Genomic DNA, 124,654 nt, shown 5'->3' with positions numbered 1-124,654 from the left:
TGCTAATTAATTGAATTTAAATAAGTTTTTTTAAAAAGAAAGAAAAGAGTCTCCTTTGATATAACCAGCCTTAGTGACTAAGTCCTAATGAACTGAATGTAGTTTTGAAGTGACACTGAAGGACTTCCATTGTTGGTTTAAAAAGGCATTACAGTTTCCACCCAGATTTCTCTCTCTGGGGATGTTTTGCCCTTGGCACCCAGCTACTATGCTGTGAGGAACCAAATAGCACTGTGAAAAGGCCACGGGTAGGTGTTCTGGCCACAGACTCAGCATCAGTCCCCAGACATGTGAAAGAGCGAAACTTCAGATGATTTTAGCCCCCAACTTTTTGGCTGCCCCAGCTGGCATCAAGTGGAATGTGGAACATAGATAAACTGTCCTCACTGAGTCTTGCACAAGTTATGGATTTGTAAGCAAAGTAAATGTTGTAGTTGTTTTAAACCATTAAGTTTTGGAGGTGGTTATACAACAATAGACAGCAAGGACATGAAGGAAAAGTACTAAATATTGGACACTAGTTCAAGCATATGCTGCAAAAACGGTTATCTCCCAGAAGGCACCATAACTAAGTCTTCAATAAGACATGTGCTTCTTGGTGATAGACAATACAATTAGACCAATGAATTCTATGGGCAATAGCCCATTGCATTATTTCTTTCATTACAGAGTGAGTTTCATGGTCAGAAGCTATATGGTGTCAGACACAGTGATTGTGTATAAAACACTCAATAAATCCCCAGAAGGTGGCACTGACACAAGCACAGCAAGCAGAGAAGCAAATCGAAATCTACAGTAAGCAATTTCAGAGAGAAAAACAACTATTCTCTCGCAGTGACTGGGTAGGGCCAAAGGAACTGACTTGCCTCTGAGTGGCTGGCTGGTCCTCCTGGAGCAGGGGGTATCTCATTAACTCAGAACTGGTCACTGCTGCTGGCAACCTGAACACTCAACAGTGGTTTGGTGATCCTAGGCATAGCTCCAATCCTGCTATCATTTCCATTTCATTCATGAGTCCACTGAGCAAGCAGTGAGCCTGGAAAAGGAGGCTGAGTTTCCTCCACAGAGCAGTTCATTTCATCCTTATGATTCATAAGATTCATTGTGCTAGGTCCATCAGCATAACCCCTCCCAAATATTCCTTGTCACCAGTTCTCCAATCTTGCTCTTTCCGATGTTCTTGACCACTTGGTCAAACAATTAGCTTTGCACCATGAATTATTACCCAAGGCCAACACTCCTTTCAGGCAAAGTGAAATTCTGGACATCCTGCTGGACATTCTGCACATTAAAAGGACTTCATGACTTCAATGCTCTTTGGATCCAAAGTGGAACGCCAACAATCTCACAACGCATTTCTCGCAGGTACCACCATATTGTGCAGAGCAACAAACCTGAACAATGCCTGGCACATCATGGGTACTCAACAGACATTTGTTGAATCATTCTTTAAAAATGCAGATCATAGGGGCGCCTGGGTGGCTCAGTCGTTAAGCATCTGCCTTCGGCTCAGGTCATGATCCCGGGGTCCTGGGATCAAGCCCCACATCGGGCTCCCTGCTCCGTGGGAAGCCTGCTTCTCCCTCTCCCACTCCCCCTACTTGTGTTCCCTCTCTCACTGTGTCTCTCTCTGTCAAATAAATAAATAAAATCTTTTTAAAAAATAAAAAATAAAAAAAATAAAAATGCAGATCATAACTAACTAGAATTTAAATAAACATTTGGAAGAAAAAAAATGCAAATCATTTCCCTCCCTCCCCTGTTTAAACCCCTTCAACAGCTTCCTATTGCTCTAGAAGATCCTGTTGGGTGTAGTCTCTGCCTTTTCCTTCCCCTTGTTCTCTGAACTCTAAACATTCGTCCTCAATTCTTGGAATGTTCCATGCTCCCTCCTGCCACAAGACCTTTGCTCAGACTGTACCCTCTCCTTGACAAATTAACTCCATTCTCAGATCTTGACTCAAGGATTCCTTCCTGTCTTTTTTTTTCTTTCCTGTCTCATAACTATTTTTCTTCACTATACTTAACTCCATATTTATTTATGTGTTTAATTCCTGCCTTACCATGGGACTCTAAGTACTATGATTATGTGCACTCACCACTGGATCCCCAGCACCTAATATATTGCCTGGCATTTAACTAAATAGTATTTTGCTGAATGAACACATGAATAAATGAATGAATGTGTCTATAATAAAATGAGGTATATGTAATTTATCTCCAAGTTGTCACTGCCAGTTTTGCTTAAGAAGCTTTCTGCTATCAGTTCCTACTCCTCGAATTCACATTTCTTTATTAATTTAAAAAGGCATTTGTCTAGATAAGAACTTTCCTAGGCATCGTTCTATACTAGCACTATGCAACAGAAATATGTGAGCTACATATGTAACTTCAAATATACTATCAGTCACATTATAAAAACTAAAAAGAAATAATCTTACTATGTTATTTAACCAGTATTTCTGAGACATCATTTCAATGTGAGATTGATAAAAAATATTGATGAAATATTTTACATTCTTTTCTTTATCCCGTCTTTGAAATTTGAGTATTTCAGTTTCATCATACCTCAGTTTGAACTAGCCATATTTCAAGTGCTCAGGAACCACACGTGCCTAGTGGATGCTGTATGGGACAGTGCAGCATGTGATTTCTATAGAAATCACTTTCACAAGGAGTCTGACCATCCTCAGCACCTAAAATCAGTGCCAGGAAAGCATTCTTAAGTCAAACTTTCATCCAGAAGATCTAACTGTCCCAGTATAAGAGATGATTTAAACCAGATACAAGAGTGAGCCCCAACTCCTTCAGGATTCATTAACTTAGAAAGTTGTCTCTAGGAACAATTTAATGTTCATCTTCCTATAACATACTTTATCTCTTATTTAAATAGAAACTTTGCTCCTCCTTAAGGTATGGGCCACCTTCTTTGCCAGCCATTCTATTTCTCCTCCTTCAAAGCCAATTTATAATTCTTCATGGCAAATCTGTCCGTTCCCTTGGCTGCCTAGGAAAGTTGGCGGGGCGCGGGTGGGGGGGGGGGGGGTCTGTCCAAGCCTCCCATGTCCAGTATACATTCTTTCAGTCTTCGTTATGCCTGCTTAGACCTCTGGAGGAGGCACCCCGGAGACCAGCGCAAGTCATGGTTTAAGGCCCAGAGCTGGAGTCGGACTGCTCCTTCAGTCCAGAAAGCGGCCCTCTCTCTGCCAGCACTATACGCACGCAACGATTTTTAGGTGCTTCAACCTCACCCGAGAGCCACTGCCCACAGCGACAAACAGCATTAGGTGAGCACAAGACAAGCCCGACCTCGACTTCACCACCTGCCCTTGGATAAAGGGGAAGAGGCGGGATATCCGCCCGGTCGGGAACACTTCCGGAAGTGACGTAGCAGTGTCAACATGCAAGATGGCGGCCCATCACCGGCAGAACACGGCAGGGCGGAGGAAAGTGCAGGTATGGGAGTCCCGCTCCTCGACCTCCTGGACGTGGCCTGCGGCCCCGGGCCCACCTGCAGCAAGCAGATGCCTCGGGCCACGGTCGTCCAGGGTAGCGGCTTGGGGAGAGCGGGACAGGGCGCGGCCGGCGGTGAGGGGTGGGGCCGCGGCGCTAACGACTTGAGGAAGGGGCGGGGGGCGGCTGGCTGGGCCGGCCTGGGCCCAGTCCCGGGACCTTAGAGTGCGGGGTTTGGAGCTAGGGCTTGCCGCACTCCAGCTCTTTCGTAGGCTGGGGCTTGCGGGATCTGGATGGGCTCGTTTCCCGCCCACCTGCCTCCCCCTTCCCTTGCTTTTCACCAAAACGCTCTGCCCTATCCGTGTCTGAGCCGAGGCCTGCGGGCACTTCCCCGGCGGCGGCGGAATGGGCCTGTGCGGGGGCGTGGCGGGGCGCAGATGGCTCTGCGGGGTTTCTGCGGAGGATTCGGCACAGGGGAGCCCTCTGCCTTTTATTTATTTTTTTTCTTTTTGCGGAAGCTTTGTCCCTTGTGAGGTGGAAACGACGTGGAAGTGTGCTGGTGTTAGTGGGGAAATTATCATTTTTATTAATTTTCTTCATCTTCATTGTGCATCCTTGATTCTTTCCTGTTTCTAATGATTTATTATCCAAGGGTAAAGAGTTATCTAACCCTTTCGTGTTTCTTTATGCCTTCATGAATCCACTTTTATTTTGGGTACGATTAAGGGTTATCGCTACCTAGTATTTTCAGCTGTGCAAGGAGTAAAAGCCCTATTACAAGTGTTTACCTGCAAGTAAGTTGTATATAGAGTGACGGTTTATGTGCCTGTTCATTAAACGTTTACCGAGCACTTAGTTTAGTCCCAAAGATGTGCAAAGAATTGAGACAGTATGGGAATAAGTAATACCCAGGATCTCTTTATGAAACACATTATATGTAGTTCTACAGATTGAAATCGATTGTTTAATAGGTAAACAGGACAAAGTGATCCTTCAGTAAGGTAACCCCAGCAGTGGCTGTAGGCCATTGTCTTCTGGGCAGTTTACTTATTTGTTTTATTGATCTCATTGATCACTGAGCATTCACTAGATGTCTCTGAATTGAGTGAAATTAATAAGAATCTAAAATAGCTTACCCTGTTAGGTGATTTTTAAATGCATCAGTAACAGGATTTAAGTAACCCCAGCATCCAAGCCAGGTGGGTGAGAATATGTGCTGTGGACTAAAATGTAACTCAAAATTGTCTTAATTGTCTTCTAGACACTAGAGTGGTACACTTCTTAGGGTAGTTAAGGAGAGTTAATCAGGCATCTGTTACTTGCATTTAAATTTAAAGGCCATATAAAAGTACAAGATGAGGAAATGTAAATTCACCACAGTGTGTATGGAAAAATTGAGTGTTTTAATAAGCTGAATGTGAGCCATCACATGTTGAATGAGGGAGATAATTCCATTCTTTGCTGGTCATAGTACAAAACTACAGTTTGGGGTTCAGCACTTAGTACCTTGTTCTTGATAGGTCTAGCAATCAGATTGGTGAAGTAACCTGAAACTGTTTCCTATGAAGAGCATCAAAAGAACCAATATTAGCCTGCTGAAGATAGTTGCTTTCAGAATTTGTCCCCAAGGTATAGAACCAATGTGAGAAGCTACAGAGATTGATTGTATCTCAGTGTGAGGGAGAACTTTTGTTTATGGAAGTGTTTTTCAAACTAGTACATGTTCGTTCCCAAAAAAACCCCACAGACAATACAAAGGTATAAATGGTAATTGTCCTCTACTCTTCGAAGAATGCTACTGTGGACGGTGTGATATATAACCCTAGACCAGTTTTTTGTATTTTGTTTTACTCTGAGCACTGTTGGCATGTTGGGCTGCATGATTTTTTATTCTTTATGGGGGGGTCGGGAGGGGGTTCTATGCATTATAAGTTGTTCTGCATCATCCTGGCTTCTGCCTACTAGATGTTAGCATCTATCCAGTGTTGACAACCAAAAATAACTAGATACTTTCAAATGTTTGTGGGAGGGTAAAATTGCCCCTGGTTGAAAACCAATGTTCTATACCTCTTTGTGCATGTGTACCCAACTTACGTGATTTTTTTAAACTCTAAACAAAGTCATAGTATTTATTGTTCAGTGTCTTGCTGTTTGTCAAAATTTTAAATACACATTCCCATTGACCCAGCAATTCCTCGTCTAAAAAATTGTTTTACAAAAGTGCAGATGAGGGGCACCTGGGTGGCTCAGTTGGTTAAGCGTCTGCCTTAGGCTCAGGTCACGATCCCAGGGTCCCTGGGATTGAGCCCTGCATCAGGGCTCCTTGCTCAGTGGGGAGTCTGCTTCTCTTTCTCCCTCTGCCCCTCCCCCAGCTCATGTCTCTCTTGCTCTCACTTAGATTAGGTTAATTTAAAAAAGTTTAAAAAGTGCATATGCATATATCTCTCTCATTGTACAAGAGTGTTTATTTTAGGAATGCTGTCATTGTAAAAAAAAATCTCAATGTCCAACAGTAGTCACTTAGCAGATAAATACACTTACCTAGTGGATTAATTTGCAGTTGTTAAAAAGATAAGTTTGATCTGTATTATTAAAAAGGAATGGTGTCCAGAAGTCAAAAAAACAAGTCAACATAGCATAGTCCCATTTCCACAAAGGAAATAATGTGTTTTAAACATCTGGAAGGCTATTAACAGTGATAGTCTCTATGTATTAGATTATGTGATTATGGGTAAGGCAGGAAATGGGATATCTTTTATTTTAAAATATATATTAATTTTTATATTTTTGAGCTTTTTACAACATTCTTTGTTTTTATAAATAAAATCTTTCCATTTTGGAGAAAGTGTATATGGCTACCTAAATATATTTTGCCTCTTGGCTGTCTTGTACCAAGAGGCAGTAGCCCTGAGCTTCATTATTAGGCCAAAAAGAACCCTTGAGATTTATAATATTGATAAATAACCAGTGGAGAGGGATCCAAGCATACTGCTTATTAATTATAGACATAATGAAGAATGAGCACATGTCCTACCATCTTCATTCAACTTCTCAGCAGCCTGGAGGTGAGTATGAGGGGGAGGGGTGAATTTGTGATTGGCAGAAACATGATCAGACAATCAAATGTATGAGTTCAGATAGATGATGCAGATTTTTTCCTGGTAATCAAAATATCAAAACAAGTCTCTTCACTTCCTGGTGGTCCCTTACTGTTATTATTTTCCAACAACCACAGTCTATTGGTTGACTCACTCTCTTTCTCTCTCTCTCTCTCTCCTACTTCCTCCCTCTCCTTCTCTTGCTCTCTCCATCTTTCCTTCAACTTGCTTCAGAATTCTTGGAATAAGGTTGTCACTGCTATTCCTGGTTTAGAAGCAACAACCATGCCCTAGTATCCAGTGATGTTTCAAGTATATACATACTTGGCCTTCCATAACAGGATTCTTTTCCTTGGAAATGACCCCAAATCCAGCTTAACCAGGCTTACGTAATAAAAGACATGTATTGGCTCAGGTAAATGAAAAGTCAAGAGGTGGTGCTGGTTTCATGCAAATCTTGAACCAGCAGGCTCACTGTGACTCTCTAACCTAAGAAGTGCTGTAAAGTCAGCTTTACCATTGGGCTGCTGATGAGTTATCTTCTATTCCCAAACTCTCAGCTCTAGGCCTTCCCTCTTGGTCGCTGTCCCATCCCAGTCCTCATGTCTGTTCAACACAGTATTCAAGGCTACAGTCTCTTAAGTAGCTCCTGTACATTTTCTTCTAGGATTTGCTTGCCTTGAGGAGCAGAAATGGGTAATGGAAAGGCAACCAACAAAGGTCTCTTTTATCAGTACTTACCTTTTTTCTCTGCCGAATATTTAGTTATTCCAGACCTATTCAGAACTCAGTATGGGTCCTTATTTCTGATTCTGAGTCCAAGTTCTGGGTTGGTTGTTTAATCTTTGAGACTTTTTTTTTTTTAAAGGAAGTAGAATGATGCCAAATCCTGACTTCTCAAGGAAAGACCCTTACAAATTAGCTGTATGTTCAAGATGAGTTACTTTTTATGTAGGATGGGTAGTAAAACAAATTATACCAATATGTCATCCATTGGAACAGAGGTCAGTAAACTTTTTCTCTAAGGGGTCAGATGGTATGTATTTTAGGCTTTGCAGGCCATTTTACTATGTCATAACTACTCAACTCTGCTATTACAACGTGAAAGCAGCCATAGACAATACCTAAATGAATAGATGTGGCTGTGTTCCAATAAAACTTTGTTTACAGAAACAGGCTTTGGCCTGGATTAGGACTATGGGTGGTTTTTTACTAACCCCTGGAGGAGTTTTACTAATGCGCCCTGACCAGGAGAAGTCAAGCTAGAATTTGTCGTATTTTTATCTGCAAGACTGCTTTTTAGAATAGTTTTTAAAATCAGCACTCTTGAAATTAGGTACAAGTAGAAAGTAATGGTCCACAGGATTGAACAGGGAAAACAGATGTGAGAATTACTGCTATCTGGCCAGTATTTTCTTGGCCAAATTTAGCCTGATTTAGCCTGATAGCTGGAAGTAGCCTTACACTAAAGAGCTGTGTGATTCCACTTATAGAATGTTATAGAACAGACAGAACTAATCTGTGGTGAAAAAAGTCAGATCTAGATTGCCTAGGAATGGGGTGTAGAGGTTGGGAAGCAGAGGAGGGAACTTTCTAGGGTGGTAATAATGTTCTTTATGTCTTGGTAGGGATTTATATTAAACAGATCCATACATCTGTTAGAAGTATCTGTGTACACATAAGATTTCTACATTTCATTGTATGTAAATTTTACCTTAAAAGAGGAGCCATTTAAAAAAAAAAGAAAAGGGAGCCACAAATAAATAATGAACTCTAAATGATGATATACATGTTGAAGTGCTTAGGGGGAAGTGGTATTGATGACATGCAACTTATTTTGAAAGGCATTGAAAATAACAGGTCAAGTGGTTGGATGTGTATGAGATAAAGCAAATCTAAACTTAATTGTAGAATAGTGGGTATGTGGATATTTGCTGTGTAACTCTTTCAACTTTTGTATGTGTTTGAAATTTTTGTAATATAATATTGGGGGAAAATAAGCTTTAAAAGGTTAAAAAATGGTTAGTGATAAGCAGCAGGAGGAGGGGGAAATTTTAGTTGTGGTGGCCAGAGAAGGCCTTGCTGAGAAGCTGACTTTTGAGTAAGGATCTGAAGGAAATGAGATTGCCGTCTGGAAGAGCATTCCAGTGAGAATATCAGATGCAAAAGTCCTGTTGGGGAATGCACCTGGCTTATTTGTGGAATGCTAATGATGCCTTTGTGGCTGGTGTGGAGTGAGCGAGGGAAGAGGAGCAGGAGATGAAATCAGAGAGATAACTGCAGGCCAGATCTTTTAGAGAACTACAGGTCGTAAAAAGGGCTTTGGCTTTTGCTCTTGAGTGAGATGGAAAGCAGTTGGTGAATTTGGAGCGGAGGAATATACACAATATATATGGGTTTTAATGGGACCAGCCTGGCTGCTGTATTTGGAACAAACTGAAGGTGAGCAAGGGCAGAGCAGGGGACCAGTAGCTATTTAAGAAATCCAGGTGATAGTGCTCCATGCAGGGTAGTGAGATTTTGGAAGACTAGATGAAACAAATTGAAGTAATGATGGCATCAAGGTTTTTGGCCTGAGTGACTGGAAGAATGGAGTTGCCATTAACACCCATCAGTGAGGGAGACCACAGGAAAAGCTAGTTTGGAGAGGACTGTTGGGAGCTTGGTTTGGGCAATGCCACAATTAAGATACCTGTTAGACAACCAAGTGGAGGTGAGTCAGTGCACATTGGGGGGGGGGGGGGCTGGGGAAATAGCCCAGAGTGCCTCCTTTGTGAGCCTGAAATGCTTTATTTGTTTTTTTAAGATTTTATTTATTTGATGGAGAGAGAGAGAGAGAGCACACAAGCAGGGGGACCGGTAGGCTCCCTGCTGAGCAGGGGGCCTGATGAGGGCTAGATCCCAGGCTCAGTCCCAGAACTCTGGGATCATGACCTGAGCGGAAGGCAGGTGCTTAACCAGCTGAGCCACCCAGGCACCCCGAGCCTGAAATGCTTTGAAGTATCCCTTCTTTTCTTAAAAAGATGGTGAATTTTGTACTTAATTCTATGATATATCCGTATTTGTTTTCATATAAAAAATTGTTACTGTGATAAGCAGAATTCCCCCCCCCCCCCCCCCCCCCCCGGCAAATGCCTATGCCGTAATCCCTGGAACTTGTGAATATGTTATATTGCATGATAAAAAGGACTTTGCAGATGTAATTAAGGTTACAAACCTTAAAGGGGGGATTATCCTGCATTATCCCAGTAGGCCCAATTTAATCATGTGAGCCCTTAAAAGCAGAGAATGTGGGGCACCTGGGTGGCTCAGTCCTTAAGCGTCTGCTTTCAGCTCAGGTCATGATCCCAGGGTCCTGGGATCAAGCCTGGCATTGGGCTCCCTGCTCAGCAGGGAGCTTGCTTCTCCCTCTCCCACTCCCGCTGCTTGTGTTCCTTCTCTCACTGTGTCTCTCTGTCAAATAAATAAAAGTCTTAAAAAAAACAAAACAAAACACACAGAGAATGTTCTTCCAGTGGACACAGAAGTCAGATTTGAGGCACTAGAGAGAGGGACCCTTTTTTGTAGGAGAGGGCACATAGAAAGTATGAGAAGGACTACAGGCAGCCTGTAGGAGCAAGGATGGAACCTTGGCTGATAGCCGGCAAGGAAACAGGACCTTCAGGCCTACAACTTGAATGAGCTTGGAGGCCAACTCTCCTAGAGCCTCCCGGGAAGGAACACAGAGCCATCAGTCAACTCTTGTCTATATTGGTCTTGTCTATATTGAGAACAGAGGACCCATCCAAGCTCTGTGTGGACTTCTGACCTTCAGAATTGTGAAATAATAAATGGGAGTTGTTTGAAGCCATTAAATTTGTGGTAATTTATTATGTCAGCTATAGAAAACTAATCTGATTATCATGAAATTAAAATAATCAAGGATAGTTTCTCTCCTGATTGCCTCTACTGTGGCCTCTGGCACGTTACCAATAACTCTAGGGGTATTTAAGCTTGAGATGCGAGACAGATCACATGAAGTTTAGTGGATCGTCCCCATTGTCTGATTTCTTTATTTTGGGTCCCAGACAGTTGCTGGGGAAATTAATCAAACAGTGCTTACTAAGCCAGCTACAAATACTTAAGAGTGTAACCTAACTGGGTACTTGCTGCTGGGGCACTGCCATATTCTTCTCCTTGTTTGTCCCTTTACATGTTTCTTCCAAAATGCATAGCTCCTACCAAAGGTCTGGCTTCCCGTCCCTTGCAGAGTTCTCAAAGTACCCTCTGCTCTTCCCCCTGCCCACTTTTTTTAAGCAAATTAAAATGGTCAGATATGAATCTTAGTCTCTGCTTTTGCCTGTATTCTTGACTGTTTAATGAGGTTTTTCCAGGACTTTGCTCACTCATTCATTGCTACTATCTCCAGCACCTTCTGCTCTTCTTTTTCTTTTACTTCCATCTCTTCTGCCTACAAAGCTTACCTAAATCTTGGGGGGCTGGTGGCAGCAAACTTCATTTAACTTACTGTGACTTCTCTTATATTCTTTCTCCACTAGAATGAAAGCTCCTGGGTTGCCTGGGTGGCTCTTTTGGTTAAGGGTCTGCCTTCAGCTGAGATCATGATCTCAGGGTCTTAGGATTGAGCCACGTGTCAGGCTCCCTGCTCAGTTGGGAGTCTGCTTCTCCCTCTACTCTTCCCCCCTGCTCATGTGCTCACGCACTCTCTCTCAAATAAATAAATAAATATCTTTAAAAAATAAATAAAAGAATGAAAGCTCCAGGAGGACTATTGTGCCCACTCACAAAATCCTCAGTGTTTAGAATTGAGCCTGGCCACTGGTGGATGCTTCATCAATATTTGTTGAAAGACCTGCATCCTGTTTTTCTTTTATCTACGGCCATTTTTATTTTATTTTATTTTATTTATTTATTTGAGAGAGAGAGAGAGTGAGTGAGAGAGAGGGCACACGAGCAGGGGCAGAGGAAGAGGGAGAAGCAGACTCCCCTGCCAAGCAGGGAGCCAGACTCGGGGCTTGATCCCAAGACCCTGGGTTTATGACCTGAGTGAAAGGCAGACGCTTAACCGACTGAGCCACCCAGGTGCCCCAATTTTTTTTCTTTAACAATAGGTTTTTAGGGGTGCCTGGGTGGCTCAGTAGGTTAGGTGTCTGGCTCTTGGTTTTAGCTCAGGTCATAATCTCAGGTCATATGAGATCAAGCCCCTCATTGGACTCATGTTGGGCATGGAGCCTACTTGGAATTCTCTCTCTTCCTTTGCCTCTGCTCCTCCCCTCCCCCTTGCTCTGTCTCTCTCAAACAATAAGTTCTTAATGTGATATGTCTTGGAATATATCAGCGTATACAGTTCATTTTCTTTTCTTATATTTTGTAAGATTTTATTTATTTGAAAGAGCACGCACGAGAGAGAGGACAAGCAGGGGGTGCGGCAGAGGGAGAGGGAGAAGCAGGCCCCTGTCCGAGCAGGGAGCCGACACGGTGGTCAATCCCAGGACCCTGGGATCATGACCTGACCCTAAGGCAGACGCTCAGCCAACTGAGCCGCCCAGGTGCCCCTCATCTTCATTCTTTAATGACCACTTAGAATGGATAATTTATCTAGTCATTTCCTTTTTGAAGATACTATTGCTGTTTCGTCCATCATACTAAAATTTACTAAAAAAAATTAATAGCAGTTAAAAAATAGTAAAGGAGGTCTTAGAAAAGTAAACAAAGGAACAAAGATCCATAATATAGAAAGCATAAAAGATGAAGGATCAGTTTGAAAGTTCCAACATCTGACTGATGGGGGTTTAAGAAGGAGCAGGGGAAACATTATTAATGACTTGATAGAAGAAAGTTTTTCAGAGCTGAAGTGCCGCAAGCTTCTAGGTTGAAAGGGCTTTCTCAGTGCATAGCAAAATTAATTGATAAGGACCCAAAACTAAGTAAATAAAGCAGCAAGAAAATAGAGAAGATCCTACACACTTAGGAGTGAGGGGAGTGGGCAGGCGGCGGTACAAGAAAAAATGAAAATGAGATCATTTTAGAATGGAATGAAACAGAATGGCATTGAATTCAGTGGCAACACTGGGTGCTGGATTGGAAGTTGGAGCAGTGCCTTCAGAAGCAGAGGGGTTTTTCTACATGGACTTCTTCACCCAGCCAAATCCAGTGTAGAGGTAAAGACCTTTTTAGGCTTGTGAGGGCTAAAATCACCTCCCGTGCACCTTTTCCTGTGTTAGTTTCTTGAGGTCCTGGGAATGTGCTTCAGCAAAACTGGGGAGTGAACACAGAAAGGAGGAGACGTTGGAATTCAGGAAGCAGTGGCTCAAACCCAGCCCAGAAGAGCAGTAAAGGGAAGCATCAAAGGTGACAGCTGTGCCAGCAGACAGAGAGGGCAGGTGGCCTGGGCCAGAGTGAGAAGATGGGTGTTTCTGAGAGAAGACTTTTGGGCAAAGTGGGGTGGTCCCGGCTCTTGCTAGAATATCTCATGTGGTGCTACAATGAAGGGGAGTTGAAGTTAAAGTAGAGGAAAGCATTGAAGAAGGAAAGAAAGGGAGAATGCCAGGGAAAACAAAAAGCTCTCTAAGAAAGGAAATGTATTCATGATATAGTTCTTGGCTAGTCAGTAGACAGCAATTACAAAGTCAAACAGTGTAGCTAGTACTGGTGATTTACTCACCCCAAAATCGAAAATCGTGGTATATCTGTATCAGAAGAGTAGAGGGAGGAGTTACTGAGAGTAGTCCAGAGCTAGATCCCAGTCTACCATAGCCTGAGTAAATAGATCATGTCTAAAATGGAAGGTTGTAGGATAAGCACAGTATTTTTGAGAAACGGAGTAACTCTTCAGAAACAACTGAGAGTTGAAATTTGTTACCCCTAGGAATTAAGACTGGGTATGGGGAGTCTTACCCAGACAACAGGGAGATGGTTTTTCATTAGGGTCTTTCTTTTTTATTTTTTATTTTTTTTTAAGATTTTATTTATTTGACAGAGAGATACACAGCGAGAGAGGGAACACAAGCAGGGGGAGTGGGAGAGGGAGAAGCAGGCTTCCCGCTAAGCAGGGAGCCTGATGCAGAGCTTGATCCCAGGACCCTGGGATCATGACCTGAGCTGAAGGCAGACGCTTAACAACTGAGCCAACAGACGCCCCTCATTAGAGTCTGTTCAGTATTACGGTATTTGATCTTCTGAATACAGTCAAGAATTAGTTGGACAGAAATTAAATTATAAATTCAAAAAACTAATACATGTCTTATTGTAAAACATTCATACCATATAAAAAAGGCACAAGTGAGTGACAATCACCATAATTCCATCACTCAGGAATAACTACTGATAGTTTTATGTATGTATATCCTTCCAAACTTACGTAGTTGTTTTAAAATACACATTTAAAATTCTGCAACATTTTTATAATATTTATTATTCACTACTGTATTGGACATATTCCACTTCAAAAAAACACATGGCTTTCTTCCCATGTTGGTCAGTCTAGATCTATATCAACATTTTTTTTTAAAGATTTTATTTATTTATTTGACAGAGACACAGCGAGAGAGGGAACACAAGCAGGGGGAGTGGGAGAGGGAGAAGCAGGCTTCCCACTGAGCAGGGAGCCCGATGTGGGGCTCGATCCCAGGACCGTGGGATCATGACCTGAGCCGAAGGCAGGCGCTTAACGACTTGAGCCACCCAGGCGCCCCTACATCAACATTTTTTTTTTTTTTAAGATTTTATTTATTTATTCATGAGAGACAGAGAGAAACAGAGGGAGAAGCAGGCTCCCAAGGAGCGGGAAGCCCGATGCGGGACTCGATCCCAGGACCCTGGGATCATGACCTGAGCCGAAGGCAGACGCCCAACCATCTGAGCCACCCAGGCGCCCTACATCAACATTTTTAATGATTAAGTAGCATTCTCTTTTATAAGGTGTGTGCCAAGATTTACCCAACTAGGATACTTCTAATTCTTTGCCATTTTTAATCACACATCTGTAGTAGATACCCTTGAAGAGGTAGGCCTGGATTTGTTTTGCTAAGAATTATTTTCCACCTGGAATTAGGACCTGACAATCATGTTGTTATTCTCTGACCCTTTCCCACTGGACCAATCACATAATCTGCCAGAAATTTGAACATTAAGATTCCTATTTGCAACATAGTCTCCACTATGAAATGTACTGAGAGAAGCAGATAAGGGGTCTTGGAGCCCCAGAGAAAAAGAGATTGAGAGAGATTGAAATTGGCATCGAAACCATCTTGGTTGCGATGGTTTTCCAGTGTCTGATTCATGCAATAATATTTATTGTGTGTCTTTTATGTGCCAGACACACTAATGAGGCACAGTGATAGAAGGAACAAGGCTGACAAGTTCCTTACCCTCTTGAAGCTTTTATTCTGAAGGAGAAGATACAACAAAAAGAAATACAGAGGGCGGTAAGAACTGTGCAAGAAATTAATAGGGTAAGTGATGGAGGAAGGAGATCAGGGGATGCCCTTCAGAAGAAGTGACTTTTCTGCTAAGACCTGAAGGGCCAGGATGAGCCAGACAAGATAAAAGCCAGGGGGAGGGTATTCCTGTGGAGATCGTTGAGGAGGGGGATGTTTTTGGCACAGGGAACAGTAAATACTGAAGCCCTGGTGTGGGTGGAAAAGAGCTTGGTGTGTTTGAGGAACAGAACAGAGTTTGGGGTGACTCTCATGAAAGAAGCTAGAGGGAGTTTGAGGTGAGTGTGAAGATGCAGGATAGATCCAAAGCATGTGAGGAATTCGGACTTTTAAATGCAGTGAAAAACCTTTGGAAGACTTCAGCAGAGAAGTGCCATGATTTTATTTTAAAAATGTCTCTTATGAATCATGACCATATTTCCTGCCCTTGGACTCTGATAGATATCCTTGTATTTTTTTTTTTTTAAATTCCCTCCCTCTCTCTTTAATTTAAGCTGATTTGAGTAAGTATTACAGTTAGTTGCACCCAAAAGACTAGGCCAAAAACAACAGTCTTGTCTTTGTGCATATAACCCTGGCCCTTTTCATGTCTTTATTTATGTGTTTGTTGGCATTTTCTTTTCTTTTTAAAAAATTTCCTCTTGGTGATCTTTATTTCTCTGTCAGAGAGTTTGACGACTTCTTACTGTTTTGTATGGACTCTTTGTAGGTTCTCAAGAGTTTTATCTTTCATACTTATTTCATTATTTTCCCAGATTTTAGATGTTTGCCTTTTAACCTTGTTCATCTTATTTTTTGACGATCAGAGTTTTGTTTGGTTTTCCCTGAATAACAGCATTATTGAGATAAAATTTGTGTGAACTCAACCTGTTAAAGTATACGATTCAGGGCTTTTTCGTAAATCCATAATGTTGTACATTGATCACCTAATTCAGAGACTTTTGTCACCCCAGAAATAAACCTCATACCCATTAGCATTCACCCCCATTTCCCTCTCCTCCAAGTCCCTGGCAACCACTAATGTACTTTCTCTTTCTGTAGATTTACCTGTTCTGGACATTTCTTGGAAGTATACTCCTAAAATAGGTGGCCTTTTGTGACTGGTCTCTTTAACTTAGCAGAATGTTTTTAAGATTCTGTCAGTGTTGGAGCCTGTCTCAGTACTTCACTGCTTTTTATGGCTGACTGAGATTCCATTGCACAGAGAGACCACATTTTGTCTATCTGTTCATCAGTTGGTGGGCAGTTGAGTTGTTTCCACTTTTTGGCGGCTGTGAATAATGCTGCTGTGAGCAGTTGTGTACATCTGGAAGGTTTTGACTTGTGGTGGTCAGAGCAGCATTGGTCTTTTTCTTTGAAAAGATTACCCTGTTTCTTGTCATACTAGCAGAACCTTCTCTATGTAGAGATTATACATATTTGCCTGTCTTTTAAAAATATTTTTATGATTAAATTGTTAAATTTCAATCTTTAGTTCATATGCAAATTCATTTTGGTTTAAGATTTGGAGAAAGGATATAATTTTTCCCAGTGGAATCACTAGATGCTTAGATAACTTATTAAAGAGGTTATCATGCCCTCATTGATTTGAAACACTACGTTTAGATCAAAATTAAAAATTTGTAGTAGGAAAATATGTGTCCAAATTTTGTTTTATTCTACTGATCCTTTTTTTCTATATTCCTGTTGTGGTACTCCATTGTAATTCTCGTAGCTTTACCTTTTAAAACCTTTAAAGAATATCCTTTCATTTTTAAAAAATGGGTATTCCCCTGGAGACATTGTACTGTATGTATTTTGTCAGCTTCTAGAAAGAATTCTGATAGGACTCTGACCAAAGTTGGGTTAAATTCACAGATTTAGGAAAGAATTATTAATTTTGAATCTTCCTGTGCTACAATATGGCATGTCTCCTTTATTCAGATTGTTCTTTTATGTATCTTGTGCTGTTGGTTATGTATCTTCCTTGCAAAATATGTTTCCAGTACTTACTCTTGTTCCTATTGTAAATCATCTTGCCCCCCCGCCCCAGTTTTTTCTTAACTAGTTATTTTGTTAGATTAGAAACATTCTGCTTTGGGGCACCTGGGTGGCTCAGTCGGTTAAGTGTCTGCCTTTGGCTCAGGTCATGATCCCGGGGTCCTGGGCTCCCTGCTCAGCGGGGGGTCGTCTTCTCCCTCTCCCTCTGCCCCTGCTCGCTCTCTCTTGCTCGCTATCTCTGTCTCTCTCTCTCTCCAATGAATAAATAAAATCTTTAAAAAAAAAAAAAAGAAAAGAAGGAAAGAAACATTCTGCTTTGGGCTGTCTTTTTCTTACTTATAGTTGCTTTTGGTTGATTTTCTTGGGTTTTCACTTGGAGCAGATAGGTTACCAACAGCAAAATAGAGGAAAACGCTCTGAAGGAAATGGTTAGCGTATTATAGAAACACAAAACTTCATTTTGTGTGGCAGGTCAGATGAGGCCTTTTTGAGGAAGCATCGTTTAAACACATCTAAAGACTGCAGCAGAGTTGGGGGGAAGAGCTTCCACACAGGGGGCCAGTGCGTGCGATGGTCCGGAGGTGCAGTGTGCCCAAATGGCGAGCAGCGTGTGCAAAGATGAGTGGCAGGAGAAGTGAGCAGGGCACTGAGGCCAGTCAAAGCGTTCAGATCAAATCATGAGTTTAGGAGAGTAAGCAGCTCAAGAGGTTTTTGAACAGAGGAGAGACACAGTCCAATTTACATTTTTAAAAGATTCCCCAGCTGCTTTGTGGAAAATGGATTCAAGACGGACAAGAGTGGGGAGGAGTCTGGTTAGGAAGCTGTTGTAGTAAGTTAACTTTATACCTGCTGATCCTGGACTAGGCTGAGCCTGACATCATGAATGTCATTCATCTCCACTTCTCAGTGTTTCAGTGTCTACAGAATAAAATGACATGTTTAATGGGTTGAAAAATAAGTTTTATATTGGAAAACATGGGATTTTGAATTTCAGATTGGCTACTAGTAGGCTATATTTTATTATTGCATGTCTTACAACTTCATAAAAAGCAAATCTGGACGTATTTATCAGGTTTCCTATGTTATTCGAGATGAAGTGGAGAAGTACAACCGAAATGGAGTCAATGCCCTGCAGCTGGATCCAGCACTGAACAGACTTTTCACGGCAGGTCGAGACTCAATCATAAGAATATGGAGTGTCAATCAGCACAAGGTAAGGCAGGGATTGAGTTTTATACTCAGTAAATGTTAGTCTGTCTAATATGGCACTTTTCACAGTTTCAGATTTAATCTCTGAGCAATGTGTTATTTGGTGCACTGCAACCAGAATTCTGTAAGCCTCTGAGAAAAACACCCCTAGGGGAGTATTCAAAACTGCTTTAGCTAAGGTAGGGACTCCATAAACTTAGGTGTGTGATAAGAGATCTCTGCTACAAAGAAGCAAAGAGATTGGTCTGGTGGGAGGATTACTTTCAACAATTTATATTTTCCTGTTCTTGGCAACCCTTTTCAGTGCTTTAAAAAAAAAAAAAAGTTGAATACGCTTTTTTTACATTTATAATTAATCTGGAGGAAACATTTGATTTCTTTCTTTAAAAGTGATTAGGGTACCCAAAAAATCCATAAGGCCTTATCAGATACTATAAGGTTGATATAAAAATAGACAACATGGTCGACTTCTTCAGAAGATTTAAAGTCTGTTTTCTTAAACAGGGAAAGGACTTAAATCTATGTAAAAATAAATCCCCAGTCAAATGGAAAGGAACTCTTTTTGTATTTTGTTTGAATGCCTGTATTGTGAATGACATAGGAAGGAAGATTCAGGGAAGGAGAAAGAGCATTTATTGAGCTCCTAGCCATGTACCAGATACACTCTTAGTCCTTTCCTATCCAGTGTGGTTTTAATTCTCACAACAACCCTTCAAGGCAGCTGATAATGATTCATTTCCATAGATGGGAAGACGGGCTCAGAGAAACCCATGGTTAAATAGCTGGTAAGTGACAGAGAATTAGCTCCCAGTCTAACTTCAGAACCTGGTGCTTGACCTTGTAGTTTTAAAAGTCTCTGTCTCTCTAGCAAGTTGTGCAAGTCTGATGTTCAGTCTAAAAAAGAGCCACTATTCTGCACAGTTGCTGGATAATGTTTCTTCAAATGGACTTTGGTCCAGTGGGCTTTAAATTTTTTAACCAATGGAAATAGTGGTGGGCCCAGTATCAAAAAAAATGGAAACTAAGAATACTATGGCTTTGAAATACTTCTTGGAACTCACATTTGAATTGGAATGTCACCTTCTAGGAATTAACAGTATTTCAAATAAATTAAGGAAAACACAGAACTTAAGCCTGAAAGAATCTAGAAAGCTACCTATCCTTCCCTTAGACATCTTTATTCCGGTCTTCATTTCATGACAAGACTAAGTAGCATCATTTCTCAAATAAACTTGTAGAGAGAGCTGTTCTCTTCAGCCTTGAAGAGTCTTGAACTTGCCTGTGTTGGGTGTAGGATATAACTAAATGCTCTTTAAAAGGCCTCTCCTGGTAATTAAGCCAAGAGAGAAGAATGGAAGAATCTCAAGTTACTGAATCAATACAGTGGCAGGGCTAGTACTCCTTTAACTTTGGGCTTCCAGTTCTTCTCTGAAGGACTGTAGATATCATGAGGAAAACATTTAGTTCAGAAGGTAAAAACCTTAGTAGGGGGGTTAAGAGCAAAAATGTTCATCTCCTTCTGCAGTCAGGCTGGGCTCCTCACTACTCTCGTTCAGCCACATCTTCATTTCTGGGTCTGCTGTCTGCTGTGAGCCTTTACCACCCCTGATCCAAATCCCTCAAGCCTGTAGATCTGCTCACATCCTGTCCTTCCTAGGAAACCCCCGCCTGCAGCACTCTGTGTCATATGCAGTGCCTCGCCCAGATCTTGTTGTCTTTGCTAACTTAAGACAAAAATTAAGCATTTGTCCTAGAAACCTAGGCTTTCATCAGTAATAAAACTCCTAAAACAAAACTTCTGTTTACATCTGTTATATGGAAGCACCAACTGTTTGATGAAATTCTACTCTGGGGGTGCCTGGGTGGCTCAGTCGGTTAAGCATCGGACTCTTGATTTGGGCTCAGGTCATTATCTCAGGGTTGTGAGATCAAGCCCCGCATTGGGCTCCGCTATGTGCGTGGAGTTTGCTTAAGACTCTCTCTCTGCCCCTTCCCACTCGCTCAGTATGCATTCATACACATGGGCGCGTGCGCATTCTCTCTCTCTTAAATAAATTCATTCATTCTACTCTGAATTCAGTTGTCAGTTTTAAGACCTGAGAGCAGTGTGTCACATTAATTGAAGAATGAAGACATATCTATAATTTATAATATATTTCATTCTCTAATGTAAACTGATGACCTTACAATTTTTCTTTTAATTTTAGCAAGATCCATATATAGCATCTATGGAACACCATACCGATTGGGTAAACGACATTGTACTTTGTTGTAATGGGAAAACTTGTAAGTACTTCTTTGGATTATTGGGCTTCTGGAAGTTTTTTATTCAATTTGATATGCTTTTCATTTTTTATGTACTTTTTTTTAATTGAAGTTTCGTATACAAACAAAAGCACACACACCTTGAGAACACAGCTTAGTAAGTTTTATAAGGTGAACACCCATGTCTACATACAGATTACAAGAAGCCCCCTTGGACTGTCCTTTCAGTAACTCCCTTATGCCCCAAGATAACTGCTTTCCTGTCTTCTAAACACTGTAGATTAGTTTTGCCTGCATTCGAACTATATATAAATAGACTCATAACAATATGTATTCTTTTAGCTTTATTAATGTCTTTTTTCGTTCTTATTATGGTAAGATCCATTTCTTGGTTTTGCAGTCTGTGTTAGAGAAATTTTTCTCCATCAGATTAGTTGCTCCTTCAACTGGAACATTAAAAAAAGTTTGCTCTGCCTATTTAAAAAAATATTTGAGGGGCGCCTGGGTGGCTCAGTCGGTTAAGTGTCTGCCTTCGGCTCAGGTCATGATCCCAGGGTCCTGGGATCAAGCCCCGAGTCAGGCTCCCGGCCCAGCAGGGAGTCTGCTTCTCCCTCTGCACCTCCCCCTGCTCGTGCTCTCTCTCTCTCAAATAAATAAAAATAAAATCTAAATAAATAAATACATATTTGAGACAAAATACAATAGGTTCTAGGAAAAGCTTTTAGATTGTGTGTAAGTGTGTGTGTGTGTGTGTGAACATTAACAGATACTTGACTTAAGAATACTATAAATATTCAAGAATATATGTGTGTCTATGAACATTAGTTTGAAAGTGTGTTGCATTGTTATAAGTCTTTAAAATGGTGAAGTCTTACTACTCGAGTTTGTTTATTCTTTGCATCTTCTAGTAATATCTGCTTCTTCTGACACGACAGTGAAAGTGTGGAATGCACATAAGGGATTTTGCATGTCAACACTAAGGACACATAAGGTAAAACAACAAACGTAATTTTTGGTGTCTCTAGTATAATATTGAGATCTCGCTACTTTATGTGGCTCATTTTCTTACTGATCTAGTAGATCATTGTATGTGTGTTCTGTTACAGGATTATGTAAAGGCCTTAGCATATGCCAAGGATAAAGAACTGGTAGCTTCGGCTGGGTTGGACAGACAAATATTCCTTTGGGATGTGAATACTTTAACAGCATTGACTGCCTCAAATAACACTGTCACAAGTAAGGTGTTTGAAAAAAACTTCTTTAAAAGTAATTCAAGTTGATATAAATAAAGAATGGTTTATGAAACATCTTTGATAGGTTTGCATCGAGGCAGTGCTTCATATTTTGAGAGTGCTTCTACCTACACTGTTCTAGCCCCCAAGAGTATGATTGAACAACAAGGAGCTAGTTCGTCACTGCAGTCTAAAAATGGTAACTTCTTCAGGTGTAACCTGGTTATTTTTGTCCGTGTGCATGTCTTAGCTCCCTAGCTAAAGTGTAAGTTCCTTCAGGGCAGGGGAGTGTGTCTTATCACCACTTTGTACCTCCCACAGCATTGCCTGGCCCTGACAAAGCAGGCAGTTTCTGACTCTTAAAAGTGTTACTATGTCTTATGAGCCCTTGAGTTGATGGCCAAGATGGAGAATACCCAAAGGAAAGACAGAAAAGTCCTCCAATACTGATTTTGTGGCACCCTTTCAGAGCCGCCCTAAACAATCCAGCCAGTTTCGAAAGAGTTCAGAGAGGTTGGGTGCCCCTGGAGGCAATTCAGAGACATTCACAGTAGGTTAATAGCGCAGGTGCCTCACCAACTAAGATATCTCAGATTACCAGGTTAGACCCAAACAAATCTAGATTTGAGACTCGGCCTCACAGTTGGCTCACCCTACTAGAGTCCTCTAGGCTAGAAAGTCTGTGTTCAGAATCTGAACTATCTAGATCCCTACATATAGGTCCAATTTGTCATAACTGTGGAATACTCACATTGACATAGCCAAAACAGTCGTAATATAATCTAGGATGTGCCAGGAAGGGCACATTAGGAGACTGATGTTTATAATTTCTTGACTATTCTGCCCTTTCCCCAGGAAATATGCAAAGCTCTAAACACTACCCTCCTCTGTTCTCTTTGATTTTTCACCAGTGCATTATTGTAGTGATTCAGCAACTGGTCCCTGCTGAGGGCTGTCATGACACACATTGGGTCTCTCTAGATGTAGGGTCTGCCTCAAAGAGACACTAACAGGAGGGAACAAAGCAAAAGAAGTCAGGATTGTTCCAAGGTCAGAGACCAGGCTTATGGTTACAGATTCTGCAACAGATACATCTTGCTTAGAATTGTTTAAAGAGGTTACCACACAGGTTGATTTATGATTATAGAAACACTAATTGCTAACATTTATTGAGTACTTACTACAATCGTTTTCTAAATATACGAATATATTAACTGCTTCACTCATAACTTCTTAGTATGTTTGTTTATATTTTTTATTGAAAATTAGGATCATACTGTATAGACAGTTTTGTATGCAACTTTTTTCACCTCAGTGAAACTGAGTTCTGAATCAAAGAGCATGAACATGATTCTTGCTACACATTGCCTAATGTCCTTCCAAGAGCTGTGCCAACAAATTGTACTTATCCCACAAGTAATGTATAAGAGTACCGTTGAACTGTCTTTTGAGAATTATTACCTCATTGAAAATCTGAATTGGTGGGTGAAAATAATATTTTTTGCTTTGATTTGTGTTTCCTTGAAAATAGTGAGTTTGGACATATTTTTCATATTTATTGGCACAAGTATATCTTTGAAAATACATTACTTATGTGGATAGTTTTTAAATGGCAGTGCAATTCAATTTAGCAAATATTTATTGAGCACTTGTGTATGCTCAAATCTAGAAAAGATGTAAATTTTGGTAACGGTCTTGTTTAGAATGACCTCCATCATCGCTAGACTTCTTTTCCTTGGAGCACTCACAAAGATAAGATTTTCTAAACCGAATAACTGAACTTACAATTTTTGCTGACTAGCTGCTGAACAGCTGATGATTTTGTTAACGTTTAGCTTCCTTTATCTCTAATAGCTTCTTCTTTAAGTGGGAACAAAGATTCCATTTATAGCCTGGCAATGAATCAACTGGGAACAATCATTGTATCAGGGTCCACTGAGAAGGTAAGGGGGAGCTTAACGGGTATATCTTAACACTGGAAAACAAAGACACCAAAATAATTTGATCTGTGTAATTACTAAATATACAGACCATGGTTTTGCTTGGTGGATGCTGAGGGAAAGGTTTTATTTGAACAAACGAGAATATAACTATATAATTACTGTCGCGTGTGGTGATGGGGGTGGGGTGGATGGGTGTAGGAGGCCTATTTGTGTTTTGACATTAGAAGGGCTTCCTCCTACTTGAAAAGATTGGGGGCCTCAGACAGTGTCCACTGGCAGAACAATATTTCCTTCTCAGAATGTAATGGTTGTCATTTAACTTCTAAATCATTTATTATTGAAATTTGTTCATATATATATATATATATACACTTAGTTTGTGTAATATTTTGTTAAAATACACAGGTTTTAAGGGTATGGGATCCAAGAACATGTGCAAAACTAATGAAGCTGAAAGGACACACAGACAATGTCAAAGCACTGCTGTTGAACAGAGATGGTACACAGGTATGCACTTGCGTGTGCACGTTTACCTAATAACCTTGTCCAAAATTTCATGCACCAGAAACTTCCCCGCTTTGTTGCCTAGGTTGATTTCAACCCAAAGCCACACATATTATAAACCGTGGTCTGCTTTTAAATCCTTAAAATACTCAATTGTATGTAATTTTGAAATTACTCTGTTTGCATCACTTCTAAATAAAGGCCAAACAAAAAGTTCCCTCAGAATAATTCGAATGCCAACAAGTATATGCAGTTATGATGTGTATAGGATAACAATAATTTAAAATGTCACTTTGTGTAAAGCAGAAGGAAGTTTTGTCATTGAATGCTTTGTGCTAGTGAATTAAGGGGAAATTTCCTGACAGTGGGTTTGACTTTGGGCAAATCCTGTCATTTGACTGTATAGATACAGTTTATAAATTTAGTTATCTGACATAATACTTAAGAGTCAGCATTTCAAAGAAAAACATTTTGGTAATGTTTGAACATGTACTGGTTGGGTACATAATTCGATTTGTTCTGTAGCAGTGGGAAAATGATGTTTCATCAATATAGATAATAAAAACAAAAACTGAGCACCATTTTCAGTTAAGACCCACCTCTACCTTGTACCCCTACCTCCCCCAGCCATGTTTTCTCATGGGCCAAGGAGAAGCCCAGAGCTAACTGGAATTGATTGCGAGCGGGTTAGGAAAGGGAGAGTAGGGAGGTGGTGCGATGAGAGGCGCCATCACTTCTGTGGAAATTACGTTATAGAAACTGCCTCACACGTGAATTAGAGAAACCTTTGTCTCCAGGGGTGAGAGGAAGGTTTGGAAAACTAGCCAAAACCAGGAACTCATCTTCAGAACCAGGCAAAGAGAGGCTTGAAGATGCCCATGGAGGTCTTTGGAGATGTGGAAGGATCTCAGTGTTAATGTACTCTGTGGCCTTGAGAGAACTTCACGTTACTAGTCCTTAGTTGACTCATCTGCAAAGCAGGGACCATAATATTTAGTTTGTATAGTTGGTAAGAAGATTAGAAGTAGTAAGTATATTCTTGTCTGTAGGCCATGGCATTCTCCAGTGCCCTTGAGTTCCTTTACAGCTCCATTTTCCTGGGAGTCTGAGAAGCCCAGTTTGGTCAGCTCCTCACTGTTTTGCAGGGTAGCTGCTGGGCTGCACTTGAGATGGCTGCACCGGCCTTGTTCTGTGGGCTTCGTTCAGGATTTGACTGCATCCTCTGGTCTTCATGGGACTGCCCTGAAATAGGGGGCTGTGGACAAGATGGTTTTCAGAAGGAGGCTGTGGGCTTGGCAGACTTTCTAAAGCTCCTCCTGCTACTATACTCCTTGCCTTGTTTCCTCTATATGTAGTCATGAACGCGCTTTTACCTAAGACAATTTAAGTAGCACGTATGGTTACAGATGTACTTCATGTAAAGTCAGCTGCACCTACTCTAAGCAGACCGCTTGAAAGGCTGCCCTTGGGCGGTAGAGCGCATAATTAGGCAGATACCATCCTCCTCGAGTTCCTCCTCCATCCATTTTCCTTCTTGGCAGCTAGAGGCGAAATGTAAACTTAACCCCCAACTGCACTTATATTAGGGAATTGATCAACAAAACAGCAACAGTAACTACTTGTTTGGGCCAAAGGAGGAAAAAAGAAACCTTTAGGTACTGATTCTCAGACTCTTGTAATATACGAGAGAAATAGTTAACAGTTACTGGACCAGAGCATGTACTGCATCCCGCAGAGTTGCCCTGCAAGCTTCTAATGTAGGATCTCTGGTGGCATCATGAGTCAGAGACTTGTGATAAGATATGTGTAACAGGCCAGCGAATCCCATAGACAGCCCCTTCCTTTGTTGTGTTGTTGTTACTTAGCAAATCATACTATTTGAGGTCTGTCGCCACAGCAGTTGTTTTGATTGGTGCCACCACTACTGGGCTGAGCCACCTGACATTTCATCCCTTGTACTTGCTCAGGCAATTGCTTGAGGAACTGGGACAATTTGCCATCTTGGTTTGAGTCAGCGACATCCTCGTGTGTCCCTCACAGGGTTTTCCTATAATTGAAGTCCTGCCGAACCTAGCTAAAAGTCAAGGGGTCTTTAAGCATCAGGCCACTCCTTGCACTGACTTACCTTGCCCACTTGGCTGCTGTCTATTGCAGTTACAATTGCATATGAGTGACCATCCCAGAAACACTTATGTTGGTCAACAGCGGCCTGGCCTCAATACACTGGCCCCCCTCGTTTCTATTTGGCAAAAGCGCAGCCACCTGATCAGGGCTGTAGAGTCTGTGCCTCTAAGTCTAATGTAGTAGAACCATTCAGGTCCTTCTGTCCTAGTCCCAAGAATTACCTCCTAGTGACAGGGTCTTCACGTTTATCCAGTGGAAGGGTGGAGGTAGTGGGAAATGTCTGATGATTACTCTAGCTCCTGCAGGGTAGCAGGCACTAGAATTCCTATTAAATAGGCACATCCTTCAACCATACTACCAAACGCTGCAAAGAAGTTCGCCAGCATTGTACTTTAAAAGTAATTGTTGTCTACTTGGGGGCCTGCCTTTTAGCGGCCATCGAGTACATTTACCATCAGAGATTATTTTATGTTCAATATCAGAGTTGATACAGCTCTGTTCTCTCATCTTTCAGCTGTACGCTTTGGGTTTGGGACTTATCTCTTCCCTTGCTGCAAGTTGCCTAGGCTGTGAGAACTTCAACCTATCACCTTAGCTTTCCTTATCCTGAAGTTGTCAGATCTTACTCCCTGTAGATACATGGCCTAGGATCTGAGGGATCAAAGCTACACTAACAGCTTTGCCACCTCAGAGTAGCAGCTCTTCCTGGACAGGGGAGCCCTTCCTTGCTCTCTCCATCAGATTGTATGGGTCCTCTCACAGGCATGTTGGAGGTCTGCTTGTAACTTCCTCTGGACAGTTTCGTTGTTGGTTAGGCTCTTGGTTGCCTTGTAAACCAGTTAGAATAGGGGATTAAAACACTGATGCTCCTGGCAACTTATGGGGGAGTGTCCTAGTGGGTGTGCATTTAACTAAACACATCCAGAGTTCGAAAGGCCCCTTCCAGTCACAGGCACGCCAATAAATCTTAATATTCCTTAAGGTCTCATCTATTCAGACACTTTCTAAATCTCCAAGCCCACAACTATCTTCTCTTCTTTGAAGCTCTTTGCCTACTTAATTTCTTACGCCAGCACTAGCAGCTGCTGCTTCTTGAGGCCATTTTTTCCCCAAAGAAGTAAGTTTTTATTCTCTTCTGCAAGTCACCACAGTAACTGGTAGTGAACCCCGGGCATGCTGAATGTGAATGTAGTGTGCCCAATTCAGCCTCTTTCTGTCGGAGTCACAGTGTGCTCAGCCCTAGTTTGTGTGCCAGCAACTTCTATGTAGTTGATGCTCCTGAGCCTTTACAAAGCATCAGAATTGCTAATGTTAACTTTGAATGCTGGAAGTCCACATTTTATATTAATAGATGTTGAACTTGAGGCTCAGATGGGAAGTCTGTAAGGTCACAAAGACTGAGTGGTAAGCCCGGGACTAGATTTTGCTTCTGACTCCTGTTGGTAGAATGCCAGAGACCTGGCAGGCCATTAGGAGCGCATTGCAGTGAGGGAGAGGTGAGACAGAGGTGTGACCTAGGGCTCCAAAAGACCTGCTGGCCTAGTGCAAATCTCGTCAACCGTAGTGTACAGAATGACCTGGAGAGCCTATCAAAACACAGACTGATAGACCCTACCAGAGTTTCTGCCTCATTAGGTTTGGAATTGGACCAGGAATCTGCATTTTTAACAAGTTCCCAAGGGATGCCGGCTCTGCATGTGGCCAGGTAGGAGAGGAGAAAGGCAGTTTTGCTCAGAAGTTTCCCCTGCTTGAGCATGTACTGTTGCCTTCGGTCATTTTCAGCCTGTGGTGCATGCTTATCAGAGGTCTTTATTGGAGGCAGAAATACAGGATGTCAGAGGTGGGTGTTTGACAGTGTAGAGGCAGGAGAGGCACCGAGTGCAGAGCACAGCAAAGCAGGAACTTTCCCAGCCAGAACTTTTTCTAACTTTAACTTTCTCTGTTTTCAGTGCCTTTCCGGCAGTTCTGATGGGACAATTCGCCTTTGGTCCCTTGGCCAGCAGAGATGTATAGCAACGTACCGAGTCCATGATGAAGGTGTTTGGGCTCTGCAAGTCAATGACGCCTTCACACATGTGTATTCTGGAGGAAGGGACAGAAAGATTTATTGTACAGACCTGAGAAACCCTGACATTCGGGTACTAATTTGTGAAGAAAAAGCACCAGTTCTCAAGGTGTGTCCTAAATTTAGTTTTGTGGTTAAGATTGTTCCATGTGCTAGCCAAATCCGGCAAAATCTGTATTAAAACAGGAATCAGCTATGGGATTGTAAAAACATATTTTAATTTTCATTAGTCACTTGTAGAAGAAATTGTGACTTTTTGGGTACCTCAGTGACACGTAGCTGTCCCACTGGCGAATCCTAGTGCAATTTCCCCACGTTGCTCCTGAGCTCAGTTGGCTTTCCTAACCTCTCCTTAGTGGAGGAATGTGACGAGTTCAGGTATCTGTAAGCAGACAACACCAAAGCACAAATGTGTCCAATGCCTCAAGAGGGAGGTTGTGGAAGAGTTGCTCCAGAAGAAGAGAGAACAAGCCAGTTCATACTCCAAACCATGACTGCCTCAGAGTAGTCCTGATTGCTAATCAGCATCTGCTGTGTGGGTGAAAGGGTACTTGAGAAGCCATCCATACTGACACCTGCTGAAAGTGAAGCCTGGACTGCTAAATGGCCGTATCATCATATGACAAGATGTTCGGCCTCCCTGATGATCTCAGAATTACACATTGAAACCCTAGTGAAGAGCTTTCCAGATTTAAAATGGAGGCATAAAGACAGCACTACTTCATTTTCACAAAAATCATCCAAAAACAACTAGAAAAGCAAGAAACAGAACTGCAAATACCCACGAATCTAAGTGACATCTGAAACCCAGGCCACAGTATAAGAGGAAGGGCTGAAAAAGGGAATAGAAGTCAAAGGAGACAGTTGAGGGGATTCCTGTGGCCTAGGAGCGCACACATCCTGGCCGAGTATGGCTCTTTAAAATAGGTGGCGCCCCCCAGAGGACAAAACCAATAATCCTAGGGGAGCAAGGGGGTTGAGGCTGGAATTAGAGCCTGTGTTCAGGGGGCAGAAGCACTGTGTGTGAGTCCTGCAGCTGCCAGGATCTCTTGACTGTGGAGGAACAAGCTCAAAGAATTTAGTGACAGCATAACTGTGTGTTGAAAGAAACGTAACTTTGAACTGAAGAGGATTCCTACTTGCTAGGAGTCCAGCCTATCCCATGACTTCCAACCTTCAGTTTCCTGGCACAGGAAGAATAGTGGATAACTGACCATAGAGTGATTTCATGTGCGTGCCATCTATATACATGGCTGTAGGGACATATTTCTATATGTAAACTGTTTTTAAAAATACAGAAGGCACACGGTAAACTGTTTGCCGGTGTACTATTCTTAGATGAGGGAGGTGAATTACGTGGGTACTTTTCACTTTTGCTATGTTAGAATGTTTTTTTACTACAAACATTTTCAGAGAGAAAAAGACACCTAATTTCCTTGTTATTAAAAAAGAAAAACAAAACAAAAGAGTAACAAAAACAAAATTATGCTAAGTCACCCTTTTGACTATACCCATTTGGATCCCTTAACTATTTAATTTAAAATCACGCTGAAACTTTCAGCCGCTGTTTTTGGGGAGAAGTCACTCCTATTACACTCGTAAAAGGCCGTTCTCCTTTAGCAAAGACACTCCCTCATTTTGTGCAACCCTAGCTTTTAACGCATGCCACAGTACAGTCAGCATACAAACATCGAATGAAGGAGTTGATATTTAATAATATGTAGCTAGTCCTGGCAGCTCAGGAGAGTCAGCATTCCACAGAGCAGTGTTTTTGTGCTTTGTTTTCAGATGGAGCTTGATAGATCAGCTGATCCCCCTCCCGCAATCTGGGTTGCCTCGACTAAGTCTACAGTAAATAAATGGGTAAGCGAACCGCCATATCCCTGGCAAAGGTTTGTAAACGTGTGGTTTGTTATCACAGACCTGCCAGATACCAGTAGCAAATGCTCGGGATGAACCTGACAGCATGCTTTTGAACAGTGGCAAAAATCTGAAAGCCTCTGTGAGTGATCCTAAAGATTGTACTAAAATTACAATAATAGTCAAGATGAAGCATCTGACTTCTTTGTCAGGAGCCAAGATAGACATTTGATGTGCTTAGAATAGGCACTGTTCCCTGATAAACCAATAAATGTTAGTACAGCGTCTGAACTCACAAAACTGCATTTGAAAACAGGCAGCCCTGGTCCAAGTTTCCCCAGATATCCAAAAGTTTGCTTTGCGCCATTATTTATTACCCATTTTCTCTAACCAAAAGAAATCAGAAGGGAATTTTTGCTTTTATAAAATGGTGATTGTTTTTTTGTCTTTACACCATCTCAGCTTATAAAAGGCTTCATATGAACGCTTTACTTTTGGATAGCAGGGAATACCTGTACCAACTTGCAGGGACACTTGTTAGGTTTCTGTTTTTCCAAGTGTAAGAGAAAATAGAAAAATTGTGCTTTCAAATTCATTTCTTTTTTCCTCATAGCATGAAGAACAGGGATAGAAATAGAGGATAAGAAGAGAAAAGTCATTAAAAGTGCTTTAATTCTTAAATGTTAATTAAAGAAGATTTACGTTTTCTTGCTTACCAGACTATATGTGGATAACAAAAGAGAGAGTGTTTCCATTTATTTCTGTTTATACCTCAGTCAAGTGGGCTTTCTCGGTACTTGTAAAAAATGTTAGCTATCTTGTCTAAATTTCATCGTGCCAATGTGAGATCAGCATAGCTTTACCTGGAAGAGTGCCTACTTTTCCCTCCAAAAAGACAGTATTAATATTCCCTTCTTAATCCTTGTTTTGTTTCTTGAAATCATGGTAGATTATTGAAGTTTATGATTAAATTTTCTTTGGTTGATGTTATTGTTTTGGTTTTTCTCATTTGTTCTTTGTTTTTCTTGCCACTTTAAACAGATTGGCAAAACTTAGAAAGCATAAAATGATTAAAAAATGAATTTTGTTCCTTTAGACCTTGAAGGGAATTCATAATTTTAGAGCCTCCGGAGATTATGACAATGACTGTACAAACCCTATAACACCCCTTTGTACGCAGCCTGACCAGGTTATTAAAGGTGAGTAAGGAAGGTGGAAGGTATTATACCTTTTACCGAGGTTAATTATCGTTACTAAGAGACTGACAAAAATAAAGGAAGTGACCTTCCTTTAAATGTAATTCTGATGGCAACAGAAGACACAGTGTGTTGGTTTATTTTTAATAGAAGAAAAATATTTTTAAAATGCTATTTAGTGACTTTTGAAAGGGGAGTTTCTTGAGGTAATCTTTTTGCCCAGCATCAGAATAGTCATAGTCTGGGTCGAGCCAAGAACCACTTTGTAAAATATGTAGGGTTGAATGTTGTCTTTTGGCACAAGGCAGAACAAGTCCGATCTGGTCCCTGACTTCTCTGTGCTCCAGCGGGAAGTGGCAGCTCTGACTTGAAGGCTCAGGTGAGGAGTAGAATGCTGAGCGGTGCATTCAGCTGCAGTTCCGTGTCCATGCTGGTGTCTTTAGAACCGCATGTCCATGCAGGAGGCAGAAGTTAGAGATGGGACTGATCCAGAGATTTCCTGTCATCATTTGAACTTTTCCCAGTGGGTAAAACGGTTTGCCCTTAACAGTTTTCCACTGGTAGCCCCTCGGAGGAGGGGGTTTTTTCATCTATAATCTGTTTTTAAAATTGGACAGTTTGTCTTAGGTTGGCCTTAAACTGCCTTAGATATATTTATACGTGTATATATTACTATATGTGTATCTTTTGATTCACCTTCTCCTTTCTGGTGGATAGTATGATTTCTGTTGTTACATGCCAATGAGTAATTACTGCTATATGGTGAATTTAAATAGGGAATTGTTTTGCTAATTGTTTGGGTTCTTTTCCTTTAGGGGGTGCGAGTATTATTCAGTGCCACATTCTTAATGATAAGAGACATATATTAACCAAAGATACCAATAATAATGTGGCATATTGGGATGTATTGAAGGTAAGTAACTTTTTGTATTAAATATAAGTTATTGAATCATGTATCCCCTTTATTTTTTATTATAAAATATATATATATGAAATAACCAAGGTAATAAGTATGTACATTAAGATTAGATTGCAATAATACTTTTTTTGGGTGGCGTGGATACTTTTTTTTTTTTTAAGATTTTATTTATTTATTTGACAGAGAGACACAGCGAGAGAGGGAACACAAGTGGGGGAGAGGGAGAAGAAGGCTTCCCGCGGAGCAGGGAGCCCGACGCGGGGCTCGATCCCAGGACCCTGGGATCATGACCTGAGCCTAAGGCAGACACCCAACGACTCAGCCACCCAGGCACCCCAGGGTGGATACTTTTTTATACAAGTATTTAGATAAGGCCATAGTTTATCTTTTTAAGCACCTAAAATTTGAGTGGAACCATTCCGCTGTGTTATATGCTGCCTTACCTTAAAATAAATATATCACAGTTCCTCATCCTTGACATTATTGACATTTGGGGCTGAATAAGTCTTTGTTGAGGGAAGTGGAGTAGAGTGGGATCTGTCCTGTGTATGATAGGATGTTTAGCAGCATCCCCAGCCCCTACCCACCAGGTACCAGTAACCACCTTCCCTTCTACCCCCAACTTCAGTTGTGATAGCCAGAACTCTCTCCGGACATTGCTAAATGTTTAGGGGGAGGAAGAAGCAGCAGCATACAAAATCACCCCAGGTTGAGAATCCCTGCAGTGCACAAAATAAGTTTATCCGTTTCTTAGGATTTATAGACATCACTATGAGCATCAGTTACAACTCTGTCATGTTAAGATGACCCTGTGGGATAGTTAGATGTTTTAAACCATTCAACCACATTCTAAATAGCACTAAACAATTTATAGGCAGGGTGCCTGGGTGGCTCAGTTGGTTAAACATCTGCTTTGGGCTCAGGTCATGATCCCAGGGTTCTCATCGGGCTCCCTGCTCAGCAGGGATCCTGCTTCTCCCTCTCCTCCCTGTTCATTCTCTCTTTCTCTCAAATAAATAAATAAAATCTTTTTTTTTTTTTTAAGATTTTATTTATTTATTTGAGACAGAAAGAATGAGAGACAGAGAGCATGAGAGGGAGGAGGGTCAGAGGGAGAAGCAGACTCCCTGCCGAGCAGGGAGCCCGATGCGGGACTCGATCCCGGGACTCCAGGATCATGACCTGAGCCGAAGGCAGCCGCTTAACCGACTGAGCCACCCAGGCGCCCTAAATAAAATCTTTTAAAAAAAAATTTATAGGCAGATTGAAAAGTTTGCTTTTCTTGGTGTTGTTGGTATATTTGTTCAACATCTATTTCCTGGATTGAATGAATATTGTGTGCAGAGAACTGTGTTGAGAGTCATAGATGACAGTCTGTACCATGATCACTTCTGGTAGGGACAAGGGTAGGGAAATGGGAAGGCCTTACAGACAAAAAACAGACAAATTACAGGGTAGTTTATGGACAAGGGCAATTACTTACAACTAGAGAAATCAGGTGAGCTTTGAGCTTCCTCATGGTGGAGAAATCATTTGAAGAGGGTCTTAAAGAATTCCAGCAGATGACTAATGGTAGGGCGTTTTAGGAAGAGGGAGTGAATGACAAAGACACAGGAGGGAAGGTAGTGCTCATTCAGTGACTCTGAGTTTTGTGTAATTGGAGACTAGAGGGAATGTTGGGGGGGATAGGGGTGTAAGGGTAGAAGGTGCCATTCAAGTCATTTCCCAGAGAGTCTTGAATACAGGCCCCACAGTTGGCCTTCTTTGCTATTCCCTAAAGAATCTTAATCTTAGATTGTATTGGAGCAGGAAGAATCCCATGCCTGGAGCGACAGTGGTCTGTGCAATGGGGAAGAAGCTGGAAGGCCGTGTCTTCAGCATAATGACTTGGGGATCTCAAGGAAGAGACAGATGTTGGATACATTATAAGGAAGAATTGAAAAGCTCTAGGGTTTTGGTTAGGCTCCTGGTTAGAAGAAATGTCTAGATCTAAAGAATAAGATAAACAGCTTTCTTTCTGAGAAGAAAGGACTGTCTTAATAGAAACCTTGGCCTGACTGACACTTTCACATAATGAAGCAGTAGCCTGGTGAGCATGGTTACAGAGCAAGAGGCTTTAGTAGTTGAGTGGAAAATGAAATTGCAGCAAACTCCAAAAGTCCAATTGGGTTTTCTTACGTTAGAGATACACTTCTCAGGGGACTAAAGACTCATGTTTGTTTCAGAGAGGGGTGCTGTGGAGACTGGGAGCATCCAGAGCAGCCCTGAGGACCTGGTCAGCAGGAACTTGGCTACTCTGCCACTGACGTGGCCCTAGTTCTGCCCATGGCTGGGCTTCTCCTCATGTTGACCAGCACCTGACGCTCTCCAGAACATAACAATCTAGTTGGGCCAAGCTACTCTTTCAGGGTGGGCTGACTGATTTTCTGCCAGTGGATCTGATGTTCTCTCTTGGGCAGATTAGCCAAAGCCTTGGTAGAGTCCTGCTGCCTGAATGGGAGGTAGCTCTACTTAGATGGGGCAGTAACCTGGCATGTTCCATAATTGGCATTTTTGTGTCTCTAGCAGCTTTCAGTACCTAGACACTAGACCCTGAAGTGTCAAGATCAAGTGATTGGGAGTAATGGACATGACATTAAACAGAAGTAGGGAGTCCAGAGTATTTAGGAACATGGGCTCAGAGTGAGATAGAGTTGCATGCTATCTTGGTTCTGCTAGCTACTAGCCAATGATCTCTGGAACATGCTGAACCTCTCTAAACCTGTCTTTATTCCTAAAGTGTGAGTGGCACCTCTTTCTTGGTGAGGTTAAGGAGATGTTGGAGAAGTATTTATCGTAGTGGCTGGCACATAATGGTTAAGAAGCTGTTACACTAATGTAGGTGAGAGATCAGATATTTATCTGGACTAGGATGGAAAAAAAAAAACCCAGAATGATAATGAAGTATTGAGGCCTATTGATAAGAGAGCTGGAATAAAAGTAAAAACAAAAGAAAGTAGCAGAGTGAGTCCCAGGTTCCTGGGTCAGATAGTTTGGTAAGTGGAAGTGATGGCGGGGGGGTGATGTAAGGGAAAATGGATTGATGGGGGAAGGGAACATGCTGAGCAAGACAATGAGTTTGAGTTTATGTGAATGTCTAGGTAGATGGGACCTCACGTGCCAGTAAATGAGCTGGGCCGGAGAGACCGGCTTAGCAGTCAGTGGCTGGTGGATTATAACTGAAGCAATGGGAACATCAGAGTTTCCAAGGGTTACATCTGTACTGAAGAGAGAAGAAACCAGTCATCACCCTTCCAGGAACTGTTAGAAAAGAGGAAATCACAGAAGTGTATAATAAAAAGGGGTCGGAAAACCAAGAGCCAATGGCGGCTCAAGAACTAAATAAGCATTTCCCGAAAAGGCTTGTGGTTAGCAGCACTGGCCTATGGAGAGTTTGCGTCCAATTTGGAATGTGATGTGCCTGGGACTTAACCAATAGGGAGGATGGTGTGGAGGGGAACAGTCTTGAGAGAGTCCTAAGAGTGAAAGCCAGATAGAGTGGGTTGAGTAGTGATTGGGAGGTAGTGGAGCAATCTTTGGTGAAATTTGACTTTGGGGAGGTGGGCAGGAAGAGGCAGTAGTGAGAGAGGATATAGGGATGGGAAGGTGAAGCAAAGATTTTGTTTTGGTGTTCAGGTATTTTTGAGATGAGAGTAATTGGAGTGTGTTCACTGCTCATGGGGAGAAGCCAGGAGAGCATGAGAGGGTAGATGACGGTACCAGGTCCCCAAGAAGTGAGGGGGTCCGGAGCACAGCACAAAGGGCACTTTTTTCCTCGCACTGGGAAGAACAGTAGCACAGAGCTAAGGGCATTTTGTCAAGGCTTCTCAAATTTTGAGGAGTGGAGGTCAGTCCTGTGCTGAGGGGCAGTGAGGGAGGTGGCAAGGCCCAACGTGAGGGTAAGTATTTGACTGGGGTGTGGTGGAGAACTGACTTTGGAAACAGAAGAAACCCCAGGTAGCAGCAATGGTGAGGTTGGAGACCGCCGTACACTTACGGCGGGAATATTGGCAAGGATTTGAGAGGCCGGCATGGCCCTTGTGGGTGTCGATGTCGTCCAGGATGTTTTTAGACTCTATTTTATTTAGACAGGTGTGAAAATGTGTAACATTTTGAACACCTAAGTCAGAATCGGTTTACCACTTAATATTGATAATTACCATGCTTTCTTTTTTGCTGTATAGGCATGTAAAGTTGAAGACCTGGGCAAAGTGGATTTTGAAGATGAAATTAAGAAAAGATTTAAGATGGTATATGTGCCAAATTGGTTCTCAGTAGACTTAAAAACAGGGGTAAGTTAGCAACTGGTATTTGTACCGTTTGGGATAGTTGAAAGTTTCTGATACAGCTCAAAATTAAGTATTATTAGTTACAGAGTCCTATGTTTTTAAGTGTGAAGACAGTAAATTTTTCATGTTAATACTTGCAAAATGCAGTTTAGAATGCCTTTTGGTATCCCAGTAAATTAAATTGTAGTTGCAGTGAATCACATGAAACACATTTTGGTTCTGAATCTGTGGCTTAGCTCTTCAGTCAAATAGTACAGATAAATAGGGCCTTAGAGACTCATTTGGAGAATATATTGAAATGGAATGCCACTAACAGTTTTTTCTTTTGACAGATGTTGACTATTACTTTGGATGAGAGTGATTGTTTTGCTGCTTGGGTTTCTGCAAAAGATGCTGGCTTCAGCAGCCCTGATGGGTCAGATCCAAAACGTGAGTTTAAGTGTCCTTCCTTCCCTTCCTCCTTTCAAAAGCGAAGGTGGATCTGTGCTGAGTTGGGGTTTTTTTTGTTGTTGTTTTGATTTGTTTTTTGCTATCTGCTCTTTTATTTTTTTAACAGTATTTGAGGTTTTTATTTATTAGAGGTTTTTAAAATCATTTCTCAAGAAATCCATATATTCTCTCATGGAAATGGAAAATACTATTCCATTTTAAATATTTTGGGGGTCTTGATTTTTTTCACAGTCTGTGGTTTAGCTTTAACACTTGAACACTCAACACACTCTCTACCCTTAAACCTTTCTGAAAATCTGTTAGGGTAGGAAAAGTGAAGCTGGGAAACAGTTCTGTTGTTTTCCTTTTTTTTTTTTTAATTGAGATATAATTGACATAACTTTATATTAGTTTCATCTTCACATGTACAACCTGATTCAGTATTTGTATATACTGCAAAATGATCACAAGTTCAGTTAATATTCATCATCACAGTACATAATTACACATTTTTCCCCTTGTGATGAGATCTTTTAAGATCTACTCTTTTAGCAACTTTCAAATATGCAGTACAGTATTATTAACTATAGTCATGCTGTACACTACATCCCCATGACTTAATTTATGTTATAACTGGAAGTTTGTACTTTTTGACTCCCATCATTTCCCTACCCCCTGCTTCTGGCAACCACCAATCTGTTCTCTGTATCTGTGAATTTTGATTTTTGGTTTTTATCTTGTTTTGTTTTTTGAGATTCTACGTATAAGTGAGATCATATGGTATTTGTCTTTCTCTGCCTAACTTACTCCATGTAGCCTTCACAGTCCACCTAAGTTATCGCAAATGGCAGGATTTTGTTCTTTTTTATGGTTGAATAACATTCCATTGTACAAACATACCATGTTTTTTCTTTATCCATTCATCCATTGATGAACATTGGTTGTTTCCATTATCTTGGCTGTTGTAAATATGGCTGCAGTGAACATGGGGGTCCATATATCTTTTCAAGTTAGTATTTCATTTTCTTTGGCTAAATACCCAGAAGTGGAATTGCTAGATAATATGGCAGTTCTATTTTTAATTTTTTGAGGAACCTCCATACTGTTTTCCACAGTGGTTGCACCAATTTACATTCCCACCAACAGTGCATGAGGGTTCCCTTTTCTCCACATTTTCATGAACACTTGTTATTTTTTATCTTCTTGGTAATAGCCATTCTAACATGTGTGAGATGATAGTTTGTGTATTTGATTCGCATTTCCCTGATAATTAGTGACGGTAAGCATTTTTTCATGTACTTTTTGGCCATCTATATGTCTTCTTTGGAAAAATGTCAATTCAGATCTTCTACCGATGTTTTTTTTTTATGATTTTATTTTATTTTTTTTTTTTTTAAGATTTTATTTATTTATTTGACAGAGAGAAACATAGCGAGAGAGGGAACACAAGCAGGGGGAGTGGGAGAGGGAGAAACAGGCTTCCCGCTGAGCAGGGAGCCTGATGCGGGGCTCAATCCCAGGACCCTGGGATCATGACCTGAGCCGAAGGCAGACGCTTAACGACTGAGCCACCCAGGTGCCCCTAAGATTTTATTTTTAAATAATGTCTACACTAAACATGGGGCTCAAACTCAAAATTCCAAAATCAGGAGTCACACGCTCCACTGGCTGAGCCAGCCAGGCTCCCCTTTCTGCCCATTTTTTTAATTGGATTGCTTGTTCTTTTGCTGTTGAGTTGTATGAAGTCCTTCTATATTGGGGATATTAACGCCTTATCAGATACATGATTTGCATATATTTTCTCCCACTCCCTAGGCTGCCTTTTCATTTTGTTGATGTTACCTTGTGCAGAAGCTTTTTAGTTTGATGTAGTCCTACTAACTTTTCTGTTACTTTTGTTATTTTTGCTTTTGGTGTCAGATCCAAATAATCATCACCAAGCTCAAGGAGCTTACTGCCTATGTTTTCTTCTAGGAGTTTTATGGTTTCAGGTCTGACATTCAAGTCTTTGATCTATTTTGAGTTAATTTTTGTGTATTGTGAGAAGAGACTCAAAGAAGTCTATTGTATTTTGTTGATTATATCTTTGGTTGGTATTCTCCTAAGAATGTAGCATGTAGGCATACCTGATGTATATAAATATAGTTTTAGTGGCTCTATATGGAAATAGTTCCTTAAAGAATGTAATTCCTGTTTTTGTTTGTTCATTTTTAAAGAATGGCTATCTATATCTGAACAACCAGATAGAATATCTGTTTGCTCCATATTATTATTTCTTTAAACATTCGAAGATAAATTTTAATAGATGTGGCAAAATCTTTCAAGTCTTGCTTTTGAACATCATTGGCATTGGGTTAAGAATTTAATATCAGGGGGCGTGTGGGTGGCTCAGATGGTTAAGCATCTGCCTTCGGTTCAGGTCATGATCTCAGGGTCCTGGGATCGAGTCCCGCATGGGGCTCCCTGCTCAGCAGGGAGCCTGCTTCTCCCTCTCCTTCTACTACTCCCCCTGCTTGTGTTCTCGCGCCCTGTCAAATAAATAAAATCTTAAAAAAAAAAAAAAAAAAGAATTGGGCACCTGGGTGGCTCAGTCAGTTAAGCGACTGACTTCAGCTCAGGTCATGATCCTGGAGTCCCGGGATCGAGTCCTGCATCGGGCTCCCTGCTCAGCAGGGGGTCTGCTTCTCCCTCTGCCCTCTTCCCTCTCGTGCTCTCTGTCTCTCATTCTCTCTCTCTCAAATAAATAAATAAAATCTTAAAAAAAAAAAAAAGAGTATCAGAATATGTGGAAACAATTTTTATTCCTTTCCCTCTGTTTTTAGGCTAAAGCTAATAAATCTTTTCCATTTCTTTTCATTTTATTTAACTCTTTTGCAGTGAACTTAGGAGGACTTTTACTCCAGGCACTCCTAGAATATTGGCCTAGAACCCATGTGAATCCAATGGATGAAGAAGAAAACGAAGTAAACCATGGTTCGTGTTTTTATATCAGGATAATTGATTTAAAATTACTTAGAAGTTTAAGATACTTGGAGTGTTTGTTATTCCAGGAATGTTTAAGAAACATTTAAGAAGCATTTGCTAAGTCATGACATAATAAACAACTTGTGATGTGCCCAGTTTATCACCCTCCCTTCCACAGATCAAAGAATATCCAGTCTTAACTAAGATTCCAGGAGCACTTTCAATCAGTGAAGCTGCTCAAGAGGGATTAAAAAAACCTCTACATATTTAAATGACCTTTGTCCTTAAAAGCAAGCAACTTAGCAGCCTTCTTCCAAAGATACTTCTCAAGAGTAGCTGTGGCCCTGCTGGACTTACCTCCAGAGCCAGCTAATGAGCTACATCGAAAGCCATTTCTGTCCTTATGTCATCATAGTTCATGTCAGCCTGAAACACAGACATTACCAAGTCTGGTGATTCTACCTGATCTTGGCTCTAAACATTTCAGAAAATCAAATTCCAACTCAGAAGTGTCAGGATAAATGAACAAGTATGTGTAAGAATTAATGTCACTGAGGACATTGTAAAGCTGTGCGTGCCACAGGCAGTGGCCGTAACTTTCTCTGAGCAGCAGAGAACATGTTTTGAATTTATAAGTCTGGTTCAGTTTGATTGAAGAAAGGGGAAAAAAAGAAATTTCACAGCTCATATGTTACCCGCAGCTGGTTGAAGAGTCCTTGGGTCCCACCTACCACGGCCTTACTCTGCTGAATATTCTCTGAATTCTCTGAAGATTCTGCTGAAGATGGTCCACTTGTGGTGGTCAACAATGATGAGGATCTCCTGCCAGAGACTTCGGTCTGGCTGACTCATTGGAAATGATTTTTGGAGTTTAAATCTCTTGTGCAAGGATGGCATGCTTCTCTGCAAGCCATTCTTCTGATGTCCCTGTCAGAGAGGACACTGACCCCATCCGTGGTGGCTTTTCTTTTATGTCACCTGGCCCACTCCCCTCCCCATCAGAATTGTGCAGTGGCTTCTGAGCCAGAGAAATTCAATGGAAAGGTCTTTCCACAGAGGCTTGAAAAAGCTAAGTTTTAGTGTGGGCTCTGCCGTTTATCAGCTGTGTCACTGTGGGCATGTCGTTTCCAGTTCTTGGCTCATCCCTCTCCATCTGCAACATGACAGGTAGGCAGGATGCCCTTAGAGGCCCAAGTGGACGATAAAGGTCAAAAACTAGTAGTACGGTCAGCACAGCTGGCATCCGGGCTTTGGCTGTGGGAGTAAGGAAACCCCAGATCATCCTTAAAATCAAACTGCCATAGTAAAGGCAGAGCAGGACCCACCCATCTCCCCTTCCAGCCCGATGGCTGCTTGTTCCACCTGTGCGCTCACCTGCTGTACCAGCACCATGACCAGGGGACTCTTGAGAGTCGTGTACATTCTACTCAGCAGCTCAGGTGTTCGGAGGCCTGTAGTGAGTTGTAGGCGGGGTCGATAGAGATAAATGGGCATGGACTACATACTGTAGGGACTGACGTTCTGGTAGGGCAGAGAACTCCTCAGAGCAGAGAGAACATGATGAGGTCAGAGGGAAGCATTGGTTGTTGCTACAAGAGAGGGTCCAAAAGTACTGTAGGGTCAGAGGGTGAGGTTGCTTCCAGATTCACTAGGGATGCCTTTATGAACAAGGTGGTACTAGAGTGGGGCTCAACCGTACTTGGTCAGAAGATTACAGAGAAAGCAGAGTGAAATGAAATCTAGAGAGAATAATAAAAAAGAGATTTTGACTTCACTGAGGATTTTATTTTTCACCAATACCGCTGCCATTAGTTGTGGCTGCCATTAAGCATCAATTTTTGTTTCTGGCCCAAGGAATTTTTCTGAGCTTGGTGTTCTACACACATGCACACGCATGCGTGTTGCGATTTTTAAACAGACTGTCCTAGACTTTCCTGTGGCTGAAGAGGAGTTCTCTTTTTGTTTCAAATCTCAAATGTTAATCTCTTCTATTAAAATTCTCTGAAATTATACAGTCATTTCCCATAAGGTACATCACAAGTTGCTTTACTTCTTATTCTTCATAGAAACTTAACTTTGATTTGTTTTTTACCTTTATCTGACCGGCTGATTTATCAGACTAGCTTTAAAAACTTTGCAATGTTTGAAGCCTGTAGAAACAGAATGTTTAGAATCTGTGTTTTTAGCACTAGTTCTGGATACTGACACCATGTCCATCTTTTCCTAGTAAATGGGGAGCAGGAGAACCGAGTACAGAAGGGAAATGGATATTTTCAAGTGCCCCCCCACACCCCCGTGATCTTTGGTGAAGCTGGAGGACGCACGCTGTTCAGGTAGGGGCATGGAGGGCTGTAGACTCTGCCTAGGAAATCATCCCATTCGCTAAGAAATACTCAAATGTGGTAACTTGTTCTAGGGATGTGAGGGATTTGGAAGCTGTTCCATTTCCATGAGATGGTTAAGTGTCTGATGCTGTTAGACCACATTCTAATTGAGAGCTGAGCCTCTTGTGTTGAAATGAGGTCAATACTTTGCTTTAAGGCAGCTTCTCTGGTGGTTTCTACAGGAAGCTGTCACTTTCTCTACTTACCTGACGAGACTGCCGGGGTCAGGGAATTACCAGAAGTCCCTGCTCCTAGAACAGCATCAGAGTAGGTAACTTCCCTCAGGCTGGCCACACAAGATGGGCTGGGCTGCTCCTGAGAATCGTGCTCAGCGGTGCCCAACCTGAGGTGCGAGGCCGTCCTTCATGAGGCCCTGCCAGGAAGCTGGACTAGCTTCACCTCAGGTTGCCAGCCAGGCCCTGGTGGAATCACAGGGGAGAGCCCAGTAGAGTCTTCTGTGGGGCCAGAAGTAAGGAAAATGCTTGTCTTGCCCTTAAGCTCAGAATTCTCTTCCTTTATGGTAAACTCCTGAGAGTGTGTTGACCAAAACTGTCCTGATCCCTGTGATGTGTGGAGGCCTGTGCCGTGCACTGCAGCCCGGGCAGGGGACGTGTCTTGAGTGCTTTGCCTGCACCCAGCATTCCTGTCGTCACCCGAGGACTCCGAGAAGCAGCTCTAGTGTATGCGGGGGCCTGAGTGTTAGCACCTGCTGCCCCTCTTAGCCAAGTGAGCCGTTCTGCCTGGCTGCACTTTATTTCCGCAGCTGTCAAGTGGGGGTCGTCCCAAATGAGCTCTAGGGTCCCTCCCTCTAATGTTTGTCATTTGTGCTGCTTGTGTCACTGACGACCTGACGGGTTATGTTTAGGCTGCTCTGCCGAGACTCCGGGGGTGAGACCGAGTCGATGCTTCTTAATGAGACGGTGCCACAATGGGTGATTGACATCACTGTGGATGTAAGTGTCCTGCACTCCTGCTTTGCCCTTTTGTTCTGTCCAAATCACGAAGGAAATTAAGAGCAGCTTTAGACTGTACAGTCTTACGTTAGTAAAAACCAGGCTGCCAAAGGGAACCCTCCTCTGCTTCCCTGCAGTCCCAAAGTTGTGGAAGAAGTACTGGTAAATAGTTAAGTGTCTGTTTATATCTTTGTTGGATTTAGTTATAAACGTAATGTGTGCTTATTAAAGAAAATAATAAATGAATCAAGTGAAACTCCCATCTCTTTCCCAGTCATTCCTCTCTTCCACTCACTCCTGTCCTTCTCGCTGGAGGGGATAACTAGTCCTAGATCAGGCCACAACCTTCAGGACTTGTTTCTGTGCATACACAAGCAGATATTGCTGAGCTGTGTGTGCATGCATCTATTGTACACACACACATGCACAGTTCATTATTTTGCACAAAATCTGTTATACATACTGTTCTGCAACTTGGTTTGGTTTGGTTTTTCACTTAAAAATATATCTTGGACATCCTTCCTTGTCTATGTATGGGTCATTCCTCTTTAATGACTATATAGTATGTCTTTGTATAAATGTACCGTAAATTATTTAACTGGTTCCCTATTGATGGACATTAAGGTTGTTTCCAATGTTTTCTATTACAAGCAATGCTTCAGTGAGCATCCTTGTACATGTGTCTTTGTGTACTTTTTAGGATAAATTCCTAGAAGTGGAATTGCTGGATCAAAGGGTATGCACATTTTCAATTTTGATAGATTCTGCCAAATTGCCCCCCACAAAAGCTATAGCAGCTCTCGCCGACACTGTATGTGTGCCCGTTTTTCCACACTCACCGACACTGGGTACTTTCAGCCTTTGCTAAAAGATGGCAAATATCTCATTGTCTTAATGCGGGCTGTTGTTTTTCACATGTAGTGAGGTTAAGCATATTTTCATATTGGCCATTTGTATTTCTTCTGTGAGTTGCCTTTTACTCATTTTTCTATTGGGTAATTTGTGTTTCTTACTGATTTGTAGGATTTCGTCATATTGAATATTAACTCTTTGACTATTATCTGTGTCTCTCAATCGAAGTTTTACTTTGTTCATGGCTGGTGTCTTTTGCCAAGCAAAAAGTTTGAATTTTTATGTAATCAGATTGGTCTTTTATGGCTCTGAGTTTCATGTCTTGCTTCAGTATTTCCTGCTCCAAAGTAGCAAAAATGTATTCTCCTCTCGTAGGTCTGTGGTCATTGTATATGTCTAGATCTGTAATCTATTAGAGTTTATTCTGTTTGGTGTGAAGTAGGATGCTGACTTTCTCCAGATGGTTAGCCATGTGCCAAAACAATTTTTTGGATTAATCTATCCTTTTCCTACTAATTTGAAATGGTATCTTTATCACATACTAAATTTGTGTATACACATGGGTCTGTTTCTAGACTCTCTTATGTGCTGTTGACCTGTTTTATATATTCCTAAAGCCATATGAAAAGAGATTTAACCTCTAAAACTTTCAGAAAATGTGTTTTTTGTCCCAGATATACCTCCAAGAACTTAAAGCCAGTGTGACACCTGATGGATATTCTATGCTCTTCTCTAAATCTGAGCTCCCCATAAACCACTACTTCCTTTGAGTGTGAAAGTCACCTGGGATGCATTGCTGACTTTAGGCCTGTGGCTTATTCCTGAGAGGAGACATCCAGACAGGATATGACATGGAGGCTTGGAGGGGATTAAAACCCAGAGAAAAGATGACCAGTTAATTTTATCCTTCATCTAAGTATGTGTTTACTTCCTGGTAGACATCTTGGTGGTTGGCTGAAGTTTCCACTCTTGCTTAAAACCTCAGACCTGAGCTCAGAGGGAAAGAAAGTGGGAGGACCTGAGTGGCCTTTTCAGTTGGATGATAGGCCTTACCAGCCTAGAGTGTACGGTTTTGCTAAAAAGTGAATGTTGTGGGTTTCTCTCAAGACACCGAACTTTGTATTTGGGCCCTTAGGTATCAGCCCCAATGTTTTAATGTGGAATTGAGATTTTTATTTCTAGGGCTTTAAGAGTTAAAATTTGTTTCCCTTTAATACCTTGAATTGTTATTTGAGAAGAGGCATCCTGCAGCTTCATATTGCCACTGACGTATCATTTGTCTCACATATCTCTTACTTCAAAACTAAACATGATACTTTTCTGATAAATTTTCACTAAGGCCGACCTCGATGATTTGATAGCTTACTATACATTTCATAGAAAGTCAGTTTTAATTGTAAAATAACTTAACTTGCAAATCATGTTTTTCTGTTGACGTCATTTTCATTCATCAGCTAATCAAAATGATCATACCTTTCTACTTTTAATATTTCAGAAAAATATGCCCAAATTCAACAAAATTCCTTTCTACCTCCAACCTCATGCATCTTCGGGAGCAAAAACCTTAAAAAAGTAAGTAAGGGCAGTGTCACGTGATATCTAGATCTAATTAATTGCCAGAGCTTTCTTCTTCTTTATGATTGCTTTTATAGTAAAGGAGATCTATTGAAAGCTTATACAATTTACCATTTACCAAGTACCTCCTGTGGTAGGCCACAGATGTTCAAAAAAGTAAGACTTGGTTTTTGTCTCTTGCCACAGCATAGTTTAGGACACAATCTGTGTATAAAAACTGCTCTTATGGATGCTTAGGGAATGATGAGAGTAGGTGAAAGAAATGAATTGTGGGCTGGAGCTTTCCAGAAAGGCTTCTTGAAAGACATGGAATTTGAGCTGGACATGTAAGGAATGGATAGAATTTCAAAAGAGAGGTATTCCAGGTCCAGGAAATGGTTTGATTGAGGATGTGGAAGTGGGAGCATGCACAAGATCCTGAAAATTAACAAGGGCCAGTGTAGCTACAGCAGAGGATGGAGGGGTGGCCAGAAGTGGGAAAGGAAAGCTGAGGTCTCATGGATATATATCCGAGCAAGTAAAATCAACAAGACTTGAAAGCTTTTTGTTATGGAAATTTCCAAACATATACAAAAAAGAGATCAGGAGCATGAACTCCCCATTATCCTATCAGATAGCTCCAGGGTTATCGACACATGGCTGAACATTTTGCTTCATCTCTATCTCTACCTCGCCTCCCTCCCACCCACCTACACACACACCCCAGATTATTTTAAGCAAGTCCTAGATTCAGCTAAATTTAATGACTGAAGTTCAAGATGGCTTTCAGAGTTTGAGCCTGAGCTACTTGGGTAGGCCATTTTTAACTGACGTTAGTGATACAAGGTAAGTAGGTTTGGGGGTGAGGAAGTTGATGAATCTGGTTTGGGACAGGTAGAGTTTGAGGTGCCTGTGGGATGTCCATCTGGAGATACCCAGCCAGCTGTTGGGCTTGTAGCCTGGAGTTCAGGCAGGAGGTCTTGGCTGTAGGGCCGAGAGCCGTAGGAGAGATGAGCACCGGAGGAATTGGAGCCTGGTAAACACTGGGGGCTGCCTTCCCTGCCAGGAGCATTTAGTTTGCCCATGCTCTAGGATCGTCTTTAAGGGAATAAAACCCAGAAGGCTGTTCTTGATGTATGTGTAGGTTTTAAGAACATGTATTTAATCTCACTTTACACTTAATCTGTGTCTTAGGGGAACACGATGGGAATGTGTTGGCAATTCTAAAACTAGATTAAGGCAGTAACTAAAAACACTTCTTGGTTTATGTTTCTGTGCTGTTTTATCTTTATCCATTGTGAACACCAAAGAATATTTAAGAGACAGTATCCAGTGATTTCATGATGGCACAATCTGCCCTTGCTTTTTACAGGGATAGACTCTCTGCTAGTGACATGCTCCAAGTCCGGAAAGTAATGGAACATGTTTATGAGAAAATCATCAACTTGGATAATGAGTCGCAAACCACTAGCTCTTCTAATAATGAAAAACCAGGAGAACAGGAAAAAGAAGAGGATATTGCTGTGTTGGCAGAGGAGAAAATTGAACTTTTGTGCCAGGACCAGGTAAGTGCACTTGAGGACCACGGCCCCGTTTTTTCCGGTGCCGATGCTCAGAAACTTACATGTGGTGTGATTATGGTTCCCATGTCTCTTACCTTTGGAAGTGCTGGCTCTCTCCCACCTGTTGGTGAGGCCCTTTCTGGAGGGTCCTGCAGCCCATCCTAAAGTTTCTATTTATCCCAGTGAGGTTCTCGGGAAAAGGATATGAGATTGAAATGCACACACAAATGGTGAATGTGCTGGTGGCTTGCTTTTTTTTTTCTCCTGACAAGAAAAAGACACATGATCGCCTTGATCGGCAGAGCAGTATCTGCCGTGTTGGTGTAGGATGTGAAGTGGAAGTGGGTGGAGCATTGGGGGAACTGTTTTAGATAAAGATGCACTTGAGGCATTTCCTCAGAGAAACGGCTGAAGCTGGGATCTCTGGCCTAGCCGCACCAGCCGCGTTCATGTCTGCATGCGTGGGGGCTTTGTCAGCAGGAGCAGGCCACCAGGTATGGGCGAGAGGACGAGCTAGATCCCCTGATGAGCGTCCCTAAGCTCGCAGTAAAGGTCTCGGATATTACAAAGTAGAGGCTTTGACATTTTTTATTATTTATTTTTTGCTGTTCAGGTTTTAGATCCAAACATGGACCTCCGAACAGTGAAGCACTTCATATGGAAGAGTGGTGGTGACCTCACCCTCCATTACCGTCAGAAGTCCACGTGAGGGGTGGGTGAGCACTCCTGGGTATTCATTTACTGACCTTCCTCTATGGCCCCGAGAGTAGTCCTAGGAAGCCCACCGAGCCCCAACGGGAGCAAGACTTCTAATGGCTGATTTGGTATGGACCGAGATTCTCTTTCAGTTGAAATGACTAATAGCGATGTAAAATAGAAACCAGTCTCCATGTGTAGATTAAGCTGTCCCCAGGGAGGCAGAGAATGCGAGAACAGCCCGCAAGCACACTGTGTCTTGTGAGATGTAGAGAACGGACGGCAGGCCAGCAGACTTGGCTTCCTCCTTTCGTTTCAAAGGACCTTATCTTTGTCTGTTAGCACTTGTTAGAGACACATAGGTAGAGCCATGTCTGTCACTGTGTTTCAACCTCAAACCCACATGCTCTGGAGCTTTTCTAAGAGAGTACATTCCATTCACGCAGCACATATGAAGGCTTTTTCCAAGTCGGTCATTAAAAACAAGCAAGTTGTTCTCACATTTAAGAGTTATTTTTAATAGGAATTTGCTGTTGTACAATTCCAGAGCCAGCCCATTTCATAATAAATTATCCTTGTTGGGCTTGTTTTAATATTGCATCTCAGATGCATTCTTTTAGGAAGACCTGTAGAAATTCTGGGTGCTGGAACGTAGCACTTGGACCGCCAGACTGGAGTACGCCCAGCAGCGCCCAGGGCTGCCGCACCCTCACGGTGCCCCCAGCCGTGCGGCAGCCACGGGCAGGTGCAGCGCCTTCCCTGCCCCGCCGTGTCCAGCTTTGTCGAGGGGCCAAGCCACGTGATGCCACAGGTTTGCGCTCTGAGCATTGCGACACCATCGCAACTGAAGACCACGAGGAGATACTCGCTTCATTTAAATGCTACCTAAAATGTACGGTGTCAGAGAAAAAAGGATATCCTAGTGAGTTAACTTGATATTCACATCCTGGAAGTATACATATTTGTTTTCTCCAGAGTTTTATATGCAGGGTTTTGTTGTGGTACCTGTATCCAGAGCTCTTTTCGTTGTTCTTTCTAACAATCTGAAGCTTTCATAGAATCATTTGATTCTTGTACAGAATATAACTTATTGGGGATAAACACTTCAACTTTTGGCAGGAAAAAAAATACTTTGGATTCTCCCCAAGGTCATTTGTATTCAGAATAGAACAATGGTCCACCGCTGTAAAACTACGTTAAGACAAGCCTCCTGTAGGAAGCCAAAAGCACAAGTGCCTTCAGAGGGCAGTTTTTTCCAGTCCAGTTGCCTCCCCAGCTCGCGTGCGGTCCGTCCCCACAACAGCAGGGACTGGGAAGGAGCGGGGAAGGTTTTTTCTTTTCTACATCTTCACAGGTTCAGCTGGAGGCAGCTGATGGGCCTGGGTCCAGACCTTTCTATTTGAGATATTCTTACCTGCACAACTGTAGAGACAGGGTTCCCTCACTGCTGGTCAGCCTCCTTTGGAAAGTGGACAGGTCACTGCCTCCAGCACTTGGAAGAAGTGAGCAAAGATGTACCACATTTCCAGTGAGTCTTTCCCCCTTACACAGAGAGCAACCGGCTTCTTTTTTTAAAAAATCCTTTCTATCTGTTGGATACAACGGTGCGCTTTTGGTGCACATTTTTTAGCAATAGTTGTGAATTAATGGCAAAAACAAACAAACAAAATCCTACAACTCACTTACCAGCCCTCTGCTGTGTTTGCCGGAGGGGCCCTTGGGCTAAAGGAATGGGTTTCGCTGGGCCATTTTGCCCTGTGTGCCGAGCCTTGAGGGGCGGCTGCACTCCCTTCCTGTCATAGATCTGACCCTCAGCATGCTTTTTTTTTTCCCTTTCAGTCAGACCAGTACGTTTCCAGAAAATTTGACAGTCTGCAATGCCAAAAGGGTAAAAATCTGTATTTCACAGTTGTATAGAATAAAGGCTTTAGTTAAAATATTTCAAAGTGTAGTACACCTTTATTTCTTTCACTTGTCATTTTCCTTCATAGCAGATTACAGAGAAACTTCTGGTTCCATGTTTACCCTGGCAATTGTTAGCATCAGTACCCATTTTATCCCCCTGGTTAGGGCGGGGAGTGTGTCAAAGGGAGGGAAGAGCCAGAATCCTGGGGTGAGGGTGACTTTGGGCCATATTACCAGGCTGCAGTTCAGGGAAGGTGGCCTCAGAACAGTCCTGTGGTGATTCTCTTCTACTTCCTGGATCCCTACAGGCGGACACTGGGCTCCCAGACAATCCCAGAACCCAGCTCCAGCCCTGGCTTCGGACACAATGCCTCCCTGTTCAGCAGGCTTATCAGCTGCTATGGTAGGCTTGAGGAGGCCTTGCTTCAGATTGCAGTCACAGTGCTAGAAATTTGAAGTGTTTGCTCATTGGGGGCCCTCCCTGCATATACTTGGTCTGCGCCCTCCAGAGCAGACAGTCCTTGTCCTATGGGCCTAACAGAACTCTGAATGCTGTTAAGTGCACACGTTACAGATCAAGCGGCAAAGGTCGGACTTTAAACTGGGTAGCAGCTAGAAGACAAGGCCAGAGAGGCTGCTTTCATGGCAACCAGCAAGAAGTGGGCAGGTGAGGGACTTCAGGGGATGGGGAGCTGGTTACTGTGTGGAGCCCTCCTCTTCCTGCAGGAACCAGGTAGAGCAGAAGACCTGGCCTAGTCCTAGCCTCTCCAGGTACCTGGGGTGGAGGAAACAGCCTCCTTCCATACTCTGGAAAAGAACGGAATGGCCCTTGCCCACTCTTGTCCAGGCCCCTCGTTCCCCCTTAGGGTGGGAGCTTTGTGTAAAGAGATCCAGTCAGGAATGGCTTTGAGAGTCTGCTCAGGATGGTGAGCTTAAATTTGCCATTTGTATTCACCACTGGGGCTGCCTGGATGCCTTGTATCTATTTAGAAGAGATGGTTGTAGAAGTTGGGAAGCTGACAGGAGTCACTACTAGGGATATTGGGTCTGTGGAGTGTAGACCCTGGGGAAGAAGGAACATCGTGGTCCAAGGACAAGTGAGTCTCTGCTGACGGGCCCGGAATTTCCAACCCTCCTCTCCCAGGAGAGAGGGGCGAGGTCACTGCTTCTCTCCTCTGGCTGGGACTGGCAGACGTCAGCCTGCCGGAGCCAACTGTGCAGGGCAGCATAGAGACTGAGGGCACAGGACAGAGGAGACAGTAATTGGGGTCCCCAAGGGCTAGCTGAGCTGCGCAAGAATCAAGGCACGCCCTGCCAAGTGTTAGGCGAACACTCCAGACCTGTCCCTTCCTCCTTCACTCCATCTGCACACACGACCCTGTGTGGACCCTGCTGCCTCCTGGGCAGCCACAGTGACCAAAGCAGGAGCGAGCACTGGACTCAAGGGTACGTGGCCAACAGATGCCCTTGGCCCACGGCCTCCTCTTCCTACCCACTGAGGCTCTTTGCCCCACCCAAGCAGCACAGTCCTTTCCTCTCCTACCCCAGCTCCTGCAAAACTTAATCTGGGTGCTGCTCCCAGCCTCCCACCACCCCAAAAGGATTTGTCTGAGTGCACAATTCCCCAAAGCCAGGACCATCAGGCACAATTAATGCTGGGAGGTCATCTCTTGGACACCAGTAGGGTCTATGTGGACACACAAGCGCCCCCCCCCCCCCTCCGCCCCCCACAGCCACAGAAGTCCCTGCACATCCTGGGAGCCATCGCCTAGGAAGCTGCACGCTGGGCCGGGATCAGGCAAGGGGCTGGGCTACGGAGTGTGGCCTAAGCTGCTTCCCCACATCTAGGCCTCACGAAATGCCATCAGGGGCCTCGACACAGCCAAGGGCGTTATTCAGGGGTGGAGAGCTGGGCCTGGCTGGCTGCCTCCTCAGCCTCTGCCTCGAAATCTGGGTTCTCTGTGCTTGCCGGCTCCTCAGCCTGCGCTTCGAGCAGCTCAGCAGACAGCCCGTCTTCCGGTGAGGCTGCAGAGGTGAGGCTGTCAGGAAGGGTTAGCTGAGGCAGGTGGTCTGGCTGGGCCTGGGTGCCTGGGCTGTCCGGGAAGGAGACCTCAAACTCTGATCCGGACCATGTGGCCTCACCTGAAACATACAGGGAGGGGCTGAGGAGGCCTGCAGAACCCCGGGCCGGCGTGGCCTGGAGCAGCCACCACTGACACCACCCCCCCAACTCCAGGCATTGATGGGGAAAGGAGCTTTTGGCTGTGTTTCACCCAAAGCCAGCCTCCCACCCAGCCGAGCAACTCAGGGCCGCCTTGCCAACAACGCAGGGTCCCTCCCGGAAAGCTTCCGCAGGTGTGGGCCACTCACCGCCACGCTCGTGAGAACCGCAGCTGGAGACGTCCTCGGGCCCGGAGGCTGAGAGAGCTGTGCAGGTCAGCTCTGTGGCCGAGGGCAGGCTGGGCCAGACACCGGCGCTGCTGCTCTCCAAGGAGGAGAGACCCGACACGGCCAGGAAGCCTAGGGGAAGGGTGCGAGTCTTCGCCAGCACAAAACCCGGACTCCCGGAAGGCCCCTACCCTGGGCTCACTCAGCCCCGTTCCTGGGGCGCCTGGCCCGGCCTGAAACTGTAATCTCAGCCCATGGGGGTGCCCCCACCCAACCCCAAAGTGGTCCCCACTGCCTGCTGCTGAGGAACGAGAACAGCACAGTGGCAGAGGGCCCGCACCCTGCTCTGTCCCCACTCTGCTGCGTGACCTTGGGCAGGCTGCTTCCCTTCTGTGGACTGCAGTGCCCCCCCCCCCCCCCCCGCCTCCATCAGCATGTCGGACCGGCTCATCTGCGACCATCTGGGCATATGTGAGCTAGGAGGCATCAGCAGGTCTGAGGAAGCTTTGGCGCTGCCACGGAAGCCTCGCCCTCAACCTGGGGCCCACGTCAGCACCTTAGCCTCCTCTCCAGAGCCCGCTCACTACCTGGGTCCATGACGCGCTGCACCGGAGGGGGAGGCTGAAGAGGAGTCTCCATAGGACGTGGGAATCCCCCAAGGTCTGGAGCACCATGGCTGGGACTCCCAGGCTCAGAAAGCTGTCCCTCCATGAAGGAGCCAGGTGCCTGCAGCAGAGCCTACGGGGGCCAGGGAAGAAGGAGGGAACAGGGCAGGGGCAGTCGGGACAGAGTAGTCCAACCCCGGCCCACACTGGCCATGGAAGTACCACTCTGCGTGACGGAGCAAACAGCCATGGGGACCTGCCCTTCCCCTAGAGGGGATCTAAAGTCGGGCACAAGAGGCCTCTGGATGCCCAGCCTCTGGCCCAGCATTACCACAGACTCACTGAGGCACAGCACGAGGCTTTGCGCACCTGAGCCTCCGTTTCCCGCTCATGAAAGGAAAATGACAACTAGTGCTTTGCCGTTACCCTCACCTCCAGACCCAAGTGGCGGGAGAACCAAAGTGAGTTTCACTGTCCCAGGATGGGACCACCTGCTTCCGCTGGGTCCCAGAAGCAAGAAAAGCCTCCCAACGGCTCCACAAATAGGCCCCTGGTGACAGCAGCCTTGAGTCCTCTTTTCCCAGGTGCCAGGCCCCTTTGCCCGTATGAAGCTCCCCCTTCCCCTCACTGGCAGATGCTCCCCTCGTACCTCCATGTAGTCATCCTGCCTAGAGCCTATTTCTGGGCTGGGAGGGGCAGGAGAGTCCTGGGGGGTGGGTCCAGGTGGCGGGACATCAGGAGGCAGGACATCAGGAGGCAGGGCATCAGGTGGTGGGGCACCAGGTGCCGGGGCATCAGGTGGCTTCTTGTGGTGGCTGGGAGGCTGGGTTGGGATCCGGTGCAGATACCCGTAGCCAATACCACAGCCCAGACTGCCAAAGTCCAGAAACATTCGATCCAGGGGATTGTCCCATAGCCCTTCCTAGACCTGCCAACCCCACCGACTCCTGGCCGTGAGGGGCAGAAAGGGTGCCTCCTGGACCAGTGGTCATCCTCAGGATCCCTGGACCCAGAGCCCTGCCTCCGCCCCCCCACCGTGGGATTCTGGGCATCCATGTCCAGTGGCCAGGTCCAGCCAGGGCTCTACTGGGCCCCCACCCCGCCGCCCTCCGACTGAGGAAGTACCTGCCCTCTCCACCCCAGGCTGCGTTGGGAGTTACAGTCACCTCCCGGCAGGAGTCGGACTCGGAGTTGTAAACCATCAGCTTCAAGGGCTTCCCTTCGTGGGACTCGATGAGTGTAAAGAAGTCCTCGGACTACGACAAAGCCAGCGCCTGAGCCCCGCTCCCAGCACTGGGATTGGAGGCCTCGACAAAACGAGGCCCTTCTCATGGACAGCACCCATCTCCACACCCTATCCGGGGAGCCTGGGAAGGGCAAACCAAAGGTTGCTCACCTCCTGGAGGATCTGGTCTGAGCCAACCACATAGTCTGTGTAGGGGCACAGGCCAGCAAGGGAGGCAGGTGAAGAAGGTTCCACGTCCTGGGGAAAGAATCACCAACTACCCGTCTTGCTCCTTGAGTTGGGTATTGCAGGGGCGGTGCTTGGAGGGGGCTGCCTCTCTAGGTCCTGAGCGGGACACTTGTCCTTGGGCTCCAGGTCAGGACCTCAAGCCCAGACTCTCCTACTCCACTCCCTCATTTCCCGACCTCCCGCAGGTGCACAGCCTGCCCGGCAGAGGGCAGCACCACGGCACCGCTCACAGCCCTGAGCTCCGGAATCTGATCTGGGTTCAATCCTGACTCCACCAACCTCTAGCCTGTAACTGTGGACAAATACTTAACCCCCTAGCGTCAGTTTCCCCACAATTAAGAGGAGGATATGCAGTACTTCCTCACAGGGTTGCTGAGAAGATTAAAAATAGAATATAGGTAAAGAATGAAAACCACAGGTTGGCCCCACAATAAGTGCCCAATTGCTGTGCTGTTACTGGTGCAGGCAAATGGCTGAAGACCCCTGTGTTAGGGGCTGGAGGCAGGGGCAGGGACCAGAACTGGGTACAAGGATCATTTCCTCCCTTGGGAAACTCTACCACTCCCAATCTCCCAGTCACCCCAAGAAATGCAAAGGCATTTGCCTCATCACCCCCCCCCCCCATTGCACTCATGGACAAACCGAGGAAGGCTGAAAGGTTGAGAAGTCTCCCACGAGAAGTCAGTGAGCAACAGAGGAGGCTAGAAATCACATCAGTCCATTTCCACCCTCCTTCCACTAAGCCCTGGGACCAAGCATTCAACATTGGGGGCACCATCAAAGAATGTACATGTCGTGTGTGTGTGTGTGTGTGTGTGTGTGTGAGAGAGAGAGAGAGAGAGAGAGAACAGACACTAACAGCAACATCTGTGACAACTCAATCACTGAGATTCAGGAAGACCCAGCCCCCAAGCACCCGCCCAGGCCCAAAGGGGCTCTCAGGGGACCTGCCAGAAACGCCTGGATCCTGGTATACCTTAGAGCCTACCAGAAAAGACACGATCTATAAAGACCAGCAGCAGCAGCCTTCTGGCAGCACAAGAACTCCTCTCTCCAGTAGATGGTAGCCCACCCCTCAAAATAACAAACCAAGGCTTAGAGGGTGAGAAGGTGCCCCAAGTCGCCTGGCTAACAAGCAAGGTGCACAGCTCGGGGGATGATAAGCGGCCCTCTGGGACCCCTCTCCCAGGAGCACTGGTTGTTGGCCTCGCCCACCTGCCCCCACAGCCCACCCTTACCCCCCGGGCCGCCAGCCACCCCCACACGCCCAGCCTGCGCCCACTCACCAGCACGTGCCACACGTGCTCGCTGGCCCTGCGGAAGCTGCAGAAGCGCACGCTGGCCCCCAGCAGGCCCTGGCCGCCCCACATGTTGCTGGGCACCACCTCCACCTCGCGCACCTTCATGGTCTTCATGTTGAACACCTCCAGCTTCATGGGCTTCTCCACGTTGGCCTTCAGCAGGGCCTTTAGCGTGTCATTCTCCTTGTTCTGTGGGGGCAGCGGGGCTGATGCCAAGGGCCCCACCCCCAACCTGGGTTGGGGCCCCTCAGACAAGTTTGGGTCTGACACGGGGAAGGGCCCAGGTGACCAGTTGCCCCAGCAGGGTCTTGTGTGGGCGTGGGCCAGGGCAGGGTCTGGGCCTGCGACCACCGCAACCCCCACCACCCCTAAGCACCACAAAACCCGCCTCCCTCAGCCCCCCGGAAAATACAATCCAGAGCACCGCAGGGCTGCCCCTCTCTGACTCTCTGAGCAGCCCCTTGGCCACCTTGACACCTCTCATGCCCCGAGAGGCAGGCCCCTTAGACCTCGTGTCCAGCTCCAAGAGCCCCCTCACCGCCCATCCACCCCAGAAAGCTCAGGAGCTGGGCACTGGGCAGGGCCCCCATCAAGCTGAGTACAGGCCTAGAATAAGGAGAGATGGGCTGGGCCTCCCTCCGCAAGAAAAGGGAGGCAGGAGCAGGGTGGGGCCTGCTGTGGGACAGGACACACACACACACACACACACACACACAGGAGACACACACAGGACACACACAGACACACACACATGGCAGGTAGCACCGGGACACACAGACACACACACAGACACACACACGGCAAGTAGCACTGGGAGCCAGGACACACACACACACAGGACACACAAACTCACAGACACACACACACACAGGAGACATACACAGACACACACACACATGGCAGGTAGCACCGGGACACACACACAGGACACACACACACACACGGCAAGTAGCACTGGGAGCCAGGACACACACATACACAGGACACACACACACACAGGAGAGACACACACACACACACACACACACACGGCAGGTAGCACCGGGAGCCTCACCAGCCTCGAGTGCCCGATGGTGATGATGAAGTCAAAGTAGGGCTCCAGGCCCGCCTGCTGGGCTGGGGAGTTCTCCTGCACCTGTCCCACAGCAGAGGCCGCAGTCACGGCACCAGCCTCGTGACTCCCCGAGAAACCCCCCCGCCCCCAATGTCAGAGACCGTCCATCACCACTTCCGCTGTCCCAGCAAGGACCCGGGCACTGCACGACTGTTCCAGGCAGGCCCCACGTGGGCACTGTCAGGGTAACTCCATCCTTTCTTGCTACCTTCCTGGGCAAGACCGTCCTCTTTAGGAAACGGCTCTTGTCTGATCGTGACCCACACATCCTGCTTCCAGGGATGCCTCACAGGAGAGCCCAGGGCAGCTCCGGGGGCTTCTAGTAGACCCCACAGACACAGGGTGGCAGAGGCCTGTGGGGAAGCTGGGGCCACCGGGAAGCCAGCAGGTTTACCAGAAAGGTTTCGATGTGGACAGGAAGGGAGGGCCCCAGGATAGGTGGGACCAGGGCTGTGCTCAGAAAGACAGAGAGGGTGGGCAGCCTGTGGCCAGATGCCAGAGGGCCCCAGATACCCTGTGGTGACAGATCAAGCTCAGTTGGGCAGGCGTGGGAGCTGCTGAGGAGTGTGGCTGAGGGAAGCAGACGCAAGGGACAGGGATGAGCCTGAGCTGGGAGCCCTGTGAGAGGGAGCCCCACGAGCAGGGCCGAATCCCCGCCTCACAGCCTAGTCTCCACTACTGTGTGGGGACGGCTCCTAGCCCAAGGGGCCTCCAACCCTGTACTCCGGAACTCACTGCTGTCTCCAAACACACAGCAACCAGGCCTCCCAGCTGGGGTAGAAATCCATCTCAAAGGCCCCATTTACAGAGCCTTGCTCAAACAATGCAGCCTTTATCCCCAGGGCCGGACCCTGCGGTGGGCCCCACACCCTCAGGCCTTTGGCTGTGAGCACTTGATGTCCTGCTGGTCAGCCATCAACCCAGAGGACACAGGGCTCACGTGTCTTCAGGTTCTGGATGCCCCCACCATGGGAAGGCCCTGTGGCTTCCGCCACCCACCAGCCCCTATAGTCTTGGATTCCCCAAGCTGAAGGAGAGCTCGCCCTGAGCCTTGGGATCCAGGCTAATTCGCCCCCGGAACTAGGACGCCCTTCTAGCTAGGTCACCACCCACCGAGCCCCTGCTTGCCACCCCCAGAAGCTGCCATGGCTTCCAACGACAGTGAGCCCAGAAGCCGACTCCAGTCCCAGTTGGCCTGCGACAGGGGAGCTCTGAGCCCTGACCCTCTCTCTTCATGGGCAAGCTGGGACAAGGTGTCTTTTGAAAGCCACTGGACAGTTACTCATGCCATTCTGCCTCCCTCTGCTCCCGAGGCCAGAGCCACCCAGCTGCCGGCCCGCTGCCCTCCTCAGTTATTCCTTGGCAGCTGCCCTCCATCATTACTGAGGTCCAGAGGCTCAGGCCTCCAATCCCACGGCCCTCTCCCCACCCACCGCCGTGACCTTGTCCCCTGGCTGTACTCCACTGCCCTGGCCCCGGGCCTTGCCATCGCCCACTAGGGCTCTAGCGCAGAAATAATCTAGGCGGCTGCCACCGCACCCCCGCTCCCGCCACGAGCGCTGCCCCCTGTCCGGCTCTCCTTTGGGGGCTCCCATCACCCCCACCCCACAGCCCCTCGATGCTTGCTGCTTTCACAACACTTTCCACCTGATTTCCCCATCAGGGCATCTAATGTAATTAAAGGGATAGCAGCTGACACTTGCTGAGGATTGGCTCGGTCCCAGGGGACTGCGCCACCTGCCCTACCTTGCATTTAACCCTTTTACTAGCACCGACTTCCGCAGGAGGAAAAGTACTCCATTATTCAGAAATCGGAGCCCAGGAAGTCCAACCCAGAGCCTGCACAGACAGGTAACAACCATTTCCTGGGGGGACCCTCCACGCCTCTAATCTCACTGAGGGCAGGGACTTTCCCAACATGCCTGGCGCACAGCGAGAATGCCAGCATTTCCAGAAGGCGGCACGCGTGTTCTTCAGTTTTTAAAAAATGTAACTGGGTAATGTCACACTTCCGCAGAAAACGTCCCGATGGCTCCACGGGGCAGAAGAAAATCCTAGATCTTTGGGGCACGACAGGCCCCCGCAGAACCTGGCCTCATCCTGTACCGCTTGTCCTCCTCACACGGGCCACCCCACCTATGCACGCCAGCCTCATCTCCTGCTCTTCCTCAATCCAACCGGAGCAACCCACTTCAGGGCCTCCCTCAGCCTAGAACGCTCTTCCCCTAAGTATCTGTACTGTCCACTCCTTCCTTCCCAGGTGTCTTGATGTGAGGCCTTTCCTGACCCCTCTATCCAAAACAGCACCCACTCATCCTCTGTACACACATGCTCTACTTTCTTCTCCTCCCCAGCACTGATCACCGCCTACCATGTATTTGTATTTCTATCTCGTCTGTCTCCCTTCTCTCCGCGCCAGCAACCAAGGGTAGGCCCCATAAGAAGAGGGACGATGTCCGTTCTGTCCGCTGCTTTATCTCTGGCACCCAGAACTCGGCCTGCCAGAGCACGTGCTCGAAAATACCTGTTTTTGTGGATGGAAGACCTCCAATCCCTTCACCTCTCCACTCAGCCCTTCTCCCACATTCCCCCCCCCCACTGCCCCACCTCTCCCTCTTGCCAAGTCCTCAGTTTCTTTGCTTTCCATCAACCTGCTGGAAGATTCCCCTGATGGGATGCATTCCACTGTCCACCTTTTCTGTCAGGTGCCTGCCTCACCGTGATGCCAACCAGAGAAAGCCCATCGCCGAACACGGGTTCTGTCAACTCTGGGCCCTGAAGCCAACCTGGCTCTCCTTTTAGGAACCCCCGCCTCTAGCCTTCCCCTCAGCAGCCAGGCACCAAGCTGACCAGCTTGCCGCCCTACACCCAGGTCTGCAATCCATCCACGGTGCCCATGTTAGAACACGAGGTCCTTCCTCGCTGCCCTGTGGGTTCGGAGACCCTCCTGCCCCTCTCCCTCCTTCTCCACAGTACACAAAGCCACCCAACTCTCCATCTGGCTGCGGGCCCTCTCCTCACCTTCAGACTCTAGGAACTCCGCTCTGTCTCCCCTTTGCCCAGAACCGGTTGTCCAGACCTCCTGGTCCCTCCCCTGCTGCCAACGCTCGCCCCCCGTGCCTTCTGCGGCATTCTCCTGGCTCTCCTGCTGAGGCTCTCCCTGGCTGGCTGGCACTGCTCCTCGAGCCCCGGACCCGAGTCCTGTCCGACGCCAAGACGGCGGGAGCGCGCCGGCAGGCTCCTTGGCAGTCGGCGTCCACTTGGCCACCCCGACTCCATGGACCCGAGGGCGGGGAGCTAGGGTCTCGGCCTTGCTGGCTCTCTCCCCAGGCCCAGCAAGGAGGCGATCACAAATACGACCTAAGCGCACACGTGCGTCCCGACTGGACCTGGAGTAATCTTCACCCGGGAGAAGTGCCATTCCGGGCGGCCCGACCGGACCAGGAAACGCTCCCGCTTCCTGCATGGCTGGCACTCGGGGCTGGCGCCGGGCCGCCCGGGGGCCAGAGAGCCGCGGCGCCGCCTCCCGCGGGCGGCTCCCACCCGGAAGGAGGCACACCCCCCACCGGGAAGGAGGCACACCCCGGCCTCTCGGGGGGCCGAGACCCCGCCGCTAACACCCTCGAGCCGGCGGTCAGACGTCCCCTCGCGTCCGGGCGGGCGCCCCGCCAAGGTCACCGGCGCCGCGGGGGCGACTCACCCCGTGCAGGTGGAAGCCCTCGGCGCCGCCCGCGGGCTGCTCAGCGCTGGCGCCCAGACCCATGGCGGCGGCCCGGCGGCGGCGCCCGTGTCCCGTACGGCCGTGCCCACCCGGCCGCCCAACCGGGCGCCACCAGCGCGCACTCGCCCTCTCGGCGCTCGATTGCCGGCGCCTTGTCACGTGGGCGCCTGCCTCTCCCACCCCTGACTCTGACGCTCTTAGCAACCGGCCCTCACCTCCGTTTCCAAGGACGCGCGCCTCCAACTTCCGGCCGCGAGAGGCGTGCCCAGGACCCTGGCTCGGGAATCCAGCTCCGCGCGGCCCCGCCAGACCCGGACTCGGAGCCGCGGGCGCCTGGAGATGAGCAGCGATGACTCCTCCCTTATGGTGTGTGGTCGGAGTGCGGCCAAGCCGCTCCCTCCGGGACTCTCCGCCCCTGGCCCCGAGACCCCCGCGTCCCGCTGCTCTCCTGTGACCTCTCCGACCGCTCCTGCTGTCCCCTTTACCCGCCTTTCGCTGTCCCCGGCCGGCCGCTCATGAAGAGCCTGGCCCCCTCTGGCCTCACTGTTCCCGGCGAGCGCATCTTTCTCCTCTGGTGTTCTCCATGGGCCCTGAGCTCCAAATCAGCATCCCCACCCAGTCTTGTCCTCGAGCTGCCCCCAACCGGCGTATCCAAAACCTATCTCTACCATCTTGCCAACATCTCCCCCTCCCCTGCCTCTGCCTCTTCTGCGTCCCCCACCTCAGTAAGACGGCACCACTGTTTGATCCTACAGCCTTCACTCTTCCCCATTCTCACCTCGGGTCCTGTCTATCAGCAGGAAATGTTCGCTCCTACAAGTGACCTGACAGAACCCACTGCTTTGTATCTCCTAGCCCACGATCACCACCATCTCTCCCCAGGCACCTGAAACACTACCCCGCACACACAGACCCCCCAAAGAGTTCTCTGCTTCAGCTCTCTCTTCACCAGCAGTCCCCACACCACCACCACCGCTCACACACACACATCGGAACACATCCCTCCTCCTGCTTGAAACCATTCCATCTGTTTCCTATTACCCTGAGGGTGATGTCTGGGCTCTTTCATATGGCCCACAAGACTGCTTACAACCCAACCACATCTCCTTCCCAACCCCAGCACCCACGAACCTTAAGGGAAGTGAGACTTCACTTTGAAATCTCAGCCCTTGTTACTGCATGACTTTTGTCAAGGCATCGTCTCTATAGGCTTCAGCTTTTTTAACTGTGAAGGATATGGAGAGAATAATGCATAAGATAATGGGTATAAATCCCTTGATACGGTTCCCAACAAGTGTTTAACCCACAGTAACTTACAACTCTAACTGGTGGTGTACCCATTCTTATTATTGGCCCTCTCTCTTTCCCCTTAGTCCCGTACTAAGACAAAGCCTAAGCTGAATCCTCCATCACATCTGACCCAGAATCTGTGGACAATTCCCAAACAAGTCCAAGCTCCTCCTTCCTGGGGAACTGCAATGGAGCTACTCCTGGGGCTGGTGAAGAACAAAATGAGGCCCAAATGTTCTCTTTCCCGCCTTCTTTTTGCAGAATGGAGGAGGCACAGGGAATAGGGGAGAAAGTGGGAGGGAACAGAGAGAAGGGACTGGGACTCTTGCCACTGTGTCTTTCTCTCCACAGGCTGGGATCATTTACTATAGCCAAGAACAGTACTTCCGCCATGTGCAGCAGGCCGCGGCCTTGGGCCTGGAAAAATTCAGCAATGACCCTGTCCTACAGTTCTTTAAAACCTACGGGATCCTCAGGGAAGGTAAGGACTTGCCAGTGTTGGCCTCCTGACCTCAGACACTAGCCCAGCCCTCACACTCTGGCTCTACCTGGAATGCCTCCTTGTACCCCAGCCATGTGCCCAAGGGAAGAGTCTCACACTCAGTAGCTAGGTTCCCAGGTTAATCCGCATGGCTCTGTAAGACATATCTAGTTGACTTTTGAGACATCAGAGAGCTCAGCACCCTTGCTCTGCTCCTCAGTGTCCCTATCTGGAAAATGAGTGGGTGGGGGACATGACTGCATGCTTACTGGATGCATCCTAGGCTTGGAAACTGGGAGCTTGTAGTGCAGGAAAGGGAGGAAGGGGGAGGTATGGGTAAAGGCAGGTATGGTGCCGGAGCAGGGGAGGAGCGAGCCTCCCTCAGGTACTGACTCACTGACAGTCAGAAGGTAGTCGTGGGCCGGGGGCTGGCTGAGCCGCCCGTGGCCAACCTCAGTGGACATGGAGGGATAAGTGTAATCTGTGGCTCTTGAGCAGCTAAGCTGAGAATGCCCTGAGGTCCTTCTTCAGAACTGACCCCCCAAATCCCCAAATCCCGGCCTCACAGGTGTCCCTGAGAGTACTCACAGGTACATCTGAGCTCCAAGCCCTCCAGCCCCTGGCAGCCTGGACCATGGTGTCAGCAGCCCCTTCAGGGAACTTGGGCCACTGGGGATGTTTGGACCTATTAGCCTAATGATTCTGGGTGAAGCCAGGTGGTGCCAAGCCTTGAGTCAGCTCTGACAAGGGCTCCCATGCGTCTGCCACAGAGCCTTCTGTCCTCTGGGGACATAACCACGTGGGCTCTTCTTTGCAGAGCACATCCAGGATGCCATCAGCAACCTGGAGAGCATCCGGAATCATCCAGATGTGTCCTTGTGCTCCACCATGGCCCTCATTTATGCTCACAAGTGCTCTGAAACCATCGGTGAGTGCAGCAATGCCCAGCAAGGCCTGGCCCCACTGGTGGAAGACAGCCCCACTCCAGAGCGGCGCCCCCCCCAGGGGCTGCCATGGGAGGCGATACACCAGTGACAGCACATGCCGTTGGCCCGTGAGGAGTGGCTTCCCTTCTCTCCCCTTGGGGGCCTCAAAGAAGATCCCGTGCCCAGGTCCTGCTGAGTGGGAGCCACGGACAAAGAGCATGAGAGTGGGAGGGGGCCTCCCTCCAGATCCCAGGAGTTGGGAAGACACCCCGCTTTCCTTTGCCCAGACCCTGCTGAGACAAATCAAGTTGATGTAATTACTCCACCCCTAACGTCCATCTCTCTAGAGTCAGGGAAAGATTCCAAGACACTACAAACAACTCTTTCCCCTCTCGGGATGGACTGTGGGCCTGAGGTAGGGGATTCCGTTTGGTCTGCCTACTCGGCAAACTGCTGGGCCCAGGGGAGAAAAGATAAACCTGGGACAGCAAACCCAAATCCCGGCGTGGGCGGCTCCTGTGGCCTGCAGGCCCCGGGCTGGCGTGTGGTCTGCTGCGCGCTGAAGGACCTCAGAGTGGCCTCTGAGAGGCAGCTCCCGGGGCCCTCAGTGCCTCCCGCAGGACCAGGCAGCCCTCCTCCCTCTGACTCGCCCTCTTCCTCCTCTCGGATTCACAGACCGAGAAGCCATTCAGGAGCTTGAGAGCAGCCTGAAGGAAATCCGCAAGACAGCCAGCGCAACGGCGCTCTACTATGGCGGCCTCTTCCTCTGGCTCATGGGCCGCCATGACAAGGCCAAGGAGTACATCGACCGCACCCTGAAGATCTCCAGCAGCTCCAGAGAGGTACCTGCCTCGGGCATCGAGGGGACAGAGCTGCAGAAAGCAGCACCTGAACACATCCGAGTGGGGTGGCCTTTACTCCTGCGGAGCACCCTGGGACTGGGAGAGGGCCGCACCCGGGCACCCACAAGACCTCAGGTCTCATGGGAGCCCCCACCCACGTTGTCTCAGGGTTTAGCCGAGTACACGCTGGGATGTGTCCAGAGTCTAATCTGCAGACAGATTAGCCATTTTGTGGCCTGGACTGTATATTTTTTTTAATGTTTTTTAAACCTTTTTTTTTTTAAGATTTTATTTATTTATTTGACAGAGAGAGAGAGGCACACAGCGAGAGAGGGAACACAAGCAGGGGGAGTGGGAGAGGGAGAAGCAGGCTTCCTGCCGAGCACGGGGCTCGATTCCAGGGCCCCGGGATCATGACCTGAGCCGAAGGCAGACATCTAACGACTGAGCCATCCAGGCGCCCCTGTACTGCATATTTTTTAAATCTTGAATTAGTTGCCGACATTTAGAAATCAAAAGATTTTTACCTAAAAGCCCAGATTTCCTGGTTCTTTTGGAAAACTAGATGAGTTGGCTATGCTGGGCCTACCTTCCCTCCTTGTAGTGGTCTGCTGGATATCAGTGGTGGCCCATACAGTAGATTCTCACATGTGGTGGATCGGGACTAATGGTAGAGTTTGAAGCCTCAATCTAGGCTCAGTCTAGTCTCCACCTTAGCAGGGGATGATCTCACCCCTCAAGGGGGTGAAAATTGGTTCCCCGAGGAGGGGGTGAGAAAAATCTTACTGTTTATGTACAAAACATAGATTTACACACTGCATAAACAGATAGTGTATCTGTGATATTAAAATGTCTTGGAAGGAGAGGAAATGATTAGGGAAAATGTCTGAAAAGGCTCCTTAGGAGGGGAGCGATGGGAAAGAGTTGAGAAACACTGGTCTAGGGCATGCGGGATGCTTCAGGGCAATGGTCATCCAAGTGCCCTGTGATCTCACCTCCCAGGCCTGGCCACCCATCTGCCAGCAGAGGCTGGGTGAAGACTGGAGCAGAGCCTGCAAGCCCTGGAGCTAGAATGGCTCCTGCTCACCCCCCAAGAAGGCATTCCCGCCTCCCACGCAGTCCAGGCCCTGTGCTGGGCTAAGGCGTGGAGAGAGCAGGAGAGGCTATGCCCAGTGGCCCATGGTGGCCTCCTGATCCCAGTGTAAACAGGAAGTAACAAGACAGGTGGGAGTATGTCAGTAGGGGCAGCAGAGCCGTGGGGGTCCCGGGGAGGACCCACCTTCAGCCTGGAAGGTCTTGGAAGGCCTCCGACAGGAGGGTCCCCCTAGGCTGAGTTTGAGAGACTTGAGGGAGTTAATTGGGGGAAGGGGTTTGGTTGGGAGTGCTGTGTGGGCACAGAAGCAAGCAGAGCCAAGTCCTGGCAGTGGGAGGGAGCAGGGCTGCCCTGGGGTCTGCAAGTAGGTGCGCCTGGTGGGGCCTCGGGGTGCAGAGTGTCAGGGGTGGGACACAAGGTGGGCGGGCAGCCTGGGCCAAGGCTCTGCAAGACCAAGGACTTCATCTTCTGTCTTGTTCTGATCCCAGAGCTATGTGCTCCGAGGCTGGGTGGACCTCACCTCAGACAAGCCCTATACCGTGAAGAAATCCATCAAGTACCTGGAACAAGGAATGCAGGACAGCAAAGATGTGCTGGGGCTGATGGGAAAGGTGGGCAGTGGGGGGAGGGGAAGGATCCCTGCCTGGGCCATTGGAGCCAGGGACCCTCTGTCTCTGGGCCCTCACCTGGCCGATGAGGGGCGGGGACCTGGAGAGGGTCAGGGTCACACAGCAGCCCAGGCTCGGCTCTCACGATCCTGCCTGCTCAGTGTGAGTCCCTGTCTCGTTCTGCATGGGGTCTTCTCAGGGTCTGTCCTTTTTTCTCCACATCTTTCTGTCACGCTTTCTCTTCTCACCTGTTAAGTTCAGTTGGCCATAAGAGAAAGGAGATACGTGGTTTGTGTTGTCTGATCTCAATTTAAATTAAGTTCCTTTTTTCTTATGTGACCCCCACTGGATCAATGTATGAAGGAAAAGCTAGCCCTCTTATTCTCTTCTCTTAGTATATATCTTATTAGAAAATGAGTATGTACTCATTAAAAAAACAGAAGGCTATAAAAGTCAAAAGACGAATTAAAATGATGTCCTTCATGCTCCCCCTCCAAACAACTCATGTGGACGTTTTAGGGCCTTAGTGTTTTCCAGTCTTTTTTCTATGCATGCAGTTCAGGGTGTGCCTTAGAAGGCACTGAGCACCCTCCACAGGGAGGGAAACAGGGTTGTTGTTATTTAATTTAATTGTAATCATAAGACATCTTATCATTCGGTTTCCTTTTCTTCCTGTAAGATTTTGTCATAAGCCAATGTCATTTTGAACAGCTCCATCAAACCAATCCCCTGTTGTATGGACCTCATATAATTTGCCAACCCAATCCCCTATTGTTTGGACATGGAGATTGTTTCCAGTTTACACTTAGAAATGAGTGCTGCAGTGAGCACGTGTATGCATAAATCTTTATCTAGAACAATCCTCCTCTTGTTTTTAGTAAGTCTCTTGAGGGCGGGTTATCGAAGGTCTAACATAAGCTATCCTTTTCAGAGTCCAGTTTCAAGTCCTTGGGGAGCATTGCTCTCTGCCCCTCAAACACCTGGGTCATAGCTCATTCAGGAGAACCTGGTGGCGCCCATTGGCCTGCAGAGGCCAGAACCCCAGCCCGGTGGGCCTTGACAGAGAAAAAGTGCCACAGCCCCCCCATCAAGGGTGTTGCCTGCAAGCCCGAACTGACCCTGGGCCCCAGTGAGCAGTTTTCAGTGATAAGCTTCAAGGAAGTGAATGGCAAATGAGTGGGCCATTTGTGGAACTGGAAAGTGCCCAGCACCTTCAGGTCTCCCCCTAGGGTGGCCCGTATGTGGCCTTGCCGTATCCCACACCTGCTAGGGCTCCCCTATCTCCCCAGAACCCTTGCCTTGCCTGTCCAGGAAGCCAAGCCTGCTGTGGACTTTGATCTGTGACTCTGAGGGATGACTCCTGCCCCCGGGGCTTGGAGGGATTCCCTGGCACAGCTGAGGGGCCCTGCAGCGCCCCTGTGTCAGCCTCTGCTCCTGTTCTGGTAGAGACCCTGACACCACCCCCCCCCGCCCCCCGCCTGACCTCCCTTCCTGGGCACTGATGGAGGCTCTTCTCTTGGGCTTCCAACAGGCAACCTACTTCATGTTGCAGCAGAACTACACGGGGGCGCTGGAGGTGGTGAACCACATCACCATCACCTCAGGGAGCTTCCTGCCTGCCCTGGTCCTAAAGATGCAGCTATTCTTGGCTCAGCAGGACTGGGAGCAGACGGTCGAAATAGGCCACAGGTGAGGGGCGGGGGTCAGCCGACACCACCGCACCAGCATGCTGCTGCTGTCCTTTTTTTTTTTTTTGGCAAAGCCAAGGGTCCTCATGTGTTCGCATCTTACAAGCTGGGGCATGGGAGACATCATGTATTTGATGGAACAAGACATAAAAGTAAATATTGTCAACAGAGGAGGTATGAATAGTGATGCGATCATATGGCGGGGGGACAGGGAGGCCTCTGATGGACAAAGAAATGGGCGTATCTAGAGGTATAAGCACATTATTTAGGAGACAGGTGGAGGGAGTGACCCAAAGAGCCCAAAGCAACCAAGGTTACAGGGCGACAAGCAGTTTCCTCTAAAGAAGTGGGGGGTGGGTAGGGAAGCATAAAGGGACTGTTGCATTATTTAATTGTTTTAAACTATGGGTATGATACACTGTAATAAAAACTTCAGGGGGCAAGGTTGTTGGTGACCGGGAGAAGACTTTTAGCTGAGGCTGGGCACATCAGCTAGACAGTAAGAGCTGGGGAGCTCCTGGGGTTTGTGGAAGCCAGACACCAAGTTGAGGTGACTTTGGAGTATTGTCATTGTCAATAGAAATAAAGACCACTTGGAGGGGGAGGGATGTTTGATGCCAGGTTTTCTGAGGATGGACTTTTCTAGATAACTGAAGCTTATCTCTTTAAACTCTGACGCTGGAACTGTTTTTATTAAGTAATTCTAAAATGCATGCTACTCATTTTCTTCCTAAAAAGAGTTAACTATTTTTTTTCTGAGTGACCACAAGTCATCACTATGAATCATTACTAAATTGTGCTAGTCTATAGCACAGCTCAAAACCAAAACAAAACACAAGCAGACCTCTTTCTTCCCTGTGGAGGGATGGTCATTCCTCTGACCATCATCCCTGGAATCTGTGTCCCAGAGAGAGGCTCCCGGTAGCAAATGAACGCAATTCGGGCCTGCTCAACCCACAGGGGCCCCCTCGTGCAGCGCCTGTGTGGGCCTCGGCTTCTCTGTCCCACAGTTGACACCTGGCCAGTGTCCTCATCAGGAGCTGGGTCAAGACCTTGCTTTGGAGGCTTGGCCTTCAGCCAGCGGGATCCTGGGAGCACCTGGCTGAAGGCCACAACCATGGTATGCGCAGTCTCCCTCGCCCAAGGCCCTGCTACCCTACCCGAGGGGAATAGTGTTTAGGGCCAGTGGGCTGAGTCCCACACCCAACGCCTGCCCTTGTGGGGGTGTTCCCCAGCTAGTGGTGTTCCCAGAACTCCCCCATTGTTTTGTATTTTTAAAAAAATTTTTAAATGTTTTTTTAAAGTTTGTTTATTTTATTTATTTACTTATTTAAGCAATCTCTATGCCCAGCGTGGGGCTTGAACTCACAACCCAGAGATCAGGAGTCACGTGCTCTATGGACTGAGCCAGCCAGGCACCCCGCCCCCATTGTTTTTAATATCTCTGCCCCCTCTAGGTGTGTTTCTCTTTCCATCCCTAATATTATTTATTTTTCCATTCCCTCTTATTTTTCTTTGTCAACATTAATTTGTTTCTTTTATTAGTCTTTATTAAAGACCCAGCTTTGAGTTTTGGTGTCTATCACATCTCTGTTTTCTGTTTCATTAATGTCTGCTCTTTATGGTTTCCTGCCAACTCCTTCCTATGGGGCTGTTCTGCTCTGGTTTTCTAACTCTTGAGTCGGATGCCTGGCTCATCCATTCTCAACTTTCTTTTAGAGTATAAGCATTTAAGTCTGTGCATGTTCCTCAAGGTACCATTTTAGCAGTATCTACAATTTGGATGTGATATTTTCAGTATCATTTGGTTCTAAGAATTTTCTAATATCCATTCTGATTCTTCTTTAGTCCATAAGTTATTTTAAAGTTTGTTTTTTTTTTTTAATTTCCAAATGTATTTGGTGCCCAATACTTTCAGAATCACCATAAAGTGTTAGAACCGTTTGAATGTTGACTGCCTTGTCGATGCTGGTGGAATTTTGGGTGTTAATTAGAGTAACCCTCTATGAAGCACAAGGCCATCCCTGACGAGGCTGAAAAATAGGAAGTTTCCTTTAAAGAAACAGAATATTGAAAACCCCATAGTATGTATGACCAGAAACTGTGTCTTCACAATGACACATGATGGAAAACAAGCTTCCCTTTCTATCATACAGCCGCAGATGACCCCCCAAGCATCTCTCCACCACCCTGGGACCGTGGGACCATGGACAGTACCATGATCATGTCTATGATAGTTGGAATATGAATAGGCTTCTGTCACAAATCACCCCAGACACATGACTTAAATGACATTCCTCTCTCAGGTAAAAGTCTGGGTGGTTGTCCAGGACTGGAACAGCAGCTTAACTCTGTAGGGTCCAAGGCTCCTTCTGTCTTGCTGCTCTACCATTCCTAGGATGTGGCTCACATGGTCCATGTTTCAAGCCAGCAGGAAGGAGGAAAGAGAAGAAAGAGAAGGTGGGCTGTAAGAATACAGCTAGATGTCACCTGGGGCACTTGCACTCATCCTGTTGGCCAGAACTTAGTCACAGGGCCACACCTAAGCTGCAGGGGAAGGCTGGGAGATGTAGTCTTTGTTCTGGGTAGCCATGAGTCCAGCCAAATAAAGGAGTTCCATAATTAAAAGGAGAAAGGGAGACTGGATATTTCCAGACAATCAGGAGTGGCTGCCGCACCATTCTAGCCTGGCCTATGAATACTCTCAATTCATGTGACTCCTCTTCCTATTTCAGAATCCTAGAAAAAGATGAATATAATATCGATGCCTGCCAAATCCTAGCTGTGCATGAGCTTGCAAGAGAAGGCAACATGACCACAGTAAGTTCTTTCAAGACTCAGGAGTTGGGCCTTGAAACAAGCACAGCCTGGGCAGAAGCACTCTTAGCACCCCCATCCCCAGGGCCTCGGAGGGTGCTCCCTGGATCTCAGCTCCCTCCCTTCTCCCTCACCTTGTACTCCCTATAAGGAGGTCAGGAGGTCTGCTCTGGTTTGCTCTTTGGGCGGGCAGTGAGGTTGATTCTGGTTCTGCCCCGTGTTACCTGTGTGAGGCTGGGCAGGTTCACCTGGAGAAGCCTCAAGCCCCTCATTCGTAAACTGGAGATACCTCCAATCACTTTGTGAGGTTGGTAGAAGGACTACGTGGGATGACATGTGGGAGAACTTGGAACAGTGTCTGATTTCGGGAAATGCCATTTTTTAAGGAGTAGCTGAAACCGCTCAGGTATTGGCCAGGTAGAACCTAGCCCCAGACTTGCTCCTAAGCCCTGTAGTTTTCCAGAGAAACCCAAAACAGTCTTCAAACACAGCCAGACACATCTGGAATTCTTCATGAAAACCTTAGTGCCCGGACAGGTTTTAATTTTCAAGAAGAGTGTGTTTCCAGCCACAACATTGCCTTTTGAATAAAAGCATTGCCTCTGTAAAGAGTGACAAATCAGGAGTCTGTTAGCGTTTCATGATGGGAAGAGGAAGTTTCTGGTTCCTTCTGCACAGCTCTGAGACTATGGGTTTTGTGGGGTGGGGTGAGATGGAGGGTACAGTCCATATTTGGGAGGAACCCTCAACAAGGGCCCCAGCGCCCTCTCTGGATAGGAACAGGAGGAGAATGTGCCTGTCCTCAGCTCCGGGCATCCCCAGAGCCCTGGGCAGTCCTTCCCAGGGCCTGGCCTGAGGGTTAATCCCAGCGGCAGAGTTAGCATTAATGCCCCTCCTTCACCAACCCCCACCTCAACCCCTGGGATTTGCCCCTGTCCCCAGGCCTGGCTGCTCAGTGCTACCATTGCTCACATCTACTGAGCAGAGTAGTCCTGCCCCATCCAGGGTTTCCCGTGGCTCTTGAGTCAGCCCACGGCCTGGTGGGCTGCTGTGTAGGCACTGTGACAACTGTCTCTGGCAGGGGCGGGGGTGGAGGGGGCCTGAAAGGGCAACTTCTCTTCACAAATCCATGAACAAAGGGGCAGTACCAGCTCTTGGCTGAGCAATGCTCCCGAAAGCTCCACCTACAGGCCCACCCCAGTCCAGCTGAATCCGAATCTCTGGGGCTGGCTCCTGGGCGTGGGTATTTTAAGATCTCCCAGGGAATGCTGGGGTTGAAACCTCTGCCCAACTCCCATTTTATATATTACCTTTGACCTTGTCTGTTTTGTCCCCCACAGGCTGCCAGTCATGTTAGAAATCTGATTAAGGCACTGGAGACAAGAGAGCCTCAAAATCCAAGCCTCCATCTTAAAAAAATTCTTGTGATTAGCAGGCTGGTAAGAAGGTCCTTTCCAGGTTTCTGAATCATGCTTCTTGCTGTGTTCCTAAGGGGAGCACTATGGCCCCCTGGAAGCTGCCTGGATACCCTGTCCTCCCCTCTCTGGCTCAAACTTGGCCTCTCGGGCTGGTGGCCCATACCCAGCGGCCCCTACCTGCCTCTGGCTGATAACTGTATCATGTAGGCTCTGTATCTGGGCCCAAACGCTGCTCAGACACACTGTAAAGATCAGCACGATTGAGGCTGGAAGTGCTTTTAGAGTAGGAGGTCCCTCATTTGGGGGAAGAGGGCAGTATTATGGCTGTTACACAGCAGAGCCGTGCCCGGCCGTGGCTTGGGGTGCAGGGGCGCCCGACTGCCATATTCTCTCTGTGGAAGTGACCTGGAAAGGCGGGCCTGCCTGTACCTCTCTGAGCAGACCAGGTGCAAACGGACCAGGTTGCCAAACAATCTGTCTCTATCAGACCCTTCAGCCCCAAAGCAATATTTACCAGAAGGAATTGCTGCAAAAACCGGGGTAGCTCCAGGGCCTTGGGAACCAGCCCATGGGGTCAAATGCCATGGGGACACCATCTCTCCCGCAGAGACACAGATCTGTGTCTGATGCTCTCTGCTCATTCTGCACATCTGGCAGGGAACATGGCTGCTCACAGTCTTCGGAGCCACTTCCCGTCAACGGGACACAAAAGAGCCTCTCTGACCCAGCCTCAGTTTTTGAAAAACTTGGTGACTTGGACCAATTATTGTGGCCAGACAGGAGATGGGCCCTTTGGAGGGCCCTGTGCCTGGAGGCAGGTTCCACAGATGTGGCCAGGGTGAGGTTCTTTGGAAGCTGGGCAACTGCACAGACCCATCTGTGGGTCGCAGGCAGCCCTTAGGCTCTCCTGAGCAGCCCCAGCAGGCCTGCCGAAGCGTCCCCCGATTCTGACGTGGCCTTGTTCTGACAGGCTGGACTGACTGGTTTCCCTGTTCCCATGTGTCCGTTCCTTGCAGTGTGGGAGGCACCAGGCGATTCTACGGCTAGTGTGCAGCTTCATCGAGCGCACATTCATGGCCACACCCTCCTATGCCCATGTGGCCACAGAGCTGGGCTATCTCTTCATCCTGCAGGACCAAGTGAGGGAGGCATCTCTGTGGTACTCGGAGGCCATGAAATTGGACGAGAGCAGTGTGGCTGCCTTGACAGGTCTATGCAGGTTGGGCAGGGTGGGGGGGCGGGGTGAGGGGCGTGGGAAGGCAGGTAGCAGGGTAGCCTCCGTGGATCCAGAAGACAGGTGCTGAGAAGCATTCTCCCTAGAGGGTGTGTGAGTTTGGGCATACATTGTATGATCGGGCGCCTTTCCACGACATAGAAACGGAAACCCATACTCCAACAGAGGCAGAGATGGGGCAGCTAAAGACATGAGTAGACCGATTTTTCCCCCAGAGAGCTCCAGGAAAAACAGAAATTAAAAAAACAAAAACAAAAAAGCAAGCTCAGGGTCACTGGAGGCTGGGAGCAAAACAGGCCGTGGGGCAGTGGGCGAGAATGCAATCAAGGAGGCAATTAAGGGGGGTGGGGCAGGAGAGAGCGGAACAGAGCCCCTGATGCTTCCCACCACCACCAGAGACGTGAAGGACAAAAAGACTTGCTGCTCCCCACACAGGCCACATCCCCTGACATTCCCCCACCTGGCTCAGTCCTCCCCCACTTCTTCATTCAGGGGAGACCCCCAGCCAGTCAGCCAGAAAGGCAGTCCACCGGCCTGAATGGCCATCCCACATGCCAGCACAGGCGAGCCCTGTCAGGTGTGTGCTGGAGTCACCCTCTCATCTGACCTGTCTCGGAAAAATCAGCGACCTTAACAGTTTGGGAATTGTGCCTCAGCTGCTAATACTCATCAGTCTAGTCCATTTGTAAATCTGCTAACAGTCTGAAAGAGGCTGAGCCCTCTGAGGAGTGAAGTTAAAGCCGGATACAGACAAGACTTCCCCTCCCCTACTAATACACCTCCGGTGTTTGCAGAGGCTATAACATCAGTCAATAAGTAAAGAACAGGCTACTGTGAGAAAGGTTATAGGGAACAAAAAAGTTACTGAAAATTAAAAATACGATTGCAAAGTACAAAATTCCATTGATGGGCCAAATGGTGGGATGGATAGGAGTGAAAGCCAAGGTGGTGATTAGGAAGACAATCAGGAATAAATACACCAAAATGACCAGGAAATATCTATAAAGGAGGAATAGTAAGAATAGACGGATTTGTCTGCCCAAATCCAAAACACATTAGGAGACAACAATAGTTAAGTCAGCTTGAGGCCAACGCTGGAATAATGAGGCAGATAAATGGCACAGAAACAGATCTTACGAATAAGGTGACATTTCAAACCAATATGGTGGTAGGTTTCAATAACTCATGGCTGGACGTCTGGCTATCCAATATGAAAAAAGTAAAGGGAAGTTCCCATATCACACCATACTCAAAAATAAACTCCAGTTTATCGGCTCAGTTGGTAGAGCACGTGACTCTGGATCTTGAGGTTGTGAGTTTGAGCCCCACATTGGGGGAAGGAGGGTAAAGATTAGTTAAAAAATAAACTGCAGATGAATTAAATATTTAAACATAAAAATTCAATCGGACTTGGCTTCCCTGGGGGAAACTCAGAGGATGGAAGGGAAAATATCTTACCGATTTGACTATGTAAGAATTTAAAACTAATGGATGGCAAAAGACACTGAAAAATACTTAAGAGGTAAATGGCAAACTAATGGAAAATGTTTGCTACAAAGGATTAATCATCTTAATATATAAAAAGAAAACAACCCTAAAAGAAAAACAGGCGAAAGCTATGTATGGGAGATTCATAGTAGAAAAGAAAAAGGCCATTCAATATACGGAAAAAAAAAAAAATGTTCCTTTTCCCTGGCAATAAAAAAAAAAAGTAAATTCAAATGAGTTACTATTCACTTTTTAGACTGGCAAAGAGTAAAGCATGTCTGCGAGGTTGTGGGGAAAGGCCACTTTCAAGTTCTTGGCTGTAATATTAATTGAAATGTCTTTGGAGGACAAGTCAGCCTTATCTGTCAACATTTTAGATATACATGCCCTTTGACCCATCAGCTCAACTTCAGGAATTAGAACACGGAAATACGTTTACTGTGGCCATGCAACATTAATCATCAAAAGCAAACTAAATGTTAGATGAGGTGTCCTTCAATGGGGCCACAAATACAATGTCGCATCCACAGTGGCATATTATGTTGTCATTAAAGAGAACGAGGTGGGTGTGTATAAACTAAAGCATCTCATGAAGATGCATACACATTGCTAGAAAGATGGTTGACTATACCGCAAATTGTTAAGGGCGGTTACCTCTGGAGAGAGACCTGCTTCAAGCTGGAGCGTGAGCTAGGGACGTTTTTCCATATTGCCTCATGCTTTGAATTCCTTACCCCGAGCATGGATCACCCTTCCTTCCGCTGTCTCATCTGTGCTCCTTGGCCTGCTGGCCTGCTGGCTCCGTGTCAGAGCCGGCTGCTCATGCTCGCTCTATCCCGGGCCCAGGGATCATCTGGTGCCAGATCCTGGACGGCCACCTGGAGGAGGCTGAGCACCAGCTAGAATTCCTGAACGAGGTGCAGCAGTCCCTCGGAAAGTCTGAGGTCAGAGCTCTCTGGGGATATGGGTTGCTCCAGGATTCCGTGCCTCCCCCCCAACCCAGTTTCCAGTATCCAGCAGCCCATGCGGCCTGGACTCCTGCTTCACCCCCACCTACCCACTGCCCGGCTGGCATTGGTGCCAAAGACCTGGACCTGCCTCCCACAGGTGCTGGTTTTTCTCCAGGCCCTTCTGGCATCCCGGAAGCACACGGGGGAGCAGGAAGCCACTGCACTCCTGAAGGAGGCTGCAGAGCTACACTTCTCCAGCATGCAGGGCCTCCCCCTGGGCTCTGAGTACTTCGAAAAACTGGACCCCCTCTTCCTGGTCTGCATCGCCAAGGAGTACTTGTTCTTCTGCCCCAAGCAGGTTAGCAGAAGTCCTATCCTCATGGCGGGGGTCTGGAGCAGAGGTCTGGACAGAGGCAGGGACCTCACCTGGCTGGCCACCAGGCAGCTCTGTGCCCCTGCAGTTAGGGAACCCCTTCTCCTTCAAACTTGCATGTGTAGCATGTGAATCACCTGAAAGTTGTTCCAGGGCAGATTCTGATTTGGGGGGGGGGGCGGAGCTGGGGGGAGAGAGCCAGCCTCTGGAACAAGCTCCCAGATGATGCTCCCTCGAGCTGCTGGTCCACAGACCACACGTGGAGGAGCAGGGCACTAGCCGTGCCCCTGCCTTTATCCTAGAATAACCAGGTTCCTTTTTTCCAGAAGTCTTCTAAGAAGTCTGTTAGCCTTTACTTGTTTGCCTGTTTCCCTGGCCAGCCAAGATTCCGTGTGGGCAAGGATCCTGTCCCCCAGTGCCATGTAATGAGTCGTCCCACAAATATTTATCAAGTGCACTAACCATGTGCCAGACACCAGGTTAGGTACTGGGGACACAATAGCGAAAACCAAGTCCCCGCTCTCCGGAGCTTATGCTCTAGTCCTCGATGGCAAAGAGTGGATAATAAACATGTGGAATGAAGTAAAATTCCTGCACTGAAACAGGGTTTTCTGAGAGCTTTGGGAGTCTGTCTGGCATGGGGCAAACCGTACAGCCAGGCCCCGTGTTCCTCCAGCCCCGGTCACCAGGCCAGATGGTGTCTCCACTCCTTAAACAAGTCGCCATGATCCTGAATCCTGTAGTCAAAGCAGCGCCAGCTCTGATTGACCCTCTGTATGTGATGGCTCAGGTCAAGTACCTCTCAGGTGAGCCCAAGGGTCCCCCCACATCTGCTCATCTGTTCAGACATTGCCCCAGGTGAGCGCCCACAGGCCCCCGGCCTGGGGTGTTACACACACCCTCACCCAGGCTTGCCCGAATCTCTGGCCTCCACTCCCCTGAAACCCGCCTGACTTCCGTGGCCAGCAGGGGTCTCTCCCACCCGGCCTGCTGCTTGTTGCTTCCGTGCTCTGCGCCAGGTAATAGTCCCTGAACTTCCATTATTACACCAGGGCCGCGCCAACACTGGGCTCCGTGAGTCCTCAAAATAGACAGAAATTCCCTCAGGAGGTTTGCATTCTAGTAAGGGGAAATAGACAATAAACATAACAACTAAGCGCACCTGGTTGTTAGGACACAGTAATGCCATGGAGAAAAGTAAAGCAGGGGAGGGGAGGGGGTGGCAGGGTTGCAGTTTTTTCAAGGTAGTCCGGAAGGCCTCATGGGGAGGTGAGACCCTGTAGTATTAGGCTTTCAGAGCCTCAGAGTGGCCAGAGCGATACCCTTCCAGCTCTTTCCATCTCAAGGCCCAGGCCCTGGAGAGAGGGGGTGGGGGAGGGGAGAAGCCTCCACGGGAGCCTTATTGTCCTCTCTGAGTACTCTCCTGCACCCTGCTGTCTTGCACCCTGCGTCTGCCTGGAAGATAGGCTCATCTCTGGTGTGCTGGGGGCTTCCGAAGGATCCCAAATGCCAAGGCATGTGTCTGGCCTCTGGCACTGCCTTGTGGGTCACACTGTGCAGAGGGCTCCGCCCTCTTCATCCTCCAGCCCCCCAGTGTATGTGGGTTCCAGGCTTACCCACAGTTTCAGGGGCTCCTGGGTACGAGGCAAAGGCAGGAGCATGCCCCCAGGGGTGCTGCAGCTGCCAACAAGCAGGTTTCAGGCCAAAGCCAGGTCTCCAGCTGCTTAGGTTGCCATAGTGACATCTTCACAGTTCTGCAGCACACAAGGAAGGAGCAGGGAGTTGGGACCCACAAGCAGGTGCTCCCCACCCGCTAGGTTATGGACCCTGAGCAGGAACTGTTGAGAGACCTGGATGCAGAGGGAGGAGGACCTTCCTACCAGCTCAGTGCACCCCACCCTTGGGCGGCCACCGCTGCCCGCTGAGGGCCAGCTTGGCTGCAGGGAAACCCTGTAGCCCCCTAGTGCCTGGGCATTCAGAGCTCAGCCTTAAGAGCCAGTGGCCCTGGATTTCAATGCTGACTTGGTCCCTTGCAAGCTGAGTGACTTATCGTCACGGGGTTCCAGTCCTACAGCTAAAAGACACAGATAATACTGCCAATCTCGCAGGGCCGGGCAAATATTAAACCACCCTTTCTAAAGGTGCTTTGCATGTGTTGGGCATAGAGCAGGTGCTTCATAAGTTGGGGCTATTATAGTTGCCATTATTGTTAGGATTCATTCTGCTCTGAGGTGTGGGAATCAAGACTTAAGTGTTCCCCGGAGCTTCCAGACAGAGCAGTGACGTGACTTAGCCGTCTCCCTGAGGGTTACAGAGAGAAAGGAGGGGTCACACCCTGGTTCGAGTTTCCTGGCTTTTGTCTGGGTCAAGGCACAAACTGTAGTTCTGGTTTTAAGAAGAGAACTCTGAGTGAAACAGAACAGAACCAGGTCAAATGGCAACTTGGGTATTTCCGGGCAACGGGACATAGAAATTTCATTCTGCCTTTACGTACTGGGCCCTGGGAGTCCCCGGGGACCCCTGGATGTAGAGGCCTGTTTCTCATTCCTAGGAGAGTTAGAGAATGCCCAGAGCACTCTGCAGCGCTGCCTGGAGCTGGACCCCACCTCCGTGGATGCCCACCTCCTCATGTCCCACATCTACCTGGCACAGGGCAATTTTGCCATGTGTTCTCACTGCTTAGAGCTGGGCGTCAGCCACAACTTCCAGGTGGGGGTCCTCTATGCCCAGCCGCACACTCAGCACCCAACGGCCCACCCAGCTGCAGCCCCTATTTGCCCCGGGGGGGAGGGTAGCCCCAGGAGCTCCCTGCAGCCTTCAGACCCTTCTGCTGGCCAAAGGCAGGGGCAGGCTCAGTGGGCTTCTGGCACTTTCTCCAGGCTGGGTGCTGTGAGTAGCCGCAGCAGCATGCCAGAGCCCCATGCCCCACTGTGCTCCTCTAGGTCCGAGACCACCCCCTCTACCACTACATCAAGGCCAGGGCCCTCAACAAGTCTGGGGACTATCCAGAAGCCATAAGGACACTGAAAATGATCATAAAATTACCAACTCGGAAGATGGAAGAAGGCAAGAAGTTCCGTGGGCCCTCTGTACAGCCCAGCGAGCGGGTGTCCATCCTACTGGAACTGGCAGATGCCCTCCGGATGAATGGGGAGCTGGTAAGAGATGGCATGCTCTCTTCCCTTGGGACTGGGGCATTTGGAGGTCCAGGGTAATCAACCCAGGCTCTTTGATTCTGGCTGATGTTTATTTGTGCTACTATTTGAGCCTTTATTCATTTGGAAGCACATCTTCCCCCTGCCTAAAGGCTTCAGAGGCTCCCACTGCCCTCAAGATAAAGTCCAAACCCTACTGGGTCCTGCATGATCTATCCCCTGCCTACCTCACTGTCCCCACGAGGATCCCACGCAGGCAGAGCACAGAGGCCCATGAGGGCAGCCGCAGGTGGTCAGGCAGACTGGGCGATGTAGAGCTCCAGTGGATGTCATCATCCCACCACAATCTTTATGAACTGTGTCCCCTTGGAGTTTCGTGGTATACAATTTGCTCAACTGTATGAGGCAGCGCTGGGGCCTTGGAGGGGCTGGGTAGGCAAAGGCAGCGAGCACCTGAGCATCCCATGCTGGTGTAAAGGAGCAGCGGAGAGCACAGAGGCGGGGAGGGGGAGAGCTGGCTCCCCATGCTCCCTTGGCCCCGCTGTCCTCACTCACCCACCCACTCACCCGGAAGCAGTTTGTCAGCAGAGCTTCAAGACCATTTCTGTGATCCACCGGTACGGGGGCATCTGGCCTCCTGGGAAAGTCCTGCCATCAAGAAGGAACAGCCCGTGAGGGCCTTTCTCCTTAAAAGTTAAAAATTGCCTTCTGGGCAAAGATGGCGATGCAGAAGCCTGTTGGTTGTACTTTCCTCCTTTAAATCTGCCAAAAGGAACACAAGACTTAAAAGTGGGGAAGGAATCTCCATCTATAACAAAATCAGGGATGGGCCGCATCCCAGAAGAGTTGATTAAACCGGTCATTTATTCGGCTAGTGATTGAGGGCCACCTATATGCCAGGCGCCATGTGAGGGCTGGGGATAGAGGAGAGCAGCCCGCAAGGTCCCTGTCCTTTCAGAACTTACCGTCCGTGGGGGAGAGAGAAAGCAGGGTGCCATCAGTGGGACCTGAGGTTCCAGCATTTGCTTGAAACTTTCTGGAGATGTGGTCAAACCAGGAAAAGCAGGGGCATTCCGCTTTTGGAAAGGGAGGACCACTGGACAAGAACTCTTTGCTAAAATGCGTCCTTGCTTCTCTCTGTCCGGACTCCTTTCTAGGAGACGTGGGCCAGAGGAAAGGAAGGAGGGAAATGACCGGAAAATCAGTTCCGCAGCTGGCTTTGCTAGGATGACAGATCTGCAAACTGAGGCCTTCCCTGTGAGCCAAGGGTTCCATCCTGACCCCCCAGCTTCTCACAAAGTCTACCCCAAAAGGGAGGACCCACAGAAAGCTCAGAGGAGGGCGCCTGGGTGGCTCAGTTGGTTAAGCGACTGCCTTCGGCTCAGGTCATGATCCTGGAGTTCCGGGATCGAGTCCCACATCAGGCTCCCTGCTCGGCAGGGAGTCTGCTTCTCCCTCTGACCCTCCTCCCTCTCATGCTCTCTGTCTCTCATTCTCTCTGTCTCGAATAAATAAATAAAATCTTAAAAAAAAAAAAAAAAAAAAAAAAAAAAAAAGAAAGCTCAGAGGAAATGTGCTTTCTAGGGTGGCTGTGCTAGGCCCTCTCCCTCCCCAGCCCCGTTCCTGAGAAAAGGGAATGAAAATCTCATTTGAGAATGAGCAGTGATCAGATGGGATCCAAAATGGTGGTTATAGGGAAGGAAGGAGGCGAGGGAGAGAGGAAAGAAGGAAGGGAGGAGGGAAGAAGGGAGGAAAGGTAGGAAGGAGGGAAGGAAGGATGGGAGGGAATGAAGGAAGGCAGGAAAGAGAGAAAAGGACAGAGGGAGGAAAGAGGAGAGAGGAAACAAAATCACAAGCCAAAGACAAGTGAGGGTTACACTTTGGGAGAAAGAGTATTATACAAAATAAAAGAAATATTTATTTATTTATTTAGTTGTCTTTTTTTTTTTAAGATTTTATTTATTTATTTGACAGAGAGAGATAGCGAGAGCAGGAACACAAGCAGGGGGAGTGGGAGAGGGAGAAGCAGGCTTCCCGCGGAGCAGGGAGCCCGATGTGGGGCTCGGTCCCAGGACCCTGGGATCATGACCTGAGCCAAAGGCAGACGCTAAACGGCTGAGCCACCCAGGCGCCCCTAGAAGAAATATTTTAAAAAAACAAAAACTTTTCTGCACTCAGTGAAAATAAAAAGAACATGAACTCTTGTAAAAACCAGCTCAAAGCAGAGCACCAGAGGTCCACAGAGGGGTTCAGCTAGCAGAATTAGACAGTAAGCACAGGAAGCAGTGATCCGTTAGTCCCACTAGAAAAAACAGAAAGTGGCTGAACCCTTGCTGAGGCTCTCTGATGGAGGAAAGGGTTGAGAAAAATCACTGAAGTGATTTGAGAGGATGATGGATAAGAGAGAGACAGCAGATAGCCAGCAAACGCAAAATCAACGTTCCTGCAGAAGCGAGAAGAAACGGAACCCGGGACACGTCAGAGATGGACCAGAATGATTCCTTTAGAGGAGACACAATACAGTGACCCGGAAAGGCACTCTGTGCTGGAGAAATAGCAGTACAATATTAAGACCAAGAAATATCCTAATAGTAATGTCCTAATGAATTTACAAGAATCAAGGATTCACAATGTCATTGAAGGTTCTGACAAGCATCTGGGTAGGGAGCATATTACCCGCTGTGAGAAAAAAAAAAAAATCAACTTGGCCTCAGACTTTTACTCAACAATACTAAATTCAGGAAGACAACAGAACAATATTTATAAAATGTTGAGGGGGGAGGGTGTCCCCCCAGGATAGCTTTCATGTATGAAAGCAATAAAGGATACTCTAAAAATTCAAATAACTCCAGAATTATGGTGTTAATTAAACCTTTCTGAAAAATCTACTTGTCTATGTAATCCAGACAACTAAAAACACAAAAGAAAATGAAGGGTTTTTTTTTTAAATACTTAATTTTTTTAAGATTTTATTTATTTATTTGACAGAGAGAGAGACAGCGAAAGAGGGAACACAAGCGGGGGAGTGGAAGAGGGAGAAGCAGGCTCCCCACCGAGCAGGGAGCCCAATACGGGGCTAGATCCCAGGACCCTGAGATCATGACCTCAGCCAAAGGCAGACGCTTAACAACTGAGCCACCCAGGCGCCCTGAAAATGAAGTTTTTTATAAGTGGGAAAAAAATTTGAGCTGTAAAAGGACACATAGAACTAATCTAAATAAATCTAAATATAATTACATTGAAATACGGTCATTTCAACTCAAAGCCAGCGTAATTGCTAAGTTCTTGAAATAAAAGTTATTGAAGTCAAAATAACAATAGTATCCCATAAAAAATTCAGAGAGGAGGATGGGAAGGGGAGGTGGGGTTACTGTAAGCATGCTAGTTTTTTCCATCTTTATAGAGTGTGAAACAAAAAGTTTACAGAAAATGTGTCTTGATAGAAAGATGACTTTTTTTTTTAAAAGATTTTATTTATCTATTTGACAGAGATAGACACAGTGAGAGAGGGAACACAAGCAGGGGGAGTGGGAGAGGGAGAAGCAGGCTTCCCACTGAGCAGGGAGCCCGATGTGGGGCTCGATCCCAGGACCCTGGGATCATGACCTGAGCTGAAGGCAGATGCTTAACGACTGAGCCACCCCAGGCGCCCCAGAAAGATGACTCTTGGTAGAATTTAAAAGAGACGATTTCCACCACTTTTATCAAGAGTTAGGAAGAAAAGAAAGCAGACCACACGTAAAGGCAGGAATGAAGTCAAACACAGCAGCATATAAAAATGAAAACAAAGCAAGTTGACAGAAAACCTGAGAATGTATCTATGATAATAAAATTGTAAATGAAATAAATGTAGCTATTAAATAAAAGAGGCATTAGAGTGGTTTAAACAAACAGAGGGAACCCTTACTGTCTGTACTTCAAAAACCAAAGGACCCACCCAAAATGGTAGTAAAAACATGGTACAAACATACAAAGCAAACAAAAAGAAAGCAGAGGTTGAGGAAGAAATGTCTGGTAAGGCTGAATCCAAGTCAAAAAGGACCAAAATGGGGAAAGAGAGTCACTTTGTTAAAATAATCAAGGGGACAAATATAATGAAGAAATAATTCAAATAGACTTTTTGTACCAAATACCATAACATTAAAATACTTTTGGGGCACCTTGGTGGCTCAATGAGTTAAGCATCTGCCTTCAGCTCAGGTCATGATCTCAGGTCCTGGGATCGAGCCCCAGGGGTGAGGGGGGTCTCCCTGCTCAGCGAGGAGTCTGCTTCTCCCTCTGTCCCTCTCCCTGTTCCTGCATGAGCATGTGCGTGTGTGCGCGCACTCTCTCTCTCAATAAATAAGTAAAATCTTTAAATAAACAAATTAATAAGAATAAAAATAAAACATACCTTTGACCAAAAGCAGGGAAGTACAAGGAGATGTGTCCATAGGTCTCTAACAGGAAGGAATCGCCAGCAGACATCGAGGTGCTAAGGAACAGGCTGGTTCTTACAGTTGAAGGTTTCTGTGCCCCCAGCTAGCCGGGCACCTTCCCCCTGCCATCCCCCAGGAACAGTGGTTGTGGACATTGAAGGGCTGTCTCTCCCTTCTGCCACTGGAGCCTCTCTGCAGGTGGATGGGAGCCATCCTATCCTTGGCTTCCGTGTAGCAGAACTGCTCCCAGCTGTCTCTCTGTTTCCTTTCTCTTCCGGGGTTAGAAGTGGGAAGAGGGATCACTTTAAGTCTCCTCCAAGAGGTTTCAAGTGTTGTCAGGCCACCTGTGGTGGGCAACAGCTCAAGGAGGGTCTGTTGGCTTCCCATGTCCCAGCATGAGGCCACCAAGGTCATGCAGGATGCCATCAACGAGTTCAGTGGCACACCAGAGGAGATCCGCATCACCATCGCCAATGCGGACTTGGCCCTGAGCAAGGGGAACGTGGACATGGCGCTGAGCCTGCTGAGGAACATCACGCCCAAGCAGCCCTGCTACACGGAAGCCAAGGAAAAGATGGGCAACATCTACCTGCAGACCCGCAAAGACACCCGCCTCTACATCGGCTGCTACAGGTAAGCCCCAGGCGGCGGCACCCTTCCGGCCTCGGCTCCAGCGGTGTTTTAGGGAGTGTTTCCTCCAGATTATGTTTTTTCCACCTGGGTCTCCAGTCCGCGTCCTCCAAGTGTGTTAGATGCAAGTACAGAATTTCCTGTGGGGCAGAATTTGAGTGTGCTCAGTCAGGACGGCTCATTGCTGAGTCCTGAAGATCCGGAACTGAATCTGTCCTGCTTGGCTGCCCTGTGTGGCCCCACATTCTGGTGGGAACCATGGGAATGTGCTTCTGCCCTGGCCCCTGACTCTGCCTGTCCCTGAAGAAATGTCCAGTGACTTGATGTGGCCGATGAGAGGGGCAAGAACGGGGAGAGCTGGGGTTAGAAGCCCTGTCTATATACTTTGACACGGGGGCCTCCAAAGTACCTTCCCAGCCCCTCCCTCAAACAAAACTCTGCCTCCTCAATCCAGGTGGGAGGCGGTGCTGGGGGTGGGGTGGGGTGGGGGAGGTGAAGCCAAGAGCAGTGGGAAACCAATAAACAGTGGAGTGGTCACATGGAGTTTTAGAAAGTGCAGGATGCCTGCTTATGCAGAGGGATCTGGGGGGTGGGGGGGTGTTTAAGAGTGGAGGCCAGAGGGGTGGATGGAAGCTCTGGCATGATCCAGAAAACAGACAAGGAGAGCCTAGACTAAGGTGGCTAACCCAGGCCCTCATGCACAGTGGGCTTTCAAGGAGTACTGAGTGATGAATGGATAAATGGATGAATGAATTAGTGGGAAAGAAGAGGAGGAGGTGGATTCAGAAACATGAAAGATGTACAGGTCTGAGCTAAGTTTTTGGTTGCTTTTGCAGGGAGCTCTGCGAACACCTGCCTGGTCCCCACACCAGCCTGCTACTGGGTGATGCTTTCATGAACATTCAGGAGGTGAGTGAAAGCCTCATGGCCTTGCCAAGTGGTCCCCCGATCTCACTCTTCTCTCCAGTGGGAGAGAAGAGAGACAGAGAGAGAGAGACCTCTGGACACTTTCCCACCAGCCCGAAAAGGCCCTGGAGGTTTATGAGGAGGCCTATAGAAAGAACCCACACGATGCATCCCTGGTCAGGAGGATCGGGCAAGCCTATGTGAAGACCCACCAGTACACCAAGGTCAGGCTAGGTTGGGGTGGGGAGGTGGGGGCAGCCCAGCAGAGAAGAGGGAGGAGGATGCATGAGTAGGAGGGTCTGGATGGGAGGGGAGTGGCTGCATTTCCACCCTAGCTCCCTGCTGAATGGGGTACCAAGGGGAGAATTCAGAAGCCAGCCACCCACCCCCACCCAGCACACACTCCTGCTCAGCTTGAGCCCTCTGCAGCTGGGAGGGCCTTTCCATCTCAGGCTTCTGTGTTCTGGAGGGACACACAGGTGTGGTGGCCACTGAGGGAACGCAGTGTGAGGCATTCAAGGTAGAACCAAACCCAATGCCAGTATTTCCTGTTTGCCCTAAGGCAATTAATTATTATGAGGCCGCACAGAAGATCAGTGGACAGGACTTTCTGTGCTGTGATCTGGCTGAGCTGCTCCTGAAGTTAAAGAAATTCAACAAGGCAGAGAAAGTTCTGAAACAAGCACTGGAACATGACTTCGGTGAGGCCATGTCCTAAAGTCTCTCCCCCAGCATACTGCGGCCCCCTCTGCCCCCTCTCCCGACTCTTCTCCTGCAGAGTGATGCAGGGGTCCTGAGCCCAGTCCCCTCCCTCCCCCATCCCTGGCTTCCCAGGGGCCAGAGAACACTGATTTGGGTTTCCATTTTGCAGTCAAAGACATCTCGACCATGATGAACGATGTCAAGTGCTTGCTTTTGCTGGCAAAGGTTTATAAGAGTCATAAAAAGGAAGATGTGGTGGGAACTTTGAATGAGGTAATTGACAACAGACAACAGACTCAAGCTCTTTATCTGCCGTTTCCTGATGGGAGCTATAAAAGGAAGGATAGGACTGCAGGTCTGGAAGGCTCCAGGCCTGGCCCTCAAAAGAGGACCTAGGTTACACCTCAGACCTCTGCCTTCCATTTATTCCCACACCTGTGCTCTTCGTTGATGGTGCCCCAAAGTGCCCAAAGGCTGGCTGGGCCGGGCTGGGGAAGGCAGGGAGGAAGAAGGTGCCCTTGTCCTCAAGGATGCTGGTGGTGATAATACTGGACAATGCTGGTTGCACAGCAGTAGGCTTTTTGCTTTCTTATTAATTCTCACAGCGGCCCGTTGAGATAAGCACTGTGACATTCCTGTTCCACAGATGAGGCTCCAAGAGATTAAGAAATGTACCCAACGTCACACTGCTAGTCAATGCTGGAGCTGAGATTGGAACCAGGTCTGACCTGATCCAACCGAAGCTCTTTCCCCACCGGGCTGCCCCAAGGGGACACTTCCCAGCCATTCCCGCCATACCTTCCTCGCTCTTTCTAGCAAGGGCGTCGCCAGCCACTTGTTCCTGGGGGGCGTTCTGCGGGGGTAGAAGCAGAGCCCACTCTCTCACTGCTGGAGGTGATTTAGTCCCTTGCTTCCCATTGGATTCCCACTCCTGTTTGGCCCTTAGAAAGCCCAAAGCTTAACCCTGGCGTCTTCGTTCCTCTCGTTCCGATGCTCCCCGGTTACTCGCTTGACCCTTTTATGTCGTGGATATTTGCAGACGCTGCCTCAAATTCCCGGCAGGGCAATACTCAGTGCATATGGGTCTATCAAACCCCAGCCTGCTCTGAGCACCTACTGTGTGCTTGTTCTCGTGCCAGTTAGACACGGGAAGTAGCAGGGTGTCATGGAAACAGGTAAACAAGTACAGTCCAGTAGAGTGTTTTGTTTGGGTGCCTTTGCTTCTCCTCCTGCCCCAGAGGCAGAGTCAGCTGAGTAGTCAGCCAGTGGCCTTGCCTGTCCAGAGTGACCCAGATTTGCTCAAGGGCACTTGAGATGCCCTTTCTGAGAATCTGCTGACACGGAAACAAGAGCGTGGGGACTTGTTGTGAATTGGCCTGAGATCTAGCACATCAGGCTCTAAGTCTCTGATCCTGAGTTTACTGGTCTCCCCAGGCCATGGACCTCCAGTCTCGGATACTGAAGCGCGTTCCACTGGAGCAACCAGAAATGACCGCCCCCCAGAAGCAACTGGCAGCCTCCATCTGTGTCCAGTTTGGGGAGCACTACTTGGCAGAGAAGGAGTTTGCCAAGGCCGTGCGGTCTTATAAGGATGCCCTCTTCTACTCACCTGTCGACAATAAGGTGGGGTCCTCAAAGCCAGAACCAGCCCCTTCTCTTGGGCCATGATGTCTTGCTGACACCCTTGCTGAGGGGTAGAGGCCAGGTCCTTTCCTGGGCCGCCCTGAGGAGCTGCAGGTGTAAGGGCCCGGGGCCGCTGGTGTGGGGAGCCTGCTTTAGCTGACCCCGGGGCCCTCAGCCATCACAGCCGTTGGACCGAGGCTGGGAAGCCTCCCTTTGGACAGCCATTGTGGGAGGTAGAGCGGGAAAGGTGCTGCCGGAAGTCATGTTAGTCTGGCATTTCCAGGTCCCCCTTGGAGGTGGGGACACAGTGAGAGCTGTAGCTGCCAGGGGCCTTCAGGCACAAAGCCAGACTAAGCTTCCAAGGAGGTTTAGGGTCATGCGGGAGGTATGGCCCACATGAGGCGATGGTGGCTGGAGTCCACACTAGGAGAACGGAGGAAGAGCTTAGTGCCACTCTGCCGGGCCATTCATTCATTCATTCATTCATTCATTCATTCATTCATTCATTTAACACGCGCTCATTTGGGGCACCTGGGTGGCTCAGTCGGTTAAGCGTCTGCCTTCGGCTCAGGTCGTGATCCCAGAATCCTGGGATCGAGCCCCACAGGCTCTCTGCTCAGTGGGAAGCCTGCCTCTCCCTCGCCCTCTGCCTGCCTCTCTGCCTCCTTGTGCTCTCTGTCTCCTTCTGTCAAATAAATAAATAATTAAAATCTTTAAAAACAAACAAAAAAACAAAGCATGCACTCATTTAAGAGAGATCTCATATGCACCAGGCTCAGTGCTAGGCCCGGGAGACAATGCGCCAAGACCTGTCCCTGCCCATAGACTGCCTCGGGAAGGGGGACAGATGAGCACACTTGCAGTTCCAATGCCACACAAAACGTGCCTGCATGTGGGTCCGCACACTGTGGGAACTCAGAAGACGGGCACCTGGCCCGGAGTCTGGGGCACAGAAGGCGGCCCAGAGGTGGTTTGGTCAGAGCCGGAGCTGAGGGATAAGTACGAGTTACCCAGGCCCCAAGTGTCAGAGGTTAGTTAGTAAAACACATGGTATGATTGGAGTACTGGTGAGGGAAAAGGGGAGGGCCAGAGACCTATTGTGAAGGCAGAACTAAGAGAAATGGGTGATGAGAGCTGGAGACATCAGTCTCCGCGTTTTCCCATGATGCTCACTGGTCGATTCTGTCTGGTCTTGTCGCAGGTGGTGCTGGAGCTGGCGCGGCTCTACCTCCTGCAGGGGCAGTTGGACTTGTGCGAGCAGCACTGTGCCATCCTCCTGCAGTCGGAGCAGAACCATGAGACCGCCTCAGTGGTATGCGGCCGCCGGACCTTCTGCCTGCCCTCCCCAGGCTCCCTGTGACCGCCCGAGGGCTGCTGCCTAGCCCCAGAACTCAGACACCTGGCCACCCTGGCCCCAGGGGCGGCCAGGCAGAGGGGACGGAGCACAGGGGCCGGCTGCCCTTCACGCGGTAGGGGGTGGGCTGGCAGCCGGGGGCAACGTCATGGGGGAGGCAGGGAGGCTGATTCCCCCCCGTGGCTGGGGGTGGGGGGTGGTGAACCACACCCATAGTTGGTGAAAGCAAGGGTGGGACAGGTTCCTGGGTTTACAGAAGTGTGTGGGAAAAGGCCTCTCCTGTCTTGACTTCTCTCCTCCCTAACACCCAGCCAGCCACCAGGGCTACCCCACAGAAGAGGGGAGCCCTCATTCCACCTCCACTGCCTATGGCCGGCAGTTCTCAGACACGAGCCGAGGGGCTGGTTCTGCTGCCTGTCAAAGGGTCCCACTGGTGTCCACCCCTGGGCTTATCTTCCCACTTCCGTCCTCGCCCCAGCTCTCCCCCCGCCCCAGGCAGGCCCTTCCTTCTGGGCTCCTCCTGTGGCCGCTTCTCCCTGTGCCCCGAGAGGCTCCCCTGGAAGTCCTTTCCCACCTGCCCTGCTTATCCCCACCCCAGGCCAGCCTCCCCACCCCCGCCCCCAGGCCCCTGCGAACTGCTGCCAGGAATTCTGGAGCACCATGTGTTTTCTGATAGATGATGGCTGACCTGATGTTTAGAAAACAGAAATACGAAGCCGCTGTCGATCTCTACCGCCAAGTCCTGGAGAAAGCGCCAGGTAACTGCCTGCATCAGTTCCCACCCCGCAAGGGCTGCTCTCCCGGAGAAGGGTGGGCCCCCTCCCCTCCTTCCTGACTGGGCAGAGGAAGCCCCTTCCTCTCTGATTGTTCCCAGAGAGGCAGGAAACTGATAAAGCCCCGATGGAACATGCTGGCCCTTCCTGAGTCCAAGGGGCCAGTTCCTGGTCTCAGGCAGGGCAGTGCTTGGCACAGGACCCAGGAGAGCCTGTCTGTCCCCGCATCACAGCCATTGGACTGGATGTGGCCCCCTTCTGAGGTCACAGCACCTGGAGGTGGCTAGAAATTCTCCCTGATTAGGTAGCTACATTTCCCCTCACTGCAATATCAAAGCACCCCTCTTGCCGGGGCAGGGACCATACTTGAAGCTCAGACTTGAGCCCCCACAGGCCCACAACCAGCTCTGCCTAGAGGCCCAGCAGAGTGCTGCTGTTAGGAGTGCGAATCCTGGAGCCAGATGGCCTATGTTTAACTCAAGCTCTTCCACTCACCAGCTGTGTAACCGTTGGCAGAGAACTTCTTTGTGTCTCAGTTTCCATCATCTGTGAAATGGGAAAAATAGGTACCTCGTTGTGTGGTTAATATATAGGTAAAGCACTTCCTGCCACATACTGTACAAGTGTTAGCTATTATTACTGCTTTTCAGTATGATTATTATTATTCTCTCAACTTTGGAGACCAGTGGAGACATTGAAGCTGCTGGGATGTCCCTGCTCAGCCCAAATGGGCAGTGTCTGCTGGTCCCCTCACTTCTCCATGCCTGCCCACCGCACCCAACAGGACTTAGCTAGTGGTTATCACAGCCTGAATATTTCTGCTCTCTTATTTTAGACAATTTTGTGGTATTGAATAAACTAATTGATCTGCTATGGAGAAGTGGCAGACTTGAAGATGCCCCTGCCTTCTTTGAATTGACCAAGAGGATGTCCAGCCGCGTTCCTTTGGAGCCAGGGTTCAACTACTGCAGAGGCATCTACAGCTGGTGAGTTGGGGCGGGGGGGGGGGGGTGGGGGGGGGTGGGGGTGGGGGCGGTAGGGAAGGGGGCTGTCAGGGCAGTTGTAGGCAGGGGCTTCTTCCTAGCAGACACGCTGGGCTTCTGCAGAAATCCAGCCTGCAGATCAGGGAGAGCAGCGATCCAGCCCCGCTGTGTGCAGACTCAGGGAGTGGCTCCTGCGTGTCCCTGCCCTCCCTGGCCCTCAGTTTCCCTCTCTGGTTCTTGGATTTCTCTTCTCCGCTACAGGCACATAGGGCAACCCAACGAAGCACTGAAGTTCCTAAACAAAGCGCGCAAGGACAGCACTTGGGGCCAGAGTGCCACCTACTACATGGTGCAGATCTGTCTGAACCCAGACAACGAGATCGTGGGCGGAGAGGTTTTTGAGAACCTGGTGGCTGAGAGCAAGTAGGGGCCCGGCTGACCTGGGGGCGGGGGCGCAGGGGCAGGACCCTGGGAAAGGCGGGGAGAGCCACGCGCGGCGAGGTCCAGGCCGAGTGAGGGCCCCGCGGTTCCCGGGTTCCGGTGTCCAACGGCCGCAGCTCCACCGACAGGAAGGACTCAGAGCAGCACGGCGTGCGCACCGCGGAGAAGCTGCTGCGTGAGTTCTACCCGCGCTCGGCCTGGGGCCAGACCCAGCTGCGGCTCCTGCAGAACCTCTGCCTGCTGGCCACCCGGGAGAAGGCCAACGTGGAGGCGGCGCTGGGCACCTTCATCGAGATGGCGCAGGTTGAGGTGGGCCGGCGCGCGGGGCGGGCGGCGGGGGGCGAGGCTGGGGGCCCGGCGCGCCGACGCCCGCTCCCACCCCCCCACCCCCGCCCCGTGTGCAGAAGGACAGCGTACCCGCCCTGCTGGCCACGGCACAGGCCTACGCGCTGCTGAAGCAGGTCCCCAAGGCGCGCACGCAGCTGAAGCGTCTGGCCAAGGCCCCGTGGGCGCTGGGCGAGGCGCAGGATCTGGAGAAGAGCTGGCTCCTCCTGGCTGACCTTTACTGCCAGGGCGGCAAGTTCGACCTGGCCACCGAGCTGCTGCGGCGCTGCATGCAATACAACAAGGCAGGGGGCGCGCTGCCGTCGGGGAGGGGGGACGCCAGGTGGAGGCGGGGCGCAAGGGGCGCGTGGACGTCGGGGGCAGAGGAGGTGCGGGTTGGAACCCGCTGAGAAGAGGCCGGACAAAAGGGGGGCATATGCACGCTAGAGCAAGATGGGAACGGGGGCCCGGGGGCAGGTGGGGGTAGGGGGACGGGGCAAGGCAAGAGGAGGCTCACCGGGTCGGGCAGCCAAGAGAGATGGGAAGGGTTCAGGGGGTCGAGGGGCGTGGGGGTCAGAGCAGGAGGGCTGTGGGGAAAGGGGTCATGCACGCGTCGGGGTAGCCTAGAGGGGGAGAAAAGTTGACCCCTTGCAAAGGTGGGAGATGCTGCTGGAGTCCCTGAGAGGTTCAAGTTAATGCGGCTCACCACCCTCCTTTGACCCCCCCCTCCCCCGCGGGTTGTACCCTGTGCTGGGACCGGGTGTGGCTTTCCCTACAGTCCTGCTGCAAGGCCTATGAGTACATGGGCTTCATCATGGAGAAGGAGCAGTCCTACAAAGACGCAGCCACCAACTACGAGCTGGCCTGGAAGTACAGTCATCGTGCCAGCCCTGCCATTGGTAAGGCCAGCAGCCGCGGTGCATGTGGGCGAGGAGGGACATGGGCAGGCGGCCCACTACCCTGGCTCTTGGGTAGTTAGGGTGCCACTGTCTGTGTTCCCTGTGCCCCTGGACAGGCTTCAAACTCGCTTTCAACTATTTGAAGGACAAGAGATTTGTGGAGGCCATTGAAGTCTGCCACCATGTAAGCCCCTGGGAGACATTGAGGGTGGGGGTAGGGGGCTGGGTGAAGTGACTTGGTCCTGGGGCAGGGACAGACACCCCTGGCCTGACGCTGCACCCCCTTTCTCCCTCTGCCCCAGGTCCTCAGAGAGCATCCTAACTACCCCCAAATCAGAGAAGAAATTTTGGAAAAGGCCCAAGGGTCTCTGAGGCCCTAGGTGTGGTCAGTGGGAGCCAAGGCGGGTGGAAGCCATCAAGCTACAGATGTTTCACAGAGGGGTTGGGAAGTGGGGCAGGGGAGAAGAGATTCAGAAAATGACATATTCTTACCCATTGCTATATTGTGTGTGGTTTATTTGAATCATGCCTCATCGGGTCTAAGGGGCATCCCAAAGCTTTGTGTTTTTAAGGCACAAGAGGCAATTTTGCTCTGAGGAAGAGAGGGATCCTCCAGCCTAGCTTATGCTGGGCTCCTTGGGCACCTTCTTCCATTTTTATTCCAGACTCTGTGAGGGAGCAGAGGGCAACAAAGAGGTGGTTTAAAAAACAAGTTCCCTACCGCTATTGTCATATTATTCTGTCAATTTATAAATGCCTCCCCTCTCCTCTCTGGTCTCCAGACCCCCAGAGCTCAAGAAGCAACTGCTCCTCCCTGCCCTGCCGGCCACACCATCCTGCCCGGCTGGGGCACAGACAGGAGGACCAGCTCAGAGGGTCCCAGAGCTGAGGCTCTGTGTGAGGGAGGCCATCATCCTGCAGCTTGTGAGGGCCCTTGGCTCACTCTGTCCATAAATTCTGTCTCCCCAAGTCCTCTGCTGGTCTCTGCTGCTCCTCACTGGTTTGGGACAAACCTGATTACCCATGCCTGGTACAGGGAAATACAGCCCAAGAAAAAATAGTTCCCACTTCACATTTTCTAAAAGACACTGACAAACAAATTTATCCTCCAGAAACCCTTTTCACCCCTCGGGGGACACAAGCAGTGACCCCTATTTAGATGAATTATGTTACTTGTAACGGGCAAGAGGGTGACAGAGGTCACTTTTGCTCCAGCTCCCAACACCTCTCGTTTTTCATGATGGCAGTAATGGGCCAGTCTGGCTTAGAGGAACAAACTCTGAACTGGGAGTCAGGAGTGTGACCTTCCCAAGACCATCCGCTCTTTGGACCTCAGTGTCCCCCTCTGTGGCAGGACATTAGACTAGATGTGCGTGTTCCCAAACCATGACACAAATCCCTGCCAGTGATATACAGCAAACATTTTACAATTTAATAACTATGTGTTTAAATATCATTGTTACATAACAGAGAAAAATAACTAGTATGATGAACTCATGAATTCCTGAGTGCTGTTAACTCAGAATGGTTCTACCTTCTAAGCGTATCAATGTAATTGATGTAAAGCAAAATACTTAGTATGAGTAGAATGCAGCTATGGCAAAATTTTCAAGAGAAGTCGTCCAGTGATGAAAGTTTGGGAACTGAACAGGGAGGGGTTGCTTTTAGAACACACAGAATTGTCCTTGGTGGTGGCTGAGCCTTGTTTTTATAACATCCTGCTGATCACATGCGTGGCCTCTTGATCTGAGTCAATGACCTGGAATGCTTTCCCCAGGTTACTACCATCCTTCCTATGGGAAACCAGTCCCCTTTCCTAGCATCTGCTTTACAATCTGGTTTCTTGGGGTGGGTCGTTGAGAGACAGGTTTGTCTGTATGGAGAATGATGCTGTAAAGGATTGTACATTAATCACACTTTTATTGCTGTAAAACCTAAATTGTCTTCATTTATCTTAAAAAAAAAAAAAAAAAAAAAAAAGCCCAGGAAGCGTTCCTGTTGCCCTAGACAGGGAGTGGGCAGGTTCAGTCCAGCCATGGGCTCTGTCCATGGTTTAGGAGCCTGTGGGGGCTTCCAGCCAGGGAGCTGGAGCGGCCAGGAGCTGCCATCCAGACCCCCAGGCTAATCAGAGCAGGGCCTCAGAGCCCTTGGAGAGACCCAGATTTTGAATCACGCATGCTGAAGCAATCTCTACAAGAGGGTTCCCGGGGACCCTCGGGGGGAGGACAAACAACGGAATGTACCAGGATACTCCACCCTGACAAGCCTAAGGCCTGGCTGTCCCTGGCTAAGTTGGTTACAGGGACAGGCTGCCCACCATAGGCCAGGCTCCAAGCTATGGATCCTCTCCCAGCCATTGACCATATGGCCACGTGGCCATGTCCAGAGATAAGAGACAGATACCCAAAGAGTGACAGAACTTGCAAACAAGAGAGGATAGAACATAGAAATAGAGGCAGAAATATAAAAACAAAATGGAAGTCACAAACAAGGCTTGCATGTCCCCGGCACTCTCCTAAGTGCTGTATATATGCGAACTGAGCAAGCTTATGAGGTGAGCGGTGTTATTGTTTGCACAGTATTGAGGACACCAAGACCCAGTGGTGGTAGAGGGGACAGGACCTGCATAAGTCACCTTCTTAGGTAGTAGAAGAGCTGGGATTTGAATCTGGCACTCTGGGTCTGTGCTCGCACCCAATAAGCCACAGAGATGAAATAAGGAGAGCCCAGCACAGACCAAAAGGCAGAGAATTAGAGCCAGGTCTGGTCTCCTTGCTTGGTCCTCCCTTCCAGCCCTTTGTATAAATCATTATTCCTAAGGGGGAGGTTGACCTTGCTCCGCAGGCCCTAGTCTGAGAGTCCCCAGGGCAGGGTGTGGCCTGCTCCTCTGGCCTGCAGCCGGGCTGCTGGGGACAGGTCAGACGGGTCTGGCTGGTGCGGATGGTTGAGGTCCTGCAGCTTCCCCGTGCTCAAGTCCCCAGGGGCCTCAGCAGGGGCCTCAGCAGCTCAGCCCCACACGAGGCCTCTACCGGCCACATCTCACTGCCTGCCCCTAACTGGGGGGAGCGGGGGAGGCAGGCAGTGCGACAAGTGGGAAACAGCCCGGGCGGATAGCCAGGTCTCAGAAGACTGCCCTGCGGCTGCGCACCACCACCCCAGGAGCCCACTGGAGAGAGATGGGTTCCTGGAAAGGGAAAACTGCTCTACCTGCCAGGCAACCTCCCAGCTGGCTTCCTGGCTCCAAGGTGACAGGCCTGCATGGAAGGAGGCCCACTGCGTTGTGGCCCCCACTCCTACCCCAACATAGCCTCAGTGTCCACACTGCCCTGCGGGACCCATCTCCCCCTCCCTCCTACCTCCTGAGGGTATACCCCCCCATCTCCCAGTCCCACAAACGCAGACCACACTGTTAAAAATAGAGCCTCTTTATTGGTACCTGTAAGCTCAGGTACAAGGTGTTCCCACAAGCACGCAGGCTGGCAAGGCCTCCTGGGCAAGAAGGCAGGCCCAGAGCCTGGGCTTCTTGGCACAGACATAGAGAAAAATGAATAAATTATAGTTCTAACACTCAAGGACGATACAGAAATTAGGATGCACAACTCAGCATCAGCAAACGTAGGGCAGAAAAACCACAGGGGCCACCCCTCACTGCAGCCAACTGGCCTCAGGGCATGGGCAGGTGGCCCAGGCTGGGGCATGCAGTGCCCAGAAAGCCCCGAGACAGTAGTCAGGGGAGTGCTGGGGGCCCCGAGGCTAGCCCCTTGCCCTCTCTGGGCCCTCTCTCCTGCTTCCCTTCTACATTAGTGGGCCCAGAATAAAGGCTGTGGCCTTTGGGGAGGAAGATGATGAGGCAGAGGACAGGAAGCAGAAGGGGCTGTGTGGGGCAGAAGCAGGTTTTGGTCACAGTTGGTCAGCCCAGCCCCCCTACCTAGACGCTGTCCTCGGCCACCTGCCCGGAGCCAGGCAGCTGCCACAGTAGGACCGTAGGGCCCCAATCCACACCTGGTTTGTACCAAAGCCCAGGTAGGGCAGGACTGAAGGACTACAAGGCAGAAGGGACTCACAGGGGTCTGTGCCCCACCCCAACCCCAGCACTGCCCACCAGCCAGAGGGGAGAAGCCTACGCCTCCTAGTCTCCGAATAAATTATGGAAATAAATTATAGTCTTCACAGTCCAGAAAACACAGCCACCCATGGGTCGGGGCTCAGGGCGGCAGGAGAAACCATTAGAAGTGGCTGATTTCAGCCCCGTCTGGTTTGGGCTGAGGAACATCATACGAGACCGAAAAGGGGTCTGCAAAGCTCCAGGGGAGCCCTGTTTCCTCCCGTTCCGGGCACACACCATGGAACTGGAAGGAGAGACTGTGTGAGCTTTGGGGGATGGAGTGGGGGTCCGGGTGGCCAAAAGAGAAAGCCCCCTCCCCGCCCTCTCTTCAGCACAGAAAGTTACAAAAATAAATAAATCAATCCAGAGTGTTGCACAAAAATCAGGAGTGCCCGCATGGATGAGCCAGCCAACGGGAAACCCTTAACATACAGACCTCAGGGAGCCCCCAAATTACAACAAAGCAGCAACAGGGCTCTTGGGGCCGCGAAAAGGTACCCTGGTTGTCACACCGGCCCTGGCTCCACCAGGGGCACCGGGGCAGTGTCCTCAAACAACTGGCTGTCTATGAAGGGGGCCAGGGCCTCAGCAGCGGGGTCCGGCAGGCCCACGACGGGCTCCAGGAAGCAAGCGCCAGCGTCCCCGGGGGGAGAAAAGGCAGGCCAGGGGAAGGAGGGGGCCTCGAGGTTGTCCAGGCCGTCAGACACCGTCCGGGAGGTGTAGTGAGGCCCGAGGCTGTAGTCTGGCAGGGCCTGGAGCAGCTCGAAGGAGTCGCAGGAAGACAAGCTGAGGTCCACGGAGTTGCTCTGGCCAGCGTCCGAGCTGGGCGGCACCGAGGTGCCAGGGAGGCTGCCTTCTCCCAGCCCTTCAAGGCCACTGTTGAGGAAGAAGCTGGCATCCAGGTTGGCGTTTTCGTCCAGGATGCCTGACGTGAGGCTAGAGCTGGAATGGCCGTGGGTCCAGCTGGCCAGGCCACCAGGGTCACCAGTTCCAAAGATGTCAGCTGGGTGGAAGCAGCTGAGGTTGTCGAGGTTCCCCACCCCCCGGTCCTCCTCCTCCTCCTCCTCCTCACCGCCCAGGTCCGAGTCACTGAGACTCAGGACCCGGGCCAGGCTGTCATCATCCATGTCGGGCTGGAAGCCAGGGCCAGGCAGGGCTGGGTGGGCGGTGCTGCCCGGGGCCTCGCTCGTGCCCGATGCTGTGGAGGAGTCGGTCATGTCGCTGCTACAGCTGTTGTCTCCCAGCTCACTGCTCCCGGGGGGCTTGGCCAGCGGGAAAGCGGGGGCCAGGACCTGCTCACCAGGGCTGGCTGGGCCGCCCTGGCCTGGGGCCTCCAGCTCCCCCAGGCTCTCAGCCCCCTGCTCCAGCTGCAGGCGGGTGAGCGTGTGGAGGAAATGGGTCTGCACGCGGGCCTGATTAAATTCCACGCGGCCCTTGGGGTTCTCGCAGCCCTCCCTGCAGCAGCCGCAGGGGAACGCGGTGTGGTCCATCTGCAGAGAGAGCAGAGCATGAGCGAGGATCTCGTGGGGCCCAGAGAAGCGCCCGAGCTCAGGCTCCCCTTCCCAGCCCATACCTGGCACTTGATGCCAGCCAGACTGCAGCTGCAGGTCTCGGGGTCACAGACCCGATCACAGTGACAGCCACAGTCCTCCCGGGACTGGCGCAGAGCCTGCAGATCCCGCTTCTCCTCACGATCGATCCTCCGCACGCCGGCAGCCCGCAGCAGAGCCCGCCGTCGCCGGGCCGGGTAGGGCTGTAGGAAGGTCATCTCCTCCAAATGGCCACCAGCCACGGCCACAGCCAAGTCCTCTTCCACGGAGGCGTCATCAATGGTGTCCACTGTGAGTGGTACCCCGGTCTCTGCAAGCTGTACCCACGGGAGGGAGGAGGGATGGGAGAGACAGTCAGGGGTCTTGGCCCCCGCAGCCATCAGTCCCTGGACAAATGTTCCCCACAGGCTTCCTCTGGGCTGGGCACCATGGATACCACACTGAACCGGAAGGCCAAGAACACTGCCCTCAGGGCATTTGCAAAGAGATTTCCTGTTCCTGTCATTCCCCAGTTCGTGGACAAGCCCCCCGCCTCCCTCTGCAGCCAGCCTGACACCCCGACCCCCAATGTCACATCAACTCCCCATCCCCCGCCCCCCCCGCCCCCGTGGCGAGGTCAGATAGCTTCAGGCACCATGCCCCCAGCCCCTACAGCAAACACAGGCCCTTCCACACCCCACTCTGTCTGCAGATAATCCGGGCAACAGGCCCTGATGGAGCAATACTGGCCCCAGGGGCCTCTTTCCCCAAATACAGAATGAGCAAACTCGCCCCCACCCTGGAGGCCCCTCCCCTCAAGGCCTGGACTTCCGAAGCCCGCCAAGGGCCCGGCTGATGGAGAGAGGTCTCCCTACCTTCCACCGTAGCGCCTCCAGCTTCTCCTCCTTCAAGCGTAGGCGCAGCTTCTCACGCCGTGCCCGGGCTTGCTCCTGCGTGAACTCAGCCAGGGAGAAGCGGCGGCAGGCGCTGTGGCGAGGGGCCATACCCAGAGTGCAGCCACCACGGCTGGGCACGCTGGTGAAGCCCTGGCACCGCGGAAAGTAGAAGACGGTGATGCCATCGAAGGCGACGTGGCCCGACCGCTTCCGGGGAGCCCGCTTCAGGATGGACAGGGCTGGAAGGCACGGAGGGAAGGGGCAGGGCATTAGTTCTCTGTGAGGGACAGGATGGCAGACCTCCAGGAAGACGATGCTGAATGGCTTCTCCTCTCCTCTCGTCCCGCTCTGACCTCCCACCCAAGAGAAAAAGAAACAGATCTGAGTTTGGGAGCCAGCCTGGCTGGGATTAGAGATGGTAAAACTGAATGCCACTCCTAGGTCAACATGGGCACTTACCAGTCCAAATGAGAGCATTTGTGAGCTTAAACATCTTTCCCCTCTTTATTAGCCATTTATAGGGTCCTTATGCAATTTTCTATAGTTTTTATTGATTTGTAGGAGCTCTTTATATATGATATTAAAGACACTGATCATCTAACATATCTGTGCAAATATTTTAGTCTTATTTTTGTTCAAGGCATTTTACAAAATAACTTCTAAGGCCATGTAATTAAAAATATGTTGTTTATAGCTTTTCTTGCATTTTGCAACAGGCTTAGAAAGGCTGTTATTTGCCTTCCTAAGTTATAGACTGTATATTCATTAGTAACCTATGTATTTGGTATATTCTATACAAATATTGGTATACTATTGCTTTTAACTGAACCATAAGTAGTTACCTTAAAACAGTTGAATATTGGCAACTGCATGTATTTCAACTTAATATATTATTTTGCCTGTCCCAATCCAATACACAGAATTCTTGTTCTCTCTGCAACCTGAACTGGGTAGCACTTATTGAACAATGTTAACTAGTGGTGACAGACAGCATCCTCATCTTGTTCCTTAGTGGGACGGCTTCCAATATTTCCTCATTAATTGGAATGCCAGCTTTTGGGTCGAGACACATATTTTTAATCACTTAAGGCAGAATTCACTTATTGCTATTTTACCAAGGGTCTTATCTAGAAGGAACATGACATTTTATCAAATGTTTTTCAGCATCCACAGTGGCTCTCATATTTTCCCTCCTTTGATATCGCCATTGGGTAAACTCTAAGACTGCATTTTATAAATATCAAACCATTCTTCTATTGCCAGAATAAACCCACAGTTTAGTCAACATACTGTTCGGTTCTGTATGCTAAAAATCATTCTCTTTTTCTATGTATAATACACAGATATACATATTGGTACATAAACAGAGACACCATATCCGGGTTATTAAGATGTCACAGCAGGGATAATTAGGAAAAATATGTCTAAAAAGGCTCCTTGGGGTTGGGGGCAGCAATAATGGAAAACACAGCCGAGGAATACTGCTTTAGGGCTATCTTTGTCATTTTGAAATCAGAATGACGCCAGCTTGAAAAATAACTGGGGACGAAACCTTTCCACTATGTTCAGACAAAGCCAAATGGCATTTTGACAGGAGAGGGACCGGCCTGACAGGCCCCGCGGTGCAGAGTGTGGGGCGTGGGACTCCAGTGGTTCAGTTGGTAGGACAGGGTGTGCAAGCTGGAGAAATGAAACTGGAACATAAGGGAGGAGTTGGAGCCAGAGGGCCCCAGGGCCACTCTGAGGAGCTCCGTCTTGACCTGCAGGACTTCTAAGCAGGAAGTCCTGAGGTCGAAGGTGAATCTAGCTGGGCCCAAGTGCCTCGGGACAGTGGACATTCCCGAGTGACCACTGTATTACAGGAAGTGGCCAAGGTGGGGAGCCAAAGCTGTGGGGACATGACCTCCAGAGGCTAGAATAGCTTTGTCAGGGGCCTCCCAATTTCATCTTCAGGAAGGAAGAAGGGGTGTGGTGGTTCCCAGGGGAGGGGGACTCACGGGTGAAACTCCGGGGGCCACAGAAGTCCCGATCAGGCAAGGGCAACTGATCCCAGGGGCCCTCCTCATCGGAGTCCCAGGCCAGGGAGACTGAAGAGCTTGGAGAGCAGGAGCGAGAAGGACGGCCCGAGGAGGACAAAGAGGAGGAGGATGAGCAGAGCGAGGAGGAGTCCTCATCCAGCTGGTCAAACTTCCTCTTCAGTGGCCCAGTCATGGTGGGGCAGGCGGTACTCTGGGGTCTGCGCACAGACAGCCTGGAATGGAAAGGAGAAAGCTCTCAGTGGCAGGCCTGAGGGCAGGTGCGGCTGCTCAGCCACGACCAACTCTCCCCTTACCCTCCAAGATGTCCCAGGCCCCCCACCTTGGCTCTGCATGCGGGGGGGAGGGGGTAGGCGGGGGGGAAGCACGGCTCCAGGAGGCTTCTTTCCACAAGCAGAGCACTGAGGTCCAAACCCTGATCCTGGCACTTGCAGACTCCCACCACCTCTGCCCAAAAGCCTTCCCAGGACGCCACCAGGAACCTTCCTCACTACCTCCTACAACCCACCTACACACATGCATACACCAGACCAACAGATGGACCAGCAGACCTCAGCCGGGCCTTGCTCATTCCCCCGACAGGAATCCCGGGGGCTGACTCACTGGCTGGGTGATTCACCCGGCTCGCATCTGTGTGCCTTTGTGTGTGTGAGGCCGTCTGCCACAGGCTGCACAGCCCTGTACGGTGACTCTGCTTCCTGGTCCTCCTCCTCCTCCACCACCAACCCCAGCACACCCACAGACACACCACCCTGCGCGCGCATACACACACACTCTCTCTCTCTCCCCTTCTCTCCCTCTGTCTCTGGGGCCAGGTTGACCAGGGCACTCTGGGAAACAGGCTGGCTTCTACACTGGCCCCAATTCCCAGACACAGGACTTTCCGGAGCCCCTCCCTCCTCTCCTGTGACAGAGCCACTCAGACTTTCCCGCAGAAACCCCCGCCCCACAGAAGTCCCCTGCCTCCAGGCCCAGCTGTGCTTCATGTGTCTCTAACAACTCCTGTTTGATCTTAAAAATGCATCTACATCTTGCCTCTACTCCAATATCTAACCCTGTTTGTCTGAATTAACTTCCTATGGAAATTATTTTTTTCCTCTTAAACACACACACACACACACACAAACACAACTCTTGGTGAAACTGACCGGTCGAGAAGATGTCCCACTCTCTCCTGTTAGTAGCTTGGTGACTTGGGGGCGCCTCAGGACACACAGCTTACCGTGTTCTCCCCTTTGAGGGTCTCAGCCCTCGGACGGGGTGCAACTGGAGCCTTCCGCAGCCTGGCTGGCCTCGGCTAAGGGGAGTGGAGTTGGGGGCTCCCACCCCTAAATGCCTCCGCTATCCCTGGGAATCCCCAAAGGACTCAGTCCTAAGGGCTGAGCTACCTTGTCTCTCTGTGTCCTACAGGGCTCAGGCCTGGGCCCCAGAAGGTCACCAGGAAGAAGGGGAAACGGTGCAGAGGCCCTAGTGCTGGGGAGCCCCTCCCCCACTGTCATCACAGGAAATGAGAACAGGAAAAACCAACCAGAAGGCTGGCGATCTCCTCTACTCAGGTATCCTTTCTAAACACTCCTGACCCCCTTTGCCAAGCCTAGCCCAAAGTCTCTGGATCCTAGAGGGTGCGGCGGTCAGTGGACTTACTGGATAAAATTCGGCCTAAGCACAACCTCTCCCCACAGGCAAGAGAGAAGCAAGAGAAACTCCCCTCCTTGCTAGCCCTTCACACTGGGCCAGGGGAAGAGAACGCACAGGTGCTTCCGGGGACTTCTCAGTGGGTAGTTTCTCAGGCTTGGCACCCGCAGCCCCCCTTCCCCCCGCAAACCACAAACAAAAACAACCCAGCTCCCAGCTGACCTGCACGCTCTCCTAGGAGATGGGGGGACTCATGACCCAGAGCCAGGCGCACACACGTATGCGCACGTGCAGACCACAGAGACTCACACAAACACACTCCGGCAAAGCACACCCCCATACCCTGCCCCTACCAGCCCCCCCAGGAGACCCCATCCTATCCCAAACTGCAGATGCTGTCCACAGGGTGCTCAATGCAATCACACACCCAAGCCCAAGGCCCACCCCCACCAAAACCAAATGCCCACTTTGTCTCTCTGCCTGGCCGTCCCTTAGAAACATAAAATTCCACAGGCCCCAAATCGAACCCCCTGTCTCTGTTCCCCACCCCCCGTGCCATCTGTTCCTCTTCCTGTGTCCCCTATCTTAGTAACGGCACTGCCACCCACCCAGTTACTCAAGCCAGAAACCTGCAGCCATCCTCAACTCCTTCCTCCCTCTCCCTCCAGCCACATCCAGGCACCCAGTCCTGCAAGTACACGCTAGCCCACTTAATGCACACAAGGCCGGGCAGAGGTACAGTGGGGCTGGGGAGGCCATCAGCACAGTGGTAAGAACCTTGGCCCCCAAACCAGACTGCCCGCATTGGAACCCTGGCTTGGCTATTACGCGGCTGCGTGACCCTGGCCAAGGTCCTCAAGCCCTCGGTGTCTCCAATTCTTTGTCTTAAAACCTTACAGGGTTGGGACGTTTATAGGCATCAATACATGTCAAGTTCTTAGGACAGTGATACGTGCTGAGTGAACATGTCATTCTACACTGTGAGAAAAAGGAGCTCCTGGATACAACATGTGAATCTCAGGGATGTCATGTGGAATGAAAGAAGCCAGACACAAGAATACATGTGAATGAAGTTCAAGGAAAAGCAACCCCAATCAGTGATGATACAAGTCAGAATGGGAGGGAAGGGTGTTTGATATGCACTGGGGACAATCATGGGGGAAGCTTCTGGGCAGGTGGGTTCCTTAAAATGTCCTGTGTTGATCTGGCTGGTGGTGGTTCCATGAATGTCTAAAACTAAAAATTCTCCTAGCTGTACACACACAATTCATATGTTTTATGCATTTCAGGTATGGCTCCTTCAACTTTTATTACTTTATGTCTCTGTTCCCCCTGCTACTGTCCATGTTCCCTGCCTCTGCTCCTGCCCTCCCCCTGCAGCCACAGTGATCTTCCTGAAGATCTCTGCCTGCCACCCCCATGCTTAGGAAAGCTGGCCCTTAGGATCAAGCCTAGAATTCCACGAGAGGCTGAAGCCGGCCTGGCTGCTGCCTCCCCCCACCCCCTCCTTCACTATGTTCCAGCTGAACTTGCAGTTCCCCGAATTGCCATGACCTGCCCGCCTCCTGGCCTTTGCACAAGCTGGAACCCAGCCTACTCTCCTTTAGTAGTCATTTCCAAGAGGGCCTCCCTGAAACCCCCACTCCTCACTCCTGACTACATGCCTCTCTGGGCTCCCAAGGGCCCTGGGATTCCCCTATCCCCGCCCTTCTCTCGAAGTCTTGCCTCGGCCTCACTGCCGCTCCCCCCAACACCAGGCTGAGGGCCTCTCCGCCTGGCCATCCCTGTACCCATGCCTAGAACAGTCTGGCACACAGAAGGCACCTAAAGACCAGCAGAGGTGGGCCTCTGGGGGGTGACTGCTCAGGGCGACCTCCTGATCCTGTCACAGTTAGTGGGGGGGGGGGGCATTTCCACCCCCAGCCTGCCTGCCTTCGAGCCACAGGAGGGGGTGGCTCTGAGGGTAGGAAGCTCAGGCCGCAGTCAGGTGCCAACATAGGCATCTCAGGAGGCTCCCTGTTCCCCAGAAGTAAACAAATAGATATCAAGCAAGCAGATTTAAGCCAGACACCCTGGCTCTGCCTCGGGCATGTCTACAGAATGGGAATTTAAAGTGTAGGCATTATAAGCTTCAAGGCTGCAGACAGGAAAACGGGGACACACAGAAGCTGCAGGTTCTAGTGATGAACCCCCAGCAGGATCTGCGGACCTAGAGTGTGGTGAGAACCGATCTCTTCCCTGACACTCCTCTGGGGTGGAGGGGGAAGGAGCAGTCCTTGGATCTTGTGCTTTCCTGTCCCACCTGGGAATCCAGAGGCTGAGAGAGGCAGAGGCAGGAGATGAGAAAAAGACTCAGCCAGAGACAAGGACAGGCCAAGTCAGAAAAAGGAACGAAAGATAGTGAAAGAGTCCAAGAAAAGTGTCAGACAGTGAGTCAGAGGAGGGGGGAGGGGCCCTCAGCAGCTACCCAGGAATCAAGATCCCAACCATGGCTCTGTTCCCAGGGTGAACACAGCCCCCTCCTAGGGTCCTGGAGGAAGGAAAAGCAATTCCCAGGAGCTGGCTCAGACAGAAATGCCACACCCCCGAGGAGCCCCAGACACAGGCCCTGAATCAAAGACAGCCAGGCTTCTTCTGGGATCTGCCTGGGCCCTGAGAATCAGGCCACCCCCCTGTCACCACACACAGGAGTTGGACAGCTCAGGATGAAGGGGTGAGACTCCCCACTCTACTACTCACAACTGTCTACACACTCAGGCCACAGTGTGAATCCCAGGAAGGCCACCTCACCCCCGGCACCAGGCAAACAAAGGCTCTTTGGGGGCCAGGGAGATATCTCAGGGCCTCTGGGAAGTCACATCAATTCCTCTGTTCAGCTCAGCAATCCCAATGCCCCAGCTCCCCAGCAGAGCTGATACTGGGGAGAGGGCACCTTCAGCTGTCTCCATCCTCCTCCTCCGGGAATCTGAAGAATGTGTCCTTTAACCTCAGATCCCCAGGCCTTGGTCAGGCCAGCTCCCCCCAACACATGACCCCAGACTCTCAGGAACTACTTCCTGGTACAAGGAAAAGACACCTCTGAGTACCTCTGGCCCCCACTGGGATTGGCTAGAAAAACAACCTGGGCAGCACAGAGAGGGGAGACAGGAAGCCTTAGCACACCCATCCCCCCATCCCTCTGAAAGTGCTCCCCCAGGAGGGCACAGTTCCTCAGCCTTGGCCTCCAGGGTGACCAAATGTTGGCTGGCTACAGGTCAACTGCTCCTGCCGAAGGGAAACTGCACCTGACAGCAACTGCTTCCTCCACCTAAGCAAGGCCTCCTTCATTCTCATTCATTCATTCATTCATTCACTCATTCATTCAACAAATACTGAGCTCCTATGGCATGCCAAGTACTGTGTTAGGCACTTGGGCAGACAGGGAGCAAGACCCACACTAGGGCTGCACTCTTGCAGCTTTTGAATTTAGGGGCAAGGAGTATGTAGTTACAAAACCATCGTGAGTGCTGGGATGGCAGGCCGGAGGGGTGGGACAGGAGGGGGAAAGCTGAGGGTAAAAACAATCTCTAGGAGGAAGGGAGGTAGAAAGTTCCAGAGGGGGCACAGCATGAGAGAGAGCCAGAATGATGAGGGGGAGGGGTGTCCTGGGACAGGTTTCGAGAGCCAGGGCTGACAGGCAGGCTTTAGCCTGAGGGCACTGGAAGCCACAGTAGGGTTTAAGTAGGGAGTGACAATACCAGATTTGCATTTTAAAAAGATGGCTCAGTCCCTGACCCGAGGGGGGGTGTGACTAGTTGGCCCCGTGCCAGGGATAGATGAGCGATGACAGGACAGGGAGGGCAAAGGAGAAAGGGGAATAGACTCGGGGACCTCTGGATGTGGAGCTGGAAGAGGGCAGTGATGTCAAGGATTTGGAGGCTGGCGGTGGAGGCCTGCTCCAGAGGACTGGGAGACATCTGAGTGGAGGTGTGGGGTGGGCAGTGGAGCCGGGAGGCCTCCTCCAGTGTCAGGAGTGTAGGCTATGCGTGTGACTGTGCCGGAGAGCCGGAGTGACTAAGTGTGTGACGGCTGCTGTGGGGACATCCAAAGGTGCGTGCCTGTGGAAGGGCCCCCGGGGAGGGGAAACGGAGGACCGGGAGGAAGTACATGCTGGAGAGGGGAGAAGTGCGTGGGAGAGAGGCTACGTGTGCCCGCGGGTGTCCGGTGGGGCTGCGCTCGTGACTCACAGCGGTGGCCTCTGCGTGTGACGGTGACTGACAAACAGGTGAGCGTACGACACAATCCCTCCTCCCCCCCCCCCCTCCTGCCGGGGTCCGTGACTCACGGAGCCTCACTCCTCCTCGCTCTTCTCTCCACTCCCTCCCTGACCCCCGCCGGCCGGGGGCGCCAGGCACGCGCCGCAGTCCCGGCGCCCGCCCCCGGGGGAGGGGGAGAGCCCGAGGAGGAAGGCGACAAATGTCACCTGCTCCGGCCACGCGAGGAACTTCTGAAAAGTTCTCAGGCAACTGGGTCAAAAGGAAACTCTCCCGTGGACGCGCGCACCCCGTCACCCCGCCACTCGCGCCAACCTCCGCTCGGCCGCCACCCGCAGCGGGCTCGGGGCGCCGCGACTTCTCGGGGTACAAGCGGCGGCGCGGGGGAGGGGAGCGGAAAACCTGCCACTCTCGCCTCTCCGCCTCCCCTCCCCGGAGGCCGGCCGGGCGCGCAGTCTGGGGCCGAGCCGGGCGGTCCGCGCCCCGGCTCCCGCTCAGGGGGGCTGGGGGCAAGTGGCAGGGACCGGAGGGGCGCAGCCCCCCGCGCGGGACGCCCCTCCCCAAGGTCCCGGCCCGCAGCCCCTCGGCGCTCACCTGCGATCCGGGAGCTCGCCCAGGACACCGACGCGACTCGCGTCCCGGCCGGGGACGCCCCCCGCGCCGCGACCCCGTGTGCGCTCAGCCGGGCAGCCGTCGGCCCAGCCGCCCCTCTAGCTCTGCGCGTCCGGCAGCGGCGGCGGCGGCGGGAGACTGGCTGCGCCCGGCCCCGCCCGCCGCTCCGCCCTCCTCGTCAGTGGAAAACTCCGGGGCTCGCAGCGCTGACGCACGCCCGGCCTCCCGCCAGGCCGCCCGGCAGCCCCGCCCCGGAGGCGCCGCCTCCCCCCGCCCCGGGCCCGGCGTAGCGGCCGCGGGGCCTCCCTGCGGACTCTGACCCCGCGCGGGCGCCGCGACCGCCCTGCGCCCCGGGTCGCCCTCGCCCGTCCCTCTCCCGCAGTTTCTTGAAGTCGCCGACGCTCCAGCCGGCAGAGCAGGGTCCCAAAGAACCCCACCTCGCCACACGGCCCCCGTTCGCGGATGGGTAGACTGAGGCCCGGAGCAGCGCGAAGTGTCCGGAAGGCCACCCGGCGACGGTGGCAGAGCCGAGGCCTCCTCCAGGCTTTCACCCCCACCCTGCCCGAGGCAGTTGCCATCATCCAATCTAAACGTCCTTCCTCTGCGCCCTCCTTACCACCCACCCCCAGATCGGCCTGAAAAGTAAACTGTGACTGGAGAGGAACCTGGGCAGGGAGGACGGCGGGGGGGGGGGGGGGGGGGGCAGAGAAGCGAGGGTGGGGGAGGAGGGAGGTCATCTGTAGGTATGACCTTCACCTCTGCCCACGGGCCAGAGAACCTGCAGAAGTCCTGAGCTGGGGGTTCCTGGAAACAGCTTCCCCCCACACCCCCCCTCCCCATCCCTCCTTAAAAAAAAAAAAAAAGATTTCTTCCGAGCCAGACCCTGGCCACTTAAAATGGCTCACTGCCTTCTCTGCTTCCGCCAAGGCCTTTCCTGACTAGGGGCCAACTCTCCCTGTATTACTGCATAGGGGAAAGTGTGTGCATGCCACGGCAGGGAGCCCTGGCCAGGAGACCATCCTCTGCCCTTCTTCCCAACCTCAGATCACACCTTACCCAGCACGCATGTCCCTTGAGCGTTTCTACCTTCACACCTTTGCTACACAGCGTTCCTCTCGCCTGGAATGCCTGTCTGCCTTCTCGCTGCTTACCAGAATCTCATCGCCTTTAAGGTCTCAGCTTGCACTGCCTCCTCCAGGGAGCCTTCGTGGGAGCTTGACCCTCCCCCTCCCAGTCCTGCTCCCGCTGCATTCTGGGTTTTTCTCTGACTGTCCTAGATGAATGCTGTCACTGACTAGCCCAACCCTCAGGATTCCTTTCTACCTTCCTCCAGGTGGGGGTTGGGGGTGACCTCTCCAGCATAGATGGCTCTGGGGTAGAGATGATGGTGAGGGCCCTCTTGAGCCACAGGTGCTTATGTAGAGCAGGCCAGAAGGGGTCTGCCTGCCCTTTACCTTTCCAGGGAAGAAAAAATAGGAGGAAAGCAGGTTGGAGGAACCTAGAGCTCTTGTCCTTCCTGTATGTATTGAGTGTGTGTGCCTAGGGGACCTGGAGGGGCAGGTGTCTGGACAGCTGGAGCCAAGCTTCCAGTGACTTCCCAGGGTGCTCAAGATGAAGTCTCAACTCTGTGGGGCCTACAAAGCCCAAATAATCTGGCCCTTGCCCACCGTTGCAGCCTTACCTCTCTCTCTCCATGCTCCCATCCCCCACTCCCCTGCTCCTCCATTTCAGTGTCTGGAATAGGCACACATGCCTTTTTATTTATATACTATACATGTAATATTGGTACAGCCGCATGTAGTTTTAATTTACATGTGAGGTATTCTGTTCTACAACTCACGAAGTTTCTTCCCGCCTTCTCTCTGCACTCCCACCCACACCTCTTGATAACGACTCTGGTCCTGTTTGCCAATGATTGGTTTTTGGTCTGTGTCCTCATCCTGATTCAGACTTCCCAAGATGTTCATCTCCAGCCTGCACCTACCTTGCACTCAGTTGTGTGGTTTACTTGTGCATTTCCTTGTGTTGTCTGGGAGTAGTGGGAGGGCAGGGGCTGTGTCTGACTCTCCTCTATGCTCAATAAGAACCTGTTGGATACGTTAAGTATACTAGTAAATGTGCACAGGCTCTAGAAGTGTGCGGGGCTGGAAGTGGAGACGGAGGGGTCATCAGCATACAGTGGTACATGGAAGCCATGGGTGTGGCTAAGACAGCTCAAGAGGGAGTTTAAAGTCTCCGGAGCTGGGTGTCAGTTGTTAGAGGTGACTCAAGTTGTTAGAGGTGACTCAGCCCTTAGGGCTATGATGGCAGGTGGCCACCCACCCACCACCTCCTCGGACATTCAGCCCTGTCCTCCCTGTAGCTGCTGGTTGCAGACCTTTTTGGTTCTAAGGAATCCTTTCTTCCACTGCTGCCTCCTTCCTGCCTCAGATCCTCTGGTCAGGTCCACAGGAGAAGGGAGTTTCTGTGATGTCCAGTGGAATGGAGTTCTAGTTGTCTCTTCTCTCTCTCTCTCTCTCGACTTCAGTCTTCCAACTTGTAAAATGGAGGCATTGGACTGGAGAACCCCACCAGCTTCAACATTCCTTGAGTTACTTTCTAGAAGATGCTGCCTGGGCAGAGTTGAGCGTTGGAGTTAATGGTGTCTCAGGCTGCCTAGGTTTGCATTCTGCTGGGGAGTGTACTGGAGAATCTAGATGGGACAGAAACCAGGGCAGGGAGTTGGCAAGGGCTGGAGTGGGGGCTTAGAGCAGGGAGCCCAATGGGTGATGGGGTTTGGGGGCAGGAAGGGAAGGAGACCATAAGAGAAAATATAGGAGAATAAAAATAATCAAATAAGTGATGTGTTTTCTCTAGCAAAGTGTCTCCCTGTCCTGGGATGGGCTCACCAGATGTTCCCCAGATGTTGTTGGTGATGGGAAACCTCTCCCTCTGGGATCCCAACTAAGCTCTTCCTGTTCATGGGGAAATGAAGGGTCTGTTCCAAGGCAAGGAGGGTGGGGTCTGGAGCAGCATCCATCTGTGACTATGGCACATACATAGGCAGAAACACACCCACACATCCTCAGGGAATTTCTGAATACTTACAAGGGTCCAGAAAATTTCTCAAACATTCAGCATCCCTGGACCACCCATTTTAGGTAAATAAAACAATTATTACTAGTTTTAAATAAATATTTTTCAAACTTAAAAAGGAATGATCCCATCTGAAAAACTAAAATTAAAAAGAGTAATGCCAAATGTGGGAAGATTGAGAATTAACCAGATCTATCATGCAGTTTTGGTGGGTGAATTCATGCAATCACTTTGGAAAATAATGTGGCAGTACCTAGTAAGCTGAACATAGGTAAGCTCTGTGATCATCTAATTCTATTTCTCAGTGAATTCCCAAGAGGGAAACAAAGTGCTTATGCCCACCAAAAGACACTCAGAAAAATTGTATAGCAGCTTTATTCATGACAACCTAGAATTGGAAACAACCCAGATGTCCAATGGAAACAAACTGTGATTTATCTTGCAATAGAATGTTACACAGCAATGAAAAAGAACAAATGCTCAACCCATGCCAGGACAGGGTGAATCTTTATTATTATTTTTTTAATTAAAGGATTTTTATTTATTTGACAGAGAGCACAAGCAGGGTGAGCAGGAGAGGGAGAAGCAGGCTTCCTGCTGAGCAGGGAGCCCAATGTGGGGCTCGATCCCAGGATTCTGGGATCATGACCTGAGCCAAAGGCAGATGCTTAACCAACTGAGCCACCCAGGCGCCCCCAGGGTGAATCTTTAAACCATTATATTAACTAGGGGCCCTGGGTGGCTCAGTTGGTTAAGCGTCTGCCTTCCACTCAGGTCCCGATCTCAGGGTCCTGGGGTCGAAAGCCCCAGGGATGGAGCCCCGCATTGGGCTCCCTGCTTGGCGGAGAGTCTGCCTCTCCTTCTGCCCCTCTCTCTGACCCTCCCCCCACTCGTGGGCACAGGCGCACGCACTCTCTCGCCCAGTCTCTCCCTCTCAAATAAATAAATAAATAAATAAATAAATAAATAAATAAAGTCTTTAAAAAAACATTAAATTGACTAAAAGAAGGCAAGCACAAAAGAGCAATAACTGTAATTCCACTTATTTATATGAAGTTTAAACAGTGGAACTAGATAGATAACATTACTTTGGGGGGCATTAATGGGGAAGAGCAATAACAGAGCCTTCTGGGATGCTGTAGATGTTATGTGTCTTGATCTGGGCAGTGGTTGGACAGGTACATACTTAGGTAAAAATTCAAGTTCTCCGCTTCAGATTTGTTCACCTTCCTGTTTGTAAGTTTCACCTCGCTAAAAGGAGCAGGGAGGGAGGGCGTGGCAATCAGAGTGCTGTGATTGGGGCAGGGATGAGGTGTCTCAGCCTTCCACCAGGAAGTCAATCTACCTCCTACCTGGGTCTCACAGGTCAGGTTCAATTGTTTAGATTTCTGAGATGGTAAGAATTTTATTCCACCGTGATTCTTAGGTGCAAGGGGCTTCATGTTATTTTGCACCTACGAGTTTGACAGTTTTCGCTCTTGTGCTCAGGTCTTCCATCTGTTTAGAGATTGTTTTTATATATGGTGTAAGGTCAGAGTCTAACTTCACCCTTTTGCATGGGAATATCCAGTTTTCCCAGCACCATATTTTGAAAAGGTGTTATTTTTCAACATCAAATCAAAGCAGCTGAGTCCACTGGAGAACTTCTACCTCCCCCAGCTGGGATACTCTCCAGAATGCCACCCCAAACCCACCACCTCCGAGGCTTATCTGAGGAACGGGGAGCGCCTTTCCCTATCCCAGGTAGCCTGGCTCTCTGATTTTCAGTCCATGTTGTCTGCTCACGGCTAATATGCTCCTTACCCAAGCCTATGGATTCACGGAGAATAGCTGCTGTCTCAGGAACAGCAGAGTTGAGGTGGGGGAGGAGTCTTTAGTAAGGCTGGGAACGGGGACTAAAGTCCTGTCTCCTTAGGCGGATCAAAGGTCTCTCTCTGGGCAGCCCCCTCCATCACCTCCTCCTCTCCCCAGTCCTGTGTTGAGGAGTCCTTCTCATCTCCATCTTGCCTCATCCTCCTCCCCTCAAAGGAACTCACCCCTCCAGGCCCCCCTCCCTCCTACCCACCCTAGTCCCCACAATAAACTAAAGGGGTGGCTCCCAGACCAGCAGCCTCAGCATCACTGGAGAACTTGTTAGAAATGCAGATTCTTGGGTTCTCCCCAGACCCACTAAGTCAAGAACTCCGGCCGTGGGGCCCCGGCAACGTGTCTTCCACCAGCCCTCCAGTGGATTCGGATTTGCGAAGGGGCTTGGGCCCCACTGAGCTAAGGCCTTGGGAAGCAAAACCCAAGAAAGGGGATTGTCTTCAAGTACAGGTCTTGAACACTCTCGTTTGTCTAACCTGGAAGACTTTTGAATGGAGATCTGTGGATTAAAAATCTGAGCAGTGAGTTCTGGGTCAAAGGATTTTGACAGATACTGCCAAATCGCCCTCCCTAAAAGTTGCCCCAATTTCACTCTCCAGGGTATCTAAGCAAGCCTGTTTCCCAACTCTCTCCCTGGCACTGGGTGTGATCACACGTACTGATCTCTGCAGGTCTGACAGGAGAAACAAAGAAGATGCCTTAGTGTTTTCGTTGGCATTTCTCTAGTTATGAGTGAAGTTGAGACTTTTTTAAGCCACTTGATTTCTCTCCAAACTGCTGGTTTATGTTCTTTACATATTTCATATAGGGCTAAATCTTTGAAGATTAAGGAGATGAGCCCTTCTGTCTGTCACGCATGATGCACTCATTCCCGCTTTGTTTTCTACCTTGGTTTATAGTATATTTTACACAGTTTTAAATTTTTAAGTATTTAGGGATCAAAATTTCTTAAGTATTTAGGGATCCTGAGTTTAGTGTGTTCCATTATTATCTTATTATTATAAATTCACCTATTCTTTTCTCTAGAGATTTATGGTCTATTTTTAATATGTAAATCCTTTATCCATTTGGAATTTATTTTGACTTAAGGAATGGAATAGTGTGCCCACTTTATTTTTTCCCCAAATAATTAGCTAATTTTTCAGCCACCTTTTTCTCCTAATTTAAATGTTACCTTAAACAGATAAAATATCTGGTTTTCTATTCTGGTCCACTGGGTTGTCTGTTTCATCTCTGGGTACCAAATTGCTTTACAAATTATAAAATTTCATAATGTGTTTTGTCATCTGATAGGTCTAGCCCCACCGTATTACTTTTCTTTTCCAGGACATTCCTGGCTCATTTGCCTTTTTGAGCTTCATGTCATTTTTTGGACAAGTTCCCCACCTGACAAACAAACAGACAAAAATACAGTGAATCACATTGACCAAAAAAAAAAAACAACAAACAAACCAAAAAACACATTGAATTCATAGATTAATGGAGCACTGACATTTTTATAATATTGAGTTCTTTCTATTCAAAAGCACAGGATAGAAATTTCCCTCTCTAATTTTAATATTATCTTTATAAAGGCCCTTAGATGTCTTTAAAATATTTTTCTAAATATTTTATCTCTTTTATTGTAACTGCAATTTCTTCTTATTATATTTTCTGACAAGTTGTATTTTTTTAATGTAAAGGATGTTTTGCATATTAACCTTGGAAAGTGCCATTATCCAAATTCCCTCCTTTTTTTTTTTTTAAGATTTTATTTATTTTTTTTTGTCAGAGAGAGAGAGAGCACAAGCAGGGGGAGCAGCAGGCAGAGGGAGAAGCAGGCTCCCTGCTGAGCAAGGAGCCCGATGTGAGGTTTGACCCCAGGATCCTGGGATCATGACCTGAGCTGAAGGCTGATGTTTAACCGACTGAGCTACCCAGGTGTCTCTATACTAAATTTTCTTATTGTCTCTAACAGTTGTGCATTTATACATTTATACATAATTTTGCTAGTCTGTTAAGGTTTGGTTGTTTTAAGCAAGGATGGTTGTGGGATATTTGTCAAATGTCTTTTTGGCATCTATTAAGATATTATATAGTTCTCCTTTGATCTGTTAATATGTTCTATTTTATTAGAGATTCCCTAATATTATTGAACCATTTGCATTACTAGGACGAACTTACTTGGATATGATGGATGATTCTTTTGAGATATTGTTGATTTGTATTTGCTAATATTTTGAGGTTCTGGGGGTTTTTTGCCTCTCAAGTTCAATCATATTTAATTACCGTTCAGATTCTCCACGTTCCCTCTTACCATTTGTTTTCTTGATAGGTCATGAGCTGATGGGGTCGATTTAAATGTCCTCTTGTGCTTGATCCAATTTCTACCTGCATTATCTGTATATTGTTATTCTGAACTGTCATATCTTATTCTTGACTTTGAAGCTATAGAGATTTATTATAGAGGTGCATAGAGATTTCTAAAAACTAGATTCTTAATGTGGGTACTGCTCTCTCTACCGTTCAGCTTCCTTGCGCCTCATTTAACAGTTTCATTTTTAATTTAACCCTGGCTGATGGTAACTGAAGCCTAAGCCCAGTATTTTCTTGTATAACTTGGTTTATATTAAATTTTTAATTTTCCTAAGTTATTTTGGTAAAGATACATCTCTTCTATGCAACATACAATAGGAGATCATTTTACAATTCAACGTGAGAGTCTTTTTTCTATTATAAGGATGGGTTTATCTACTTACATTTGTTGATATAACTGATATATTAGTTTTAATTCTGTCATCTTATCTCTGTTATGTTTTCCATTTTAATACTTCCTCTGTTTTCTGTTTTACCATGTGTATTTTTTTGTCTTCTTTGATATGCATGTGTGTGCGCACATGTGTTTGTATTTTTGTCTGATGATTTGAAAGTTTACAGTCTGTTTCTGATTTTTCTAGTGGTTGCCTGTATATTGATTTATTTCTCTGCCAAGAGAAGAAAATCTTCAAATGTAAGGCAAAGAGTCATTTTCTCAAAGGCTGAGCCTTGACACCACAGTTCTGTCTTCAAATTTTTGGTATCTTAGCCTCGACATGAAAAATGGTTGTAGTCTCACCCTGAAGCCAAAGGTTCAGGGTAATCAAGGCATTGAGCATGCGGCTGAGCTGCTGCTTGAGCTAGTCACGGACAGCCGAGCGCTGCTGGTGCCACAGAGACAGGCTGTACGTCGTGTCTTATTTCAGAGCCTCACGTGAAGATCTTTCCCCACCAGCCAGTGTACTTTGTTCAACAGTGTCTTGTACTTGCTGTCCATTTCTCTGCACAGTATCTGAAGAGACGTAGTCAGAGAGGCCATGAATTGAGTGCATTGACTCTTCTTGCTACTTGTTTTCACACATACCGAGATCAGGAGCCAGATTGTTGCCTGACAGCTGGTCTTTGTGAATACAGTGGTGTGTGTTGGTGTTCTGATGCAAGGGGGGTGTGTGTGTGTGTATGTGTGTGTTTTCTTTTAAATCTGTGAACTGATGCTGGTAGATCAGTCAGCATACCAACAGATAAAAGTGCACTCAGAAGAGGATGATTTTAGGAAAGCTTGTTTACAAGGACTATTTACAAACATGTAGGTGTAGGAGCACCTCCCTCGGGGGATGTTGCAATAGCTGGACGGCACAGCAGAGCTGTTACCATCAACAGGCCTGAAGGGAAAGGGGATGGTCACCAGAAAGGAGAGAACTGAGCAGAGGAGGCTGGCTAACTTGGGAGGCCCAGTGCCCCCCACCCTCCCTGCTGAAGAACCGTATCCAACACAGGAAGACTCACAGGCAGGGAACCAAGGGGCTAAATGCCCATTTTCACTCTCTTCCCTCTCCTTTTCCTGCTGGGTCCCCATAGCTGACCCCAGCTGGAAGCCAGAAGCTCATTCATTTCATCTTACAAGAAATTTAGTGATAAATAGAACAAAGAGTCATCGCTTAGGCTTCCCTCATGTTTTTCTGAAAATATGTGGAGAGCTGATACATCAGGGGTACACCCATTAGGAATGCTTTCGATTACCAGTACCAAAGAATCCAAGTTACAGTGGCTTTAAACATAGAGGGGTTTACTTCTGTACTGTAACAGGAAGGCTGGATGTAGGCAGCCACTGACATTCAGTAATGTCATTGCTGATGTCTCTAGAATTTTCTCAGCCTTTACCTTGTGCTGGTTGCTTCATATCTGCAAGACGACGGCCCAGCACCAGGCATCATGACCACAGTTAAGTTAGGAAAACGGGGAAAAGGGGTACCAGCATGTATGCCCATTTGATTCAAAACAAAAACAAAAACTTTCATAGATATACCCTCAGCAGACTTCAAAGCATATTTCATTGGCCAGAACTGATTTTATGGTCTCTTATAGCAGCCAGGGAGATTGGGAAAGTGGGAAATGGGCTGGTCGTGATGGATTTAGACTACTTGTAATTAACTGCCTGAGATTGGAGATGTTGGTGCATGGATCAAAATCAGGAATCTGTTATCAGGAAAAGAAGGGATGGAATAAATTCTGGATCAACAATGAACAAGGCTTACCACAAGTGGTTTTATTCAACAATAAAGCCAATTGTCTGCCAGCACTTACTCAGGACAGAAATTGCTCTTTCACACTATGTGCTATTGATTTTATGTGACATCTGAAAGTGTTGTTTGATTAAGTAATTTTGCCCAAAGCTTGCTCTGCTTTTCTCCAGTAGCCTATGATTTAATTTATAAGCCACGGTTTGAATCGTGTGTTGGTTTTCGCTTTAAGTTAGATAACTTTAATGGTGCTTCTCTGGTTTTGATCTTTTCTCTGTCTTTAGTGGCAAAATGCATCATTATCACACAGACATGATTATTTCACCCATATTCTGGAAGGATTTGATTGGTTTTCTACCTAGCTTGCAGGGCCTGATGTGAAGATGATGCAAATGTCTCAGTGGGCCTCGTGCCACTATTTGACAAAGTTTCATAATAGACAATGCCTCAGGGAAGAGGAAATGCATTACCAGCTAACAAAATCCTACTTTCAGATATCCATTCCCACATCTGTCTTTCTGATTCACACTTTTTTTTCCACTTATGTAAAATCATCTTCTTCTACACACTCATCTACCCTGGTATATATGATCGCATTTGATGTTGCACAGTTTTGTTACTATTTCCAATACTCCTTTTTTGCTTTAACAAACCTCTTTTGAACTACTGTTTCACCTTTATGATTTGGGGTCCCACTACCATAGCGTAGTTAACAACAAAATGGAAATATGACGAATGTAAACAATAACATGAATGTGGTTGAAAATATCTTAGCAGGGGCTCCTGGGTGGCTCAGATGGTTAAGCGTCTGCCTTCGGCTCAGGTCATGATCCCAGGGTCCTGGAATCAAGCCCCGCATCGGGCTCCCTGCTCGGCGGGAAGCCTGCTTCTCCCTCTCCCACTCCCCCTGCTTGTGTTCCTTCTCTCGCTGTCTCTCTCTCTGTCAAATAAATAAAATCTTAAAAAAAAAAAAATCTTAGCAAGTTGAACTACAGTTAATGTCACTCTCTTTACTAAATATGAGCTGAATCGAACTGGCCAAATAAGTTCTGGTGGCACAGGGGCACCGACCAAACAGTGATGATCGTTGCAAGGTAATGGATTTGTACGGAAATCATCACTTACCTCACATTTTTTAAAAAGATTTATTTAGGGGCCGGGGGGGAAAAAAAAGATTTATTTATTTATTTGAATGAAGGGTGGAGGGGCAGAAGGAGAGGGAGAGAATCTCGAGCAGACTCCCTGCTGAGTGTGGAGCATGATGCAAGGCTCAATCTCAGGAAGCTGAGATCATGACCTGAACCGAAATCAAGAGGCAACCGCTTAACCGACTGAGCTACCCAGGCGCCCCACTTATCTCACACTGATGAAATGTACATAAACAAAATTGCTTGTCAGTGTGGCAGACTCTGCCACACCCTCCTCGTGTCCGGTGGCACTCCCAATTCCCACACGTGCTCACGGCGTCTCACTGCAAACACATGCTGAACCTGGGGTATTTCTCTGGTCACAGGATGGTGCTCAACTGGCATGCAGGGCAGGCTGGGAGTGCCAGGGAGCTAACGCCCCAGATGCAGCCCTTTACCCGAGCGGACTAGGGTGGGGCTCTCCGAGGCATGTTGCACACAGCATCCCAGAGGCCCCAGTGGGGCTGAGCCTCAGTTGCCCACAGCAGCAAACACGCATCAACACACCGTGTGGTGGTTTCCTTCCCTTCCCTACCTCCTGGTCTCTCCATTGTCCTTCATGGGATCACTTCCCAAGTGAAACACTTCTACTCACATCTTTGTCTCAGGGTCCGCTTCTCGGGGAAATGAGCCCAAGGTCGTTTTTTTTCTCTCAAATTCCCTGCTGGCCATGAGACTCATGAGCCCCACTTTAGGAAGGGCTTCTCTAGACGACTCTGCTGATTTTACAAATGCCTGAGGCCCAGAGCCGAGGGTCATTCTGTAGTCACAGGCAGGCCCAGTCCCCTGTGATGGAACCAGTGCAGGAGAAGGCCTGGAGGCCTTTAGGGGCTGCATTAGAGGGTCTGACCCGAACTCCTGATGTGACACACAGGGACCTTGAGGAATAAGGGATGGGGCGGCTGAGGGGCTGGGCCTGACCGCTCTGCACCTCCACATTCCCGAGCCCCTCCCAGCTTGTGGTCCAGTTCCTGCTTCCTGGCCCCCACCACTGAAATGGAGGTTTTTCTGGGTCTTTCTTTCCTGGGTCTTTCCTGAAGAAGTCCTCCCCAAATATCCCATACATACACATACATGCGTCTCTCTGGGATCCCAGCTCTGTGGATCTCAAAGATACTGTGGGATGGATTCATGTCCACAGCAGAAGGGGAAACATTTTTCTCTGTTTTTTCCCCCCCTGTTGCGACCCTGTCAACCATTTCCAGAAGAAGAAACTGGCTTCTCGCCCAGCTTTCTAAATAATATGATCTATTCCCAGTGCCCAACCCACAGACCTTTTCTTATTTCCATTTGACAGACTGGGACATCTAAGACCAAGACAGAAATTATATCATGAGCCCATGATCTGACTCTCAGACAGTGATTTGCCATTCCATCTTCACAGCAGGCTTGCGAGGGAGTCTCTTTAAGCCACAAACTTACCCTCATGGTCACCCACAACCCCAGGATGAATAGAAGCTGTTGGGGTCATGGTTCAGCTGGTAAGACCACCTGCCCTCCTGGCTGTGCCCTTTCCAGGTCCTTCACCTTGGTTTCTATGGGACCAACAGGGGTGTCATCCAGTGCAGCACAAATGTCCAGGGTCAGCCCCTGCAAGAAGAAATTCACTTCTATAACATTTACTAACTCTGTAGCAAACAGGGACCTAGGTTCACTTGGGGAGCAGTGAGGGAGAGGGATCTTAATGAATCCAATGGATCCCTGCCCTCCCACAGAGAGCTCATAGGCTAAGAAGTGGGATAATTCACTTATGAGAAGCTAGAGTATCCTAAGGACCACAATAGTAACAGTTGTGATGGTTTAAAAACATGTCCATAAGTTCTTTCACACTCTTCTTATCCAAAGGGGGAATCTAATTCCTCTCCCCTTAAGTATGGGTCCGCCTTGGTGACTTGCTTCTCATGACTACAAGGTGGAGGAAGTGATACTGTGTGATTTCCAAGGTAAGTTAGAAAAAGGGATATAGCTACTGCCTGGCTGTTTCCTGGGACCCTCACCCTTGAAAACCCAGTCACGGGACTCCAAGGAAGCCTGGATTACTTGAGAAACCATATGTGGGTGTTCTGATCGGCTCCAGCTAAGGCTCCTGACAGCCAGCTTTAAATACTACATATAGAAGTGGACATGGCTTCAGATGATCCCAGCCTTTGTGCCTCTCCAGTTATGGGCCATCTTTACTAAGTCCCTGCCATCTTACAGATTCATGAGCAAAATAAATGCGTATTAAGCCACCAAATCTTGAGGGTGGTTTGTTATGCAGCAATAGATAACTGGGTCTGTACTAAACTGTATTGTACATTTACTAGAAGCCAAACATTGTGCTAAACACATTACAGAGTTATATTCACATTGAATCCTCCAGACCATCCTATTGGGTAGATACTATGGGAATCTCCATATTGTGGAGGAGTGAAGCTCGGAGTGATCACATGACTTACCGTAATCATAGAGCTTATAAGTGGCAGAACCAACCCCCAAGGCAGTAGTGTGCTGATAAATGTTCACCAACCAGTGAGGGGTGGGAGTTGGGGGGCGGGGGGGCCAGGGAATCAAGACCTGCAGTGTTTGCCAATTTCCACAGTGTAAATTCTCCCACCATGGCTGATTTCAAGCTAACAGCACCTCAAGAGAAGTTGGGAAGAGATGGGCACACTCCAGGCAGCACTCCAGGCAGCTCTCCAGGAGGTTTGGGCCAGCTCCGGTGCACCACTGGGTGGAGGCCGCCAACACCAGGAACCGTGTCCTGAGATGCCAGGGACTGTAGTGAGCACTGGTCAGGGGAGTCTTCTTGAAATGTAGGTAGAGCTGTGGAAAAGTCCTTTGGGGCATTCGTGCATGCCGTTTACCAAACTGTGCCAGACACTATTGTAGTCACTGATCATTAGTGTCATGTAACACAGACAAGGTCTCTGGAATTTTCTTTTCAGCAGGACAGAGACCGAGAGACTCAAAGGCATAGGGCATATTGAGAAATTGCAGTTATTCTAGGAGTGGCAGATGGAGAAGGAAGTGGAGCCCAGACTTAGCATGTCCCAGCCAGTGCCCAGGAGGGGAGATGGGCTGGCGTCTCCCTTCCTACTTCTGCTCCTCCCCTTTGGGGAAACCCTGAGTCCAAAAAGTCTCAAGTCTATTAGACTAGGAGTACCCCCTCCCAGCCCAAGGAGGCAGCTCCAGGAAAAGGAGGGGACATGGGCTTCCCAATGCTACCTCCACCAGCCTCCCTCCCATAGCCATCCCTCCAGGTGTTAGAAGTTTCCTGAAGTTGGCCTTGAGGCTCCTCAGGCTGGGTCCCTGTCCCCAGGATCTGCGATAGGGATAAGAATCAGTGCACAATCCTGAAGTAATATCCACTTGGAGCTGATTCTTAACTAGAAGGAAAAAAAAAATGCTTCTAATCCAAAGGATTCTGTGCTCAGCAGGGAAGAAATACCTTGTCCAAGCACAGCTTCAGCAGAGAGAGAATTATGAGGAATCACTCTCTTCCAAGATGACTACATCCAACTGGTGTGATTTCTTCCAAGGAAGGGGATTTATTTATTTTTTTAATATACAAGATTGAAAATACTTAAAGCATGACATGTACAATTATTAAAAAGTTACTGAAATGTGAAGAATTAAGTTTTCCTGAAGTCTTGGATTGTGCAGAGTGGGGGTAGGGCAAGTCACTGAGGGGATCACAGTGCAAACAGAACATAGTTTAAACCAGATTTCCGAGGTCACTGCTCCTAAAGGCGGTGGCTGGACTGACACAGGGAGGAGATCCTTCCAGCAACACTCTCCTCAGCCCCGCCCCTCCCAGGCTCCAGTGGGTTCTCTTCAAGTCCCAGTGCTACCCCAAGACTGTCTTCCAGTTTATTAGGAAAAACTATGGATCTGCTCTTTCTATAAAATTGTCTCTCTCCTGCCATGGGAGAATCTTTAAAAAAATGAACAAACAATTTTTTCTTCCATTTGATAAAATTCACACATGTACTTTGTTAAAAATATCCAAAATGGGGGGCTCCTGGGTGGCTCAGTCAGTTAAGTGTCTGCCTTTGGCTCAGGTCATGATCCCAGGGTCCTGGGATGGAGCCCCCACATCCACATCCGGCTCCTCCCTGCTTGTGCTCTCAGTCAAATAAAGAAAATAAAATCTTAAAAAAAAAATAAAAATAAATAAAAACTAAAAACCTTTTTTTAAGAAATACCCAAAATGAAAGAAAATAAAAAGTTGGGCCTCATTCTGTCTACCCTCAGTCTCTGCTAGAGGCACTATTACTAGGGCTTTTTCTTTTTGTCTTTTTCTAGAAGCAGTCTATGTACATGATACACACCCCCCCACACACAGACATATATATCCCTCATCCTGCTTGACCTGTTGGGAGCATATATCCCAGCCCTTCTGCTCTCCCTCCCTCCCTCCCTCCTTCTCTCCTACTCCACACAGTGGTGCCACTAGGCCTTGAACATGGGCATGGCTCTCCTTGTTCTCGCGTCTCAATCAATGCAGCTTTGGAAGATCCTTTCATGGGTCTATTTTATTTCTCAATCTCTAAATATCAGAGGGCTCCAGGGCAGCGACCTTTGCCTCTTTTCTACCTACATTCACTCCCTAAGCAGCACCTTCTCCAGCCCCCCCGCCTTGCAGAGCACCCTCACCTGAGCTGGGTTCTCTCATTCTTCCACTTGCTGCCCCAGACCCACTCTCCACCCTTCTCCTCCCAGCTCTGCGCCCGGGGACTGACCTTTCTGGCTTTCCATGGGGTTTGACCGCTGGCCAAGACAGACAGGAGTTCAGGGGGAGGAGAGTGAGGTCAGGATGTCTGTTTTCCATGTAGGGTTGCCAGGGACGAGCTACACTCCTCTGCCGAAGCGCTCCACTCCTGTCAGCCTGCAACATCCAAACTTGGATCTCAAAAATAAGTCCCCTTTCCTTGGAGGAAATCACACAAGTTTGGATATTGTCCTCTCCACTTCACTCTCTGTCTGTCCCCAAGTACCGGCAACCCTCACCCTTCCCGCAACAGAACTATGGATGGTCAAGTCCCCATCGCTACTAGCTTGGGGGGGGGGGTAGTCCTACTTTGTCCTAGTGGTTTCTCTGCACCCTGCTACCCTCTGTGAAAGGCCCTTTCATTAAACCCTCCTCAAATTTCTCAATCCAAGTGCACCAGCTGTTTCCGTCTGGAAACATCTGTGCTACAAATTCCGAATAATTCTGAGATTTCTATCACCCCTGAACTCCTGACCCACGTAAGTAGCTCAGACTACTGATCCCTCACCCCGCTGGCTGAAAGGCCGGCTCCTCGCAGTCTTCCCCACCCTGGTAAATGGTAACTTCATGCTTGTAGGTGCTGGTACTCTTACTCTTTCCCAGTCACGTCTGGTCTATCAGCAAACAGTGCTGCCACGAGCCACCTAAGGAATTTATCCTTGCAGTCCCGTCCGCAGGACAGCTCCCTACGTGCGTAGGGGTTAGGTTAAAGGGTAGGTTCCTTTGAAATTCTGATTATATTGCCGAGTTGTTCTCCAACCTGGAAGGCCCAGCCCGTTCCTGTCCGCCCCGCCCCCTTCCCCCCTCCCCCCAGCAGTGGGTATCGCTCCTGTTTCCCCACCTCTATCACGCAGTATCAGACTTTTCGATCTTGGTTAACACAGATCGGTATGTTGGTGTCTAACCGGCAATTCTACGGGGTGGGAGAAGCGAAGCCCTCTTCCCGGGGAACGTCCCCGGGGGTCTGCTGGAGCCAAGCGTGCGACCCTGCCCCCCGCCCCCGGCCGGGCGCCCCGCAGACTGCGCCAACGGCTCCACTCGCTCCCTGGTTTTCCGCGCTTTCCTCCCCCGCCCCCCAAGTTTCTGATTCCTGGAACCAGTCTCGGTGACCTCACGCCAGTGACTTCACATCCGGGACCTTCTGGGAATTCTCAGCGGCACTTTTTCGTAAGAAACCTAAACGGGGGAGGCGGGAGGAGGGGGGTGCGACGGAAGGAGGAGTGCGGAGCTTTTGGGGAAGAAGAGAGGGAACCGCAGGGGCAGCTTCCTCCTTCCGACCGGGGGCGGGTGGAGCTGGCCGGGGCGTGTGGCGGAGTTGCGAGGACACGCGAGTCCCCGCCCCCGGCGCCGCCAGCCCGGCGCGCGCGCGCCCCCTCCCCGGGCCGCGGAGCCCAGCCCGGATCGCTACTGGGATGGGACTAGGGCGCGATTCCCCAGGACCCAGGCTGAGCCTCGGCCCGAATTTTCTTCGGGAAGTTAGATGTGCGTCTAACATGGCAGCTCTGCCACAGGTGGGGTGCAGGTATCAAGAAGGAGAAGACGCAGGTGGAGGTGATTATGGACTTGCAGGTACTAACAGTACGGCGGGAGAGAGATGCACGAAGCCAAAAGGTTACAGTCGGGTTTTCCAAGCTCCAAAACTGCATAAGATTGAGAGGTCAAAGAAGGACACTCCTGATGGCTTTTGCTTTCTTGAAGAGGTTGCCTCAGAGCTGAGTCTTCCTCCAAAATAGATTTTACAACTGTGGTGGTATAAAGACGAATATGGTAATGTTAAGTATTGAGACAATTTCTTCTACCTAAAAATTCCTTTTTAAAAAAATTATTTATTTATTTATTTGACAGAGACACAGCGAGAGAGGGAACACAAGCAGGGGGAGTGGGAGAGGGAGAAGCAGGCTTCCTGCGGAGCAGGGAGCCCGATGCAGGGCTCGATCCCAGGACCCCGGGACCATGACCCCAGCGGAAGGCAGACACTTAAGGCTGAGCCACCCAGCCGCCCCTAAAGATTCCTTTTTTTCCCTTCTGATGTTATTAGAAGTTACCACATTTTCACGGGCCCTTGAAAGTATTGTGGGCCCCAGGCCCCCTGCCTGCTGTGCCCAATGGGTAAGCTGGCTCTGGGCAAAACCAGGGCTGTGTGACACGGCTTGGACAGAATATTATGGGGGCGGGGGAGTGGCTGGAGAAAGGCTGTAAAAACAGGTAGCAGCTGTACACGAAGAGCCTTGAATGACTTG

General features: G+C 48.8%; 4 protein-coding genes and 1 long non-coding RNA gene across 21 annotated transcripts; 2 read left to right on the top strand and 3 right to left on the bottom strand.

The window, feature by feature from the left end:
• The first annotated feature begins 3,378 nt into the window (after positions 1 to 3,378).
• On the top strand, positions 3,379 to 49,573 carry WDR48 (WD repeat domain 48). Of its 3 annotated transcripts, none has more exons than XM_045904020.3 (20): positions 3,379 to 3,456; positions 18,042 to 18,182; positions 20,386 to 20,464; positions 21,352 to 21,434; positions 21,550 to 21,679; positions 23,530 to 23,618; positions 24,024 to 24,125; positions 28,196 to 28,420; positions 30,100 to 30,174; positions 31,268 to 31,370; positions 32,183 to 32,280; positions 36,510 to 36,617; positions 36,947 to 37,043; positions 39,921 to 40,016; positions 42,235 to 42,340; positions 43,257 to 43,344; positions 45,692 to 45,768; positions 47,123 to 47,315; positions 47,926 to 48,024; positions 48,629 to 49,573. In XM_045904020.3, the coding sequence occupies exons 1-19, from the start codon at positions 3,409 to 3,411 to the stop codon at positions 48,019 to 48,021; spliced, it is 2,034 nt and encodes a 677-aa protein (XP_045759976.1). In that variant the 5' UTR covers positions 3,379 to 3,408; the 3' UTR covers positions 48,022 to 48,024; positions 48,629 to 49,573. The 3 variants fall into 3 exon arrangements, with proteins under 3 accessions (XP_045759976.1, XP_064445980.1, XP_045759975.1); XM_064589910.1 differs by having other exon boundaries at positions 48,615 to 49,573; XM_045904019.3 differs by having other exon boundaries at positions 47,926 to 49,573.
• GORASP1 (golgi reassembly stacking protein 1) lies at positions 47,883 to 60,678 on the bottom strand. 4 transcript variants are annotated; one of them, XR_010411101.1, is made up of 10 exons: positions 60,496 to 60,677; positions 56,736 to 56,816; positions 55,667 to 55,870; positions 54,303 to 54,389; positions 54,032 to 54,162; positions 53,556 to 53,778; positions 52,889 to 53,039; positions 52,284 to 52,433; positions 49,695 to 52,055; positions 47,883 to 48,893 (listed from the first exon to the last, which is right to left on the bottom strand). XR_010411101.1 is itself a non-coding variant. In XM_045904023.3 (9 exons), the coding sequence occupies exons 1-9, from the start codon at positions 60,556 to 60,558 to the stop codon at positions 51,805 to 51,807; spliced, it is 1,341 nt and encodes a 446-aa protein (XP_045759979.2). In that variant the 5' UTR covers positions 60,559 to 60,677; the 3' UTR covers positions 47,883 to 51,804. The 4 variants fall into 4 exon arrangements, 3 of the variants coding, with proteins under 3 accessions (XP_045759979.2, XP_054360478.2, XP_064445999.1); XM_045904023.3 differs by having other exon boundaries at positions 47,883 to 52,055; XM_054504503.2 differs by lacking the exon at positions 60,496 to 60,677 and adding an exon at positions 59,817 to 60,324 and having other exon boundaries at positions 47,883 to 52,055.
• TTC21A (tetratricopeptide repeat domain 21A) lies at positions 60,668 to 92,374 on the top strand. The gene is made up of 29 exons (XM_045904024.3): positions 60,668 to 60,882; positions 62,158 to 62,287; positions 63,105 to 63,215; positions 63,889 to 64,055; positions 65,637 to 65,759; positions 67,288 to 67,445; positions 70,180 to 70,264; positions 71,602 to 71,700; positions 72,696 to 72,888; positions 75,248 to 75,345; positions 75,509 to 75,709; positions 76,401 to 76,530; positions 78,276 to 78,433; positions 78,667 to 78,882; positions 83,692 to 83,930; positions 84,764 to 84,836; positions 84,947 to 85,057; positions 85,396 to 85,534; positions 85,705 to 85,808; positions 86,970 to 87,158; positions 88,360 to 88,470; positions 89,189 to 89,270; positions 90,121 to 90,271; positions 90,530 to 90,691; positions 90,838 to 91,018; positions 91,114 to 91,338; positions 91,812 to 91,932; positions 92,049 to 92,116; positions 92,235 to 92,374. The coding sequence occupies exons 1-29, from the start codon at positions 60,856 to 60,858 to the stop codon at positions 92,310 to 92,312; spliced, it is 3,930 nt and encodes a 1,309-aa protein (XP_045759980.1). The 5' UTR covers positions 60,668 to 60,855; the 3' UTR covers positions 92,313 to 92,374.
• A 2,967-nt stretch (positions 92,375 to 95,341) lies between these two features.
• On the bottom strand, positions 95,342 to 109,650 carry CSRNP1 (cysteine and serine rich nuclear protein 1). 12 transcript variants are annotated; one of them, XM_064589866.1, is made up of 5 exons: positions 109,376 to 109,650; positions 100,460 to 100,713; positions 98,442 to 98,815; positions 97,611 to 98,027; positions 95,342 to 97,527 (listed from the first exon to the last, which is right to left on the bottom strand). In XM_064589866.1, exons 2-5 carry the CDS (start codon positions 100,671 to 100,673, stop codon positions 96,544 to 96,546), a joined length of 1,989 nt encoding a protein of 662 aa, XP_064445936.1. In that variant the 5' UTR covers positions 100,674 to 100,713; positions 109,376 to 109,650; the 3' UTR covers positions 95,342 to 96,543. The 12 variants fall into 12 exon arrangements, with proteins under 12 accessions (XP_064445936.1, XP_064445930.1, XP_064445966.1 ...); XM_064589860.1 differs by lacking the exon at positions 109,376 to 109,650 and adding an exon at positions 106,981 to 107,156; XM_064589896.1 differs by lacking the exon at positions 109,376 to 109,650 and adding an exon at positions 106,981 to 107,152 and having other exon boundaries at positions 98,442 to 98,701.
• Positions 109,651 to 117,640: 7,990 nt separating this feature from the next.
• LOC123863934 (uncharacterized) lies at positions 117,641 to 123,193 on the bottom strand. Its single transcript, XR_010411114.1, has 4 exons — positions 122,923 to 123,193; positions 122,386 to 122,531; positions 120,284 to 120,479; positions 117,641 to 119,251 (listed from the first exon to the last, which is right to left on the bottom strand). It is a non-coding gene; the product is annotated as an uncharacterized LOC123863934 (long non-coding RNA).
• Positions 123,194 to 124,654: the final 1,461 nt, after the last annotated feature.

This window comes from Mirounga angustirostris, unplaced genomic scaffold (genome assembly GCF_029215605.1).
Source record: "Mirounga angustirostris isolate CCGP_5_RB_7025 unplaced genomic scaffold, mMirAng1.0.hap1 SCAF_1, whole genome shotgun sequence".
In the NCBI taxonomy this organism is placed as follows: domain Eukaryota; kingdom Metazoa; phylum Chordata; class Mammalia; order Carnivora; family Phocidae; genus Mirounga; species Mirounga angustirostris.
This window is presented reverse-complemented; position numbering and strand designations above follow the sequence as displayed.

Coding starts and splice junctions, on each gene's coding strand:
- WDR48 (XM_045904020.3), top strand. CDS start 3,409: ATGGCGGCCCATCACCGGCAGAACACGGCAGGGCGGAGGAAAGTGCAG. Junction 36,618..36,946: donor CAGTAGACTTAAAAACAGGG/GTAAGTTAGCAA, acceptor TTCTTTTGACAG/ATGTTGACTATTACTTTGGA. Junction 40,017..42,234: donor AGAAAACGAAGTAAACCATG/GTTCGTGTTTTT, acceptor ATCTTTTCCTAG/TAAATGGGGAGCAGGAGAAC.
- TTC21A (XM_045904024.3), top strand. CDS start 60,856: ATGAGCAGCGATGACTCCTCCCTTATG. Junction 65,760..67,287: donor TGCTGGGGCTGATGGGAAAG/GTGGGCAGTGGG, acceptor GGCTTCCAACAG/GCAACCTACTTCATGTTGCA. Junction 71,701..72,695: donor TTCTTGTGATTAGCAGGCTG/GTAAGAAGGTCC, acceptor CGTTCCTTGCAG/TGTGGGAGGCACCAGGCGAT.
- GORASP1 (XM_045904023.3), bottom strand. CDS start 60,558: ATGGGTCTGGGCGCCAGCGCTGAGCAGCCCGCGGGCGGCGCCGAGGGC. Junction 54,390..55,666: donor AGCACGTGTGGCACGTGCTG/GTGAGTGGGCGC, acceptor TTCTTTCCCCAG/GACGTGGAACCTTCTTCACC. Junction 52,056..52,283: donor CGGTTCTCACGAGCGTGGCG/GTGAGTGGCCCA, acceptor TGTATGTTTCAG/GTGAGGCCACATGGTCCGGA.
- CSRNP1 (XM_064589856.1), bottom strand. Junction 98,816..100,459: donor TGGCCCCCGGAGTTTCACCC/GTGAGTCCCCCT, acceptor CTTGGGTGGGAG/GTCAGAGCGGGACGAGAGGA. Junction 97,528..97,610: donor TGGCTGGCATCAAGTGCCAG/GTATGGGCTGGG, acceptor CTCTCTCTGCAG/ATGGACCACACCGCGTTCCC.